Genomic DNA, 144,179 nt, shown 5'->3' on the forward strand with positions numbered 1-144,179 from the left:
TTAAAGTTTGATATCAGTATTGAAGGTGAGAGCTGTGTAATGTAGGATTTTAGCTTCACTCTGCTGGTACAAATATAAGTTGGTGTCTTATTCTTCGTGTGTGGGCTTGTGTGCTTTAGTATGGAGAGGAAGCATTCCTCAGGCTTTTCATTTTAGAACAAAGTTAACTGTGTCAGAGCTGTCAAACTTTGGCTGCTAATGAACCTCATGGAGTATCTGTAGATGTTCAACTAGTGATGACTCAGCGCAAAAGCCCGACTTTAAGTGTTTTTCCAATGGAGATTTAGTGTTTTCATGTCGTTGTAGCTCAACAGACAGATTTTTCTGCTGGGGCTCACGCCCACGGTTGTGACTGACGTTTGCCGTTGTCGGAAGTCTTCCGGCCTAAAACAGGTTTGGTTGAAACACCCTTGTTGTGGAAAGACCTGAACCTTGCCGTGAGACCTGTGAATGCGATCGCTGCCGCCACAAATCAGGCCTCTCGAAAAAATTGGGGAAAGGAGATTATTAGACAATGTTGAAGGTTATCACCACCTCAGAACAACATATCAGCTGACAAAGGTGAAAGCAGTGACAAATGTCTCCGGTAAAGGGGATGCAATGTCAGGAGCAGTGGAAGAATCACTGTTCAGAAGAGATCGGCGCACTGGTGATTGGCTCATGCCTCATTAAGAACAGCAGCACTTTCGTCCAGAAAGTGGATGGACGGCTCTCATTAACGGGCACCGTTCGATGTCAGTGAACTGTTTACAAGATTCCCCGTCGCCTCCGCATCAGCTGGCCGAGGCCTGGAGGACTTTAATGAATGTGGACGGGCGAGAGAAAGCTACTTGTGCTATATTTAGACACAAGGTACGCTGTGACAACGTTACATGCTGAACAAGGACACAGCTGTGGGCTCGCCTACATATCCCACTGTAAACAGCGTAAGCATGGTGTCTCTGTAGCAGGTCACCCGATCTTCAGCGACCAGGCTGACCTCTGGTGTCACTATACAGACTCCACTACGCTTCACACAGCTAACATCAACAGCATCGACTCGCACATCAAGTTGATGAGTGAATGGGGGCGAGGATGAGAGATTACCACTCTTGGACACTTGCAGTCGTGTGGATAAAAGCAGCGGCAACGCAATAGTTTGATTTCACCTAAAATCAATGAAGACGGGCGGTGAAGAAATTCATACTTAATAGCAGCGGAAGAGCATAAAGTCGAAAAATGACGTATGCTCATAACCTCCTCCCGGTCAGTGGCTGCAAGATACTTTCCAGGGCGGACCCCATAGGGTCTGACAAATCTTTCTTTTACTCCAGAGTCCTGTGCTGAGGCACAGTGAGACGGTGCTCATTCTAAATCTGACAATACTTTAACATCTCAGCCGGTTCATGCAAAGGACAAGACAGTCCCTGAGGAGGAAACAGGGGTGGTGTATGACCTTTACTTATAAGGGGAGCTGGTTCCTACATCACTGATTAGCAACCCGCCCTCAATGGGGATAGGACTTACCACCACTTATTGTAAATGGGAGGCAATAGTGTAACATGGGCATCAGGTACCTGAGGCAGCTCGATTCCCAGACTGAGATCCATCCTTTGCAGGGTCCGATTCCTTTTCAAATCCATTACATAAGCAAATTTAAAGCTGTTGCCAGTATGCTCCAATTGTTTGCAAAGTTATTTTCTTGGTGCAACAGAGCAACAATGGGCTGCAGGTGACGTTAATGAGGAAGTACAGCTTCAAGGCTTCAATTGTCAGATATTCCGAGCACACACGTGTCGAGGGAATCATTTGCTGAAACTAAAGTACAGGCCAAACGTTTGGACACACCTTCTCATTCAAACGAATAGGAAAGTGCGTCCTGTACTGTACCTTGAAAGACAAATCACGTTAGTTTGAAGTTTGATTCACCCTCATTATTCACCTGATTCATTTCATACATTCGTCACTTTCCTTCATCGGTGCAGTCATCCACTGTTGCCAGCGTCGTCCGTTGCAAGTTGGTGCATGACAGTGTAGAATTAAGCTGGTGTCTTGCGACCGGAGATATAAAAACTCACTCCCCCTGTGCACAGCAGGTCTTTCTATGCTATACTGTCAAACATCCTTAAATTAGCTCCAGTTTTTGAAGTATGCTGAATTTAATGAGGTTGAACTCATTACCTTGAGTTCTCCAACAGGATCAAGTCGGGCCAAGTGATGAGCCTGATTTGTATGTTATCAAATATGCAATTTCACTTAAAGATGCTAAAGTTTGCCTCTTGACGTCAATTAACTAAATATTTGGTAAGCATGTCATGCACAAACACCGAATTTAGATCAATCATAGAAATACATTTTCTGGATGAAGTCTTCCCATGTCCTCTCACTGCAGGCAAATAGGCAGATTCAAGCATTGTCATTCTGTCTGTCCTTGACGTCGTTAGATTTGCACAGGTATAGTGTACATGCAGCAAATAAAGCCGTGCATCATCTGAAGGTTTGACATATCAGCCATTTCTTCCACCTCCCAACAGAAACCCATCTCTACACCTCCAAACCGGCCTCCCCTCAGCCTTCCACTAGCACTAGTTTGCATACAGTCAGGGCAGATTGACAGAGGACGCCATCGCCATAGCTGTCCACTCAGCGCTCAACCACCTGGACCACAGTGGAACCCACTCACACCTGCACCTGGATTAAAGACTTTTTAACAAACCGCCCACAGACTGTCAAGCTTGGACCCCATCACGGAAGTGTGCTGAGCCCAACACTGTACTCGCTGCACTATTATGCTGTATACCAGCCCATCCCACAAGCGGCGTCATAAAAGTTTGAGGGTGACACCACAGCGGTTGGACTCATATCAGGGGGAGATGAGTCTGCGTACACCTGGTCTGTTAAACACATAGGCTGCTGTGAAGAAGGCTCATCAATGCACGTGCACTATCCTGGTGTACTGCATTACAGGACGGTGCGCTGGCTGCTCAGCAGCAGACAAAAAAGCTCTGCAGAGGGTAATAAATACAGCACAAAAAAAAAAAAAAAATCATCGGCAGCCCTCTCCCTTCCTTGGAAGAGATCTGCGAGCAGCCGTTACCTTAGCAGAGCCACAGCCATCATCAAAGACTGTTCTCTCCCAGGGCACCATCTGTCTGACCTACTGCCCCCTGGGAAGCGCGACAGATCATTCACAGCTTTTTCCCAACAATGGACTCAAACATCCAAGATAACTACTATGACGTGACACAACTGTGTGCAATATTCTCATGCACAATCATTTATAATGTACAATTTCTCACTGCAGTCATTATTGTACATATAAATGAGTAGAGTATGTGTTGTTGGTGGCGGAATTTTTTTACGTTTTAGGAGTCGCACTCCAAGTTTTGTCGTGCATTTCTTAAATGATACAATGGCAATCACTTAACAGGTGAAGCACAACAGCTGTCTGATGTCTGATGTTTATTATGAAAGAAGTCAAAATATTTGACCATTGATTTTTATCATATAAAGCAAATTCAGAGTAGAAAGACTAATATAGCTGGCGCATACACACACACACACATATGTAGGCAAACTGCAGCAGATCAGCAAGTTACCTGTCACACACACTTCTTTTTTTCGCAGCACCACTTTGATATTATCTCCTGAATTTTGCCAGATTGTCCACAGTGTTTATTTCCTTGACTGTTGATTGACTTTTTCCACATTTTTTCTTCTTACAGACAAATGTTTTGGCTCTCATAACATGATAGTTAATCCTAAATGTCATTGTTTTGGTGTGAAATCTGCCCTAGCTGGTTTGCACATCCATCAGTGTTCCTTAATAGATTTTATACAGCATGTATTATAGCAGCCTGTACCTGAACGCATCTTCACACAGTTTTGAGGATGTAAGAAACATACTTGGTCATTCTGACCTAAATGAGTTGGGACTAAAATCAAAACTAATGAAAGCTGATTGGATACAATGGCACCATCTTTGTAGATGCTTGTGTTGAAATCCATATATGTCTCTTTGTTTTACATTTGGATTCTTCTTATTGTCATAATGGATCCACAGCATCATCAACAGCTAATCTCTTATTACACCCCCACTGGGCAGCACGGCGGCATAGTGGTTAGCACTGTTGCCCCACAACATGTTGCCTTTCTGTGCAGGGTTTGCATGTTCTCCTAGTCTGAATGCAGAACCAGTTACTCTTTAGCTGGTAAAGTGCTTATTTATAAATCTTTGGAATACAAGCGTGTGTGTGTTCAGAAAGCGATATCAACAGTAATGGATGGACTGACTCGAATGTGGCAATGGTGATGCCTCTCAGACGGGTATTTTGTTATGTGTGAGTGGTTGTTGGTCTCTGTCTGTCTCTGTGTGTTGGCCCTGTAATGGAGTGGTGACCTGTCCAGGGTGACCCCGCCCCTCACCCAGTGTGATCTGGGATTGACTCCAGCATGTCCTGCGACCCAGAAACTGATTAATTAATGAATACATCCACACTGAGGGAAAATGACAGCGCAGTGACAATGTGCAGGAAACAGACACAGAGGGAAAATTCCTGGACTGTATCTTCTTGTCATTGCTGACTGTATACTTTCCTGACCACTCACCTATGTTTAAAAGGATTTCGCTCAGTATGACCTGCTGTCGTCTGCAATAGTTGGAACAGTTAATCAATAGCCCGATCCATAGTGACAGGGGGCTAATGCTTCAGCAGCTTATGTTGATACTGGCAGTGCCTTTGTGCGCCTATCTACAGCTTTTGCCTGAGTAGATAGAATATGACATAAAGACTGGCAGCGTTGGAGATTTTAGAGGTTTAGTGGCAGACAGTCTATGAGAACAGTATCTGACCCAGTCAAATTCTGGCAAGTGGAGGGAATTTAAAAAGAAAAGCTCTGAAGCGTTCAGGTTGACAACTACAAGTTATGGGATACCAGTGATATGTGGTCATGATTGAGGAAGCTGTATGAAATGAAATGTGATGGTATAGCTTCTTATTACATAGGCAATGTTTTGAAATGGTGCAAAGCTGTCTAATCCTGAACTGTTTGCCAGGCTTCGTGATGCAAGTCTCACTGAGGGCACTTCTCACCAGCTTTCCAATTATTTTGGTCTGACCACTGTTTCTAACGTGGTTCCCTGATGATCAGGAAATCAATGCCACTGATCACCACCAGTGAAAAACTACAATTTTGGCAGCTTAGAGTGTCAAGAGCACTGGTCAGTGACTGGAGGTGACACTGCTGTGCCTGTTAAGAGCTGGCCCCTTTGCTGTAAATTTTAAAATCTGTAGGTAATAATGATTTTTGCGTTAAAAGCAATTACAAAGATTCTGACTGATCTCCGCTGGTCCATGGGACCTGTGGGGCCAAGACACGACCACAATAACTGAAATTGAAACTGAAATTGTGTTAAAAATTTGGGTTTGAAGATCCTCCACTGTGTGAGTCTATTTTGAATTCAGTGTTGAACTGCAGAGAAATCCTGGAAGCCAATATCTGTCCCATTAAGCTCTTATATATTATCATAAACACCCGCAGAAGCAATGACAAATGACATCAGTAGTGTTTGTGTGCAGGAGCGTAATAGATTGTCGGGTGTGGTTAAGCAAAGGCAAATAAAGTAAAAATGTGCAAACAATCCGGAGCAGAGTTAATGCTGCCACAGCTGGTATTTCTCAGTTACCTTCACAGGGATACAGTAAAGCACAGTAATCTGTCCAAAACACCAAAATTACAGATTAGACAGGCGCCATCATAATAAAATGACTTATTTAACAGAATCCTCGTTTGACACTGACCTGGACTGAATAAAGGGTCAGTAAATGCTGGCTTCTAATTTTCATACCATTACAACAAAATTAGAATATGTATAAATGCTGAAATTCAATGGAAAAGATGCCAAAGAAAGGACACAAGCATACTTGAAGTAATAATAGCCGAGAGGTAATAACTTGTTGTGATTTATAATTACATTTGTTTTGCACACGGGCAGCATGGTGGCATAGTGGTTAGCGCTGTTGCCCCACAAGAAAAAGGTCATGGGTTTGGTTCCCGGCCTGGGGCCTTTCTGTCTAGAGTTTGCGTGTTCTCCCCGTGCCTGTGTGGGTTTCTTCCCACCGTCCAAAGACATCATGTTTGGGTTAACTGCTGACTCTAAATTGTCTGAGTGTGAGTGGTTGTTGGTTTCTGTTTGTCTTTGTGTGTTGGCCCTGTGATAGACTGGCAACCTGTCCCCCAATTTATAATGGATAAAAAGCCCAGTTTGACAAATACACCTGTTACTCTGGGCTGGGAGACTGACGATGAGTGAAGGGTTATCTACAGGCATATGTACTTATATTCTCATGGACACCATATTTTAGTAGCCCCATCACCGAACTTAAAGGTTAGAGGTCATCTGTGCACCTGAACCTGAACACAACACCTTTTGAACTAGATATCCCAGTCATGCCATGAGGAGATTTTCAAAGATATCAGCAATAACTGAAAGATATAATAACAGGGATGGAATTTGAAACCAGACTGAAGGGTGGAAGTATACAACGGTAAGTCAGTAATGGTCCTCTGACCAAAATTGGGGTTAAAAAAAAAAAAAAAACAAACAAAAAACAACCAAAATCTCACCATTGACTCCTTTTACACTGACAGATGAGAAGCGGGTACACGACTGATGGGTGCAATATCATCAGGTATGGTTCCAGAGCACACACACAGACTGAGCTGCTCGACTGGCCAAACAATCTGTCGTCCCTCATACCCACTTGGGAAAGTGTTGTCCCTTCTCTGTCAGACACTTTGGTCGATGATTTAGTTGTTACGAAAAATGCCTCTATGCGGCGCAGCACCGTGCTGGGCAGGTGACAGGTTTGCTTACAGTGTCCGCGCTCTGAAAGATGCCACAGATTGGCAAAGGGACAAAGAATGAACATGTTCATTTGGCTGTAATATTTATATCACATCACTGCTTTCAAAAACCTGAGTTTCCTGCAGAGGTGAATATTGATCGTCTCTTCATATAAAAAAAAAAACAAAACCAAAATGCTTTTGAACGGCATATAAGGGGCCTAGTTTAGGTAACATACATACACAAAAGATACATTTTTCGTATTCTTTGTAAAAACATTCTGCCTTTATACTCTTTTACTTATTTATTTCTTTATTTTTTTGGTTAAAATATTCCAGAAACACACTGCTGATTTACAATGTAGTAAAATATTGTGTTATCATTAACCTTTCTGTGATTAGTAAGTTGATTTGATGGGAAATATTATAACATTTCAAAACTTTTAATTAAAAAAAAAACAAAAAACATAATGTCACCAGGATTTACCCGTGTCTCTCAGAAGCTGCAGTATTATGCATTGAGAGGCTGACTGCCTGAGTGGATGGCTGGCTGACTGTTAATATCTCTGCTGACAGCTCCATTTGGCGTTTTATATCCACCATTTCCACCACTTCCTGATACCCATCACCAACAGCACTGTGCTGTGGATCTGATTGCAGTGAAGCATTAAAACCATAGCAGGTAAACCCCGTTTGTAAACATTCCCAGATTATTTAAAATCATAACGTAAAGACAAAATGAGATTATAACGCAATATGTCCGGAACAGTCGTCGTCCGTCACAGTCTACATATTTCAACACAGTTGCACCAGAGGAAGATTTTGTAGCAATACAAATTCGACAGTTCCCTCCACCACCATCATGGAGACACAAAGTGGGGCAAAATCTTGAGGAAGGCTGGTGTTCATCCCTCCAGTAGAGTTTAGAGGCTTACGCAATCAATACCAAGGTGCAATGAACCGTTTCTGTCACCTCCAGGTTGTCCAAAACCTCGCTAAGAAAAATTATGTTGTCTTTTTTCAACAATGTGTCACCTGGACAGTTGACAGGGAAGTCCAGCGAATTAGTCTAATGCACCGGCTGACGTGGCAGATCACAGCGTAAATGTAGCATAAATGTCTCGAAAACAAACAAGCAAACAAAAACAAAAGATTTAGAGCCAGAAATCTCGGCATGCGACTGGGCAATAGTGAAGTCACAGGTGATCAATAATTCTAAAAAAAATCTCCTAAGCATCACAAGGCGGTGTTTCAGGGTGAATTAAATCTCTGAATGAAGTCACAACAAAAAGACAAATGCGGCTGAGCTTGATTATGCTTTAAATGGTTGACCATTTGTCGATCAGCCACGTTTATGGGCGCTCTGCGAACAAATGAACAGTGATTTCAGCGGGGACATATCCCATCAGCCACCTGCCAATGGCTCAATGACTTTAACAGCTGTTAAGAGCTAATCAATAAACCGACTGGCATCAGCCGTAGCCCAAAGGTTAGATCCCGGCACTTTATTGGCATGACTGGCCATTCTGTGTCAATGAGGTAATGTTGGACATGCACCGCAGGGTTTCAGAACTCATTCAAGTAAAAAAAAGAAAAAGAAAACAAAGATAATTTGGATTCCAATACATCATCTGTGAACACACCAAATCATGTGTTGTCGAATTTAGCTTTTACAACTATTGACTGACTGGTAATACAAAGGTCTTCCCGATACACTAAAGGTTAACGACAGCAGGATGAGGGAATGAACACGCCGACAAATGAAAGTAAAAAGAAAAACCAACATCTGAATCCGCACAATGAAGCCACACATGAACTTCCATATTTAATGTATATGCTTATCCTTCAACCTTCTGCGCCACACAGAGAACTATTCATGCTCTCCCTCTGTTTGATATGAATTTCCCCTCGAGGGACTCAAGGCTCGGCCTCCCAGACTCCGCTTCAACAGAGTCAAGCTTATCAGCGCCCCACAGAGACCCCATATCTCCAGTTTTGTCTTCTGTGGCACTGCGTGGCGATATGTGATGTTAGCAGAGGCATTAGCCCAATAAAGCCCTCCTACATCTGATATCCGTGAATACTTTTAAAGTCCAAATACCTGGAGACCCTAGTGTGAGAAAATATTTTCATAGCAGATCAACTATCATTCGTCTCCACTACTGTTGTGCCAAACTCAGTGTCGATATGAAAAATATGAAATGCTTTGTTGCACCTTTTTATACCCATTGGGAAAAAACACACTGCAGACAGAAGATCATATTTCTTTCAAAACCTGATTTATGATCAAATAAACCTGATCTTTTTTTTTTTTAAAGCTGTACAGAGAAACGCAACGTTGAAGCCCATTCATAAAGTGTATAGATTGATTCCCTATGCCATGCCTCTCTTTATCTCTTCTTTGTGTGTGTGTGTAACAGTGAGAATAATCTTTGCATCAGCAGAGAGAGTCAAAGGGAGACAGCTACAGAATCAGAGGTGCTTGACACTCTCCCATTCTTCCAAGTCTACTTCATAACAAAAAAAAAAAAAAAAGAAAGAAAGAAAGAAAGAAAAGAAATGCTTCCTGGAAAGCCAGAGAGTGTGTGTGTGTGTGTGTGTGTGGGGGGGGGGGGTAATCTCCGGGTGGGTGAGGCGTGATCAGTACCATGCAGTCCAATACGGCCCAGGAAAAGGTGGGTAGTCACTTTCCTTCCAGTTTCCAGCTCGTTCTAGTTTTATCGACGATGCGCGAAATGAGTGAGGCGCTGACAGGAGGTGGGAGAGGGGGAGGAAGAGGGGGAGGAAGAGGGGGAGGATGGAGCAGCTTCTCTGACACATGCTACGGGAGTTGTATAAGTTTTATGCGTCCAGCGGGAGTAGGCTGCCGGTCGAGCACGTTGTTACAGGCGGAGAGAGAGAAGGCTCCCAACTCCTTCCCATGCAGCAGCTTCAGAGCAGCGTGAAGCCGGAGCAGATCATCCCGGAGCAGCCCGGAAGTGAAGGGATCTCTACTTCAAAGCAAAAGCATGTAGATTTTTCGATGGCTGAAACGAAAGAGCATACTAACAATGATAATTCTAAAAATAATACGTGGAACTGAGTGTTGTTTCGTAGGGTGGGTTCTCAGCAATTGCCATTATTTTGTGATATATCACAAAATAACATTTTTTTTAAATCTATTGTGATACCACTGTGTTTAAGATGCATTGAGGGTTCATTAATAGGATAACTCCCTGATGGCAAACCCTTATTCTACCTTTTGTCTCTATTTGCCATCTGTTTGACAACTTGATTTTTATATTTACATAAATATCCTTGCTTGAACAACCTGCATGAGCAGTATGTTGATTCACTCTGCCAGCCTCTTTTTCTGTTTCAGTTCGTTAACCTGCTACAGCCTTACTGGCTCAAGGCATTTCTGGATTTACTCACTTGCCACGGGGCAAAACTTAGCCATGAGTCTTTTGACCTTTGGCGCCACCATCACCATCTGTGCTGTGTGTATCCCTTGTATTGAGCATGGCTCTGGGATTAGTTCGGTTGATAATGCAAGACTGAGGCATCAGTGGACAGTGTAGGATAATTAAGTTAACATCATTTGCAAATGGATCACAGTTCCACATGCCAAATAAGCAGGCACAAAGAGATAACATGTAGCTTTGTGGGCCCTTAATAGTCTGGGAGCCAGGGTCAATCGGACCGACCCGGATCTCTCTGGGTGACTGTACTGATCATGCTCCCCTCTGATGGGACATTCAGTGCAAATATGAGACAGAAAAGACGCAGATGCCCTCATTTGAGAATGCGCTTTACAGATGGGTTTTACTTTGAAAGCTGCAGCAGGAAGTTGCTTTTCCCCCCCTCCAGTCTAACCTGATGGCTGTCATGCCCGCTGCGCTGTGTGGATTAACTGGGCCGGGGACGCGTCTGCCCGGAAGGACGGAGGAACAGCAAGGACCGCACCGCCAAGCTTCCCCAGCCTCAGATAGCGGACGACGGCCTTCACCGGGACTTTTATTTTAGCCCATTCTGTTTCTCCGTTTCTTTTTCTTCTTTTTTTTCTTTTCTACTCCCGACTGCAGGGGAGACGCACGGAGTCGAATAAGCGGAGGTCGAGCGACGTAAACACAGACTAGGAGGCAGATAGAGAGAGAGAGAGAGAGAGAGAGAGAGAGAGAGAGAGAGGGAGGGGGGGGAGGGAAGGAAGGGGGGAGAAGAGAAGCTGCGACTGTGAAGTGAAAATCCCAAAAATTGCTCTTAAAACAGCTTTACAGGTCTGCAACAAAAATCAGACACGGAATTACTGAGGATATCCAGGAGTGTTTGACAGCCGGCGGAGTCCCTTTTTTATTGGGGTAATTAGACTTTTTCCGCCCTTTTTCTTTATTTCCCTGGGATTTTTTTATTTCCTTGTAGTGGAATTCTGCCTATTTCACTTGCACCGAGGGGCAGCGACCGGCGGGAAAGAAGGAGGAGGGGGACAAAGAGGGGAAAAAAGAAGGAGAAGAAGAAGAACAAGCAGAGAAACAGACAGGAGAGGTGGACAAGGAGGGGAAGGAATAATTGCAGTTTTCTCCCGGATGGGATTCTTCGCTCGCTCTGAGGATGGAGGGATGAAACCGGGAGAAAGAAGCCAGGCAGAGTGAGAAAGAGAGAGGGGGGAGAAGTGGAGGATGTAGCCGTCGGTCGCTGGGAGAATGCAAAACGGACGCACCCCACTGGAAGACAGGATTGAACTATAAAAACCCCCCGTACGGAATTTACACCCACCCAAAGGATATTACATACATATTTACCTCGACACACACACACACACACACACACATATGGGGCAAAGCGTCTTCTCTGGAGCCTATCTGTGTGGAGTTACAACTAGGATCGTTCCTTTCTAATAATGGGATTTGGAAAGTTAATTGAGCTCTGACACTCGGTGAAAGAAGGAGCCGCATCAGGAAAAAGGGGTAAAGTTCAAACTCCTGCATTTCTTTCATATGTGTTTTTTCTTTATGCATTTCATTTTAAACGGCGGCTCGGTCGTTTCCAGCCCATTTATCTGTCTAAGCTTTATCTTTTGTTTCCCCTAATTCTTCCTCCCTGACCTCGTCCGTTTGGAGCGGAGGAATGGAGGCTGTGGGGAGGGAGGAAGAAGAAGAGCAGGGGGAGAGTTATTTAGAGATGTCCGTGTGTGGAGGTGCAGTCTGGCCGTTAAAGCGCGGCGGAAGGGAGGCGGAGAGGGTGTGTTTGGGCAGCAGGGTGGGTGGGGGGGGGGGTGCTGTGGAGAGAAGGTGCTACTGTGTGCAGGGAAAAAAAAACAGCGGTGAGAACATTGCAAGGACAAAAAATGGAGTTGCAGAAGCCGTGAGTGCGTGCGTGCGCGCGCGCGCGGACAGATAGCTGGCTTTTCTACAGATTGGCTGAATTTCAGCAGCTGCTGCGGCCGGGCCGAGCGGCGAACAAACGTCGGCGTGTGCGCGCGCGCGCGTAAGGAGGCGCGAGCGCGAGTGTCGCCCCCCCCCCCCAAAAAAAAAAAACAAAAACTTGTATGCGTGTACGTCTGCGTGAGTGCGCGCACTCACTGCCCCTTACCGTAAACCCGCCGCTCCGGTGTGCACGCGGGCTGCGTGGTAATTTCAGCAGGCTGGGAGGAGAGCTAGTTATTAATGCGCACACGCTCCAAACCACTGCGCCCCCCCCCCAGTTCGCCGCACACACAGTGCCTGAACCTCGACAGAGAGAGGGACTGTGTGTGTGTGTGTGTGTGTGTGTGTCACGTGTTAATGCTTTAAAATGCTTTAAATGAAATCCCCCCAAACAACACAAATTGCAGGAATCTAACCTGCCTGTGTTGATTGCGTGCGTGTGTGCGTGCGCTGAACCCCAGCCCTTTACCTTGATGGCGCAACGCAGGGTTGTGCTGGAGCTTTCGCATTGTCCGTGTGTGTGTGTGTGTGTGCGTGCGTGCGTGCATGTATGCGGGCGCGCCCGTGTGTCCCACGTCTTATCGGTATCAAATGACGTGCGTGTGCGCGTGTGCTTCCGAGCCTGTTTGGACATCTGATACTGAATATAGGACACCAGTGAAGAGATCAGGAGATAACCTGTATTGAATCCAGCGCATTAGGATTTAAATGACTGTTTTTAGTCAATGCTGGTCAATCAACATTCAACTACGCCGTTCGAATGAATGCAATTTGATGTTTATGAACATTTGCAGTGAAAGCTGATTTAGGGATTTCAGGCTATCATGTTGACTTTAACTTTTACAAACTGAGCCAAAGCAGATGAGAATATCACCGTCATAACTTTCTTTTTTAATTTTTTTAGCATTCACTGGAAACTCAAGGAGTCCGGCATTTGCAGCCATTGTTCTATGCTCTCTTTCTAACGTGGGCGCATACCTGCCCTTGCAGCAGGGGGGACTTTGACAACTTCAAACATGCTAGAGTGAGACGAGCTGTGCATTCACTCTTGGAAGCTTTTTCTCCACTTTCTCCACCAGCATTTTAAGTCGGGGTGTTTTCCACTGTTTGATTCTTTTTCTGTCCGTGTCAAATTCTCTTAAAGGATCACTGAATTGAGTTTTTTTGTTTGTTGTTCATAGGTTGGAAGGTTCTCCGCTGTTGTCAGCATACAGAGAGAAATTGAATCTAAATGGATGCTTTCCAGAAAAAAAGAAAAGAAGACAGAATTTCTGGGCTTTGCATTCAGCTTGGTCTTTCGGCAGAGTTTAGGATATAAGGCATCAGAAGCAGCAACAGTTCAAGGAAATATAGCTACTATGATCCTGACACATAAAATACTACTCATTAAAGATAAGTGAAGTGGAAGCTGCGGGCTGTAGAAAAGGTATTGGAAATTAGCAGTAGCTGTATCCATTTTCCCGCTCTTCCATCAAAGCCAGTAACACCTTAAAGATGCGTGTTCATGAGCTGCATCGGATCTGAAAACAGTGACACTGCTTGTAGATGTGGACATCAAAGTGCACTCTGCTGACATGCTGCTCATCGCAAACTGTTTCACGAGGTCTTCGGGAAGAGTTCATTTCATTAAGATGCGGCATAAATCACTAAACATCTCATATTAACATTTTAATCAACCTACTTTTGTGCTTTTGCTCTACCTTACCACTGTGACGTGTCAACATTTAAAAAAAAAATTAAAATTGTCACCCAATCACTTTTTTTCCTCTGTTTTGCCATATTGGAGCTTCATCGGTTCATACCGGTACGGTAGTTCACATAGATTGATCAGGGGCAATACATTTATTCGCACGAGCCACTCATGCTGGCGCTTAATGGCCCGTGGATATGGAATCATTATGCAAATGCCTTCCTGCCTCTAGAAAAAGAGTGTAGGTGAATAAGTGAGGGAACAAAACTGGCAATTCACAGTCCATCTTATTCCTGTTTAGCCTCTTATTTACGTCTAAAGGGAGTAGTTTGCTGTACCATTAAGTCACTGATGAATGCCAGTGCATTTATATGAGAGATTGGTTTTTATTTCTGCATGTGAAATATAAGGCAGCAAATTAAGATGCAGCACCTTTGTTTTTCATCTACCCCTGACCTTTACCCATCTTTTAGTGATTTTTTTCAATTCCATTTGCTTTGCTGGCATAGGTGCTGGATGAACAGGATTTTAAGTGGTGAATAACTTGAGGACAAAAATCTAGTTTGCTCGCTTGACTTGCTGTGTTTTTATTTATGTGCAAGTGTATTGCGTTGCTATGATGGGAGTTTACTTCACGTTCCACCGTATATTGGGGATGTGCAGGGCAGGCTGAGACGAAGCAGAGGCAACATCTTATTCTCAGTTTTCCCATTCACCCTCATTATTTTTGTTTCCCTTTCACCCCCCCCCCCCCCCACAAATCAGCTGAAAAGGAAAAGAAAAATGTGTGGATTCTTATCAGGCTGTAATCCAGGGGAGTAAAGAGGCAATGTGGACTGTTCTTTCTTTCTTTTTTTTAGGGGCAGAGGGGATTTTTACTATGGCCGTCTTTCTTTTTGCCCTCTGTTTATCTCTGGGCAACTCTCTGCGTCTCCCTCTTCCTCTCTCTGTTTAGCTATCTGACAGAGGGCTGCAGGATGCTGCGGAGTGGGTGGTGGAGCTCTAATTCAATTTATTCTACTGCTCAGAGACAGACAGAGAGAGCAGCGCTGAGTGAGAGAAAGAGAGGCAGCCAGAAGACAGAGTGTGATAGGGAGAGGGAGAGGGCTGGAGACCACAGATGTTAGGGAACATTTCCCATTAACAGTGCAGAGACGGGCTTCGTGGAAAGTGGGCCTCACGCTGTGACATCTGGATTGATTCTGTGGGTGACGGGGTGATTGTGTGTGTGGTCAATATCAGCTAAAACAATACGTCTTTAAAAAGTGAATCTCAGGGAAGGAAATAAAGACAAACCATCTCCTTCTCTTCATTACACACCCAGGTATTGACGGACACACAAATGATTGGCAGCTGAAACGCCCAAGTTTTTCCAATAACCTCAGCTCTTGAAATGCCCAAAGCGGATTTCCTATACAGCTGCTAATCCACATTATGATCGTTTCTATCAAGGACAAGAATGATTTGTTACTAGTACCTTTTGGATCTTAGTGTTATTGAGAATATGAGTTTTGGTGACCTTGAAGAGAAATACGTGTAAAAATTGTATACACATTTGTCTGTTGTTAAATTGCCACCTGCTGAGAAGTCACAGGGTTAGGATGTCATGCCCCAGAAGATGCTGAACTGCTGGGCTGCCTCACCAGTAAGTTGTTTTAGATTGAATTGAAATTTTATCCATATCCCTTCATCCAGTTTTATCCATATTCATTTTATTGTTCAACCCAGATCATTAACCATCCTAACAGCCTTTATAACTTGGCTTATGGCTCAGTGCTTGATTAGTTTAGCTTTTCTCTCTCAAATCAAATATGTCAAATCAAAATCCCAAATTCCTTTTGTGTATTTTGTATTTTTTTGCATTTATGGTGTGCCTCAGGGTTAGATCCGGAGTTTATGTGTATTTGTAAGGCAAAATAAATTGCTCTGCTAATTATTTCCAGTCTCATTGGCCTGAACAACCCTCATCCAAGTGTCAGAGAAGAAAAGCCCACTAAATGTCCTACCAATGTGCGCTAAATGTGTGCTTAACAGACACTTGCTCCCTTATATTCTGAATTAAGAGGAAGACATTTTGTTGACATGCAGAAAGTAGTGCTGCTATTGTGCGCTGGCATCGTTCTTCAAACACAAGTAACTCCAAATAAATAGCCTGCGGTTGCCAAGGCAGGATTAATCTTTGGCTGGCTGTTAGTTCCTGCTTAAAATCCATTACAAAGACTTAAATTACATTAGAATAGATTTGTATTTGCTGTTGCTGCTGCTTGTTGATTTTTCTGTGGTGTTTTCGTGGAAGTTCCGCTCATCTGGTGTGCGCGTGCTGCGACAAGTTGTCCTGTTAAAGGAGGCCATGTGGTCGTTCCTTTTCCTGTGTTTGTTAAATTACTTTCTCACTCACCCAACACCCCCCAGCTCCCTCCTGTAGCCATCACTCTGTGCACGCCTGCTGCGTCAAAATCACCCATGTCATGACACTAGAGGAGGCCGGCGCAGAGGATGTTTGTGTTTGTGCATTACGTGAGCTTGAGGAGTCACTGACATAACAGATGTGAGGCACATTGAGCCATAATGAGCTGCGTGCAGAGCAGATAATATGGGTGAACGTGACACAATACACACACTTTGGGCACAGTGCCTGAAATCCTACAGGTATGTCTCTCTGGTAATTTATCTGTCTATACATTGAGGTTACCAAGCATGAATAACATCTAGCATAGCCCTTTGGCTTTTTTTAAACAAGTTTCATCCGCCCATATTTACAAGTTGTATAGGAAGACTATTTTAGAGAGCTGAAGAAGAAAAATTAAGGAGAGGCACAAAACAGAGAACGACAAAAAAACTGATCAAATCATATTTTTAGCGTTTTAGCTCAACTTACATCTCAAAACTTCATTTATGGTCTATTGCGATACATAGCACCTTTGTCAAAAATGTTCACGCTCCTACAATTTTGATTTTGCTCCTGGCCATATAGTGTTTTCTTTGATATTCGACCAACTGATTTAGAGCTCAATAGAATCCATGAATGCTGTTTTAGTATCCCTTTTTTGCACATCCTGTGTGTTAACAAAGGCATGCTTGCTCTTACAAGTATCTGTGTGTGCGCCAGCTGAATGATTTTGAAGGTAGTTTGCTTCATCTTCACTGTGGCTTCACAGAGAATAAATGATGGCTCTGCTTTCCTACCTGGCTGATGCCCTACATTATTAAGAAAGGTTTCAACCAGAAGTCTGTAGAATGTGTCTGTGCACCAGTAATAGAGAAGTGTTCACCAACCTGAATGCTATAATAATGAGTTGAACATAAATACACATATTAGCATAACTCAAGTCAAGAAGGATTTTAGATGTCAAAAGTTCCTTTTCTGTTATCCATATTAATTGCAAACATCGCAGCACAGTTGTCACTGGAGGGATTGCATTGCCAGATGTAGCACTCATAAAGCGCTATAGCTAAAACACAGTTCAGCTTACACAATGCAACAGTACTCTTGTGAAACAAAACCTCCAAAACTGGGGAGAGTGAGAAAGATGAGCACAGTGTAAAGAATCTTACAAACTGAGAGACACGAGGTGATCAGACAGGGCCACAAATATTTTGAAACCTCCACAGTCTGGAATACATTATGTTGGACATAATGCATAACGGCTGTCACATACCACGTGGCTTCCTTGCTCCCATTTACAGTATACATCCTTATCTTTCTCTGCCTACTAAACAGCTGACACGATTGCAGAGTTTTCTGCAGAGCAGTATTTCTTTGCTCTGATAAACTGATGCGTCATGTTCATTGTTCATGATATGGGGTCACTTTTAGCTTTTGAGTTGGATGTTTTATGTCTCACACTACGATAAACAACTGAGCTCATGTAATAAAGCACAAATCAGGATGATGAGATCCTAAATAGTTTTGTCTTTTGATTAAAGACTTCTGCTGCACACTGGCAGGTTGTGATGAATGTTATTTACTCTTGCTGAGGTGAAAAATTGTACCTGCAGATGTTTTATTGCTTGATATAAACCTCGACACAAAAAAAAAAAAAAAGGCGAGTGAATGAGAACATAACAACACATAGTTGGCATAAAATATGCACCACAATCTACTGCCACAGGCAGAGTAAAGAGCACTTTCATACAATGTGTTGAGTGCCTGAAGCCGCTTCATTCCTCCCAACTAGGCAAAGTCAGCTCTTTAATAGGGTTTTGTATGCACCAAGTCGCTATTTCACCTACAGTACCACGTTTCCATGATCTGATTTATAGTCACATTATCTTGTCATCATCCTGTGATATTGCCAATAGCTGATGGGAGTGGGTACTCCACCCTATTGAAGTCTTTCTGAGATTCCGCGAGTAATGACCGAAGGATTGCAAACATTTTATGGTTATTTTAAAGCCAAATTAGGTTCTGATCACAACCAAACAACACATTTTTTGACATTAGATATTTAGAGCTATTACAACATCCCCCTCAAACTCAGGGGGAGGTGCATGGAAACAGCAGCTCTCGCTCTCTTGTTGACTGCCTGTCTACAGCCCTGTTACGGGTGAATAGTCTGTTTAGAACCAAAACAAGCTGGAAAGGAAACTAAAGCAAGTGATGTTTTCTGTCTGCAGATCTTTGGCTCTATTTAATCAGAATTCTGTACTTTTCAACAACAAGCAGTGCTTCAACGACAGACAGCTGGTTGGTGAAGGATGCTGAAGAGAAACTTAAGCAAAACAAAACTAAATGTAACTAAAATTTTTTACTAAACGCACTAACAATGACAATAACTGCATTCATGAAAGGGAAAACATAGGCATAAGTGTAAGCTCTCCCCCAAGGTATCAACCCCCCCCCCAAAAAAAATCAAATCAAGGTGTGATTTTGGACATGTGCAATATATATGTATGTATGTATCCCTCAAGAAAAGGCTCACAGGCCTCTTCCATAAATAGCAGTGCATTCCCTGTCGACTTGCCAGCTTAAATTAAGGTGTAAAAGCATTGAAGTCCACCGTTCCCTCCCCAGACTTGGAGCTTTGGTTTGAATAGTTGGCACATTAGGAAGATAATATAGAATTATATAATGTGGTGGATCGACAAGACGTCCATAAAGGTGCACTGCACTATACATGTAAATTTGTATTGCTTACATAAGCGTAGATAGAGCACAGTGCCGAGCAAGACATCAAGATTATGGATAGTAACTGAGGAAAATAGGTCAGTGCAGCAGCAGAGTACACTCGCACTACATATGAAAAGAAAAAAAAAAGTGTGAGGATATTTTGGGGTGTTTGGGGGGCATTCTCATAGTGTAAAATGTACGCCTTGAGGGGCCTTCTGAGAGCATGGCGGGCTATGTAGATCAGTGACTACACTTTTTTGGGAGCCTGCACTTAAAGTTTGAAGGCGTTGATCAATCTCAGACCATGAAGTGTACTTTAAGATCACTAGTTATGTGTCAGATCTCAAGTGTAAACCAGCTACAGGCACCGTTGGCAGCGACGTTATGCAGTTTAAGCTTAAGGCAGACTTTCAGCACCACGGACAGCTACAGCAGACAGTTCAAATTGGAAGTAGCTATTTCAGGACCGTTTCTACAATTATTATTTAAAATGAATAAATTGTAAAATATATATATCATACTCTGGTGTATGTTGAATTTTGGTAGTACTGGGTTGTAGCTTTTGGCTTGTTTGCGCTATACAATATATATCTCTGCATTCCCCTAGAAGTCGGCTTAATGTTCAGTTGTCAGTTAAAGCCACGTGTAAGATGCTGCAAGCATTTTTTTTTCATAGACTGTGGCCAGAATACACTGCAGAGGGAAATATACAGCTGGAAAAACATCTCAATTAAAAATGATATTGAACATCATATGTATGTATGAAATAAAGCTTGTCCTCTCTCTGCAAATACACCTTCATTTGTGTTCTAAATAACATAAAAATAGAGGGAGAATTAAATGTATTCCTCAACACAAGGCCATATCGTCTCTATATTGTTTGTATTGTGTATTGTTAATACGCAGACGGGGAGAGTGGGAGAAAGGTGGAACCTTGAACCTTGAAGAGTGAGAGAAGACAAGAAGCACACGTGGCACAGTTTTTCTAAAGAAATTGGTTATTTAGCTACAAATAAAAGTATGATTGATGTGTGTGCTGTTGTCCTATAGGCCATTTGAAAATAAATTGATAAAAAGTTGATATACTGCTCAGCCCTGTCTCGACTGGCAGTGAAATGTGAAATTGCATGATGGCCATTTCTTCACTGCCTTCAAAAATGAAGGTCTCTGTCACCCTAATTACTTCTGGAGTGTGATGTCTTAGTCAGCTATATGAGGAGGTCATCAGAAATGAACGGCATTGTTTGTGGAGCAACAGAGGGAATGAAAACTGAGTAGATTAAATGGTGCATTTAATTAAGAGCTTGGGATCAGGAAGTCAGAGATTAGTCTTGGCTCATGCCAAGAGTAGCTACATTTAGCCTAGCTTGTTAGCGCATGCCATCTGTTCACACACAGATTAATGCTACACAGCGGTCGCTAGCCATGGGTACATTTTCTGGTTCAGCCCTGTTTGGACTCAGAGGACCTTATGCCCTCAGGGACTCTCAACATACAATGGAACAAAACAAGGCACAGCTGCATTAATACATTTATTCTTTATCTTTCTGTACTTCTACCGCAAAAAAAAAAAAAAAAAGTATCTGACCTTTTGTGGTGCACCACTTTTGTACCGGCTCCATATTGTATACTCTATGTTTGAGATTGTGTATCTCATTAAACTTGTGTTCAGACTAAATTAATTGGCAGTCATATTTACAGCTTGGATTGTATGTGTTAAAAAACAGAATTAACAGGGCTGGCCTTTCTGCACCTACAATTGCTTCTGCCATGGCCGAAAAATTAAATACCACACAGGAGGCCGGAGGCATCACAGTTATGGAGCTTTTTTTTGGCTTTTCATCTTTCATGTTTCGCCTGTTCATCCACATGAAGGATTTCTATTCTTTTCCCATGTAGGATTTTCATTGCCCTTTTTCTCTGTCTGTCAGCAGTGGTCCGTTTTTAACAAAATAAAAGCTTCACTTTGACTATTATACTCTTAAATGGTAAATGTAAGTGTTTGCACCCACTGAAAATAAGTGATCTGCTTTTGTTTCATTCAGATCCAAATTTAATGTCTGTGAGGCTGCTCTCACTGGCTAGTCAAAGTTTAGCTGCCTCCTTTGAAAGAGGAAATATGACTTCCAAATCACTACATCTCATTTCCCCTTTTAAACCAAATACTATAAATAGAAACAAGCTAATCCTAACAGTTGGCTCTGCTTTGATTTATTTCTTATTCTTTCTGCTCGGCACTAACCTAAACTTAGCTCACTAGTCAGTCCCCCCTTTTTTGGTAGTATTTTAATTGACAAATCCCTTGAGACGATGGGCCCCTGAGCATTGAAGCCCCAAAGGTTCCTTAGTGTCAATGTTTTGGTGACATCCTGAACTACAAAGTTTACACATAATGGAATTCTTCATCAACCCATGACAAGCATCCCACAAGCACAATGTATAGTAGCGTTAATGTTTAGAAGCACTGTGACCTTTAACCCTGCTAAGCCTGCTTAGGATTCATTTTTAAGCCCCTGGCCCCTGATTAACAGCTGACAGCTCTCAGGGTATACAGTAAATGGGGGTCATAAATATTCCATCTGGTGTTTAATGTTTTTTTTTGTTTTTTTTTCAACTGACTATATTTGAATCTAATCATCTTTTCTTTGTGGGGAAAAAAAAAGAAAAGAAACAAAAACACCTACTTTAATGGTCACTAGAGTCTGGCTCCAGATATGAGTCATTCCCCATAGACTGCCAGGTTAAAATTACCAACTGTACAGCAGAAATCAAAGTAATTTACAACCTGGTTTATGTGTCTATGGCTCACTTTGTCCTTCATCATAACTGGGTTGAGTTTTTATATAACTCACCTGTTAAAATTCGGCTAAAGCTTAAAATTGTGCATAATTGAGGGCATGTCACATCGACAGGTGAGCTTCAGCAAATGTCTCCTTTCGCAAACCTGTTTGGCAAAAATTCTTGGCCCGCACCTTTTCACTGAGGCCACTGGAGGAGCAGCTCACTCTGAAACTCATAAGCATTCTTCAAAAACAACGAAGGCGAAGTCACGGAGGCTGTGTCCATTTTTATTTACAGCGTCACATGATGATGGTGGACCTGATAGCAATAATGAGGGGAGACTTTGCCAAATGAAGGTGTCAGGATGCGAGGGTGATATTTTCCAGTTATTTTGCTAACATGGCCACTGTTAACACTAACACTACAAAACCATTGCAACAACTGCCTGCGCTTGCAGAGGTATACCTTCATGCGCGGACAGTCTGAGGGGACTTATTAGAGCTGGCCTCACCGTGATTATCAGTCCGGATGGCTTGATTTCTCAGCCACCTTGACACACACAAATTCCTGAGTTTCTAGTCTTGTATACACAAAAGCAAACATTAAACCAGCTTCTCCTGTGCTCAACCAACTATTTCCTGGAAACGAGTGACATCAATGCATTTGACATTTGTCTTTCGCCCTCATGTTTAATTCTAAACTTAATTTTTTTGTGTGGTGAAAGTTTGTAATCAGCTTAAAATGAACTGGAAACCAATGGATTGTGTAAAATTGAGTGACACAACCAGATTTGGTTTTCCAAGTTGTGTATCTTCAATCACATAATAACCGTTCCCTCCACTTCTTTGGCGGATGCCGATTTCATTAGTCAGGGGACTGAAACGTGAATGATCATGAAAAACTTTCACCACATTTCAAGAACAGAGTTCGGGTTTCAAGTCTGATAGCACGACTTACACTCTGTCTACCCATTAGTATCAGTGGTATACGCTGTGCGGGATGGAGTCACTACGCCTTGATTTATGGATGAGATGCAGAGAACAGTAGAGCGTGGATTCACAAAAGCCAATTGCACACTCTTATATCGCACCGCGGGAGCTTCCCTGGGAGCTGCAGATACAGAGTACAGCATGCGCACAAAGCATCTGCGGGCAACTATCCACGCACACACGCAGCAAGTGAGCCAATAAAAAGGCATTTTCAACGTTAACACAGTTGCCCTCTGGGGAACTGAAGTGAAACCATGACTCACCCATTTACTGGCATCACACAGTGAGTCAGCACACTTATGAGAGATGGATGAGACTTTTAAGTCACTTGTTTGACTTCACCTGTGCACATCCACGACTGTTTCCAGGATAATGTCTTTTATTGTTACTGCACTGTGAAGCTGTTATTCTGGTGTCGTGCTCCAGCTGTTCAGTCACTCCGATGTGTGGGGCCTTCATACTCTTCAGGCTGTCTAAAGGTTTCATCCACCTAGTTACTTGGAATGGTAGGGTAGAAGATTTTTGCTCGTTGGTACCGCCATCTTGATACCAAATTCGATATAACAGCAAAACAAAAAAAAAAAAACAACAAAAAAAAAACAACCACATCAGCCCAAGTCAGTGAGTAGAATCTAAATGCCAGTGCCTCCATGCTGGCTCTAGAGTTTACTGAGTCCAGGTATACGCCAACGTGCACCGATTCCCAGCCTGTGATGCAGTAGAGCTTTAGTGCTCAGCATGACCTGATTCTGACAGTAAAAACAAAAGAACATATGCTCCTACTGCTTTTTTTTTTTTTTTTTTCCACCAAGCGTGACACAGCTACTATGCACGAGCATTTCAAGTAAATTCTGTGTGATTCCCATTTCAAATCATAGCCACTGCATTGACTGTATCCTTTACTTTGGCTAAGCCAACATATATTACTCCATGAAGGCCAAGGCGCTGAGTTGGAATGATAATTCCCAGGAAATGACAGCAGAGAACTTTAACGCGTATGTGATCTCAGGTGATGTCGAGCTTACAGTCAACAAGCTAGTTGGCCTTAATCCTGCATCAGAACAGAAGCACGGCTCTGCCTGCATGAGCGTGTGGTTGTACTGGATGTGTCATATGCTGCATGTTAAGTTACACTTACAAGACAGACACACACACACACACACACACACACACACACACACGGAGTGCCTGGTGAAATAAGCTGGTTAGTAAGGATTTAGCTCAAAGGAAATATCTGATCGTGTTCACTGTATCCAGGCAGGATTTCTGTGAAGGTGTGTGTGTGGGTGTGAAAGCCAGAGAGAGTGAGTAGAGGTATTTAAGGCTATAAGACTGAAAGAAAAAAAAAGGAATCCCTATGTTTTAAAAGCAAGTTAAGCTCTAACATTTGGTGAATGGTCGTATTTAGCAGATGTTAGCATTGGAACTTGCTAAAGCATGTGGGTGAAGGTGGTGGAGATGCATTTTGGTATTGTCAGTGTGAGCAAATTGTAACTTGAATTTGTTCATTTCCATTCCACGTATTTGCTCTTTCATTGGTCGGTTTAGTACCTTTTGCCTGTTCTGTGAGCGACACTCATCACTAATCGTTAATCTACCCTGTTTATGTGGCAGTAATCTTATTGTCACTACCGGCCTGCTGTGTACTCGAGGAACTCTGCGAAAATTTGCCAACATAACAGTGGCAGCATTCCTCAAAGACCAGCTTTAATTGTGCAATAAGCCACTGTTGGCGCGCATGAGGATTCCATTAACATTTGCTATTTAATTGGCCCGGTTTTCTGTCATCTCCTGCCTTATCAGCATGCAATTGTTCAATGAATTTATTGACACGGGGGGCACGCCTCAACCTCAACCTTTAACTCTTGGCAGCTCGATTGTGTAGCCATCTCACTCCAGTCTCCACCCTGTCTACCCGATATGTGAAGCAGGTTTGTCTTTTCCTTTAGAAAGGCCTTTTGAAAGAAAGACATCATTGTCCGTGCTTGCTTGTTTCTTTATGAGTGTGTTTGTGCATGCCTATGTTTGTGTGTGTGATCATTACGTTGCGATCTGAAGCCATCTGGGTTGGCTGGCTCATTTGCATATTTGGTGTTAACCACTATAAATATTCATGACCGGAGTCTAAACCAGTATGAATATTCATTTTGCCTTCAGGCTGTAGACTGGTGGAGTGGCTCTGATTCCAATCAGAGGAACAGAGATGAACTGAACCTTTTGTGTGGTGGACGAGAACACTTCATGGTTGCTGTCGGCCCCTTGGTACGTTTGGCAGGCTCCATATGTATGTGGATTATTCCACATGGTAGGAGTATTTGACAGACATTGTCATATTCAGGAGAACAGTGCCTGGAAGACAGAGGGCAGAAACAAACTCACCTCACCTCAGGACAGGAACGATGAAAGGTCTTTGAAACGAGTGAAGAGCTGCAGGGAAAAAGATTCACATAAGTCCTATTCAGAGGCTGCAGCAGGTTGATGAAAACTCAAATGAGCTGTCATATTAATTGGTCGAAATCTTCATTTTTTTTTTTTTAATTCAACAGCATAAATTTTTTGCTGCATTCACTTACTAACATTCTTAGCAGTTGTTCTGGGTTTAGAAGTACCACTGCAGCTGCTAGTTACTGTATAAATTATCCAAATTGATGTAGTGGTTGAATAAATGAGTGTAATATTTGCACAGAGACATTCACAGTTGTTATGGCTCATTAATGGCCCTTGACCAGTTTTGCGTATTATGCAAGACACCGAAGGAAAATTAGGCCTACATTTAATTTTGTTTGATTTCTATCCAAAATGGCTGACGTGGTTATGCCTTTGATATGTTCTCTCATAACTTTGAATCCATCTCAGCGCTGCTTTTGGTGAAGCTGGAAGTGACAAACGTGATCATGGTGATTGTGAATGTAGAATGGAAATTGCAACTAATGCTGGCTGTGCTGACATTACAAAGACACACGTGCCTTTAGTTTGCAATATGAGTGAAATGCGAGACTTCACCCCCTTCATGTATCACTTTGAATTATGAACCTGGGCCCTCAACTCTGCAGGCCCCCGAGCCCCTCGTACTCCCACAGGATTGTGCCTTCAGCAGTGCAAAACAGTACAAAGGCTCCTTATGAATGATATTACAGTTAAAAAGATTTTTATTACAAAAGCTAAGCTGATGAAAAGGAAGGAGTCCTAGGGGAGCTGAGGCGGGACAGGCCAAGTGCACTGTTCATGCAAGTGTCACACCTGTCAGTCAAGTAACCTCAGCCCAGTGCTTGAAGTTAAAATTTTTTAAATTTTACATCAGATCAAGGATAACTTTTGTTTCAAGTGGGTTTAACTTGCAGGCTGTAGATGAAATTCAAAAGATTTTTTGCACACTTGTTACTTTGCAAATAATTTTAGTCTTCCCTTTGATGCCTTGCTTTATGCTGGACATGATTGGGTGGAAGTGTTGGGTTTGAGTCTGAATTGCCGTTTGTGATTCATGTGTAAATGGCTTGATATAGTTTGTGTGTATTTCATGTAAAAAGATATACTAAAGGAAGTTAGAATTACCCTCTATCAGTGTTTTTCCTCCCCCCTGCCAGCCAGGTTGGAATGAACGATGACCAGACGTGGTTATAATGTCGCTGTGAAGTTGGCCTTTGACCGTTTGGATATAAAATGTCTTAAATTGTATCCTTTTCTACACGTATCAGTTAATTTGTTATATATTCATTGTAAAGAATTGTGAGTTAAAACCAAAGACATATTTTGCGAGGTCGCAGTGACTGCTGACCTTTGACCATCAAATCTAACGAATTTGTCTTTTGTTTGTGCCAGACTTGAAGAAATTGCCTCAAGAGAGGTTGTGTTCATAAGGCCAAAACTTTCTTGTCGGATCATTAGGACCTAACCTTTGTACTACGTTTGAATGAAATTCTCAGCAACCATAACTTTAATATTTAAAAAAAAAAAAAAAGAATAGTGACACAAAAAATCTGCATCCAAGACACACACTGCAGCATAATGACATTACTGTTGAAATAATTAAGCGGTTCAGTACCAGAGAGACACACCGTCTGTCTCAGTCCAGGTGATGCTTTGAATATAAAAGAGTGTGTGTGTGTGTGTGTGTGTGTGTGTGTGAGTGAGTGGAACATCCTCAACTTTTCGTACTGCATCTCTCTATAATGACGATCTTTGGTAACACACTTGTGCGCACACACACACACACACACAGAGCACTGAATGAATACTGATAAACATGTTAATATGAGGCACGCTCCATAACATCAACAATCTTTTCCAACTCATAGCCCACATCTCTAAAAATGTTGACAATAGTAATGGAGGCTAAATAATGCCTTCTCAGAGCGCATTTAATTCTCACCATAATCATCCGTAAATCAGGAGTTAACTGTTTGGGGGTTGGGGGGTGACTACTTTTATTTTGTTTGCTTGAGTGTAATTGCCTGATTAAAGACAAGTGTACGACATGGTGGCAAAAGTTCCTATCGCTGCCTCATCAAGGTGATCGGCCTCAATGTAAAAGTATTTCAAATATATATTAAAGTTGTCAGCGCTGTTGCCTCACAGCAATGAGGTTCTGTCTTTGATTCCCTTGCCTGGGGCCTTTCTTTGTGGAGTTCTTCGGGTACTCCGGTTTCCTCTCACAATCCGAAGATGTACATGTTAAGATTATTTGAAGACAAAATTTCCTGCAGGCACGAGTGTGAGTGGGTGTTTGTCTCTGTGTGTCTCTTCATGTTGGCCCCGCAACAGACAGGAGACCTGTCCAGGGTGAACCCCCCCCAGCCTGAAATGATAGCGGGCGTTTACTGTAGCGCCCCCTGCGACCTTGATGGACAAGCGGTAAAGATAAAGAGATGAGGTGAGATCTTTTTAAGACAATTTTGTATTTAAACATTAAGAAACATAAATTATATATTTACATGTTTTATAAACATCTTCTCATACATCTTCTCGCAAAAATACTGCTTTTCCAATGTTTAGTTGGCCCGCTTGAAAAGACTGTGCACCCCACCAATGGGTCCCGCCCATACATAAAAGTCACACACACACACACACACACACACACACACGTCTACTTCATCGCAAAGACAAAATTGATGCAAGAACAATAGGCTAGTTTACAAATTATGTGTGTGTGCATAGATAGAACAAATGGCCTGGGATGAATTGAACTTCAGTCAACCACACAAATGTTGCACACATATACACAATCACACTGTCCCAAGTGTTTGAAAAGAAAACACCAGGGGGGAGAACAAAGAGACTCCCTGAAGAACAGACATGAATTATTCAGTCCATCTATATGGGGCTAAGAGATGGAATGATAGCGAGCCAATGACAGAGATGTCTCATGAGTTAGATGGAGAAAGAAGACGGATTGATGGAAATGGGCAGAAGGGGATTATATTGAAATATCAGTAACAATGACGTTGAGTGCCCATCGTCTCCTAAACCCCCTCAGAAGATCCCCAGGATGCAAAAAATATTGAACTTATATAAATAAATTAGAACAGTTTCCTCCCTGTCAGAGTACATGGCATTACTTACGTAAAGCCAGAGACTTTGAATATCAGTCTTTTTTTTGACTGGAGGGGTGTTTTTGCTTCTTGAAGGAAAGAGTTTATCCTGTGAAAATCCACAGCCAGCAGCAGCTTAGCTGCAGCATCTGTGCAGCTTTCTACCCAGATACGCTTTATCAGATCTAAGCACGAAGCCTCTTTTGTGTTTTACTGCTAATACAGGCATGCTGTGGTACTTCAGTAACAGCTCATGACCCAGATACTTTATCCAATATTAGACAAGAAGTCAGCAAGAGCAGGTATTGGCTGCACACACTGCTCAGAGGAGTCTGAGTACATATTTGGGGAAAATTATGTTTTTCTTGTTAACTTTTACTTACTTTCTACTTGTGTTCTTTCGCCTCTAAAAAGGCCATTAAATTTAAACTAAACAAATTGAGCGGTTTCCTCTTGCTGTCTCGGCAGGACTCTGGGATGAAATCAGTTTCATCTGTCTACTCTGTCAACATGACATGAAACAAACCTGCCCATTATGTCAAAGAAGCGTATGCATTTAATTACACTGCACACTAACTGAACACATCTTGGACAGTATCACAAATCTAATCAGCTCTGGAATAAAACCAAACGTTTATCTTTTTAAAATGTGCGATGTGTTTTACTAATAGCCTCAGAGCTGACATTAATGGCACCTCGCGAATCATCTATTGTCCTTTAATTCAAATCTGTAAATCAGAAAATGAATGGGGAAGTAAGAAACGTGTATAAAACGTGTTTTCAGATTTATTTATAAAAAAAAAAAAAAAAAACATCTGTCCATGTGACTGGTAATTTAAAAACGTGTTGGTTGGTGCAGCAGATCTTATCTTCGGAGATGGAGGGAGCTTTGAAGACAGGACATCTGAAGCATGGCCTGTAGCCTGTGGTGCTGGACTTTAAGCAAGCTGTTAACGATCACTGGACACCTCATAACTGCAGTATGGCTGCTGGTTAGACCATAATGTCTAGTGTTCCGCTCAGGGGACTAAAAGAATTCAACAAAATGAATTTCTTTTTCTGTTTACTTTTAGCAAAATGGCATAATGTCATTGCCTATGAAAAACAGGTAATGTAGTTAGAGGTATTAAATAATGAGAGATTAACTGGTTACTGGTGTCATGCTAAATGAAAGTATCACCCCAACTGTTTATTACTGCAGTTAATTACTGTGGTTAATTTACCTCACGTTAGGTTCTGCACAACTCTCCCAAGTCTCCCAGATGCATGAATAGAAAACTTGGATGACGACATGGAGAGGGCAGTTTTTCAGCCTGCAATGCCTCGTTTGTCATCCAGTTTGGGCTGATGTCTGTGTTTGACGCTTTGGCCTGTGATTGGATGCTTTTGGAACTTATTTCGGGGAGCAGCTTCCCCTGTCATTCCAGAGCGAGAGAAGCTCCTGTGTTTAAGACAGGTGTGTTCACAGTGTCTGTGCTCCAAATGTACACCAGCAGTGTATAAAATAATAGTATAATTGTAGTAGTAATCGTAATAAATAACTATATACTGGTGGGCTTGGAGTGCTCACTTTGACTTACTGAAGGACGAGGGAAGTCTTTTGAATTGACACTTCTGCTTTGCAAGTGCAGCTTCAATAAAAAGATGTGTGATGCAGATTTCGAAATAGCTTAAAAAAAAAAAAAAGCCCCCTTCTTGGAAATGGACTGAAGATGTTTTATCTATGAAGTACTGTCCCTGTTGCACCATTTAGTCAGGTAAAAATGGGGTGTTTGGAAAGAAACACAAGTTGCCATGTAATTCGGTAGCACTCTTGTAGCAATTACCAGGAGCAAGGCAGAAAACTGTGGTTGGGATAAAAAGGGAAGATCAGAGGATATGCAATTGCAGGAAAAAAATTGCAGAGCAAAAGGATGAGGGACTGGAACTCGGACTAAAATTGGTCAGGAAACAAAACACCAAGTGATTGTGGAGCCATATTAGATTTCATCATTTATTCAATAGTTCAGTATGATGGGAGAGGAAGGCAGGGAGGTAAAGTGGGAGCGAGAGGGCCTAAGAAGCTTTAAAATGCCCGGTAAGAAGGTTAATATCAGGTTTCCTAATCTTCTTTGTCGATTTCATCCCTCAACTGTCAGCAGCCAGTAACCATGCAAGTCCGGTCTGAGGAAAAGGGGGCGCTCAGCTCCTATTTTACTCCTGCCGGGCACCTTTCAAACGGAATCACACCAGGAGAAATAAAAACATAATTTTAGGCATCAACATTAACATATTCGCAGCTGTTCTGTAGTTGAAATGACCGATACTGGAACAGCGGTGATTTAACACACAGTGGTAACACACATGCTGAAGTTTCAGCTGGAGGGAAAGAGCTGAGCTCATCAAAATGAAAAGTCATAAAAGTCAAAAACTGAAGGAAACAAAGGCCTGCTGAAAGGTATTAACTGAGAGATGTGTTCGGATCGGAGAATTGGCGCACAAAAATAAGCGCAGTTGAGGCAATACTTTTGTTGAAAACAGTGGGGGATGTGTGAGTCAAGACAACTGAAGATACAAATTAGCTGAGGTATCAGGAGGAAGGTGATCGCTGAAAGCTATTCTATATCTTGCTCAAGAACAACCTCAATTGAATCCAACCACCGACCTTTTGTGGGACCATTTTTTGGACAACCGATTCTACCTATGAAGCACAGCCAGCTGAAATATGCTATTTATTGGCTGGTTTCATTCATTCATTGTCTACCGCTTATCCGTTTCCAAGTCATGAGGGGTGGTGGAGCCCTCACCCAGCTCACACTGGGTGAGGGCTGGGGACAGCCTGGACAGGTCACCAGTCCATCACAGGGCCAACACACAGAGACAGACAGAGACCAACAACCACTCACACTCAGACCAACAGACAGTTTAGAGCCAGCAGTTAACCCAAATATGATGTCTTTGGAAAGTAGGAGGAGTATAACTCAAGATCAAGATCTTCCAGCAGATGGACTATGACAAAAGTGTCTGTCAGAGAGGGAATCACCTCTAATGTTCAGCATATGGACCACGCATTGCACCTGACAGAAGAAGCAGGGTTCTCCGCAAGTCACATTCTTTCCTTTGATGGCCACAATGTCAGTTTGGTCAGACTGGGCTCGAATGACGAGCTCCAGCGGGCAACAATTGACCAAAACTGTCCAAGAGGAAGTTCTACTTCTAGGCTCTGTTCTAAGATGCAGAAACTGTTGCATCCACTTTGGGGGGAAAAAAAAAAGATTGAATTAAATTGCTTAATAAGTTTATTTTAAATGTAGATAGCAACTGATACAGTTTGTCCGCAACTGTATTTAAAAAAAAACAAAAAATGGTTGGCTGGTTTCCATCGGTCAGCTGAGCCGTACCACATTAAAATGACCTGAACATGCTGTCTGTCTGGATGAAATAACATTACCAGGGTTAGGGTTCCGTGGTTTGGCTGCATACTTTGTGTACAGATATACAGAAGCACATGGACGTGTCTCAGGCTTGTCCGTATATCTGTACTTTTCTTACTGGCATGACATTTATTTATGGAACTTCAAATGTTGCACAACCTTCAAAAGGATGCAAAGCATTACTAAATCGATTTAGGGGTAAAAAGTCAAAGTTCAGGGTCACAGTGACATAACAAAATTTGGAGGGCTATTAGAGAACTTGAAATTGGGCACAAATATCCAAAAGAACACAAAGATGACACACTTTGAGGTCTCATATGCAAAAAAGAGGGTTTTATGTCTTTAAAAAAACGGTTAAAAAGGTGAGTGGTGACGTTATTTCCTGTTTCCTCTCCTCATAACATTGACACCTCTCTCTTCCTCTCCTCTAAAACCTCCATATTCACTCACTTTCACACCCTTCTCTTCTTTTTCTTTCTCTTATCAACCCATTCCTCCTCTCAACTTCCCGGTCTCGATTTGACAACCTGGCTCAGTGTGTGTGTGCATGACCGTGTGTCGTACTGTGTTTTTTGTCAGTCTGAATGAAACAGCTGCTAACAGATAACAAGTCTCTGGCTTCCCTGCAGGTTTGGAGGCAAAATAGAAACGCAGTCACATTATTCAGTCAGGACCTTTTCCTGCGTCACTCTGGACTCCAGCTGAAACAGATGGCCACATGTTATACCCATCTTATCTAACGGCAAGTTAAAAAAAGAAAATCAGATCTACAGATCATGATGCAACTTCTCACTTCAGTAAATACAAGCCGACAATATGCAAGCTTTTGGGATTGTCGTCCAGACAAACCAATTTAAGTTTAACAGAGATGGAATAAATATGTTTCTTCAGAGTTGTTATTCATGTGAGTGGTCTCGCAGAAAAATAATGGTCCTGCTGTGTCCTCTTGCCAGTTTAATGTTTACATGAGCTCCTCGCTCTCATCCTCTTTACTCTTGGATCTTCAATAGTCAACAATACAGCACACACACACACACACACACAAATATTTTACTACACTCATGGGGATCATTCACAGGCATAATATTTTTCCTAACCCTTTAACTGAAAACTGATTCTATTTTATTCCTAAAACCAGGTAGAGACCTTCAAACAGTCATACACACACACACACACACACACACACGCACATTAGCCCGACCGTTTAAATGCTGTTTGTACAGCTCAATTCAATTCACAGTGGGCAAGCAGGGAGCAGCTTTGCAGCCAATTCTCTAAATACCCCTACTGTGTCTGTGCATGACTATCTGCTAATGGGAACATGGCAGTGGGTTAACTTCACCAGCAAGCATTTTGATTAGAGTTATAATGATGTACACTGAGAGACAGACAGAAGAACACCCGGGGGGAAGGACAGACACACTGACCTGAGTGTGGGAGTGTTTCTGTCAGTGTGCTTTTCCACGACAGGCCTTTTTACTCAGAGGGGAGCAAGAGAGCATCAGGAACACTGTAAACGCAGTGAGCGAGCGATTAGATACCTGACGAATGACTGGGGAAAAAAGCAACACACGTACAGGAGCGTGTAATATGTAAAGACTCGCACGAGGCAATTTACAGAGTACGCCAAAATGCGTTTCAGCCTGTCAATTTGATCCTGATCCTTGAAAATCTGATAGAGAACAACAAATTGCTGCCTTAAAATGACCGTCATTGTGTCCGCATAAATTTCCCTCTGAGTGATGAACACACAAACGTACACACTTGATGGGCCTAAGCCTTGGCAGCGAGTGCTGCCTCTGTGTTCCTTGACCAACCAGGGGCACAACAGACCCCATATAAACATCAGCACATACGCAAACACACACAAAGACACGGGCGAGAACACACGAGAAGTTTGGAGGAATAATTGAGATGCTTCAACACGAGAGGTCGGCACACATGATGGCACATGTGCCAACTAAGACACAGAAGCAAATCGCAACTCAGACATCCCCAATACCAATGTGCATCAGCGCAACCATTAGAGACTTTCAGTCATCACGGGAAGCTGTGGATGGATGTCATGTTCTAAAAAATGCAAATGCAAGTACACTCAGAAAATGTAGTACGTTAATATCATTTAACAAATGTATGGTTCTTATCTCTGTTTTGGAAATGTCCTTCCCCATCGGAGCATCTCAATAAAATTTGAAAAACAAGATAGAAGGGAACTAGACCAATTTAAAGCAGGATTATATAACTCTTGCTGAGTGGCAGTAACTGTGGTCTCTGTGGCTATGATGGTAATTCTGATTCATTTCAACCAAAAACATGCGGAGTTGTGTTGCTGAAGTGGCGCCGCGAGCAGTCACCTGTCCCTTTAGCAGCAGACGTGTTGCTGACACCTTAAGTCTCAAGTTCTACACTGAGTGAAATTCTAAGTAATTTTTCCTCCATATCATGAACTTTGTTTTTCCAAGAAGAGACTGTCTAATTTTTTTGCAGTACAATCCGCAAAACTGTATAAACATTCCAAAGCACCTAATGTTTTGTTTCCTGAAGTCCCTCCGTTAGAGTTGGATGGGGTGGGGGGGTAACAGCTCAGGGAGCGACAAGGTCAGAGCCTAGATGCTAAATACCAACACGTTTTGAATAGACAATTTTCCAAATAATCCCTGGCAAGCATAAGCTGATTGCAACACATAAGGCTATTTTTTTGTTTTGACAGGATTGTTTACTGTTTTGCACCAAGTACAAATTTAATTTCATTCCTTCGGCGGCCCAGATGTCAAATTCACAACATGATCATCAAAGTTTTCTCCATCACACGGCCATCAATAGGGGCCAGATTTCACGCTCCGAAGGCCAAAATGGACTGCATGTTAGTTCATCTCTGACATGTTTGTTCTTGTCATTTATCCAGAGAAGGTGTTTGCTTAGTGCAGAGTTCCTTTTCTGGTTAAGTCGTGCCTCACTTTCATCCCGTTGCTATTGTTCCATCCAGCAGATTTCTACTGTAAGCTGTTGGGAGTGTCCACGTTTTAAGGTAAAATGATAATGATAATTTTGTTTTCATTTGAGCTTTCGTCATTTCGTCATTTATTTCAGAGCTATTTATGTTGCTTCAAAAATGCTATTTCAATTCAATTTTATATGTCATGATGCTTTGGCGTGTTTTTTTTTTTTTTTTTTTTTTTTTTTTTTTTTTTTTTTTAATACACTATTTGAAATTCTATTTGTTTAATTCCAGGTACATTTTGAACAATATGTCCATCAATTCAAATATCTGAAATCAAATATTAATTAGGGGCCCGCTGAATTCCTCGGGGATCCACTGAGATCATCACCTGTGGACCCCGGGGACTCACTACATTGAAAACCTATCAACATCACTGGCTGTGGATGTGAAGTTGACAGGTGTTAGAGTCACAGGGTCATTACCATCCTAATCACCCAGTAATAACACTGAACTTTCCTCTCCCCTGCCTTTTTTTTTTTTTTTTTTGTCTTTCCTCTGCCTCTCTCTCCAGCTCTCTTCACCTCTCCGTTTGACTTTGCTGCAATCAATCAGTACGCAGCCAACTCCTCGCTGATTGCAAACCGTGCACGTGGCTGTCTTCATTTGAACTTGGATGGGCTGAGAATGCTGTGATTTTGAGCCCCCGTGTGAATTGTCAGTGTGAGCGGTCCTTCGTGAAAAGCGTGTGTTCAGCCCACTGTGCGATGAGTCAGCGGGTTGCGACACGTGGTGGGCGTAGCATGTTACAGGGTAGACGGACACACACACACACACACACACACACACACACACACACACACACACACACACACACACACAAAGGCACTGCGCAACCAGGTTACAGTTGCATTAAAAGCTTTTAGCACTTCTTAGCACTTCTTAGGATGTCTGTCTTGAGACTGTGTGGAGAGAGAAAAGACACATTGCACCAAGACAGACACACTCGGGGGAATAAAAGTGGATTTGCAGTTGGAAAAACATTTACGATTAAATAAAAAGGTTTCTGGTTTGAACGCTACGAATGCATTGTGCAACAAAGTAAAGTCTCACTTTTCAACAAAAAAAGTGGCTCTCATGTTTGTTCAGAATTTAAACTCTCATGTTGTTGTGGCTGAACTAGCAGCCAAATGCGTGTCTTCGGATTGAAGATAGCAAGAAGATACTGTTTTACACAGTTTTGCATCAAAACTGCTTTACCTTGCGAAATGAAAAGTATTTCTTCATTGGGAAAAAAAAAAAAAAAAAAGCAGAGCAACAGCATTGAAGGCATGTGTTTGAACGTTTGCAGCATCTGATTGGTTGAAACCTGTTTTAAATCTGTGACAGTCTGACTGATGCTTGGTTGATCTTGGGCTTTTCCCCCCGAACAATTAACACTGAAAGCTTTCCAGATAATGATGTTTCAGGTTACCAAACCCTGCTGAAAGCTTCCTTTCCAAATGTAGTGGGATTCATGTCAGGATGTAGTTTCAGTCTAGTTCTGAATCCTTTTTATTGTTTTGTGGGAAAAGGAAGAGGGTGTTCATTTTCACATAATTAAGAGCATCTAAGTAATCATCAGACATTTGGCATTTGTTTCATTAACTTGCTTTACTGTATCCAGAGAGATGACTGTATTTTCCAGCCATCCCCTCAGGGCCTTCTATGCTTTTAGAGAAGACCAAAAATATCAATATATTATATAGTCATTTCTTTTGTTTCAGGTTTTTTTTTTTTTTTTCTTTTTATGAGTGTAAAATTTCACACAAGTTCTGTCAATTTTCATGCATGGGAATAGAAAAATAATTGATGAAAACATTAGCAAACTGGTCGAGGGAAAACCCCGCTCTCACCCACTGTCAGCTGGGATTGGCTCCGGTCCCCCCTAGCCCTCCGTGCATAAGCGGTATAGATAAAAGAGGGATTGATGTATTCATTGATGTGTTTACAATTTATCTTTGTCTATCTATGTCTTTATTCAGACATGGGCAGAGCGGTTAAAGGTGCAGCCCAGGCCTGGGGCCTTTCTGTGTATGCATGTTCCCCTCGTGCCTGAGCGGGTATCTTCCGGGTACTCCGGTTTCCTCCCTCCATCCAAAGACAGGGTTCGGGTTAGTCTGGTTGGTCTCCGTCTGTCTGTGTGTTGGCCCTGTGATGGACTGGTGACCTGTCCAGGGTGTACCCCACCATCACCCAGTGTGAGCTGGGATTGTCTCCAGCACGGCTAAGCGGTACAAGATGAATGGATGAATGAATTATCCTGAGATGCATGTTTAGAAAGTGGGAGGCTAATTAGCTACTTGCATTTTGATTTACAGTAGGTAAAAGGGTTGAACAGTAAATAAATAGAAACACGTTTGTTAAATGCAAATCAGTCAACAGTACAAACTACAATTGCCAGTAACCAACAGAGACTGAAGATTATGGCTCTCTTAAAGGGATTTATTTCAGAACTGCTGTAATTGACTGAATTAATTTTGTCTAGGTGTACCTAATAAACCGCCTGCTGCACCCTCATGGTAATGGAGCAATGTGGCAATGGAGGGCTGTCACATTGTCACTCTGAGGGTGAAAAGAATCAGTGAAAAGTTTCCTAAAAGTTTGCTTACTGAATGGATTGGGCTTTTTTGCCACATTTATTATGTGGGAATTACTTTTTCATTTTACTCGTTCAATATTCATATAATTGCCAAATTAATATTCACGCTTCCAACACAACCTGTTTGCTGTTGCTGTGTAGCTGTATAGGAGGACTGACACTGACTTGAACTATATAACTGCGTTGTTTTGGTGACAGTTCATTGTACCTTATGAGATTCTGTTTACTGCTACTTTAGGAGATCAAATGAGTTCATATATTTCAGACTGTCCTACAAGAATAGTGTCATTTCTTTTTTCTTCGTTTGAAACACAGCCATCACTTCATTTAAAACTTTCATTTTAATCAGCAGCCTGTCCACCTGCCACACTGTGAGACCGATCGCCATCATCACTCCAGAGTTTATGCTGGGTCTGCTACTTTTTTTTTTTTATTTATTTAAAGAACAGAGGATGAGCCAACCATGTGTTTGTGGCAGACAGAGAAATCAAGACGTGCGCATGAATAAGAACGACCGTCTTTTTTTTTGCTTGAGGAAGAAAAAGTGGGTGAGCGTGAAACACGCAGAGAGGTTGAGGCTGTTTCCTTGTGTCCGCTCAGAGCTGCCCTCCAAGGCTGAAGCACAGACAGAGCGCTTCATGAACCATTTTGGCACAAAGACAGCGGTTAGTTAATCTGCAGACTGACGAAGGTAGACAGGCTCTTTTGTTGTGTTCGAAAATACCAGGGTGTATGCATGTGTGCTGATTTTTAATATTCCTACGTGCACGTAAAACACAATTCCTAAATACTGCAATGAAAATGTATTAAAATGCTCATTTTTGCACAGCAGGCTTTGAAACAAGCTTAAGTTGTGTGTTTGATTGAGACCTACTGGGTATGCAGGTGCTATGTGGGTGTGTGTATGCTGCAGTTACAACCTGCACATAATGAAAGTGCAAGTGCAAATGAAGTGAACTCTCAAATAGAAATAGCTCACTTAATATATTCTACCCATGAGAATGTGCCTGCAGGTGCAAGCTTGCTGTTATAGATATGCGTGTTTTGTGCACTGCATGTGTGTGTGTGTGTGGTTTTGAGGAGATACCTCCTCTGATTGCACTTAAACACAAGTACATTTTAATATTGGGTACTATGGAAAGTTTTATTCAAAAGGCCATTGGTTAGGGGATTTTGGTAACAGAAGGTTTAAATGGTGCCAGTTTATGAGTCGCAATGTATCTATTTCCTTAATCCCCCCATTAAAAAGAGCCATACTGGATTTTTTGACCCTGACAGATAAGACGAGACTTAAGCAACACAGTGGCCTGTTTTAAATACACACCATTCTGTCACTTGTGCACACTTTTTGCTGTGTAATGAAGGCAGAAAGTTAGCCTCAACTAAAGCTACTTTCACACGGTAAGGAGTGGGAGGCAGCGATAACACCAAAATGGGATTTTAAAATCCTAATGACACACACATACAAAAAACCCCTCCTGCTCTGAAGGGTATCACAGTGGCTTAAAGCCTTGACGGTTTCTGAGACATAACCCTGCTGAGGGTATGTTGAATATTTACCATTTTTGCCCTGAATGTCAGCTTCAAGAGAGGAATCTTTGATGGAAAGACTAAAAAAAAAAAAACAAAAAACAAAAAACAATGCAGCGTCACATATCAGAATTGAAAAGATTGAATCGACTCAGGATAACTGGCCTGTTGATGGTCCACTTGAATCGGCCGTGTGTCTCAGTGCGTCTGAAGGATTATATGTCAGCACTGTCAGACCCTTGACGGGGCCATGGTGACGTGAGTGACTGATTGTTTTTCTGCTACTTCAGTGTGACAGCCAGGAAACTAATCACATCTTCAGCCCATCAGCTTCTCATCTTGAATGAAATAGTTGATTTGTTGTTGGGAAGAAAAAAAAAAAAAAAAAAAAACAGTTTAGTTCTGGCGTTGAGGTTTCGCTGTGTCGTGCTGGAATCCTGGGTGTCTTCTGCTGAAGTGTGATTCATCAAGAAGAAAGGAGGAATCATCAGTTCAGTTTTGTGCGCATCATAATGCCTCAATTCTGGAGAAAGAGTCCCCCGTCTCTCTAGCTCTTACAATTTCTTCTGCTGTGGCTCCAGCAATATCAGCAGGAAGCCACAGCTGTGTCTGAAGGAAACTCCTGCACGTGGATTTATTCCAGTAACTGGGCCCCTGTAACCCTGCACCTTGTACCGACCTTGCTCTCCATCACAGTGGAGAGCAAAAATTCCACGACGGTTGCTGACCCAGCTAGTTGGTCACAGGGGAAAGAAAAACAAAAAAAAAAAAAAAAAAAAAAGGTCCACAGGAAGTTGATGGCTGATGATTTTACTTTAGCATGCCATCCACTTCTCAGGTGATTGTAAGTTTCACCGTAGTTCTACACTAAAGACATCTTTTCCCTGTTATCATCTGGGTACAGGCCAATGGGCCCTTGCTTTCTCCTGTGTAGAATGGCCCCACCACCACCAAAATGCAGTCCCTCATATTCAGTGACAAACTACTTAGAAGTCATATTGCTGCTTAGGGGCCAAATATTTCCATAGGAGATGGCAGAGCATTAATACTCTCATTACAAGCGACAACGCAGCTACAAGAGCCTAACTCTGTGGTCGCAATATGTTAATGCCGCTGTGGCTTAACAGGTTCGCCATACCGATTTCAGAGACGGTTAGATAATAACTGTAAGGATGACGCAGGATATGCTTGAGACAGAGCCGGAACAAACAAACTTGGAGATTAATTTCACATTTACACAGTGACCAGGAGCAAAGAGCCCAGCATAATCAACTTAAAATGCGAATGTGAAACATTTTAAAGCTGTTTAAAAATGATATATAATTCCTCCTGAGCCTCAGATTGTGCCTTTATTTATTTATTTATTTTTTTAAAGTAAGACAATATCTAATTAAAGAAGAAAGGCTCTTTCTAAATTTATAACGGAACCAGTGAAAATTCAGATTTTGAGTATCAATCGCAATTATAGCTAGATTTAGCCAGATGCATCTTTCCCGTTTCTTTCAAGCCTTAGTTAGATTTCATTCTTGCTATGTGTCAACTGAAGACATGTTACATAAACAATGTTAAAAGGTCTCTGATCTGCTATAGATTTCTGAGATGTGTTCTGAATCATTAGTTTGCCCCAATTTCAACTGCCGGTCATTCACCGTTTAATACCAGAGGACTATGGGAAGAAAAAAAAAAACATTTTAAAAGGTTATGGAATGAAAACATGGCATGAATTATAAATTAATTACATCTGCTGTTCCTACATCTACAAGGGAGAAAGGTTAAGGAAGTGTTGTTTTATAAAGAAACAGCAAGCAAAACAACAGTGGCGAGGAACAGCGGAGGCAAATCAATGAGATAATGACATGCACCGATAGAGAGGACAGCGGTAAAAGTTACATGTCGAATGGGTTTTAAACAGCAGCACAGCCGCTGTCAGCCTCATGAGCCTTCAGCGTCCGCCTCGATGTTGGAGAGAGAGACAGAGAGCAAGATAGAGCAAGTCTAATGTCATCTCTGAAAGTGAAAGAGGTAAAGGCTACAACCTTTGTACAGCTCACGAAGCCTGACACGCTGACTGTTAACAATGTAATTACATCACTGTCTGGCAGACAGCCCAGCTCTGCCTAACCTGATATTATACAGGCAGCTTGGTCAAAGTCAAGTGTTAAAGGAGAAAGGCAGAAAAGACACAAGCACAATTCCCTACGCGACCTGATGTAATGCAGAACAAGACTCTGCGGCCCTGTGAGTCCCTGGGTCTGGTTTTCCGTATTATTTTAGCGGGTTCACATGGTTACCTGCATCCTAAGTAAACTAAGACAGATGTCAGATCACTGTTGTCTTACGTTTCTGTCCTTCTAGTGTAATGATATTTGCAAAAAGAAAAAAAAAAAAAGGTTTCGAATGAAACCCAACTTTCTGAAACAAGGCATGGAAAACAAAACTTTATAACAGTAAGAGAAATGAATGCCTGTTATGAGTTAGTAAACACTCAGATGCTTTGTAATGGACCAGGTTAAATTGGCCAATTTTAGCTACAGTTGGAAAACTTGTGTTTTCAACAGCTGTGTTAGAGACATTAACTAGTCTATAGGTGGACTGAAAGGAGTAAAATAAATAAATAATGACAACGTTGGAGGAGCTAAACTAGATGTAGCGATGAGCTGTAGGCCTCAGGTGACTCCATTTTGGTTGAATGGTAATTTACATGACAGCATTATGTCATGTATTATTATAATACAGATTGTAGTAGACTAAATCTGTTTTCTTTTTGGACCTAATGGAAGTTTACCATCTTTATTAAGTTGGCTATTTAGCCCTGAGACACTGTTTGTGCGTGAGGTGGGTAACCTGTGTGTTAACGGTAAAGTAAAAATGAGCACAAAGTTAGATAGCGTGTGGTGTTCTGTACAATAGCTTGGGTGGAAAAGAGGTTGGCAGTGATTTGAAGAGAGGGTCACTAATGTCATAGTAACCAGATGGTGGGTGTTTCCACCATGATCTTATGTAATGCCTTTAGTAATGTGGGCCTACATCATTATGCAATATTAGTAAATGGATTAAAGAGTAATCTCGGAGAGAACGTGTTATACTGAGGTTTATGAAAACATGTGGGGAGGGCCTAAAGGTGGGTCAGAGGCAACATGTACAAATATCACGTCAGATGGATAATATTGATGCACACAGACAGTATTTGAAGCAGCTCAGTGGTAGGGATAGTATCCATTCACACAGAGACAATAGGAAGTCGTGTTTCCCAAGTTTCCCTGAGGTCACGGAAGAACAGCATGTGCTGTTGAAAAGCTCTAAGGGAACTTTGTTTAGAATCACTCCACAACATACTCGGGATGTGTTCAAAAGAGACACATATGTTGTTTTTAAACACTGAGCATGTAAAAGGCTTTCATGTTAGTCAGCTGCATCGGCCTGTGAGTGAAACATTTTGCTGTTTTGGGGTTTTTCTTTCCACACATGAATTACACAGATTTTATACATGAGCAGAAAGCATGGGTGAATTGGTCTGTCACCTTGCATATGTGTGCATGCATAATGCATAAATGGACACAGTATACTGTATGCAAATAAAGAGGCACTGCTATGGAGCACTTATCTCGGTGAATCCTGATCCACCAGGAGACAGCTGCACTGAAAATATGTATAATAACCAGTGAACCCTGTGGACAAAAAGCCTTCACTGAACTAATGCATTGTATTCTATAATTGTTTCATTCACACACTGGTACTCTGGTACATTAAACAAACAGATAAATCAATGCAGTCACTTGCGCTACAGCACGTCCATTTCAGTGAATCCATTTGTTCCTTTCAAAACAAACTCTTGTGAACAGATGCAATCATTCTGAGTTAGGTTATATCCATTTGTTGCCGTTTCTCGCCCATACGCTTGATGTGATCATAGCAGAACTAAACAAGGAGACATGTCTTTTAATTGGCTCTAAGGCCATGATTCAGGCCAATGATTTCACACCTCACAGGACAGGGGGAGGGGAAAAAAATAAAATCTAATTCCACCGTGAAGAAAAGCTTTCACAAGCCATTCCCACAATTCTAACCTCAGTGTGTAAACAAACTATTCAATACCCTGCTTATGCAAATTTTCACAGATCTCAATCCACCGAGATGATTATGACGAATTGAGCAAATTCTGGGGAGAATTTTACCCTCTGTGAGTGTTTCAATATGTATTGGCCTGCTGGTTTATCAGGCGAGATGTGGAAAAGCCGTCTGAAGCACTTTAACTGCTAATGAGGCTGGTGAGTGTTGATACACATCTCCTAATGCTTGGAATGGATTTCAGCCATATAGCTGAAGCATTTGTCAGTGCTTTAGGTGTAGAAAAACATTTTTTTCCAGCTAATCCTCAATAACTCCGAGATTGGCTGCTTTTGAATTACAGAACTGAGCTAAGGTGGATGTAATGACTGGGTAATGTTCAGCGGTTTACCAATCCAACCCAATTCACATTATTTGTAGGAATGCATGTTCATGCGTGTTTGTGTGTGTGTCTGTTACTACTTTGAGAGGGATTAAAAGTAGCAATAGCACAGCGGAGAAGCTCACAAGTCAAATTTTTTCGAGTGCAAGTCAAGACTCTGGTGTTATCTTTGAAATGGAGTTCAAATGAAGTCTCAGCTTCTTGGTAACACGTGCCTGTCCGCTATTTCCACTCTGGTCTGTTAAGAACACCGCATTTCCTCATCCAGGGAATTTAGAACATTTCTCTGTAAGACAATGAGCAACATTAAAATTAGTGCATAAGTTGTGCCGTTACTAAAGTCTGTTTTCATTTTGATGCTTGTATTTGCACTAATATGAGCAATAGTTGAGTTGTTACACAAGCTTTCTTACACATAGTCACAACTTTGAAAGTTATCCCAGACAATTGGATTTTTCAACACCTTGTCCGCATTGTTATCCAGTGGTGTGCGTCTACACAAGTGTCAGATTGTCAGAAAAACAACACAAATTAGTGTTGATGCACAGTCTTTTAGATACTCAAAAATTTGGGATTATGGTGAGTTGCCAGTGTAATAATAATTCGTTATTAATTTTTTAATATCTTCATGAGTGACTAGAAAATGTAGCTCCTCAAAAAAGAGCCAACAGTTTGGGAAATCATGTGATTTCACTCCATTTTTAAGAATTTACAGCATATTTTAGTGATTGGAGAAATGTGATATTTTCATATCGTTGTGCGTCTAGTTGGATTGCGATCGTAAATCTTAAATTCCTGTCAGATACCATAGCAGTGGTCAAACATTCAAGACCTTTGAGTTAGCTGTAAAACTTTTAGGTTGTGTCGTTTCAACTGTGCGTTAATGTACGGTAATAACGTACGTCTCAGTTATCCCCGGGGTAAGCGGCTGGTTGAAAATCACACAACTTCATTTAACGTGAATGGTCACTTGTTTTCTCTTCATTGTGCTGTTATCTTGCGATGACAGCGTAAGTGTTCAGTTACAGGGTCAATCCGTCTGCGTAATTTCTCAGTTGGTCATCTCACAGTTCCCATTCATCCAGCTCTCTTTCTATAATTGACCATCTGTGTTGCCTTCATGCCCACTTTCATCCAAATGTAACCTTCTACCTGAGCTTTTTATGTATTTTTTATTTGTTTTGTCCTATTGTTCCAATTTTGGTTTTGGTACAGGAACACACAAGAATTCATCTGCTCTGCCAGGATATCAGCTGTTGCCTGGCGACAAGACCGTTATCTTTTATCACTGCCAAGTGTGAGGAAAGTATTCTTTGTCAAAGACTAACTGAATGTCAATGGCTGGTCTGTCCTAGCCTGGACCGCACACATTGTCACCAGTATCTACGACCTGCACAACACGTAGCTACGCACTACACACATTGTATATATCTGTGTGTATTGACTCTTCATCTCAGTGTTGCTGCACAAACTCTCCATCCATGAAAACGTTTTTGGCTCTTTGGTCAAAGATAAAAGCTTGGCCGGAAAACAGACTTGTGTCCCAGATAGGCATGCATACTTCTATGCAGACACACCTGCACACTGAAACACACTGCTGCAGAATAAATTCTGGCCCAGTTCTTAAAATACGTCTATTTGTGTATGTCCTTTGAAGTTCACTGACATTTTGTTGAGATATATGTAACGTGTGTGTGTGTGTGTGTGTGCGCGTGTTGACGAGCCAGTTTCATGGACCTGCAGCTCAAAGTGTGTCTGTGCCAGAATGTCTTCTCCCTCTTTTTTCTCCAGTTATTGGTTTGTTTTTTTTTTTTTTTTCTTGTGTCTGTTTTTTCTTTCCAAGGTTTGCAGAAATGGTTTTGGTTAACATCCAGTTTTGCCTCAGTAGCTGTGACCAGAAGCTATCAGATTTCTGAAAACTGAACCGAAAGCACTGTAAACAGCATTCAAATTGGTCAGATGGTCAGAAAAATCGTGAGCCCAGCTGATCGGTACAGACTGGACTAACTGGCAATCATAGTGGACTATTAGGCCGACTAAGAGACACATTTCAATCGCATTACAATGATTAAACCACAACTAAACACAAAGTCAATGCTGTCGCGCCATGAGAAAACTCCCAACATTGCATCAACTGGATGTGCAAGTGATTAATAACATTTGTAGTGTGAGATGCTTTTAAGGTGATATTTCCGCCCCTGGCCTGCTCTCCGTAAACATTGTTGATAAATGAAAAATTATGTTCGTCTTCCTCTCTTTGCTTTTGGGAGAAATTTGTCAGCACAGGTGTCGTTGATTGTTATTTAAAATCCCCTGATTTGCATATTAGATCAGTAAATTTCAAAGTGTGAGGTGCTCCAGGGAAGATACTCTATATATAAAAAAAAAAACAAAAAAACACACACACACAAAAACAGCTATTAACATCACGTTAGCTGCGCTCAGTCATGCATGCTATGCTATGGTTAATTTCAGTCTCTGCAGTGACAGAGGAGACAGTTGAGAGTGAGCAGCAAAAAGGAAGTGCAATCTATCTTTCCTTTCTACGGGGCATCCCCACACATCAAAGTCTCAGAGCTCTGTCTTATAAGGAGGTGCAAAAAAGCGGCCGTCTTTGCTTAAGCCATGCCAGCACAGTTGTCATTCTTAGCCTTTTGTGTGAATGAATAGAGTCTCACTTCTCCATTCTTTAAAAACCCCAACACCAGACAAATCTCAAATAAGACTGGACCACTGCTGTTTTGGACCGTTCTAAAATATCCTCACGAACCTGACAGGAGTTTGGCTGACAGGGTATTCAAAAGAATCCGTACCTGCCCACCAATCAGAAACAAGAATCCTCCTAGACCGTCAGCGGAGCTGAGCAGTGTTTGAAAATCTCTGAAACGGAAACCTATCTCCTGTAACAATCAGCCCTCCTGACTGAAAGAGGAAAGTACCATATGTTGAGAAGCGTCCAGCATAAATAAGCAGAAGAATATAACCCCTCTAGGAAAAATTATTCCCTTTTTTTTTTTTTTTTTACACTCTTAAACACAAAATATGTCTCCTATAAAACACAAACATCTGTAAACAACCAGGAAAAAAACAAAAAACAAAAACCCACTCCACATATGTTCTGTCAATCATCTTCTTCTTCATCTCATCTCTGTCTTTTTTTGAGGGGTTGGGAAAGGGGGGGGCGACCATCTGCTTGGCCGGTCTGTGAAAATGTATTCAGGCTGACATTTCACCAAAATGCAGCTCAATGGATTTAACAGTCTGGAACAAATAAGAGTATTATTCTGAGTGGATTACACTTACCCATGCCTGGACCACCTGTTCCCCCATTTCAGAATGGCATAAATCCCAAATGAAATAAATAAGTTCAAATGAAATAAATAAAAAAATGAATACTTATTTCCCCACAGGAGATTAAGCCCGCGTGGATTTAGGGAGCAAAATGGCAGTTCGGCTGAGAGGATAACCTCCTCGGAAGCCAACGTGCTGCTTGATTCCCACACTACCTAGCGCAAGAACTGAAGTTGCTGCTCTGATTGACCAGAGTCAAAAAGATATACATGATGCCAGTTTATTGGATTCGGGGCTAATTTCAGCTGTTAGTTGCTGAACGAAGGACTGGGCCTCGAGGGGAAAATGTAAAATGTGGTCATTTTTGTGACTGGTTTTAGACGGCAAGCGGTACACTAAGCTGGATAGCACAAGTTTGTTGCATTACCGCTCTCGGTTTGGGCGCCCATTTCACACATAGTGGTGCTCTGGTATCAGTCCGACACTCACCCTGGCGAGCTGACCTGTCAGCTTGTTCGCCATCTCCTCGCCATTGTTGCTGTTGTACAGTCGGCACAGCTGTTGAAAGCAGTTTGTGTGTCACATACATGCATTGGTCCAAACCTGAAACTTCCAGTCCAACCCGGATGCAATGCAATCAGCGGAAACGCGAACAACATCAAGGTGCATCTGTACCTGATCAACGGTTCATTCAATCATTTGTACTGCGTAAGATACTCAAATAAGTCGTAAAAAAGCTGGAAAGATTGGTCTCAACAGAAGATAAATTGCTAGCAGTATTAATAATACACTATGTATTTAAATCTAATTCAAGTTGAAGTTGATAAAGTAGAATTGAATCTGAAAAAGAAAAAAAAAACCAAAGAATTACATACCTATTAACTGCTCATCTGTGTTGGCTTGGAATTAATCACAGTGCTATTTAGACTTAAACATTGTCATTCAAACACCTTACACTGCAAACAATCCTATCAGGCTGACAGATGAGCTGACACGAGTAACAGCCTGTTGAGGAAACGTGTGACGGAAGTGCCTCGTCGTCTCCACGCGGCCGATTCAGACGAGCTGCCCCAGCGCCTGGATGAGGAGACCTTGTGACTCTGTGCTGAGCGGGCAGTTACTGTTTGGAAAACTGTAAATATGTATAAGGGAATGAAAAGGAGACGTCTCAGCACTTGGCTAAGAAATTGCTGAGTCATTAGTATTGATTAACAAACCCCCCCTCCCCTCCCCTCCACTCCTCTCCCCTGGCTCTCACAGATTACCACGGTAATTCTGTTTTTTGTGGCTTTGTAGCCGCATCCCTGTCAGACACAAGATTGTCAGGACACGTCAGGCCACCTGCCTCGATATCAGAATTGACCACCGCATATTGATTTTACATATTTTTTTCCCTCTTTTTTTAAATATTTCAAGCTGTTCGGATCTCATTTCGTTGTAGAGCTCCGTTGATCCTCACTCTGCACTTTTCTCTCTCGTACTCCTACAAATGCGTTGACACTTATTGACGGTGGGCAGCGGCTATGAACAGCCCCTCCTCTCCCCAAAGCAAAACACTACAATGCGGCTGGAAGGACAGAAGCTGTCTGCTTCTCCTTTTAGACAAGACGGTTGATGTAGCTGCTTGTCAGCATCGAAATTCCAAACTGATGAATACTCAAAGGACTACTGAGAGTTGCAAAGTCTGAATCAGAAGGTCACGGCAGTCCAGCTGGCTCCAAAGGAGAGCTGATCACCTTGTGTCAAAATGTCCACATAACCGCAAAACTGATTGTGTTTACACCCTAGTTGCCTCCCTCATCACAGATGTACAGGAGACAGATTTTTATACCGCTTTAACATTTATTTAGGCATAAAGTTAAGAATATCTGCGGGCGTACAGCCTTGAGTGACTGCTGGGTGAGCTTATGCTTGCCTTTTTTTTTTTTTTTTTTTTTAAACAGAGGCCTCATCCAGTTGTAAATACAATCTGCCAATATGGGCCCTGATGTGATCTCTGTAGCACCACAATCCTTCATTTACAGTATGTTGGGACACATTTGACCTTCATTGAAACGCCTGCAACTCCTGCAATTAGGACATTCCCTTTGCCCATGATCGATAATATTGTCTTTAGTAGTTCAGACATTTTAGACAGAAAGAAAATTAAAAAAATTAAAAAAAAACAAAACAGGCAGGGTTGCAGAACAGTGTGCTTCCACTGAATTTGTTTCCCATATTTCCAAGCTTGAAACAGAGATACTGTGGCAGCTGAGGCAGCAGGAACGAGTCTGCTAGTGAAGAGGGAGGAGGTGGACAGCAGCCAGGTGACAGTGGAAAAAAAAACAAAAAAAAAAACAAACAACTGAGCTATAGCTGAATATATTCTTATTTATTGTCCACTTGGTTGTATACTTCTCGGCAAGTAATATTGCTGGATTTTCCTATATTCGGATTTAACATCTTTAAACATTACTATTATGGCTGAATCTGTACATAATATGCAATACACATACCCATGCAGTGATGATATGGATAATGAGACGGTGCTTGATTAAAAAAAAAAAAAAAAAAAAAAAGTTGCTTGTTACTTAGCAACAGCTATGGATTCACCCACCACCCGATTCTCTGAACTCTGCTCTTATCCACAGCCATCACAGCCCTTGAACGTGTCTGCCACAATCAGAGATGCATTAAAACTCCCATCCTCCAAAACACGAGGCTGACTCTTTCTAATGGGATACCACACTTGACGACTAATTACACCAGACCACATGCGTATTTTGTGAACTGCCAGAAAGTATCGATTTACATTTTCTCTCTTGTGCGTGACGTACATCGTTGTGTACAATAAAAAGGCATCAATCCCAGTGTTCGGACGGAGTAACTTAAATCGAAGTTCAATTAATTTCAAATGAAATAAAAACATCAACCACAATTTTCAAATTCAATAAATCAGCCAGACGGTGCAGCGGCATTTTGCTGTGGTCAGTATGTTTGCAAGGGGACCCTGTGAAACGGTGTGTAATTGGTGAGGTGGACCTCTCAGTGTTTTTCACTGCCTTTTGCCGCCTCTGTCAGTGTGAAAACAGCTTAAGTGGAGCTAAGTCGCAAGCAGTGGGATTTTAAAGGGAAACCCTTGTTGCATTTGGTGCAGCTTTGCCGCATGCTGAATGTGCAGCTCTGTGGGAGTTTTAAAGATTCTTGCACTTTCCTCCTTCACCCCTGCACTCTCAGGTTGCCAGCCTCAGTGTTTACTGTTTAATGGAGTTATTTGTGGAAGGGTTAATAAAAAGAGCCTCCTTTAATATTCTGTCACAGCGCAGGGCCTGCCAGTTAAGTACCTACTTAGCAAAAGCTGGTATGACTGCATGGATAACCTTCCTAGCCTTTGTGTTTCCCGACTCCCATATAACATGGGATTGTATGAAGGGGGCACCAGAAGATCTGAGATTATTTGTCAGGTAGAGCAGTTGTAAGCCTCTGATCACTATTCATGATCACGGATGTGTACACCACAATAAAATGCGAAAACACAGCGAATAACCGCGATGTTCAACTTCACCCTTTGTTTACATCACTCCCATGATACCTTTATCCCCCATTAATTCTTCTCTGTTGCTACTAGATAACAAGTTTGATGCGCTTACTGACCTAATCAGACGTTCACATTTATAACAGCAAAGTGCTAGCAGTCCATCTATCCATCTTCAACCACTTATCCAAAGTTGGGTAGCGGGGGTAACAGCTTTAACAAGGAGCCCCACATTACCTTGGCTAACTCTGACTGGGGCATCCCAAGGTGCTCCCAGGCCAGTGAGGAGATATAGTCTCTTCACCTGGTCCTGGGTCTGCTCCGAGGTCTCCTCCCAGTGGGACGTGCCAGGAGCACCTCCGTAGGGAGATTCCCTGGTGGCATTAAAATGCACAAACCATTTCAACCGTCTCCTTTCCACGCAAAGTAGCAGCGGTTCTATTCTGAGTCTCTCTGAATTTATCAGCCTATCTCTAAGGGAGAGTACCACCACCCTGTGTGAAAACCCAACCTTGTATCTGCGGCCTTGTTCTTTCGCTCATGATGATAAGTGAGGGTAGTGAAGACTGACTGGTAGCCTTCTGGCTCTGTTCTGCTTTTGTGACAACGGTGTGGTAGAGCAGATTCAGCACCGCACCAACTGCCCTGATTCTCCCGTCAGTCTCACGCTACAGAGCTCCCTTTTCTTGTGAACCAGACCCCGAGATACTTGAACCTCTTCTCTTGGGACAAGGATCATTCCCCACTCGGTGTCGGCAATCTATCAGTTTCCTACTGAGAACCCTGGCCTCAGATTTTGAGGTGCCGATCTTCATCACTGCCGCTTCACACTCAGCTACAAACCGATCCAGTGAGAGCAAAAGGATCACATCATCCGCAAAAAGCAACAATGGAATCCTCCAGCTTTCAACCTGCAGCCCCTCCTCACCATGGTTGCGCTGTCCATGGATATCACAAACAGAATTGGAGACAAAGCACAGCCATGGCGGAGGCCAACATTCGCTGTTAACGAGTCCAATATTGCCATGTATTCACACACAGCTCTCGCTTTTGGACATATATGGATCGAATGGCCCTCAAAAGTGACCCCCTCAGCCTGTACTGCAGCAGCACCTCCCACAGAACATCCCTGGGGATCCCGGTCATACGCCTTCTCCAGATCCACAAAGCACATGTGGACTGAGAGGTTGTATTCACTGCTAGAGTAAAGAGCTGGCCCGCTGTTCCAGGCTGAGCAGTGTGATGCCCCTGTAATTGGCACACACCCTCTGGTCCCCCTTCTTGAAGAGCGGGACTACCATCCTGGTCTGGCACTCTTTCTGTACCGTCCCTCACTTCCACTCAATGTTGAAAAGGCGTGACAATCAAGAGAGCCCCTCGACACCCAGAACCTTCAGCATTTCACAGGGTATCACATCAACCTCTGCGGCATTACCACTGTAGATTTAACTACATAAGTGACCTCACCCAGGGACACTGACGATGATTGGACTGCTGTCATGGCTGATGATGTTTGTTTATTGCTTTCCTGTTACATCTTGGCAAATGAAATTAAACACAAAGAGGGGTCGGTTTCTGCTTCCTCTGTGAAACTGTGAGAAAAAAAAAAAAAAAAGAGGGAGTTGGATGGACAGAGAGGCACAGGCAAAGAGGAACAGAAACGTTGGGGTTGGGGAGCAGTCACAGAGACCTAGCGAGTTTGAAAAGATTGACAGACGCAGATATGAAAGATGGTCCAGGTAGAGAGACCCCCCACCCCCAACTACCCAACACACACTCATACAGTCACAGACAGACTCTTGTGCACTCTTCTGTCATCCGGTGTTTACATGTTCACCCCGAGCTGCAGCACGTGATGTAAAATAAAAGCATGATGTGAGCCAGTGAATGACAGAAAATGACTGCCTCGTCTTCCTGTCTGGCTTATCTAATAATTTCTTTCTCTCTCATATATTGTTTTTTAACCTTCCAAACCACATTTTGTCAGAAACCTTGACAGCTTATTTTTCTGCTTGACTTGAAAGGTTTTGTTTTTTTTTTTTTTCCCCCCAAACAGATATCAGTGAAGAATTAGCAGAAACTTTTCCTGCCTGATTCATATGCAGGGTCAAATCCAGTATCTGTTCTCGGGGTGTTTCGTGTTGTGTGCTGAAATGAACCAACAATATTTTGCTTCCTTGATGGACTGTTGAGGCTCTTTTTCTATTTTCATGCTCGCAGTCTTCTTTTAAACTAGGAATATATACACAGGGCACTTTTCACACAGTCTAACTTGTTGGTAACTGGGTGTCAGGACCTTGCTCATGGGCACCACAGTAGTTTTAATGCGGGTGTTTGATTTCACTCTCACATTACTTTGCTTTCACTTTTCCAATACAGACTTAATCCCACTACACTAGTCCAGCCAGGGACGCACTCCTCTGACCTGTACAGTAGGTCACTTACTCAAAATAAAGATTTTTCTTCAAATTATTATTATTATTTTACAAATCCAACCTTCATTCACGGTCCCTGGAGGAAGAATCCTGTGTCTTGGGAGCTTCTGTGTTGATTTAATCCAAATGGCTCGATAATTATCGTATTAACTGCGGTGCCTTTCTGCTGAGCACCAAAACCAGTTCAGAATTGAAATTTGACACCAGAAAACCAAATGTAATGTCAGCCTCACTGGCATCAGAGTTGAAATAAATGTTGGTTATATTCAGTCTGTGCAGCAAAATATCCCAACTATTTACTAGATTAAACAGTAAACAAGCATCTTATTATTGATGCGATACTGAGACGATGAACTTTATGAACAAACCAACCGACTCCAAACCATTCATCAAGCACCACCAGAAGCTCAAATTAAAAACTTTAAATGCATTTTATGGTTTGGCACAGATCTCTCCAGAGGAGGAGTCCCATTGAATTAAATGGTCCACTGACTTCCTCCTGCAACACTTGGTGTTTGCTATTGTGGTTTGTGTGAAATGTCTCAAAATCTCTCATTCATGGATTGTCATGCCCTTCAGTGCAGATGTTAATGGTCTTTATTAAACTATGGCCATCTCTCTGCTTTCCATCTAGCACCACTATCTGGTCAATTTTCTCAGTTCCCAGGTTTATCTATCTATTTATTTCTTTGCCAGTTACGTTTTCTGTGAAGTGGCTACAGATCTTTAGTCCAGTTTTTCTAAAAGGTCAGAAAAAACAAGGCTGTGGCTGAACTATCTGATAGCTACAGAGGTATGTTATCCTAAACCAAACCGTAAGCAACGCCCATGTCTTTGTTCGTTTTAGAAATTATAAGAGTCACATTACAAAATACCCGCCTGAGAGGCATCACCATTGCCACATCGAAGTCAGTCCACGCACACACACACACACTTGTATTCCAAAAATGTATAAATAAGCACTTTACCAGCTAAAGAGTAACTAGTTCTGCATTCAGACTAGGGCTGAGCTATGCACTGTTGTCATATCCATCCATCTATCTTCTGACATTTTTCCGTTTCTAGAGTGCAGGAGCCAGTCCCAGCTCAGAGGGCGGGGTACACCATGGAAAGGTCACCAGTCCATCACAGGGCCAACACACAGACAGACAGAGACCAACAACCACTCACACTCACACTCAGACCTACAGACAGTTTAGAGTCACCAGTTAACCCAAACATGATGTCTTTGGACGGTGGGAGGAAACCCACATAGGCACGGGGAGAACATGCAAACTCCACACAGAAAGGTCCCATGCTAGGGAACCGAACCCGTGACCTTCTTATTGTGGGGTTACAGCGCTAACCACTATTCCACCACGCTGCCCCGGCGGTCATATCTTTATTTAGATATGAAAATGGGGAAGCGGAAGGGAAACAATGCGGATGTTCTTACATTTCTCGAGTACATGTGAATTCAGTGATGAAGCTGCACTAAGCCCACATGTTGATTGATTGATCGCACCCTGTGCCATAAAATTGAACAATAACAGACTTACAGCAAATGTGAATCCACCTCTCACAGTTATCTATCACTCCAACAGTGTTTGGCTGCTCGCCAATATATTTGTTCAGTCTGCAGACTGCTGGTCATCCAACTAAGTTACTGTCTTGCATTCATTCCTCTTGCATGAATATTTGAACACTTTCCGGATTTCAGTCATCTGAGCTTACAATGTCTGATGGACGTGATTCTTGGCTGTTTGACAGGTCACAATCAACCCATAATGCAACACCATAAAAGACATTGGTACTTTCTCCATTATAAAAGAATGTGCTAATGATACGTTAACACAACATTTTCTGCATAATTACATGACAATCCCAGTGTAGTTGAATGATGCGGCTCTGTCTGGACTGGTGACTCAGCTATGCGAGTCACAGAGTTTCTGTGGTGATCAAACAGGGAAAAATATGTGATGATATCTGTTCTGATCAATTTCAAATTTTATGAAGTAATTGCATTTAACATCCATTACCTGTTCCGCTGTTTTTTGTTTTTATTTTGAAGAATGTCGAGTTTTCTGATGTGTCTCTACTCCTAGCCACGCCAGAGCCTGCTCAGTTTCAGTTGTCAGACCAGATCGGGCTTCTGTCTCCATTGAGATATTTGGCATACATATCAAGCTCCTTCAGCACGGTCACATCTGTTGTTCGTTTTGTGTTGACTACACTAACGCCATTGTTTCTGGTGTATGTGTGTCGGACGTGTGTGGTTGCTGTGGTTCAGTGCGTTTATTTAAAGTTTTTTTTATTTTCGAGTCGCAGCTTCACAACACCGAGCCACTTGCTACAACACTCACTGCAGCCACACACGGACACACGTGCGCACAATGAGTTGTATAACCAGGAGTGATCGACCACACCTCAGTTACATAAGTGCTTTCTGAAGTCCTCCACCAGCTCGGTGCTGAGTAATGGATGAGTTAATGTGTGTGAATAAATGCAAAGGAGTGTCCACACCGACTGACTTAAAGGTACTGCTGCACATAACAGAGATTACCATGTATCACTGTCTGTACCTACATATTTGATTTGCAAAGATAACATGGTGCTGAGTCAGCATGGCCTTTTTTGCTAAAGAGAGGACATCAACTGGTGACAAAAGTGTAAAATCGAGAAAAAAAAAAAAACAACTGAAGGCATATGCGAGCAAAATAATTAGCATCTTTATGGTGATAATAAAAGGATAGCTTCCAGGCCAAAAGCAGTGAAAATGCAAATATCTTTCCCTGACAAAGATGCTTAATTCAAATTATGCATATTTTGCCCCATAAGCTTCAAATGTTAATTTATTTTTAAGATTGTGTGCATGAAAATCGTGCATATCCAAGAAAACAAAAACAAACAGTTTATTGGCTTATTCTGGCTGTCATGCAACGGGCTTTACAAATAGTATGGGAACAAATGGATAGAAAAATCAAAGGAATGAATGCAGTAATTCATCCAAAGATAGAACTGAGCTGATCGTGTTCTGTTTTCTTGAACTGTGTGACATTATGTTGATTGCATCTGTGTGTGTTTTTGTGTATTGGCGGTAAATATTTCGACTCACAGTTACCTACAACAAAAACAGATTCAAGACAGTCAGCCTGAATGTTGTGGGACTTAAGTATTCTGGGTTAATTTGCCTCAAATCCAAAGAGATTTCTGAAACTAAACTGGTTGAGTTAAGGTTTTTCAACCTTAACTAGATGTATTTTTTCCCTTGCAGTGTCGCTAATACCTACATTGATCCAAACAAAAAAATAAAATAATATTTATATTCAGGGTTCAGCCAGCAAAAAGTCCAAAAACTATTTTGTGCATCAGTTCCACTGGTGCGTTACGGCAGCAGCATAGATCAGAAGCTCGGCCTGCCGCCTTTATATTTATCTCGTGCAATAACATTGGTTTCCTGTGGTATTTATTCTAGCTCCTGTCTTGTTGAAGAGGAAAACAACTGCTCAGGACAATGGAGAGGCAGAATATAGCATAATGATTTGAAGCTTCCTGCAAAGTCAGATGGGCTTCTGAAGAACTATTAACCCGTACTAACCGTATGAGTCAATTTTGACCCATTTTGACATTTGACAGCAAGAAAAATGATCTAAAAATAATTCATTTAGCCTGAAATTTGATGACTTCCTAAAGTGGCCCAAAGTACCAAAAATTGTTTCTTTTTGTTTAATTGCATACTTTTGTACAGGTGCTACAAATTTTTGCACATTGAGTCCACTCGGGTCCAATGACCCACACCTATTCAGATGGCATTTGAGCTTCGCCAGTGTCAAATCAAGGAAAATGGTGCTTTTTAGGGAATGTTGAAACTGTGAAACTCTACAGGCCATGTCTCTGTGTGCTTTCTATAGGACAGAGGTTACAGAGTTTCAGGGGGGCCTTGAAACTGTCACCTGTCGTGACACCTAGGCACCGTGAGGCGGAACAAACCTGAGCTGCCACCCGCTGATTGCAAAGAGGGGGAGATAGTTCTTTTCTTACACGTTCGCTTTCACTGAGGACACCACAGTTGTCTCATATTTGCAAAAGAAGAACAAGAATGTCACCCTCATGAGCACTTTACGTAAGGCTGCAGAGGTCCTGTGCTATTCTACATATCATTGATGTATCAACCTATGGTGCCTTTGTTGTACGGACTGAGCTGAACCCTACCTGGAGGGTGAGGAGGAGATTCTTTTGGAAGGAACCTGGAAAGGCCCCTGTTCCTCCTCGCATTGAAAAGGGACAGCCCGCTCCACACACAGCAGCTTCAGCAGCACTGGTAAAGGCTGTGCAACAATCTGAGCCGAGCCCTGATCAAGTCCCACAAGAAGCCAACACAAGGGGACAGAAAAGAAACTTCTGCCACGTATGCACGTGTGCAAGTTTCACACAAGGAAAGTTTCCAACCGCTGCTTTGATGAACAGACTAGTTTGAAAGGCTGAGAGTCCTGGGATTTTTTCTTTCTTTTTGTTATGCTGTGTTTCGTGTTAATTAATGTTGAATCTTATGATATAGCAGTGAGGGCAGCATTTAATGGTTGCAATGGTTTAGTCATTCATCTTGAACTGCTTAACCATTTCCAGGTCGTGGGGGGTGCTGGAGCCAAGGGGGGGGGGGGGGGGGGGGTAGCTATTTTTTAGCAAAACCTAAAAAATACACTGTCTGCTCTCTGGAGCATATTTTAAAGATGCATCCTGCATTTATGAATGTCAGATCGGCTATTTAATCATTCTAAATAGATCTGTGGTTCAAAATTTGGGACATACACTTAATGAGGAAATTTTGGGGTGGGTCAAAAATCGACCCGCTCCTTACCCAAAAAGTTTCTGACATGTCCGGTTTGTAAGGATTATATAAGTGCGAGTGTGTGTTACTGCTTTTCTTTGGTGAATGTTTTCTGATGGAGCTTTGTATACAGGAAGTGCACCTTTTTGAAATACACCTAATCCACTATTTGCAATATTTTACATTTTTATACAAAGATATACTTGATGCTGCTCCGGTTTTCCTATTTATAAGCTTAGAAATGAATAGAAGCTGAAGCCATTAATTCCCCCTATTTTGCCCTGGATAGAACAGGAAGCTTAAGCTGTGAATCTGCAGTGCAGTGATGTACACACAGACAATTGTAAATACACACGCACGCATACACAGCACATATAGACACTGTTCTCCTGCTTACTGACCTGTTTCAATAATTCAGAGGACTGACTCGGTGGCTGACTCGCTGGCAATGGACTCTATCCATGGATTCGGTCAACCGTTACACACAAACACTCACTCACTCACACCCCCAGAAGCATAGCATTTGTTATGTTTGGCAGGTTTACATCCATGCGGCTTTGCGTGCCAAACCAGCTTCTGAGATTCAATCCCATAAGGATACGTGGCCTGTGTGTAATCACAGAAGTTTGATGTCGATATCCCTTCTCTTTAAGACCAGGAGATAACACTAGCTGTTCATGTGAGGCACACAAAACGCATTTCAACCTTCAGGATCATGCTTTATTGAGAAAGCAGAGCGTTTTAGTCTTTTAGCCTATGAAAACGACCTACTTCAGACCAGTGATTTTCTTTCAGTACTTTAAACACAATTTTTCAATAATTACTGTTTCTCTTCACTATCAATCTATGGAGCACGATGATGCCACCAAACGGAAACTCTTTTTAAGTGGCTGTATTTGATTAGGTTTTTCTTTGATGTTTAAGTGAATTCTCTAAAACCCATAAGATATATTGAGTATTTCAGGGCTGGAGTTGAAGTTGAATGGCAGGAATTATGTCATTTTTGAGGACCATAGACTGTACTGAAGATGGAAAAGGTGGACCCTGTGAAGTCAATTGTGTTTCTTACGTTCTGAAGCTCAAAGTGGGCGCTAACTTAACTTCCACCTAATCCAAAAAACAAGTGGGGGGGGGGGCTTTCTGGATGCAGGGTTTTGTTAATCAAAGTAGCAACACCCTTGATTTTTATAAAAGTTGCAGATCTGCACATACACATACTGCTTAAATTCTAATTTTGTAATGTCTGATGTGTGCATCACCCAAAATAAAGAAGAAACAAATGAGTAACTCAGCAGACTTCCTGCAGCTGTGCAGCCTACTTAAACCCCTTTTTTTCCCCAGATTGGAGTTATATAAGATATTCCACAATTGAAAGTAATTATTTTTAAGAGACCTTTTTTTTTTTTAAAATGGGCTGAGTTCTTATGATTCACACAGGGGCTCCTCAAAGCTTTGAATGAGGGACCCATGCTAAGTTACAGTAGCATCCCCCCACCCCCCCCCCCAGGTACATTCGGTCTTTGCGAGGACCACACCAAAACCGAGCAAACATTAAGCCACTCGCACCGGTTCACTCCTCATGCTGGGAATGTACAAGCTAACCGCTGAGCCGCAGTTTATTTGACGTTGTCGTCTGTTGCAATTTGAATGTTTTGTGCTGTCATGGATTTCAAAGTTTAATGCTGCTGCTGCCGAAATTGTCACATTGCTTAAAAATAGATCTGATGGTGACAGACAAGATTATTCTGACTAATATTTCCCAAGGTTGGAAAAGCTTTTTTGATAAAAGCAAACAAACATACATATATTGGATGGATGATATAGAGCCGATCAGCTATTGGCTTTTTTGACTGTATCTCGAATTAGCCGGTGCAGTAAACTTTGATATGCACGTTTCATTATGTCCTTGGACTGGCTGTTGCAGTGCAGGGAGAAGTTAGAACATTTTGGATGTAGTAGTGTTTCAGAGTTTCATGAAGGTGGGAGCAGCTTTTAAGATTTTAAAGGAAGTCAGAAATGTTTTCAATACTTTGTGGAGGAAATGGAAAATAATGAACCACATAGTAACTTATGTTATTTGACCGAGTTGCATCTTTCAATGAAGCTATTACATGACTTACTAACGAATATGCACAATGCAGCATTAGCGCCTATTGTGTGCATGTGTATCTCTCTGCCCAGTGCCTGGCGGATTTAACACCTTTGCATTCGGGGTGTGGTCCTGCATATCAACACTCGACCATCGCTTCTGCTCTTCCTGGCAGATTCGCTGACGAAGAGGTGGAATTTTAATGCCGTATTTAACTATGGCCCTTTTGCTCTTTCCAAGGTCGCAAGCCTCACCCATCGTTTCGTGCATCTATCCATCGCTCCATCCACCATTTCCAAGTTGAAAAATGCTGCTGTGGGTGCATCATGCGATATAGTTGCGTGTAGACAGTTGCACCAGTTTTAGAGGAGGCAGATATTCAGTATGGAATAAAAATGAGCGGATGTGTTTGTGCTGCTCTCGGCACATTTCATTAAAGGCTGACTGTGATAAGTCTTCGTAGGTGTGATATCCTGCTGATAGCAGACATCATCACACTTTTGATGTGTGAGCGGTCTGCAGCGCTTCTCTCTATCTTTATCTCTATCTCCTGCTTTTTTTTTTCCCCCCACATTGTACACTCACTTTCATCCCAGTTTTCTCAATTTCTCAACCTCACTCAACATTAAGATGCTGTTTTTCTGTAACAGGGTTACAGAATCCTGCTTCATTCCCTTGTTAGCTCTTTCCTACTCGCCCTCCCTTCCACCTTACTTTTTGCCCTCATTCTTTTCCTCCTTGCCTCATTTTGATCCCCTTCCCTCCATCCCTCCCTCCCTCCCTCCATCCATCCTGCTGGCTCAGCTGGTACAGAAGCTGCCTTTGTTTTATCCTTTGAAGGAGGGAAAGCTGAAAAGTGAGAGGATGGGAGGGATACAGAGTAGACGGAAAGCATGGATGGGGCAGGCGAAGGAAAAAAAAATCCCATTGGGGAAAAAAAAAATTGGATGAAAAGAAGTGAAGGTGTGAGAGGATGGAGAGAAGCAAGTAGGGGAAGGAAGGAGGGGCGGGAGGTGCTGAATAGGAGGGATATCTTTGGATTAATGGTCAGGGCTGTTTAAGTCATCAATATCCACTATCAACGCCATGTGGGGGCAGATTTCCTGTGTTGTGTGTTGCGTGCGGGGCAGTCTAAGACTGTTCCCAACTTAGCCCTCTTCTTCCTGGGTCATTGTTGCACAGTTGCAACACTTTAAATTTCAATTCTGCGTGACAGGTCAGACAAACAGTTTGACTGAGCTGTTTTCATCCAGATTGTCATATTTTAGTTGAACTTCTACCGATTACCAATGTTGGTGACTCTTTTTTTTTTTTTTTCTGTATTTCCTTTTCTCCAGAAGGAAAGCTGAGAGAAGATTTCCGGCCTGCACCCTCGTCCATGATGTTATAGCCGCATGTAACATGTGATTTCTGAAGAGTGTTGCCCACTTTAACGTCTCTGAAGGTAAGGTCAGTCTTCGCTCTTTGTAAGGGCTTGTTTTAAAGCAATGTTTTAACATTTTAGAATATTTTTTTTTTCACCTCATACCTTTGGATGGATTCAGTATAATTGTTTTCTCCTGAATCCAGCCTTTAAGCTGAGATATAACTGTTGGCAGCCCTCAACCTCACACCTAGCAGGCAGGTAAGCAACGGCTAATAACATGTTTTATCCAACAAACATCTAAGGAAGCTAAAGCTAAATACTGCTGTGGAAGCTTGAAATTGAAATCTGGTACCTCCATGCTATGTTGGCTAAACATGGTCAACTCAGATTTGATGTCGATCAGATGGGCCTCTTTCTTGTTTTGGTAAAAAACAAACACTGCTAATCAGGATTTGAGTTCCAATGAACAACAAAAGACAATTAAAAAAAAAAAAACAATTCAATTTGTTTTTGTTTTTTTTTCCAATATTTGTATACAGTTCCAACAAGGCAAGCGTGTGTCTTTGCGTGTGCGTGCAACAAGTCCTAAGCCTCAAGAGTTCAAATCCAAAAGTCTGCTTTGGGTGTTCCGCACAACCCCCAAGCCCAATCAATCCAAATCCAGTTTCACTCAAACACAAAAATAAAGGCAACTCAAAACTCCCTTCCGGGTTTTACCGCGGATACTCCAAAACAAACAAACAAACACAGAAATAGCAATATGCATGCAGCTCAATGCAATAAAGTGTCGAGTAGGCCTACTCACAGTTCCATCCGGCAGTCAGGTGGTCAGTGGGAAATAAACAATCCAACGGATCTCCAAACTTTGACTTCCACATGCGGGTGCGCATCGACGACGCGGACTTAAGACGCGATTTTTGATTATCTGCAATGCGGATCACACACACACACACCGTTTGGAGGCTGAAGGTGAGCTGGCGTTTCCTTGCTGCCTGAACCAGCCATGCCGGTGAGTCTGACACGGATTTGAAAGTTTTCCTGGAGGTGGGCCTGACACGGCGTGGACGGTTCGGGGAGATGCGATTGGATTATTGAATGATGGCGTAAGGATAGTGGGTGTGAACAGCGAGGAGCATGAATGCAGTTTTAGTGGTCGTTACAACTTTAGTTGTTTCAGCCGAAGCGGAAAAGTTTGTGGTCTTGATGTTCTGTGTTCCTGCTCCTCCTCTTTTTTTTTTTCTCACACCTGACCTCCTCTCATCATGTCTCATCTCCCTGCTAGTGTTTTCAGGCTAGATTATTATTCTTGCATCTTCACATCAGCTCCATGCGTCAGAAATGCACCTCTCACCTCCTCAGCCCCTGAGTGTCTCCTCCCTGTTCTTTCTCTTGCCTTTGCTTTTCCTCTCTTCAGATGGCTCTTAGATCAACACTTCTAACCTTGATATATCCCTCTGGGATGTGGCTTAGTGCTGAACTCAGCTAGAAAGAGGCAAGAGGAGCGGATAAAGGGAGAAAGTGAGCAGAGGAAAGAGAGGAGGAAGTAGAAGGTGGAGAGAGGGAATCAAGAATCTATCGTCTGTCTGTCTGTGAAACAATTTTATCTGAAGCTATGATCTTTGTATCTTTTCAACCTTGACACTGTGTTCTCAAAACTGACTGCATTAATCAAACGTGAGATGGAGGATGAAATGCAGAGGCTGATGTGTGTTTGTGTGTCTGCATGTACATTTGTAACGATGCCTTAGGCAAATGAGAAATTTGTTCTGACCAGACCAAATGGCACATGCATGAGTATAAAGGGTATTTGCTGAGATGTAATCACTGCCAGAGGTGGAGGATTCTCACAGCATACCATCACGTCCCCTCATTTCAGACCAATGCATTCGCTTTTGCTTGGCTGCATTTTTTTGGGCTGTATCCATTCTGCCAATATACCCCGAGCAAACCTGCTAAATACAGCTTCAAGGTTTGGGCAGCATGTGATGCACAGTCCAGCTCTGCCTGGAATATGAAGGTTTACACAGGATAGTTCCTTTAACAAAGCACTTGAAAAAAATCAGGACAAGGGGTTGTGCTTGACATGGCTGAAGGACATTACCCGGTCACTGTTTCACATTTTACGCCCTGGGTGAAGAACCCAAACCTCTCAAATGGCACAAACCCCAGGCAGGTAACGTGGCAGGGGCCCGGTCTGTCTCACCCAAAAGGATTCAAAGACAAGTATGCTCTCTGCTCAATGCAAGAAATATGATTTTTGATTTCTGGGCCGGGGGCCTTTCTGTGTGGTGTTTGCATGTCTTTCCCGGGTTTGCGTAGGTTTTATAAAACACAAAAAAATGAATTAATTGTGAAATTGATTACAGATATTTAATTACTGCCCTATGGCAGCAGTGTCAGAGTTTGTTATAATGTGGAAAAGTAATTTCACAGACTAATTAAATGTTGTGTGAAGTTAATCAAGTGTATGTTTTTTAAGCTGTAACTGAGGATATGCAAACAAAGATCAATACAGATCAGTGTGTATGCAGTTCAACCGTTTTTTTGTTGTTGTGCTTGAGGGAGAGAGGGAGTGTACTGTGTGAGTTGCAGACAGACAAGGAAGGAGACACCTCTTTGTTATGTCCGTGTTACGAACAAAGTTCCGTGCGTCTCAACACTCTGGCTTTCACTTAGAGACCTTCACGCTGATGAAGGAATTCGGCCCGCAACCCTCCAGCTTCTGAGAGTGACCTGAACTAATGCTCGCCTTAGAGCAGGCACTCCCTCGTGTGGGTGTGTGTATACGTGTGCGTTTGTATGTGCTTAAGTCCACAACTGCTCAACAAAACACATCAAAGTCAAAGTCAAGTAATTCTCCCTCTGTTTCTTCACTTTGATGGACGGATAGATGGGTGGATGGACAGATCGATGGATGGATGGATGGACAGATAAAAGGGAGGCTAGAAGGATGAATGAGCAACTGAAAGCACAAAGAGTTTAGAGATTTGATAGATGGGGGTGGCGGGGGGGAGAACGTGTGGAGAAAGTAGATGGATGAAAAGGTGGGCGGGTGGGTTCGACTTTTTCATCAGCCTCTTCAGATGCTGCCATCAGGTAGACATTCAGGCACTTTCTTTGCGGCTTTTCTATTCTATTTGTGCAACAATCACTTAGAAATTTTACAAAACTGCCCCCCCCCCCTCTTAAAGGAAATGTTTGCTTGCCACTGTTGCCATGTTCTTACTCTTGGAGGGATTTGTTGGGTCTCTTTAACAACTCCATAAAGAGTTTGGTCTAGACCTGCTCTATGTGTAAAGCGCCTGTTATGATTTGATTCTGTATAAATAAATTTGGTTTGATTTGATTTTTGACTTGAAAACATTCTTATTTTTGCTGTAACTGTCCATATTCTCTGTTTTTCTGCTGTCCTCTCCCATCCCTCTTCCTTTTTGTTTTACCGCTCACATTTTTGTCTTGTTCCTTTTGAAAATGGGCACCCACTTATCATCCCCACACCCCCGAGCCTTCTTCCCATATTCTCTTCTGACTAATTTTCTTTTTCTTTTTTTCCATCACATCCCATCCTTCTTTTTCCAATCCTCATCTGCTGCTTTCCCCCGTTAACCTCCTCCTTACCTCATACTCTGGCGGATTGAGAGTGTGTGTGAGATAATCTCACCCAGCTTTGTGTCTGTATGAGGGCGAGAGAGAGAGAGAGAGAGAGAGGAACAGAAAAAGGAATGAGTGCGAGAGAGAGGTGTTCTGTCCCAGAGAGTTGAAAGACTCCATTGATCCCCCTGGAGAGTTTGGCAGCAGAGACCTGCCAAAGGCTGGCCATGCTTGGGTCACCGAGCTAACCTCTTGGGCCTCATGGGATAATATTGTGAGGAGGTGTGGAGGAGAGGAGAGAAGGGAAGAAGAGCGATAAAACGCATAACAAACCAGTAGGAGGGGATAATTCATACATTAGAGGAAATGCAAATACATAAGACACACACCCCAAGATATTCAGTTAGTCACGCTGGAGCCTTCCCCCCCGTTGAAATTGCATGCAGTTGTTTGTCATGCTGAACACTTCCAAAGTCTTTCCTTTTTCTCTCAACAGGTCAATAAAGGCAGGATTTCCTCAGAGTGCAGTCACCAGTGGAGGTTTAGGTCTCAGTTCAAGGGTCAAGGGGCAGGTCTGACAGACTCAGTGACAGAATTTCGATCGCATCGAATATTTAAAGAACGGGAACCAGAAATTGATGCGTTCAAGGAACACAACTGGTCATGTATGAAGACTGCCAAAGCCTCATTAAAAGAGGGACTAATATACCTTAAAGGAGCTGTTCAGTCTTGCTATCGCGGCGCAGACACCATCAGGATTAACACCTCTTTCCTGAACGGTCGCGAAGAAATGAAGAAACGAAAGAAATGAGCTTGGCATCAAACTTTGTTCCTCTGCTCACCAATGATGGAAAGCAACGGCATTGTTGACTCAGTCTTGTTGTTTCTTCCACTGAAGTTACTTTCAGATAACGTCTCATTTTCTGAGCCTGACAGAGGTCATATTATAAACTCGAGAAACCGCGTTCAGCAGCAGATAATAGTGTCAACATTAAAACCTCCCAAACTGCATGACTGCAGACTGGATGTTACGATGTGCCGACACAGTATCTGTGATGGGCTTGTGCAGGTGTGGGTACATATGGCGTGCCTGTGGCAGATATATTTAAGAAACAAGTCATGAAACAGATTTTATTTGTCAGGAACTACAAAGCAAGGAACCAGAAGCTGACAGTATGGGGTGGGTTTGGAGTTTTCATTTTCTCGACTTTGCAGAACAAATTAGCATGCCTATTTATGTATCCCAACATATGAACGAACAGGTTTAGTAACAGTACATACGGGATAGTAGAAGCTGGAAAACAAGAGGAGATGGCTGATTAACCGTATCAATCAAAACAAGCCAGCATACTGTTGACTGACTGACTGATTTCAGTAAAGCCTTTTAGTTTTTCTTCAACTTCTGCAGTGCCGCAGCACTAAGTTTGGTGTAAAGACGTCAGGGAATTACAGCAGTGAGGTCTAATTGGGATATAAACTATGTTTTAATCGGTGTCAATTAGTATTGCATTCATTTTTAATTTAATTAGATATGTTGTATGGGAACGATGGCTGACAGAGCTGACAAGGATACAGCTCTGCAAAATGAAGTGCCGCCAGCTTTAATAGCCTCACAGATGACAAAGTAAATCTACTTTGCTGTTATTTACCTAACAGCACAAATAAGATTTGCCTCACAGTATTGAACTCATTTTCTGTGAAAATAGAGCGAAGCAGGGAGTGGGAAGGTGGCCAGACAGTGGTGTAAGAAGCAGCAGTGGGATTTTCATTTTAGTTCATGTACCATTATAGGCGCTCCTGGTCATCTTGACCATGTCCCCATTTTTTTCTCAGTTATGTACCCGTTACTTTGGCAGTGATTTTGTGATGTTTAAAAGTGGAGTGAAAGGTTGTTTTGCCATGCATATTGAATAAAAAAGATGTTCCACTATATCAAAAAGACAAAGCTCCCTGTCCCCCTCTTGGTTCTTCTGTCCATTTCTGCTTGTTTATGAGATTTGAAGATGCAATACTGTTTCACAAAGGAAGTCCCTCAGGATTTCATTATCTTCGGTATAGTAACTTGAGTTTCTGTCTGTATCACTGCCTCATCACATCGTGCACAGCTGTATTATCTCCGACTTCCCCTCTAAGTTTCATGCTTTTTTTCTTTTTTCTTTTTTTTTCGCTCAGTTGTTATGTCACCGTAGGCAGTGGCAAAAAATGGAACATGTGAAATAGGATGTGGGGATGGCCATATAGTAATTGTCTATTTTAGACTGAGAGCCCAAAGCCTGGCTGGAATCCACTGATGGATGACAAACACGGACAGAGACGGTCAAGTTGAGGACACAGACAGAAGCAGTTTTTGTGTGTGTGTGTGTGTGTGTGTGTCCTTTTTATTGAATAATGAAAAGGTTTTAAAGAAAGGGAAAATGTTCGTGCTCTGTATTCATGGAAAGTAGTCTCAAAATATCACTTCCTCACAGCTTGATGGAAGCGCATCTTTAAGAAGACAAGCACTTTTTTTTTCTCTTTTTACAACATAACTGGCTGTAAACCAATAAATATCAGCCCTTGTGGCATGTGGCTATAGCTAATAATTAACATTGTCTTCTAAGGACACAGTGCTTTGGCAATAATGGCACTCAGTCCACCGTGGAAATAATCATTTCCCCTCCATATTTCATTCTGCCATCTGATTTTTATGTCGTCGTGGCAGGAAAAATGACACGCCTCTTCAGCGGGTGTTCATCTGCAAAGGACTGTTGAATAAAATTTATACGGTATGCTGCTTAATGCAAGCTCAAGTAAAACATCTTTTCCAAAAGATATATAGTGTACTATAGGCTGGGACAATTATTTATTTAAGGTGATAATCAGGTTACAAAAAAGCATGGAGATAAGAATTTAATCATCAAATTTATAAATTCACTTACCGCTGAATAATTCTGGTTGCCTTTGTTAAATGCAGCTGTGTTTACAGGATATTGATTGCTATTTTAAGGGGAATTTCTGTCTTGATTAATGTCTTTTTCTCACACAAATTTTAAGGAAATACATGCAATGTGGGTTTGCCACATTCTACCATGGCAATATAGAGGAAAAGTCAATCTGTGCCAATCCTTCCAGTGACATGTCGGTGAGTGAGAGTGACAGTCGTTGCCTTTCCATTGCAGTTTTTTTAGCGAACTAAAAGCAATATTTCTTAAAATTTTGACAAAGTACCTGCGCCCTGCAGGTGTTTCCATTGATAGGTGCTTTGCGAATGATATGTAATTTTGGAAAGTCTAGTCTCTGACATCCAAACCTCATAAATCCAGACAGATGGTTTATTAGAAATAAAATATTCCAATGTCATAAATTCCGCGGCATTGAACTGGAAATTAACAGCGATATTTGGTATTTAGTTTCGGTCAGAATTTCAATAATTCTGGGCTGTCTTCACTTCGACACAATCCGTTTAGAATACTCTGCTCACTGAGGTGACATGGATAATATATTTGCCTAATATATGAGTAAAATATTTAATGTGTTCCATCCAGCACTTCAATTATTTTGTAAAAGTTTGTCTAAACTTTCCAGTCACCTCTCTTCCCTCCTGCACTCCCTCTTTCCATCCTTTTCTCTCCCCACATCTCTGTCGCTTTCTGTTTCTTCCATTCCAACTCCCATCTAATTTTCTTCTCGCTCCTTTCCTCTCCGTGCCGTATTCCTTAGTTTTGCACACTCCGCACTGTGTTGTTGTCTGATAATGTGCCGCTTCTCACGTGATGCTCAACACTGACAACTTGACACCTTGCTGTCAACAGTTGAAGTTGCGGGTCAGTTGTGACTTAGTGACAATCGTGTTGGGATTGACAAGTTTTGAAGAAGAGTAAGCGAGGACAAGATAAACAGTTTTAATGTACAGACTCCACCACCAGTCATAGTGATGCGAATGTAAAGTCGGCCCAGTTAGATCTTTACCAAGTTTAGACACTGACAATTCCAGTCACATGATGTTCTACAACACGGATTTCTGTCTATAATGGATTTGTGTACTTTCCCTCCAAATGAACTCACGTGGAATATGGTCTTGGTTGGATGTTACTACATGGAAGGATGCAGGCGTTTGAAAACTTTCGAATGCAGTTCTTAGAAGAGATTCTGCAGAAATGAAATAAATAAATAAAAACAACAATTTATTTACTTACAGTATGAAACACTTACATAAAAGAAATAAAAAATGCCAAGATGGACAGCCATGAACTGAAAATAGTCTCTCCCTGAAATGTGAAAGCCCCATTTAAAAATGATATGCTGTGAAATATTGTGTGAGGTTTGGTGAAAGGCATTCACAACAGTCACCTCACTGTGTACACAGTGTAAAAAGCAACATTGCTGGGTACATATTCCCTGTTTGGCTTTTTCATGGAGCTGTTTCATTAATACGAGCCAGATCCTCCAAATTTGTGTTCCCTCAGATGCTCCTCTTTCCCTTTAAGACCCAGTGTGTTCAGTGAGACAGCTCACAGATCCTATTCTTCCTTCCCTTAAGCCAGATGTCTCTCCTGACATGTCTGGCACTTTCTCATAGTTTCAGACTCTGTTTTGCACTCTCTTTTTTCCCCCCTCCTCTGATTTTTCTTCACCGTCTTCCTTCTAGGTAGAGTCTGCTTCTTCTTCTTTTTTTTTGTCTTAGCCTCTGGCCCGTATCCACACCTCATCTGATTCTCCATCTTCCTTCATTTCTATTTCAGCGCCAAGGTTCAGTATTATGAGCTTTCATTCCCTTACTTCTCTTCCTCCATCTTTTTTTTTTCCCTCCCTGCATTATGTGACTTGGCTTGCTATTTACTTTCCTGCCTGTCTTTTCAGATATAAGTCTTTATGCATCTCTCTCTCTCTCTCCATGCACCTCTGTGTATACCTTCATTTTCTCACCTCTTTTGTTTTTCCAGGGGTAAAAATAGATGCTCCAGCACATCCTGGATTCTTCACAGACATTGTGCATTGCTGGATTTTTCATATCTTTTTTTTTTTTTTGCTAATGCACTCTTCTGTGTTGATTGACGGATAATGCTGCCGTTTTGAGAAGTTCATTTGGGGGTCACTCTGGTTTAATTTCCCCTGCATTCGCCTTGCACTCTGCATACTGTTTTGTTAATTATTTCTTGCGTTATTTACTTTGGTTGTCAGTGAAGTGCAGCGTTGGCCTCGTAATGCTTTAGAGCCATTCCAAACCATACCCATTTGCATGCTGCCAATGTGTGAAATGTCGGCCTGAGCTGAGTAGATAATATTGCATCCATATCCATGCCCATGTCCAGAGGCCAACCCTGAGAACACGATCACACGGCCTCCTCATAAAAATATAGAATAAAACCCCAGAAGAGGAGGAAAAATGCGCTCTCATAGATCCACACAGAGGCTGTCAGTTAAGCAGGTTGTGTTGTTTTGTATGGTTTTTCATGGCAAATATTAAAAGCCAACTCGATTTTGCTGAACTGCTCACCTAAATAATGGCTGTCCAATCATAGATGAACGACTTTGGTAAGCAGGCCAGCTGGATGAAGCTCTGGAAGAATATGATACTTTGCATTGCATAAAAGGTTTTTAAAGTCTATAGCATCATATAGATATATTTACAGATAGAAATATAACATTGTATTCTGGGTTCCATGTTCAGAAATTACAAAATGTAGCAAATCCAATGCACGATAGCTGGAGGAACACAGATGCTGCAGTGCCACGCAACCCAGCGGCAGGAACTTCCAATCAGAGTTAATGTTAGTCACTGCTTTCTAGCTAGGATGCAGAAAACAAAATTGACCTACAACAGTTAATGTTTGCGTCAGCAAACGATCCCTGCTTTGGCAGGCATGTAGTACATCTGCCATTTTTGTCAGCAGAAAAATACAATATGGGATGTTGATAATTATTCTAATAATAATAATGAAAAAAAAAAATATTAGTAGTTCCTCAGGTTTGAGTCGGCATCGCCATCTGTGGTCCAACATTTTCTGCCACTCAGTGTGTTGCGAAATGAAATATGAAAAATATTAAGATTAGATATATTAAGAATATTAAATATCAAGATATTCTTTACAAAGACACACAATCAGGTACACATTTAAAAATGAGATGTGCGTGTCCGTGCCCCACATTGATCCCTGTTCCTCTCCATTGTCTGTCCTTCACCTCCTCTCCATCCGTCCGTCCCATGATGCTGCTGTTACCTGCTGATGTGTGTGGAACACAGAGACAAGAAGTGCACTGTGGTTGTCTAAATATGGACGCAGATGACTGTACTCACTGGAGAAATATGTTGTTGACTCCCTCAACAGGAAATGCCCTTCCTACGCCTTCTTAATGGCCTGTGTCTCTCAGCGTGTGCGTGCATGTGTGTTTGTTACAGACTCTCAGCACAGGCTATAGACTTAAGTATACCTTACAGACAGCCATGTGGGCTGCCGTGTGGCAGGTGGGGTAAAAGTCAAAATATGGTTGATCAAGATACACAGATATAAATCTTTTTCAGCACAGTTAAAACAAACCCCCCCCCCAAAAAAGGAGCTGCAACTCTGTTAATTAAAAGCGTTGGCTTTATATTTTTGTCTTTTACTCGTTTCATTGGAACACCTTTGTTCCTGCTGTGCCAACTATTAATACGAACAACATTTTCTCACGTTCTGTTTACTGTAGTGGGTGGTGAGAGCCCTATGTCATGTTTTCATGGGTAATTAGAGTTAATATAACAATATTTTATTTATTTATTTTTTTTCTGAAAACAGCAACATTTCATATGCCTCTTAGGGATAATATTGAGGAAAGGCCACAACAGTCTCAAAGCCACGAGTAATGTTAATACAGCACCGCTGCGACATGTCCTACTGTATTAACTCGTGGCCCCTTACTCACCCAAATTTTTTGGCTTGACAATTTGAATGAATGAGAATGCAGCGGTTGCCAAGCAACAGGGTTTGGATAGCATGGTTTCCCCGCTGATTGTGCCACCTGCCTCCAGGGTTGATTGAGCATACTTTAGGACTGATGAGGATTCTTGCAAGCAGATAGCAATTAGTAGACAATGCTAACTCCATGTTGGTCTGCCATGGTTATACTCAGATAGAGCTCTACTCTCACTGTCCTTGACTTGAGTTGCTGAATAGAAGTAATTTTGATGGCTTGATGACAAAACCTCCGAAATAACATCAAAGCAAGGTTCACTCTGAAGAACAAAACTTAGGTTCATTCAGTTTGGTTTGGGGTTAAAACTTTTAGACTTACTTCAGCTGAATATTCATGAAGAAGAAGAGGAATATCTGTAAAGATTAAATCAAAATGGAAAAAAAAAAGCTGATTAAAGAGGTGCTTCACACTGCAGTCAGGCCGTTCTTATGAACGATCAGGTCAAGGTGTTTATTGAAGGCAAAGAGTCCGCCTCTTTGTTTGGTTAAAAAGAAAGAAACAAAGAAAAAGAATCGGACCGTTAACTGGGAGGTAATGTGGAAACAACATAATAACGAACAAACAGTGACTCAAAAATGTGAGTCATACTGTATTGCATCGTATAATGACGAAACCATTGAATAATAAACACTGTGCATCACAACACAATTATCTGAACTACTAACAGATGAGCAGCAGTTCGTCAATAACATATTTGATTAACATCATTTTATGAGCGAGAACAATATAATTAGGATTACTAAGATCTTCCTGTTGTGAACCCGCTTGATATCCTATGCTCATAGTGGGACACCTTAGTCATAAAGGACCCAATCAGTTGTGCGTTTCTTTTACATTATGTAGTGGCTTTTTAGGCAACCGCATCGTAGATTTAGAATTGAAACTCGCCCTCCTGGCATCGTGCTGATATCATACCAGGGCAGTCAGTTTCAAACTTATCATCACAGAAATAACTGCTACGATTTTACAACACTCTCATTGTATTCAACAATACAGATTTCTTTTGAGATCATTTGTTGGACAGTTGAAACCAGTTATCAGCTTTCAGACACACAATGTGTCGTTAATTGTGGCCCATTTCTATTTCAAATATAACGGTCTCTCGCTAACATTTTCATCTGCCGACAACCGACTTCTGGTTAGTACGGCTGATATTGAAAACTGGCTTCCTTTTCAGACAGGTTTGAGATGAAAAAAAAAAAAAAGAAGATAATAATGGCTAATGATGTTTCAACCACAGAGTGGTTATAAGCTGAACTCATTTAAGGGAGTGGAGTTGATATTATTGATTCTGTTTACCAGAGGTCTTAATGAATGACAATGTGACATTTGAAATTATAGTCATAAAGGAAAACTCCCCTCTCACATTTATAACTGAAGGATGAATTATTTAAGTATTTTCTGATAAAAACCATAATGTTTCAGCGAAATATTTTACACACATTCCTACACAAATACACACACATCATCTTTCACAGTAAACTCCAAATGATTCTGTGACTGTGAAGCGACAGGCAGCCTTTGATGGATACATTTAGATGAGTCATACTCTTAGGTTACTACGAAATGATCACACACAGTGGCCTGCAGATCATTTTTATGTGACAAACACACAGGTGCAAGCTGTGTTTAGCCTAGTTATTGTGTTGTTTGTATGTGTCCACGCATGCAACAAATGCTCACATACACACACACACACACACACACAACGTTGATCTGTATTTAACCTAGATACTCCGGTGATTAGTTGGTGGCTGATAAGTCCATGACACATTAAAAGCAACATAGCACATGCACCGACACACCTATACACACACACACACACAGTGAAGTTGGCATAAGACTATTTGTGTGCATTACACTTAAATGTTTACATTTCTATTATTCCCCTCCTAAAACTCCCTCACACAAATTCAATTACTGACAGAAACAGCTACAATGTTTTCAAGAAGAAACGTAAATTAAATCAAAATGTGTTTTGACAGGGGAGAAAATTGGCCAATATATAACATTTCAGACAAAACCCCCAGTTTTCCCAGAACCCTTTAGTCGAACAGTAAAAGACCGTAGCCAATGATGGTACGAGAGTGCTTCCTCTGCTCTCAGGTTTTGCGGATGGATAGTTTGTGTTCAGTAAAGCTTCTTCACTCGCATGACCTGCAAAGAATCAAAAACAACCACGTTGGGAATTTTATGATTGATTTAAGGAGCATTTATTTGAGACAATTTAACTTGAAAAATATACAACTTTTCTTTTTCTCCAAAGATTCCCACTGGGCGGATAAGGTGAGACACACATGGACCAAGTGGCAGCCGTGATGTCATCTGTTACCTCTGTATTCCATGCTTACTGTGTAGTACAGCCTGAAAAATCACACCGTAGCAACACACTGCATTATAGTCTGTTTTCCTTTAAATGGGGCCAAGATAAAAAAAAAAAAATGATAATAATAATAGCCTACTGCATTGAAGAAGACCTTATACTTATGAAGAAAGCTTAGAACTTAGATACTACATTTACTGAGAAGTAGGGCCATTTTCTGTAAAAAGGCAGGTTGTCAGTTTAATGGAGAGCTCATCGAAGCTCATCGAAGATTCCCAAACACTTAAAACCACACAGAAGGACTTAAACACCGTACACACCATGAATCCAGCGTATCACTGCCATCAAGCACCATCAGGGCGAATGTTTCCAATCTACTGTAAGCAAATACAAGTAGTAAACCTTTACTGTATGGCCTCCCCGCATTTTCCCTTAAAATAGATTTGCAAAACAATACTGAAACTATGTTAAAAAAAAAAAAAAAAATCCAATACAGGTCCTGCTTTTACATTCAATTGAATGACTCGGTTTTAGTTTGGTTGTGCAGTAGTTTGAGGAAGAACTACTTTACTATTTCACTTTACTAACGTTTGTTTGCTATAACTCAGCTGATGCTAACCTCAGGGAGCTGCTCAGCGCAATCTCTGCTACTTTCAGCTGCTGAGCTGCTTCAGTGGAGCAGGCGGGGTGCCTCCAAGCCTTGCTGATGGGCATAGCTTTGTTGTGGAGCCGCGTTTGCTTTGGTGCTCAGTTGCATGAGCAAGTAAATGCAATTTGACATAAAGTTATGGTATGTGTACAGTCTGCTTTGAGGCAGTAAAATACTGGAAAACAGCGGTTGACCCGACCGCAACCCCGCCCCTGTGTCCACTTTGAGTTACTCTGACTATTTTTATAGCTATGACACGATGCATGTAAACGCTGAGGTAAAAAAAGTTTATGTAAATCTCACACTTTCCCCAAATGCACTGTTCTCTCTCAGCAGCAGTGCCTCTCGCTGTGATTCACCTTTACTTTCTTCTTCTTCTCTTCCTGTTGCTGTGTGCTGTGCCTTTCTTAAAAATTCATGATAATTCCATTCAACGGACTATTTTTTTTTTTTTTTCTCCCGGCAGTACTGAATATATCAAATTTGGCATTCATGTGTATGATTGTGTGTTAAATATGCGGCATGTAAATAATGAAAGGGCGTGCTCATCTTTGGATCAGTGTAAATTATTTAAACTTAACCACACACACACACACACACACACACTCCCTTACAACATCCTGCTCGCACGGCTTTACCTGCCTGTTTCTGTCCGTCCATCAGTCTGCTTTCCGGCTTTCTTTCTTTCTGTATCTCATTTCTTATTGAGCATCTCGGTGGAAGATTACAAGGCCAAGACAGCAGGAACTAAACCTCTCCCTGGGCTGGCCATAGTCCAATTCAAAATTGACTGTGTACTGTATCAAGTACATCCTCCAGCTTTGAGAAGGAAGGGGGAAAAAAAAAAATCTATGTATGCAATTTAGTAACTCTGATAACGGCAGGGAGCATTAGGAGCGATGTCCATTGAGAAGTTTACATTTTACTCATCCACAAACTGTGGGAATGTTTGTATTATTTAGGTGCTGCATTCTCATTTATATTTCAGACATTGAGAGGAGCCTTTCTTCTACCCCGGCTCCAGCCAGCTCCGGAGGGGTGTTGTTTTCAGCTCGTCTTTACGTCCGTACTCATTCTATATCATATCATCCCACCGCTTTGAGGGAATCTCCTCATATTTAGCACAAACATCCTCTTAGTTCTCAAGGGTCATCTTCTTGGATTTTGGCAGTCTAAGGTAAAAGTTACTGAAACAGGTTTTTAACACAATGACACAATTCAACACAAATGTCTATGTGATGGTGAATCACATTTTGTGAAAAGTCAAAGATCAGCTTTACTGTATCATTATGTTTTTCACTTCCGATATTCAACAATGCCACTCCGGAAAGGGAGGCTATAACCATATTTCCTGCAAATTTGCTGGTTTGCTGGTTTGGGTGATGCTGCTGAGGATGCCGAAGACACTTTAATGTTACCTGATGCATTTAATGTCTGTCTGCATTGTCAACACATGTTGCAAAAAACATACAGCTAATACATTAAAGAATAAACAGAAGAGAGCCAGTAAACAGAATTCTATTGAACTACTGGAGGTGTGCTTGGAAGATTAGATTCCCAGGTCACCAACAATATAAGAGGCTACATGTGAAGGTCATAGCACCCCTGCATTCAGGAACAGATTCCTTTTTATTTCTTGGTCTCAAGCTTAGGGAGATGTCAAATAGAAAATTCACAGAGGAAACAAGGAGGTGAAATACTTCTTATCCAGATGTTGGGTAATCAGCCTTCATGTTGATGTTGATGACTATTGACAGAACTGCCAATATCGTGTTCTGACAGAGCTCCCCTGGGGTTTTTAAGGTAAATTGCTTCTCATTAATTTCATAGTAATGACTATGAATTAAAAAATAATGATGGCAATTACCGAGTCCTGGGCAAATGAGAAAAAGGCAAATTCACGGGGAACCTTGTAACAGTTGGGAAAAGAAAGCAACATATAAATAAAACCAGTTGTTGCCCTCAGTAGTTTAAGGGTTTATGGTCTACTTTATAGTAAAGGAAGAAGCACAGTGTCATGAAGTTTCAGGAAAAAACTAACAAAATGATTTTAAGTAGGGTTGTGGCACTATCGTTACAGAGTTATGACTAATTTGCATCGACGAACACATCCAACTGCATGACATTAACTGTAACGTAACGATGAAATGTTTCCTATCCAAATATCCGGTTTAACGGTACAATAGGCTCTTATGGTGACTACAGCGGTTGGAAATAGATGGTGACCTGGTTTGAAAAGCTCAGACTGACTTGAGGCATAATGTGTTTACTTCCCCAATCTTTAAAGTATATTTGTTTCCAAAACCACAGACAGGGCTGTTAATGCAAACCTCAGCCTGCCTCCTCAACACCATCCACATATAAACATACAGGCCCCAGCTGCTTTCCAGTTTCAGGACGTCGCACCCCATAAATTCCATCAATTATTGGGGAAACCTTTTTTTCGACTTGAGTGGTTTTGCGCTGTAAACATGATTCTCGCTCGGAAGTACTTCGACAAATACTGCGTCATTTGGCGCTACAGTGAGGAAGATGGGAAGATGGTGTGGGTGAGATCCACTAGTCCGCCATTATCGCCCTCTTTGTCGCGTTCCTTGTTTCCCTAACTTTTTGAACTTTTAGTAGTACAATTTCTTCCTTATGTATATGTCATAAAATATTGTGGTCTTATGGCATTTTGGGTGTGGTTATGACCAATAGGGCATTATTGATGTGTTTATGATTTGTACCAAATTTCGACTTAAATGGGGCGGAGCTACGTCGAAGGTCGAGGAGGCCCTGTTTCACAAAGTTCACAAAATTGGAAAATTGGATCCCGAGAAATTGGCTTTTTCTTTGCCGTTTATCTCTCATGCTGTTCACGTGGATGTTAGTGACCACTTACTTAGTTTGTGGACATTGCGCATTGCAAATAGTAAACAGGAAAGAGACTATCGCAAACAGCCAAAAATTAACCTCAACCGGCGCACAAATTTCCAAAATATTGGAATGCGATGAAAAGCTCCAGATAACAGCAGGCAATACACCTGCTCTAAGTTCTCCATGTGAAGTCAAATAGTCCGAGGTATGACTGACAGCTAAGTCAGAGACAATGTACCGAAATTTCCGGATTATAAGACTTTCCCATAGGCTACTTTTTTCACACGCTTTAAACCCTGCGGCTTAAACAACTATGCGGCTAATTCATGGATTTTTGCTGATATTCAGGTGCGCTCTATAGTCCGGAAATTACGGTAAGCGTGTGGTTTGACCGTGGTGCAACGTTTTAAGCAGACGATATTAAAGATTCAGAGATGTGTGTGTACTGACTGGGGACAAGTTAACTCGCTACATAGTTTGGATGATGCTGGTTAATTTGTTTTCCCTGTGGCCTGTGAATTTTAAAGTTGGTGTCGTTTGAAATAACGGTCGACCTCATCTGTGCAGACGGAATGTCTGGTTGGATATTTTTTCAAGTGGGAATCTAGCTCGACAAAAAGTAAAACATTCACGTAATTCACATTCAAGGTAACATCCAGAACCACAAGGGCTGCTGGGGAATGTCTTGTATGCGTGTTAGCGGTTTGCTTCTGCACTAACACAGAGGAAAGTCAATAGTTGAGATGTGAGGGGCGAGTCGGTGGGCTGGGAGACACTGGGGAAGAAGGAGATGAAGAAGAAATTTCCTCTCAGTGAATTTACCACTCTCTTGTTTACCCCGTGAGGATCTCCCTATTATTATTGATAATTGTTCTGAAATGAAACGATGGCGGCTTCTTGATGACCATTTCCACCGCGATATCTCTGCCGTCACACACGCACTGTCAGTACTGGTGCCAGTACCGCAGAGTGCAGGAGATAAATGAGAGCAAGACAGGCATGGAGATGAAAGACAAAGATCCATGCCTCAACATCTCCCGTTGCTCTTTCGCACAAAAGTATTTTCAGACACCACACACAAACACACGTGAACTAACAATGCGTCATTACAAGCTAATGCCATAATGTGTTTGCTATGCCCTCCCACAATGCCTTGCACCATAGGCCAATCCCATTTACTGGTCTGCGTGTAAACAAACGAAAACAAGACATTTGTGTGTACGTGCGCCTGTGGATGTGTGGAGATGCGTATTTGTGTTGAGTTTTGTGTGCGCATTCTTATGTAAGCATGCGGCCTCCTCTTGCCTCGAGGATGATGATCGAAAGTGTTTGTCATCCGCCCACCTCTCTCCATCTCCCTCGTTCCCGCTCGCTTTCTGCATCCCATTCAAATGAAATGTGCCTAACTGGCTTGGCAGAGACATTTCCAGGGTAACACAACTGTGGCGTCACACACAAAGGGCCTAATTAATTTAGAATTTCAAACACACATCAACAGCCATGCAAGCAGCGGGTTTGCTGCTCAAACAATTTCGCACGATGTGAGACGGGGACTGCAGAGCGGTGGTGGTGAGCGACTGAACCCGCAGGCCGTCTGAAGACACCTCAGTGCCTCCAGACAGCCACTAGGACTGAAAGAGAGAGACTGGCGACTGAAAGAGAGGCGTCCACGATGAATTAACGTGCAAAACAGTACAAGCTCGATTCAAATAATGACTTTATTAAGCCGCTTTCAGATGATATTTTTTGCGCGATTCAAACTTAACGTGATGCTTTCAGCGGTTAGTCTCATGAAGGAGGAAATGGTCCCAATTATTCAAAGTCAGCCTTTGTCAAGTAAGGGTGTCCATTAGGCACCCTCTTCAGGGCACTTAGCTTTATTTGCTGCAACAACTTGAGAGCAATTTGCTTCCCAAACAGTCCTCTCATGGAGGAGGGGGTGCAAGTTAAAGTGGGTTATAATACTGTTTACAGCAGCAGAAACACAACACTATGACGGATACTGCTGTTTGTCACAAAGCGGGATTTGCATGAGGTGGTAGTATTTTGTTTTTCCTTTTTTTCTGCTCTTGTCATACGTATTTTGGCATGTTTCGGTTTTTACTTTGTATTTTTAGCAAGCACTCGATTTAAAGTAACCATTACAGATTTTTTTCTTTTTCTCATAAAGACATTTATTTTTTTGTTGGACTTCTCATACATTTCCTCTAATTTTTCACCTGGCTGTTTTTTTTTTTTTTTTTTTTGCTACCAGTACATTTAGAAGCTTTTCTTTCTGCATTTGAAAACAAAAACAGTTTAAAGGGAGAGATTATTGGATTTCTATATGCATCATCTATGTAATTAAAGAAATCAATAGAGTAAAATGATACAAATTAAAGTCACTAAAGCTTCAAAGGTTTTCTTAAAATCTTCTGGACACTTGAATGTAAAAAGTGTCCTCTCGTCTCTTTTTCTCTATCTGTCTTATATGATCTTCTTATTTTTTCTCTACAACTCCATTTCACTCTCTGTCTCTCATATATTCTAATATAAAACAGCCTGACCCAGTTTAGACGACTTAAATAAATTTTTCATCACCACTTCCCAGTTCGTGATTAATATTTTTTTTCGCCCTCGAGAGCCCATTATGAAAATAAACCTTTTCTGTGTCGCTGTTCTTCTCTTTTTAGTCATTTCAGTTTAGCCAATTTATATTCTGTCACTTTTTCATGGATTTCGGCTTCACTTTTGGGATTTTTGTGTGAGAGCTACAGCACATGTGGATTATCAGATATCCTTACTCACTGAGGCTGTCATCCCTTATGGTTCTTGCCTAGTTTGTTCATAGTTGTGCTCTCACTAGGGCCTTCAAACTGCTTAATTTGGGTGAATGTGCATACATTCACTTTTGCAGCACAGGGCATTCATAGTGAATGCAAAGTCTGTTCGTGCTGGGAGTCATTTTCAAGACATCAAATTGTAAAAGGCCATATTTATTCATTCATTCATCTTCTATCACTTATCTGTTTCCGGGTGCTGGAGCCAATCCCAGCTCACGCTGGGTGAGGGCGGGGTCACCCTGGACAGGTCAACAATCCGTCACAGGGCCAACACACAGAGACAGACAGAGACCAACAACCACTCACACTCACACTCAGACCTACAGACAGTTTAGAGTCACCAGTTAACCCAAACATGATGTCTTTGGACGGTGGGAGGAAACCGGAGTACTCGGACGAAACCCACGCAGACACTCTGCACAGAAAGGCACCAGTGCCCAAAAGGCCATATTCATTTCCTCCAAATTTGCGTTTTCAGTCATGTACATCTCCACAAAGTAAATTTCATGAAAATTGAAATAAGGCGGCATAGTAGTTATCACTGTTGCCCCACAACAAGAAGCTTGCAGTGTTGGCCTTGTCATGGACGAGTGACCTGTTCAGGGTGTACCCCAGAATGTTGGCTGGGTTTGGCTCCAGCACCCCCTGCAACCCAGAAACGGGATGGGAAATGGGAACCAGTGAGGGCTTTCAAGGTCTGAAAACAATCGGAAATCCAAAAAAGAGTGGGAAGCTGCATATGTAGTAGTTACCTCAAACACACCTAAAGAGTCTGTCCAGCATTCCTACTCCTACACTTTCAAAGCTGAGGTTGTTAGACTTTGCGTGGGTGTGAATGTGTGGGTACATGTGGGTTTTTTTGTTTTTTTTTTCTTGTGTGAATGAGACAGGAAGATGAAGTGTTTGTGAAACAGGGCACATTTGGCAGATCTCTTCTCAGAAGGGACTCAGGCCATGTTTCCATCTGAATATTAAAAATGCCAAATCTGCTTTGTGCTTTCCCAAGTGTAAAAATGTGTGAGAACAAACTATCTTTGTAACGACAGATTAATGGGAACATTATTTATTTATTTGCACAGAAAATGGAACAAATCTCAGCCTCACCTTCATGGTTCTGGCATGTGGATGTATCTCTGCCCTGTGGCATCTTGGATGACTGCATAAAAAAAAAGGTGCAATTTTATTAACGTCAAACACCGTCTGCCTTGTTCTGTATAGCTTTTAGGGGAAAAAAAGAAAAAGTTGAGGCTCGTTTAGAGGATGCTTATCTTCGCAGCCAACAACTGATGAGGCTTTTTCTTCACACCTATTTGCTTTCCAGCAGCCATTTTAACCGTGAAGAGTTTTGTTTGGGTGGATGTGTATGCAGCTGCAGTCACAGTGAGACTCCGCTGGGCTTTGGGTACGACTCCAGGCAAACCTGGGAGCTTTGTCTGGATGTGTGATCAGCTGCAGCTGCAGAAACTGAGCATTATGGGTTGAATAAGCTCTGAACTATTAATGACACACTGCTGGACCTAGTAGTGCTTATTAATCCATAACATTAGCTTTTTTGATACTTCTCATTTTTTCTGTGGCATGACCCTGTTTTTGTTTTGGCTTTTTTCTCCACAGTGTTTTTTGCTACAAGCAGCCTTTTGATGTTTGCTTTAATGCCACGCGTTGAATTAGGAAGAGATTTCAACATTTGGCAGCAGCTCTTCCACTTCTTGCTTCTTCAAGTCCAGATAAAAGTTTTCAATTCGTTTGGCCCAAGCACCCATTGAATGGAAAGCCAGTTATGAAAAATTAATGGATGAAATTTGAGCAGACCTTGTCTTTTGCTTCAAATCCGTGTATTTCCCAGCGACCTGCATTTAATGCAAAACAACTTCAGGCTTTTAGTCCACAATTGCATGTTGCTTGTGTGTGATTGAAAGCACATTATGTGCTTTTCAAGCAACCGTTGAATGACCAAATACAAACCAGTTATTTTTCAGTTTTTCTATCAGTAGTGCAGCATTGCAAAGGTCTGTCCAAGGTCTACAATTTCCAAAGTCTGAATCCTTAACGAATACTTCTTTTAAGCACCCAATTTGAGGACTTGGCTAAATCACACGACAGACACAAAACCTGTTAACCTAAGGAGAGCTTTGTGCCAGTGACTGCTGCGGCTAAAGTCATATTTATATTGTTTTCGGGTTGTACATCTTTCCGTGTGTTCAGGTCATTCTCAAGGGTCCGATATCTTAGTAGCCCCTTTGCGGAGAAATAAAAAGAAAGAAAGAAAGAAAAACATTCACTCGGACTTGACTGTGAGATTATTAGAGTTTGGGATTCTAAGGTCAAGGTAATGGTGACTTCACAAAACACAACTTCAGCCTTGTCGATGTGACATCTTAGCAACACCTCGGATGGAACTTTTTGGCACAAATGTACACTCAGATTCAAGGACCAAGTGATTAGATTTTGGTCTTCAAAGGTCAAGGTCATCTTGACCTCATGAAAGACGACTACGATAATCCATTATTGAACATATTCATACTGAATTTTCTAAATGGTCAATATCTCAAATGACTCTGGATGAACAGGGTGTAATGGCGCAGGAATCAGAAATTTAAATGACGGTTTTTAATTACATTATCAAGAAACAACGCAAAAATTGTAGTATTTATAATAAATGTTCTTCTAAGGCAAAGTACTAGAAAACAGAATGAAACACAGTTTGAAAATTTTGTAGCAATTTGCACTTTTTGGAAGCAGGAGCAAAGACAGGAGCGTGCAACTGATGTCAAATTCTGTCAAAAATGTACACGGTGTCCATAAAGTCACTTCACAACTTAAACAATTTATTACAAAAGCAAATGAGCAAAGACAAGAGCAATGACAAATATATGGAAATGATTCCAAAATGTTTTTTTTGTTGTTTGTTTTTTTTTAATCTTATTTCATTAGTTGCATGAAGCACATCAAGACGGAACTCCATTTCTTGCCATGTTCATGTAGCCAATGGTTGCAATGCCATCAGTGATCTTTGTTCGATACACAATATCTTTAACACAGCATAGAAGAAAGAAGTCCAGGGGAGTGATATCTGGTTAACGAGGTGGCCAGGGAATCAGGCCATTCCTTTTGAAGGTTAGGGCATTTACCACTACCTGTTTGATCAGCAGGGTGCTTGAAATACACAACTGCAATGTGATTAATAATCACATTGTACAAATCTCGTTAAGATATCTCATAAATTGCCTTTGTAATATATATTTTTTTGAATTGTAAAAAGACTTTATGGACACCCTGTATTTCTCTTTGGAAACTCCAGCGCTGTTAGTATCCCTGGCATTTTGCATGCTAACATCAGCAGGGATACATAACAGATTTCACACCATCCATCAAAGAGTTCTAAGACATTTTACAGTGAATCAGTGACTCCTCTGTCAGAACCAGAGTACGGCTTACATGGTGTAATGCTGTTGAAATAGCTTCAGGCTTGAGACTTTATCCCAGCTCCATCATGTATGTACTGATTTGCAACTTTGAATAAAAAAAACTTTAAAAAAAAAAAAAAAAAAGGATTATGTACATAGTTATATATTTCAATGGCAGCACCAGGCATGAAACAATGAGCTGAGAAGTCATTTTACATCAGATTCTGCTCGGCGCCGCTGATGTATGCAGTGTGCGTTGTTGAGGTATAGTGATAGTAATGTTGTGCCATAGAAATTGTCTTGTGAACATGATATCATTTGATAACCAGTGATGGATGCACTCCAGCATGTTGTGAAAAATAGTGCTGTGATGTAATGATGCGGAAATAGCATCGTAGACCAGATATTACACAGCACCACTCATGAACCAGGCACTTAAAGCACCACTGTTAGGCTCTCACTGCCGAAATCTCCTATTACACATCATCCTCTCTCTTCCTCTCTTTCTCTTTCATTGCGTCTTGTTACCTCCGAGTCATGCACATAATGCATGAATCAATACTGAAGTGGGCCATGTGTGTTTTGATGTATATCTAATCCATATTGCCGTTTTTGTTTGTGTGCATTTTATATATATACATGTATATTTGAATTTGTGTGTCAGGGTCTAGGTATGTGTGTTTGTTTGTTCTCTCAATCCGCCGCTATCAGACTGACCTTGGAGGAGATCGTCTCATATTCCTGGCAGCTCATGAGCTCCCACAAATCATCCAGCTGGCTGTTTCTGCCGTTGATTGGTTTGATTTCATCCATTAAGTTCAGTTCACCCGTGGAGGAGGAGACCGTGATTGAGAGTAAAAGGGAGGGGTGGCAGGTGAAAGGAGGATTTTGCTCAGCCTCAACTCGATAAACACATGCATGTGCAAAATGACTCTCAATTCAGTTTGAGTAAAGTGGATGGATTGGGACTGAACCGTCATTAATTCTTTCACCTGCAGTGTGCAGGTTGGTTTTTTTAACCTCTGATCTGCACGCAAAGCACGCGTGCAGATCAGAGTCCAGTCCTTTTATCGTTGAGATTCATTCTCCGTCATCGCTGGTTTGTGTTTTTTTTTTTTTTTTGTGTGTGTGTGTCTTCACTGATGGTTGGCTGCACGTGTGCTGACTTACTGTAGGCACATTGTGGGTTTTGTCGGAAATTGCCTGTGTGTGTTTGCGCACAGTGCAGCAGCCTCCAGGTGAACTAATTGAATTAAGAAAAATTTGCAATGTATTTAGGCAGCTGCTGACCTCTGTTGTTGGAGCGGCTAAAGCCATTAACCTAAGCATAAGGTTTACTCTGGTGGAAGCACGGACAAACAGAGCCCAGGAGTGGAAACTGCAGGGAGATATTGGATTTGCTAAGTGTGATGGACATTGGTGCTTTTTGGTTATGCATTAGATGCCGGTGCAAAAAACCAAGGTATCTGCTTGAAGGCACAGAAGGCCATGCAAACTATTAATTTGCTTGAAAAGAAAAAGGAAAAAAAAAAAAGGAGCAAAATGGTTGTTTTTGGGTTTTTTTCAGCACCACCAGCAATATATTGTAATCCCCATGCTTTGAATTGAAATTTGTGCAGTTTTAAACACTTTGTCTTGGCCGTCTGAAATTAAATCCTACCTTAATATGTGCATGTGTATCTCCCATCAGTACTGAGGTGCTTTAATGAGCGAAATCAAGGAGGGGTTATAACGTTTTTCTTTGACTAACAGTGTCTCGGATGCTTTGTCTTGCATCGTATTAGAAACAAATATGTACACAAACTCTCCCAGTATACCACTGAATGACACCAAAGAAATGATCTGACTGCACAAATAAAGCGAACAATTAGAATAAGCAGGTTGTTGCATTTCAGTCGATTAAAATTTAATTGAGAAAATAATCCCACTGCTGCACCCATTCAATAGCTGTTGTAGAGGTTATGATAAAATTACACATATTGATCCATCTATATATATATATATAGATAGATAGACAGGTAGATAAAATTTTCGCAGTCACGCATGTTGTTATACCCCACCATAACAGCTGTTCAAAATAAATTGAATTAGAAATCTGTAAAATGTATAGGACAATTTAAAGAACGTGTAATGGGCAGCAATCCATCCCACGTAGTATAACGACGTCATATAATATTATAGAAAAGTTTAAATATTATCTGGATCTTTGCAAATTCCATAATGTGAAAGGAACACATAAAAGAGCAAATGCTCAGTGACAAATGAAATTACTGTGATATGTAGTAGAGAATTCTCAAATTCTCTGTTCTGCTGTAGCCAGCAGGAATCCAACGAACGAGGGCGAAACCTGCACTGCCTTATTTCAAATATCTGTACAGTCAATTAAAGGAAATGCTGTGAGACAGAGGCTGTTATGAAATCCAGCCTCTGTAATGATCTAATTCTCTCTGTCACTTAAACGTGTGGAGGTTGTAGTTCGCCTTTGGACTAGGCGTCTTTTTAAACAGTAGTATATTTTAGTAAACAACGTCTCTCTTCTCAACGAGAGCCCGGCGCTCCGAGGCTGTTGGAGAACACTTGAGCACATCAAGTGTTTTCCTAACTCTGACATGACTAATCTATTTTAGCAGCACAAGTACCATAGTAAAACTACCTGACACTCCTTGACAAAGAGCCCTGCTAACAGCTGGATGACACTTTATGAAAACAAGGCAGATTCCCTCTTCTGCTGCCATGTCTGCGTCGTGTGGCAAATTTAGGAGCAAACAATACAGGTCTTAACCTCTTCTTCTACTATCGTCTGCTTTAAAGTTGACCCGCCACACCCCACAACAGTGTCACGTCACGTCACGACTGGTTAACCGGCTGGGGCCGGTAATGCAGCCAACAGTTTGTCAGAATGAGAGTGCGTTTGGCTGAAAGCCAGGTAAACAGCGGGGCAAATTATTTCATAACTGCATCAACCCAGCAAGCTCGGGAGAGGAACGCCATGTAATAATTCTGTCCATGCACTTAAAAATGGAAATAAGGAAATACGGTTTAAGCGTTCTGATTTTCCAGTTCAGCTGACCACATCACAAACTGCTGAGGATAGACTTTACAATGTGCCTTGTGCAATATACAGACTGCATGCGGTAAGAAAAACAACAGCAAAAAAAAAATCGTCTAACTCCCTTCCCTCACAATCTATCGTGTCAGTAAGATGTCAGCTATTTTAGCTTGAATTCAAATTACATGGCTAATTAGTCTTAAAATACATCTGTGATTATCTTTTCTGTGGTCTAGCCTCGGGTTACTGAGTAATTCAGTAACCCTGTCTGTGAAGTCAAAAATGAATTAAACACCTTTTAAATGTAATTACATAATGATGCAGTTTTATCCAAAGCAATGGGATTTAAAAGATTAAGTAATTTAGTTCTAGACAACACAGGTTTAAACCTGCCTGAAACCCTCCAAAACAGCTAAGGTAATGACAAGCTTTAGAAAAATTCCTGTCTAGTTCCCAGCAGCTTCCGAGATGAAAAAATAAGGGCTTAAATACGGGAAAACATGAAATTGCAACACTTTTTCTTGCTTTTTTTTTTGTAATGTTTCCTATAAATCACATGACCTCAGATTTATCGCCGGCTATCAGGATGTGCATAAAGTGTGAAAAATCGGATCAGGAGCAACGAGTCTGCTGAAATTTTCATTCGCAGCTTCTTTGCGTCTCTTCAAAAGAGTGTCAATGTTTGAATACTTCCAAACTGTCGCTTTTCAAGGCGTTCCACTGGTCATCCCCTTTGAGATGTGAATGCAGCCCAAGCGGAGGAAGAGGGAGTGGTGGTGGTGGTGGTGGGGGGGGGGGGGGTGTTCAGGAAGCTGGGGTATCAGTGTGGAAGGCTTCTAAAGACGTGGAAAAAAAAAAAGCAAGCAAGCTGCAATGTGTGAAACAGAATCGTATTTTACACACCACTACAAACAGAGCTTAGTTTGTCTTCCTTACCCATAATCCCTTTGGTTAATTCGCCATTCCATTTGATTCCACCGGTTTCTGTGTCTCACCTCTCGCTACACACCGTTTGCGCGGAAATGATTCCCACTTGTGTGTGACATACGTCCCTGATGTCCTCGCCCGTACAATAAATGTTAAATATAGTTTTTGTGTCAGTTGTCAGCATGACAACTTGATGCAGCCATCATCTCTGCTACTCCTCTCCTCTTGCTAAATGAAATTTGTCCCTCTCCCCCTCCTTCCTGTCACACCTCAGCACTCAATTTAATTAGCTCCTTCTCTGATCCCCCCCCCCCTCCCTCCCCCCAGCTCCTTCTCTGATAATTCTCCCTCGTTTTCTTTCTTTCCATTTATCTGTCTCTCTCACTCATTCACTCTCATTGCAGCCATTTCTCACTCTAATTAATGAGCTGATATCTTAGCTTTTGTGTCACAAGGGTCATAAGCGCTTTCTTTCTTTCTCTCTTTCTCTCTCTGTCGCCATCACTCTCTTTTTCTTTGTAGCACCAATGCACATGAGTCACCCAGCACTGTCTTTTGCCACAGCTCTTTCTCTCTGCTCCTCTCTCTCTCTCTCTCTCTCTCTCTCTCGCTCGCAATTCAAGTGGAGAGGGAAAGAAAAGCATGGATCGTATGACCTCTGACATCAGCAGATATCAGCTCAGCAATTACACAGAGAAATGAAAGAAATAGAGAGAGAGGGGCACCCAGTTTGGGCTGAGGTGAACAGGTGAGCGTCAGTCCAGGACAGTGATTTGATATAAAATGAATATTGAGCACTTGAATCAAACTGCAACAGAGTGATTTTACACTGACTCAATTAAGGTGGCAAAGGAAAAAGTGCAAATGAATGTTAATAAATTGATTCTCAAACGCATGTCTATGATTCTGCTGCGGGCTTTATACTGTTCCATGTTGCAAAGCAGCGATCTACAGCTATTGTATTCTCTAGTCTCTAGATCAGGTAAGGCATTTCCAGCCATCCATTACCTTTACTGTTTGTCGTCATGCTTTAGGGGGTTGGAGCCAATCGCAGCAGGGCGAGGGCAGGCTGTCCACCTTGGACGGATGGTAGGGTCGATGTATCGGGATATACAGAGACAATGTCCCATAAGACCTGTGTGCTTTAGCGCTGGTGGAAGAATCTCCAGAATCCACACATGGATAGGGAGAGCAGGCAAACTCCACAGTGAAAACAAACAAACAAACAAAAAAAAGTCTTCTCACTGCGAGGCAACAGTGCTAACCACTTCCCCACCATACCGGATTTATTCGCCCACCAGCAACAAACAGCGGACTCACACCGCGCAACACGGAGTTAAAGGACAGAACGCTGTTCACAACAAAAGAAAGAGGAACATTTTTTTCCCTTTCACATGGAAGGAAATACGGCTTTGAAACGACAATGCAAGACTCTCAGAAAACACGTTGCCCAAAGGAGGCTTCCCAGTCTATGGATAGGTTACTAACGTTTCCTTATGTGAGAGAACTTGAGAAAGATATATTTAAATAAAATATATCTGTTAAGTCTCTATTTACATAGTCTATTATGTGCTACTGAATAAGCCAAAGAAATGTTATGAGCTAAGGCACAGAATAGAAATGGTTTTGTTTGGTTTTTTCAAGTGCCTCGATGCATTATCCCGCATAAATGTAGCTTTTGTCCCACATCTGGGGAGTTGTGATCTGGTCCCCCAATCTCAAGGTCAAAGACTACAGTTTCTGATTCAGTTTCAAGTGTCTGATGTTTTTTGGGCGGAGTCCTTGAGGGGATGCCAACAAATCTGGGGCATTGATTAGAACTGAAAGATGAACTGATCTGATACTGCTGGTCAAAGACCAAGGTAGCAGGGACCTAACAAAGCAATGTTTGATGGCCACCTTAAGGGAATTTCTTTAGATTTGGCACAAACAAGTCCCTCGGACTCAAAGACGAACTTGTCAAAAGTCCAAGATCAAGGCCACGGTGTCCTCACAACGACACATATCTGAGTACAAGTCATCCATTAACCTCACAGACCGCCTGTTTGCACTTCATTTTTACGATCACTCTGCTTCTCTTTGTGGTTTTTAATTGTCTTATTCACTGGCATTTTGCCGATGCAGTACATTCTGTCTCTCCGAACTTTCGGACCTTTGGGTATTTACCTGATATGCTTATTCAGCTATCCATCCATGTGTGCGTTCTAATAGCATGCATGGCCTGTGTATGCAAAGTCTGATGTAGCTATTTCCCTCTGCTCTTCCGCATCTATCAAAAACATAATGAACCACTCCACTGCGCTGGGTAACATGACTTTTGTAGTTTATTTTAATGTGATCGTATATATGCTCCCGTGGATACTATTTTGCAGAGCCCGCACATATCAGTATCAATATCAATAAATAGCAGTCTGGTTATGGGGGAAAAAAAAAAAAAGAAAAAAAAAAAAAGCTCTATGTTATACAGTGCTCAGCGTAAATGAGTACATCCCCTTTGAAAAGAACATTGTAACCAATATCTTAATTAACACAAAAACTATTTCCAAAATGTTGACAAGAATAAGTTTTATATAACATCTGTTTAACTCATAACATGAAAGTAAGGTTAATAATTCAGTTTTACTCAAATTAGGGTGATGCAAAAATGAGTAAACCCCACTGAAAATTTTAGACAGAAAATGTCTGATTTAACAAGAGTCAACCACAGGTGAGTGTAAGTATTCATTACACAGCAGGCAGTTGACTATAAAAGGGTGTCAAAGGGTGTCAATTGAAGCAAAGCCCCTCCCATTTCATGTTGTCAGCAATGGCACCACATGGAAGAGAAACGTCACAAGACCTGAGAAAGAAAATCCTTTCTTTCCGCCACAAAGGTGAAGGCCACCATCTGCAACCATCTGACAGAGGCGTCCAGGCCGTCCACGGGAGTTAACACCTCGTCAGCCGCGTCTTTTGATGAGAGGGGTTGAAGAAGAAGAAGAATATCGGCATGCAAGTTCACTGCAGTTATCTCAAGAAGTAGAAAGCCAAACTGGAGTGACTATTTCAAAGAAAGAATTTACAAAAAAAAAAAAAAAAAAAAAAAAAAAAGCCCGCCTACAGTTTGCCAGGGCCCATGCTGACTAAGATGAAGACTGCTGGGACTCTATACTCTGGAGTGATGAGACCAAGATAAATGTTTTTGGAACTGATGGCTTCAAAATTGTATGGCGTGGCAAAGGTGAGGAATACAGAGAAAAATGCACGGTGCCTACAGTGAAACATGGTGGTGGCAGTGTCCTTATGTGGGGTTGCATGAATGCTGCTGGTGTTGGGGAGCCGCATTTCATTGATGGCATCATGAATTCACAGATTTATTGCTCTATACTGAAAGAGGAGATGCTACCATCACGCTGTACCCCTGGTCGTGGTGCACTTTCCCGACATGACGATGATCCCAAACACACATCTAAGGCCACTGTCGGATTTCTGAAGGAGAACAGGGTGAAAGTGATTCAGTGGCCATGTCTCCTGTTTCGAACCCAATCAAACACCTTGAAGAATGGAAAAAGATTGATGTTGCAAAATTTCGCCAACTCGTTTATTCCATGCCTAGAAGACGCGCTGTCATCAAAAATCGTGGAGGCAACACAAAGTAATAGATGTACAGTTTTTGTTGTGCGGTGTCCTCATTTCCGCATCACCCTAATTTCAGTAAAACAGATTTTTTTTTTTTTTTTTTTTTATCTAAGTTATGTTATTAACCTTACTTTCATGTTATAAGTTAAACAGACGTTATATTAAACTTATTCTTGTGAACATTTTAGAAATTGCTTTTGTGTTCAGTGAGCTATTGTTTAAAATGTTGGTGTACTCATTTACGCTGAGCACTGTACCATGCTTCATTCCCTGTTATTTGGCTCCTGGTCCTGGTCCATGAATGATGTGGTGACTGACTGTACATCAGCGTATGCAAAGTAGTTTTTACAGGGCAAGTCGTTGTTATGCAATAGTGAAATTACACGTGCGAGTCATTTTTAATTAAAGATTTGCTTTTGCATCATTTAGTCCTGCTTAAATATCTGTATCGCTTCTCTCCAAACTGTTTTGACAGTTATCCAACCAATACTCATAAACCCTTGTACTTTTGTACACCTTCCACCCAAAAGTCTGTGATTTCTTTGCCAAGAAAACTGCTCTGACAAGTAAAAAAAAAACAAAACAATAGGCCGGCTTCTGTTTCCAGTTTAGAAAAGCTCTAAAAACTGCATTTACTTTGAAACATAGTACTTATCTGGGAAGTGCAGTGCAGGAACAGCAGTGAATCCACAAATGAAAATGTTTATCACATATTTTTTATCATTAATAATAAAACTGTTAGTTACAACTTATTAACCCTTCAGAAAGTTTCACCCGACCTTGAACTGGTATTGAAAATGCATTTCCCATTTAGAATTTTTATTTAATTGAAATATTCTACATATTCCAATCACTTCTTTGCTGTTCCACACTCCACACGTCTCACTCGCTTCCGTCTCGTCTCTGCAGCTGACACTTTTTTAAAAGGCGTCTACCAAGAATGGTTCACTGAGTGAAAACAACGTATGTAACCTTCATCATATGAATGTGAGCATTTGCATGTGTGTGAGTGTGCGTGTGCGTGCAAGCGAGTTTGCACTGTGATCTCTTTAATCCTGACTCCTCCATACCCTTCAAGCCCCAATCAAGTTTGTCATTAATGAGCATTTTCTCTCGCCCTGCATCGCCCTTCTCTGGCCCTCTTTCTCTAAACCTTTCCTAATTAACAACAAGCACTGCTGCTTACTAATGACGACCAAGTTTGTGGGTGTCTGTGTGCTGCTGCTGCTGCTGCTGCTGCTGCTGGGCAATGAACGATTCTCATAAATATCTACAGTTTGATTATCGATTCCTAAAAGTTAGTGGTGACACCTTTGGGTTCATTCCGTCAAGTTCTGTTATTAATATTTTTGTCAGAATCACTGCAGTTGCCAAGTGTATGGCGTTTTCATCACATACATCTCGAAACAGTCTAGTATCTAGCGCGCAGTATTCCTTCATTTGTGTTTCTCTCTGTGTCTCTTTTCAGGTGTTGTGTCCAGGCGGGGTGGTTACCATGGAGAGGCTGTTGATGTGTGTGATGCTGGTGGTTGCCATGGCGGTGAGGGCACAGATTTGCCCAAAGCGCTGCGTTTGTCAGATCCTGTCGCCCAACCTGGCAACGCTCTGCGCCAAGAAGGGTCTGCTGTTTGTACCACCGAACATCGACAGGCATACTGTGGAGCTACGGCTGGCCGACAACTTTGTCACGAGGTATCAGTCGCATCTGTAATGCCGCCAACAACATTCATATTTTAACTAACTCAGCAGCTCATGAGTTTACTGATACTGTGAAATTGTTTGATAATATGTGTAATAATGTTGGCATTAAGGTATTTTACATAGGTAGGTAAGGTTTTTTTTTTTCTTTTTCTTTTTTTTTTTTATTATTTTGTATCCATAAAAGATATGTTTGTGGTTTTAAGAACTAAATATCATGCCAGTTTAGTTGAGAACATAGCTTTGACAAAGCAAGGCCGCTCACACAGATGCTTTATCGCAAACACAGCAGTCTAATATTAATTCCTGTGCAGCAAATTGGCATCTGAAGAATTTATTCATCAATTGCTTCATAAATAAAAGGAAACAAACCTCATCCCCGAAGAGCTGTTAATTTTCCAAAACCTCAGCTCCAAATAAAAACATTTGAAATAAAAAAAAAAATCTGTCAACGATGTACGATGTTGTTGTTGTTTTGTTTTTTTTGTTTTTTTTTTGCAGCATGTCAAAAGAGCAGAAGCAGTCTGACACATGAATTATAAAGGTGTGGATAATGAACAGGTTTCCCTCAAAACTGGAGGCAGACTGCTGCATGATATCTGGAGGCAACAGCACCTCGAGCTTCTCCAGTGAAGATGAATAAGTCTGAGAACTTTTGGACAGAGCAGAATCACCTAGGGTGCTTTTTATGGGGATATGAGCACATTATCCTCTGGCACCAAAATGAAATAAAACTCATTTGGGTGTTTAAAAGAAAGCGCATTCTTCGAGGCCCTGGAGTAAGTCAGAGTCGGTTCATAGTCAGTGGAGCAGCTCAAGGCTGTCTCCTGATGGCACTGCAGTTTTGTGCCTCGCTTCCCTGGTTTGGAGCTTTTGGAGAGAGTTCTTCATATTGAATGAGCTTGCACAGGATGAGAGAAAAGCCCATATGTGAATTCTGTTTTAGGATAAAGCTCTCTTTTAAAAGTTGACAGAGTTTTCCTCATAAGTTTTCCCTTTCAACTCCAGTGTACATTCAAACACTGCTGAAGGAATGACAAATTTTTAGGAAATTTTTTGTAAAGGTGTATAAGGTACCAGTACTGCAGGGAGTACTGCAGACTGACCCTAACTTTGCTCATCTATATCCACAGTGTGAAGAGAAAAGATTTCGCGAACATGACACGGCTGGTAGATCTAACATTATCCAGAAACACCATCTCGTACATCACACCACATGCCTTTGCTGATCTGGAAAACCTCAGAGCCCTACACCTCAATAGGTATGACTGAACATAAACTCGTGAATTGCAGGTTGTGTAGTCTATTTCCGAAGCTGTGTGTGTGGAAAGAATTTCATTGCTCTGATTTCACAGTAACCGGCTGACGAGGATAGGCAATGATACGTTCAGCGGGATGTCCAAGCTTCACCACCTGATTCTCAACAACAACCAGCTGGTGCTGATCCACCAGGGAGCGTTCAACGACCTGCTAGCGCTGGAAGAGCTGGACCTCAGTTACAACAATCTGGACTCTATTCCTTGGGAGGCCATCCAGGTCAGGATGTCCTTAAAGTGTGGCAGCTTTCAAACTGGTTTGGAAGCTATAAGACCATTATGGTCATTTAGTAATGACATAAAAGATCTTCAGGGCTTTTAGATGGATGGATTATTAAAAAGCCTATATGCACTTGCCAGTGAATGTCTCACTTTGGGGTTTTTCAATTCATAAGTATTTCATTGCTAACCGTTAACATTTATGAGTGACTTCTGCTCATCAACAGGCGATTCTTGTGCGGTTTTAATGCCATTCTCATTGAATATGCTTCCTACAATATTCTTGACTGTACTGGGTTTATATTAATGATGCAAGCACAAATTGGCCTGGTTGCTCACAGTTCGATCTTGTATTCGCAAGATGAACGTGTTATCACACCAAGTCGTCTTCACAATATCTACCACCACCATCAGAAATGAAAAAGAAGGACCAAAAGGGCAGCGACCAGGAACCAGGAAACAAAAGGCATGACAGAAACTCTCTCTTCCAACAGAAAATGACGAGCCTCCACACGCTGAGTTTAGACCACAACATGTTGGACTTTATTCCAGAGGGAACCTTCTCGCTGCTTCAGAAACTCAACCGGCTGGACGTCACCTCCAATAAGCTCCAGAAGCTCCCACCAGATCCTCTTTTTCAACGAGCTCAGGTACCCTTTGCCAGGATTATGAAAGCTGGACTCAAACAGTATGGTCAAATAAACTTTCACATCCACTCCTTTGCATAGAAAAAAAAAAAAATATTGTTTAATACAGCATATACTTTTTGTAATACTCACAGTATTTGTAGTGGTATAATATATGAAAAAGAGCTAAATAGATGTGTTCATTTGTAGATTTGTTAAAAAAGGAAAAAAATCAATTTTACCAATAAGACAAAGATGACGATGTTTGGTCATGATATTGGGTAACAAAATATTATTTATAAAAGCTCTTTGCAAGTGTGGCTGTGGCCACATAGCCAACGTTGGCTATAGCAGCTGTTTACTCAGCAGTGTAAAGGGAGCGCTGCATGCTCAGCATCAAACTTTATTCCCTTAATAACCAAGATTGGTGCCAACATGAACCTTATCACATCCTTTCTTCCACTGAAGTCAGCATGCTAACCAATAAGCAGCACCCCATCTAATCACTTTCTGATGGCGACTCCAATCTGCCCTGAGGCATGGGCACGCCTCACCTCCTGTCTTGTAAACACAATGCCAGCTCAAGGTCATGTCAAGTGACAGTCTTCACCACCTGCTCCTGGCGAGAAACCATGTTTAAGCTGTAAATAAATCCCTTTTTATCGCATTTCATATTTTCCGGCTCCGATACTGTATACAGTCACACAGATTGGACAGATGTTTGCTGCCTCCGATCTGACCAGTCGGAAGGCAGTTGTGTTTGGTTGTGTTGTTTTATTTGACCCTTTGAAACCAATGTTTTGACACTACCAGGTTCTGGCTACATCAGGGGTCCTGACCCCCTCCTCCTTCGCACTGTCTTTTGGTGGGAACCCTCTGCACTGTAACTGTGAGTTACTGTGGCTGAGAAGGTTGAACAGGGAGGACGATTTGGAGACGTGCGCCTCACCGCAACAACTCTCTGGTCGCTACTTCTGGTCCATCCCCGAAGAGGAGTTTTTGTGCGAACCGCCGCTCATCACCAGATACTCCCACGAAATGAGGGTACTTGAAGGACAGCGAGTGGCACTGAGGTATCACTAGTAGCTGAAATGGTCTGAACACATGCAAACAGCTTCAACAAGTCTCATTTTTCCCATAATCATTTTGTACTCACAAACTCTTCCTGTTTTAATTCCCATGGTTGTGCATTGTGTTTATAAACTGCTCAAGAATACAGAAAATACCCTACTGTTCAGTGAAGCAGAACATAGGGGCATTACACCCAAAATTTAAGGACAAAACTAAATCAAGACAACAACAGAGATCATAACGACTTCATTTGCATATATATTGGTCACACGCTTCCAGTCATAATAGATGTTATGTTTTCAAGTGTGGAAATATGATGAAAATGAGGAAAAAGGCACCAAACGAAATCAATGAGATGCCATTACCCCGTTTCTTCTCTTGTGTCTGTGTGTGTCTGGCACAGTGCAGATTATTAGAGCATCAACTCACCTTGTTTTTTTTTTTGTTTGTTTGTTTGTTTTTTTCATCTCTTTGCAAAATCTTTTTAAAAGCGTAAAATGGCAAAATGCCAAGGAAGTTTTGATTTGGTATATAGTAATACCTCTGAAATACATGTGCAGACATTGTTAGCCATCTGAGGTGAGTGCATACAATATGATCCTGCACCCTGAAATAGTGCTATATTTTTTCAGAGTGTATACTCCTCTCCATTCCTTGGACCTCACTCTTGTGAAAGAAATGTATATTTCATGACTTAAAAGCCCATTATTACTTCACACAGTTGTTGGTTTTGCCAATTTTGACACAACATGAGTCATGTTCCTTGAAGCACAGTCCGCGTCTTAGTTGTTGAATGGCTTTAAAAATCTATTTGCAGTTGTGTTTATGTTTTTGTGTGTTTTTTTGTTTATGTACACGTTCTCAGTTTCATGAAGCAACTGTTCATTATGAATGAGCTGTAGCCTATGTAGTGTAGTGTTCCATTGTATTTACAGATTTAATGTTATTGTTAGTCAGTGTTGGGGAAACTTTGATGATTAATGATTACTTATTTCTTAAAAAAAAAAAAGGAGGGGGCATAAATAACTGGGTTTTGGGACAATTTAAGTATCATCACAGATCTAAATGTAACTCTACTCTGTCATTATTTCATTCACACCTGCTTTTACATCTAATGTTTGCTCTCTAGACACGGTGAATATGTCAGACTTATTCCTTCCACTTTATGTTGAAGAGGGAAAGTGGTGGGAAACTATCATTAAGAAATGCTGTGCTTTTAGTATACAGCTGACCCCATTCTGTCTTGTTTCGAATAAATTCAGCTTGAATGCTTTCTGTTCTTTAAAGGTGTAAGGCAAGAGGTGACCCAGAGCCAGCCATTCACTGGATCTCTCCGGAGGGCAAACTGGTGTCAAACTCCTCCAGAACATTGGTCTACGCCAACGGGACCCTGGACATCCTCATCAGTACTGTCAAAGACACCGGCTCCTTCACCTGCATCTCTTCCAACCCTGCCGGCGAAGCTCACCAAACAGTAGAACTGCTCATTATAAAACTCCCTCACATCACCAACAACACTAACAATATCCAAGAGCCTGACCCAGGGTCGTCAGACATTTCCACGTCGACCAGAGGCGGAGCAAACGGCAGCAACGTGACAGGCGACGTCAAGGGTGGCGTGGATAAGAGGGTGGTGACCGCTGAGGCCACGTCATCGACAGCTCTGATCAAGTTCAACTTCCAGAGAAATATCCCAGGCATCAGGATGTTCCAGATCCAGTACAACGGGAGCCAGGACGACTCGCTGGTGTACAGGTAAGACTGACATGACTCACTACGTCAGAGCCAGGCAGTTAACAGAATGCGGAGGTACGCAATTACTGAAGTCTGATCACCACAGATTAGATTACAGTAGATTAAGTGGACCTGATCCTTTGATCCTGTTGGAAAATGTGATCACAGGACATAGAAACAGAGCGCAGCTTGATTGAAAATGCACAGAGTCCGAATGCTCCTTCAAGAGTGCTGTAAGTGCACACCATGGGCCCCGCGGAGACTCTAAATGCAACCTATAAGGGTGCTACAAGTGAACTACAAGGACCATCCAAGGAAGCTGCAAAGATGCTACAACAGATGACATCTTTTGTAGCACAAGAGATATTATTATTCAATAGTATTTGAATGGTACTGCAAGAGTGCTACTATGTTGAAGTTGTAAATTAAATACAGGCTCTTGGCATGTATATAGCTGGACGGGAGAGGTGGAAGACAAAATGGAGACAGTGAGGACCTTCACAATCCTCAGGACAAGCAACGCAGCTCACCCTCAATGGGCGGACGGCCTTGGAAGGAAGCACTCCACTAGTCTTTCTTGACTTTTTGCTATTTGCTCAGGATTACAAAGATTAGATCGATCTCGCACGGAGTGATTGTTATTTGAGCTAAATATTTACTCCAGTGAAACAGGGGAATTAACGAACACAAAGAGCCTTGGTAGGGAGCTCTGCCAGTATAATCTGCCTTTCATATTCTGCTAATCCGCATACATACTTCATCAGTACGCATCATCATCATCATTGTGGAGAGCTGGTATAGTGTTAGGATTGACCGTCTGGGCCACGATGATGACAATGCTTTGAGTTGTTGAGACATTCCTCTCTCTCTCTCCACACCAATGTGAAATTAACAGAACAGTGACAGAAAGTGCAGCTGTTGTGAGCCTTTCATACTGTTCCTAATCTCTGCATACATCTCGGCACTTAACCCCATTCAGAGGATGCATCAATGAGAGATGACGCCCGTGGGATTTAGAGCGATAACATCATACCACAGATCACATCAACGTTACACCCCTCTGTCTGTATCTTTCTTTTGCTCTCTCATTCTTCTACAAATTACACCAAAGCGTTTATAGGATTTTTACTCTACAAAAGGCCATATTTATACTCTGAGACTGATACTCACTGCAATGCCTGCTGTTAGGCAGAGGGGGTTGAAGAGAGAGCCTTTCACCAGTCAACCTGATTGTTCCTCTCGATTACCTGACTCAAATCTTTCCTCCTGTCTTTTCATCGTCCCCTCTTCCTCTTTTCCAGTCCTCGTTTGTGTGTCCCTGTGTTATTTTGCAGCTCTCTTGTCTTTAGATAGTGAATTGATTTCCATTCAACACCTCTGTCGGCACAAAGTAGCAACCCATTGATTCTTCTTGTTTCATTACTCAGACACAGACAAAACAGAGAGAAGAGGGACAGAGAAGGTGAGAAAGAATAGAAAAGTTGGCGGGGGGGGGGCAAACTGGGGTCGGGTGGGTTGGTGGGGAGGGGGGGTGACTGAGATGAATTGAGGTGAGAGTGGGAGGGAAACAGTATGAGAGGGGGAGGACTGGCGCTACCGTCACACACAGAGATCTTACTTTCAGCTCCAATGAGAGCTTATCGATTTGCTGCGCATTGACATTTGTGCACTTTACTCCCCGCCTGCTCAACATAATATTGCTGTGGTCCCGTATGTGTCCTCCATACTGTGGCTTCAGGTGTCTGCGGAAACAGATGTAAAACTGAACAATAGTTTGAAACTGAGTTTTCCCGGAAAAAAACATCGTTTTTCCATCCGGTGCAGGTTCATTTAATGAATACGCTGCATTCCTGAAATGTAAGAGTTGTAATATTTGATTTTGTATTGATCCATGCAGGGAAACCCCACCCATGGCTCCATCCGCTGGGAGGTCAGGGTCAGCTGCACAGAGGCAGTGCTAGGGCTCGATGAGATACACTGCCTTGTTCAAGGACACTTGAGACAAGCATATGATTACTCATGTGGTAGTGCTCTTTGAAAGCCCGTCCTCCTGCTTAAGTGTTACATTTTTATTCCGGAGGCAGGCCTTTTGCCCAGTCGGTCACAAGAGTAAACCTCTCCAAAGCAATCTCACTGTGGCTCAGGTTTCGTTCTGCACAGAAATGATCAATTTCTGAAATGATGAGGTATTTTCTTGTAATTACTCTTAAGATGAGAATGGTAGAACAAGCCAGGATTTTTACATCAGCGCTGCAACGTTCAGCCACAGTTTTAATTATGTCATTCAAAATGAACTGTGAAAGCGAATTATTCTCAACTGCATCTGGTTGACATTGGTGGTATGTGCGGGAGACACAGTATACTTGAAACCCCTGGCAGTTTTTTGTTTAAGATCCACCGTGATGGTTTTGCCAGTCCTGATCTGTTTTCTGGCTTGATGTCCTGAATAGGATGTGGTGGTCAAAGTCATTAACTATTTTATCACACAACTCTATTTTAATTGTATACAAGAATAACAAAAATGTCTTAACTGTAATCTTTCCAGTAAAATAAAATAAATAAAAAAAGAAAGCCATTCATTTATTCCAAATCTATTGGAATTGAAATTCCCTTCTTAGCTGCATTTTGGTAATATCTCAATAAAACCAGAAAGTGCGACAATATTTTATCATTTCATCTCGGGTAATTACATCGCGACCAACACAGCATTTTCTCTTGTGCTACTCATTCATCTGCGTTCTTTTTTGGGTTTTTTTGTAAACATTCTTCAACCTTTTGTTTTATTCCTTAAATGGAAAATTATAAGGAACTAAATGGAGTCACCTACAAAGGCCTCATCTAAGAATCAGCTGTTAACTCCTCATATCAGGGTCAGTTCCAGGAATGGCGGATAATGTTACTTTTACACATGACCTGGTGCGTGCCACATCTTTGGCCTTTACACCGAACTGGTTTTATTGAATAATTCACAGCCGTGTCACTGAAGACAGTAAAACTCACCACCAACATCGACATTGCCATCCATAAAACAACCACAAAGTACAATGTGCTCTTATTCAGCTGTGGAAGTAATTATGGGGTTTAATTAAGGGATGATTGCAGGCTATTGTGGGATTACACAAAGAATGAATTCCCCAGATTATAAAGTAGGGTTCATGATGATGGTTAAAAAGGTCATTTTTGATATTTGAGCCTCATACAAAGAAAGAAAGACAGGTTTATAAAAATACATCAGTTTATGATAGTGATATGTATTTGTGTTTTTTAGTTCAAGTCATAAATGGAGCCTTTTTTTGGACAAATGAAGTTTGGTTTTTTTTTCGTTTGTTTTTTTGTTTTTCAGAAATGGCAAATGCAATAAAATTTCCTTTTTGGCCATTTATGCTTAGCTATAAGAATCCCGAGCTAGCAGGCTAACTGTGGACACAGCCAGCCAGGCCATAGATGTGAATCAGAAACAGTTTATCAAAGTAATAAACCACATTACCACATTTACATGCATATGAGCCCTGAACTAACAGTAGAGTGAGGGCTTTGGTTGAATTGTGTTCATCCACCACAGTTCTGCAGAGATAAGGATTTGCGAAATACCTTATCTGACGTTTGTGGCTTTCACAAACTGCATACCGACATTTTCAAAGTTTTTTTTTTTTTTTGAAAGCACACAAACCCCAATTTTCTCTTCACCCTAGTCCCCATTTTCTCTGCTCTGCCTACTTTGTATTGTTTTGTTGTTGTTTTTTTTTTTTTCCCTCTGTGTTCCTTCAGCAGTTGTTTTCCACTTCAACAGACACATCGAGCTACAGGGGCTGGTTGCCATTTGCCACAAAAGCTACACATCAAGCAAATTGTGTGGCAAGCCTTTTTTCCTTTTTTTTATGAGGCTGCAAAGCAGGGGGTTAGGGATGAATCCGGGCTTTTAAAAACCCCCCTTCTTCTCCTCCCTCTGTCCTCTCTCGCTCAGAGGAAGTAGTTTATCCTTGCCAGTGGTCCCTGCGGTCCAGGTATAACACCGAGCTCAGCTGTGCTTAAGGCGTGAAAAAACTTTTACCTTTATCACACTGTTATGTTCCAATTCAGATTTTATAGCACCATAAACATATCTTGGGCATAACATCACAGTGTTATTGTTGTAACTAGTCTATGGGGTTTGAAACACAAGGTAAAAGTACAGGAAGTACTACCACATTAGCCAGGATGGAGGGAATCCTTTGCAATTACAGTGGGGGGGGGTGAAGCTAAAGAACATTAAATGGAAAAATAAACAAGGGAGTGGAAGGAAAAGGAAAGGAAGGACAGGAAGAGGCAGATAAGGAATGATGGAAGGAGTAAAAAGGGTGAAAGTTAGAATGAATTAGTGAAGAAACAACAGTATGGAGGGGGAAATTATTGAAGGAGCCAACTGCAGCATTAAGGACAGATCAAGAGTCAGCTAAATGGAAGAATGGAGCTGAGCTGGTCGGATGGAGGTCTACACCCAGTTACAGATACTGCTGAGATGTCTTCTCGGCATCTGGGACACCACGTTGCTGCCATGCTTGTTTAGCACAGAGCGCAGCAAAAGTCAGATCTTGCCAAGTGTTTATTGTTTTGAAATTAGGCGCTGGCGAAACTGGAGCCCACGCTGGCACGTGTGTTTTAAGAGAAGACCTCAGAGTCGTCAAATGTAACAGGTTTTTATTCTTAATTGCATGTGTGAAACTAGATTTTCCTGGTTTTGACACAGCAAGTTACAGCTTTCACATTACGCATTAGTCATTTCATTCCTTGTTAATAGTTAATAATTCAAAAGATTGAAGACAGCAATTTTTTGACCTGTAATGCTGGACAAGTCTGCCATAAATGTATCTTAATATTCACTAAAGTCATTTTAAAATGACACTTTTAAGTGAGGCAGTGTTTTATTACCTACCTACCTACCTTTAAAGACAAATTCACAATAATAAAGGGAAAACAAATGGTGCTTGAATGCCTTTTTCATCTGTTTTTATTGCTAAGGGTTCTCACAGGGGATATTTCCAAATAAAGGAGATGAACTTTAAAGCCACTACTTCTTTCTCAGATATTTTAGGGTGTAAGGATGGTTATGAGGAAAGCAAATCATTACACATTTTAGATGCTGCTGCGACGGCGTCTCATTTAAATAACATGGCAATGTGAGTTATTGCAGTGTTACCACTGTAATTAAATACAATTTGTTAAACTGCTCATTGGTGGGCAAAAAAAAAAAGAAAAAAAGAAAAACATCTAATCTACAGGGTAAGTCGCCGCCAGTGGGGACTACTCATTCCCACATTATGAAACTGTGCAGTCATTGCGAATTGGCGATGTTTACTTTTTCACCAAGTGCAAAACAATTCTGCCCGTGTGTGACAGAGCTTAATGAATAAAAATGGATGGGGAGGTGTTAGCAAAGCCCACCTGGCTTGGGCTCAAAATCCCTGTTCCACCTCTGACTACAAGCTGTGTGGTTCTTGTTAACCATTAGCTCCGGCATCAGGGGCATTATGCATGGAGAAACAAAGATAAGAAGTTAGCTTCTGCAATGTTTCCTGTCTGCCTCAGAGACTCAGACCTATTAGCATGGCGCTGTGCCATCTGCTGTGTAAGCTACATTAGCTTTGAGGTCAGCAGTAATGGAGTAGAAGTCGAACTAACATTAATCCTGTTCACTTTGTGCTTAGAAACCAGTTAATCTTTACTGGTTTGATCGTGGCTGTGCACTTCACAGTGGGTTGCTTTGTTTGGTTAATTGACTGAATGCCGCGTTCCTGTTTAGTAAATGCATTATGTATAAAAACCAAAATAATTATGTGGAAACGTTAGACTGACAAATATTTATACAGTGCAGTTTTGTTTTGTTTTTTTTAAACCAATTGCTGCTTTTGAATGCTACTTTTTTGGCTTTTCTGTTCTTCATGCTAGACAGCACAGTGGCATAGTGGTTAGTGCTGTTACCCCACAATAAGATGGTCACAGGTTCATTCCTGGCCTTGGGACCTTTCTGTGCAGAGTCTGCAGGCTCTCCCCATGCCTGTGTGGGTGTCCTCTCACTGTCCAAAGACATCATGTTTAGGTTAATTGATTACTCTAAATTGTCCGTAGGTGTGAGTGCTTGTTCGTCTCTTTCTGTCTCTGTGTGTTTGTCCTGTGATGGACTGGCAACAGGCGATTGGCTCCAGTAAGCAGTAGAAGATGAAAGAGTGAATGCTCCCCATGTTTCAGGCTATTGAATTTATATTTGCTTGAGATTTGGTAGGTGGGAGGCATTACCCAGAAGCACTGAATAGTATCTTCTGAATAGGTTGAATAGACCCACATTTGGGTCCTTTCCCTGTTTGAGTGACACTGAAGTGTTTTCCCTTCAAATAAGAGAGGTTTGTGGTAAAGATACTAATATTTTGAGATCTCCCATCAAATCACTTAATTCTTCTAAATTTATATTGACAGAACTTGAAGGAATACAAAGAGCCCTGTCATCAGAGTTATTTTATGAAATTCATTTTTTGGCTATTTTTTGTTTTGCCAGTACCAGGCACATTTTGTGATTTATTTTTTTTTTTTATCTGTATTTTAACTTTTTTGTTGAAGAGAGGGTTCATATTTTAGAACTACTACTTTATGCACTGACAGCAACTTTGCATGGTTAGCTTTGCACAAACTCAATACAGGGGAATAGTTCCCATGCAAAGGTAAAAGAATCCACCCTGTGATATGTTAGCTACAATATTTCCAGCATGAAGCTCAGTGAAAATACTGCTTTGGTTGAATGCATCTGCCAAAATGAGTAACTGTGAGTCAGTGCAATATTCACATTTCTTTTTACTTAAAAAAATAAGTAACAAGCAAGCCAATAATTACAAGTGCAAACATGGCCGCCTTGGTGAAAATAATAAAACAGCGGGAACTAGTTATCAAAGAAAACATACATTTTTGCACAGTGTGTGAATATTAAGTTAAGATCATCAAAAGCTTGCGCCCTCTTCATGAAAAGCAAAGTCTGAATCGGAGTGGTTCAGAAAACCAATGACTGCAGCTGAGTTAACTGAAGCCATGGCCCCTCACTGCAATGCTCGAAGTCAACCTGCAAACTCTGTTCTTGTGTGTTGAATCATTTCCACAGATGCCATTTTTCCTCTCTTGGAATAATGCATGTTTGTGGCCTGTAGGCCTTGTCCAATATTTAATCATGTGAAATGGTCTGAAATACAACAATCTGGTATCATAGTTCACCGCCCTGTGCTTGGAGGCAGTCATTTGTCTTGAGACAAAAAGCTGAGGGCAACTAATGGAGATCACACTGGCCTGCTGGCTTCGTCCCGGCTGGAGTGAGGAAAGCTAAAGTTGATGAACACGCATTGAAACAGGCTTGGGCACTTACATAAGTGACACACAGACGCAGACCAGGAATAGTTTGGGTTCTACCAGCACGCAGAGCTGTATCAGTGATAAATACTGGCAGGAGTCCAGACAGAGTGGCAGCGACAGGGAAGAGGATGCTGCCATATGAGGAGGAGAGTGCTGTAATGGAACGCACACATATGAATACTGCGGACGCATGTAGATATAAGTGTAGATATGCATAGTCAGGGATGACCATGCAAGGACATTTTTCTCTTGTGTAAATCGTGATAAAAGCCAGAAACACACACAGACGCCCTGGGCTGAGGGCTTGGCAGAGCAGAGTAGATAGATTAGTGTAATAGTCTCGGCCAAAGCAATCATCTGCCCACTGTAGGGCTTCAAGTACTGGCAGCAAGATCTAGCTCAGACACAAAGAAATTAGCCACAATGAATGAGTCAGTTTGGATGAGTTCACAATGCTAACGGCTCACACACAATAAAGAAGTAATTGTATGTGAGAAAACCGACTGATTTGCATGAAAATGTATTTTGGGCTCTCAGCATGCATCCAAATGGGGTCCAAATACGCCAAACACATTGTCAATATCTCCACAGTCCAATGTATGTATGAATTGTGAATGATGACAGCCTGGCTTACACGTCAACAATGAAGACTCTGCAGCCTGAGTTTCATTAGCCGGAGCGTCCGGTCGGATGGATTTTGCTTAGAGATGGTCTAATTTGGTCCGTGTCCAGCAGAAGCCATGTTGCTAATGGGTTCTTGGAAGCAACGATTTCTGAAGTGGAGAAGAGGGAGAAAACGTCATTAATTCATGCGGGTACATGGCTAAGCAGCAAATGAACGAATACAAAAAAAAGGCAAAGCTAATTAGTTCCCCATTAATACATTTCTAACAAAAACCCATTCAGTGTTAAAAACATTTGTTTTTTTAATTAGTTTCACTTTAATTTGCAAACATTCTCATCGATATCCAGATAATGTAATATCCATCCAGCATCGTTCTACTTTCGGTGCTTTGATTTTGAAGTTATAAGAGGAATGTTGCTGTATTCCTCCGTGTTGCTATCTCCCTTTATTCATTATAGAAATGATGGATCAGCCATCTCCAATTCTATATTCACAAAAAGTACTGAAAATTGCTGTTCATTCATTCATCTTCTACCGCTTATCCATTTCTGGGTCGCGGGGGTGCTGGAGCCAACCCCAGCTCACACTGGGTGAGGGCAAATTGCTGTTCATTACACCAAATTTGTCTAAGGCAGAGATGGTGCTATTAGTCAAAATTAAAAGCAAAATTTCTGAAATATTTCCGATAATATCTTAAAATGTATTCCATAGCAATTGTTACCTCCGTAATAAGAACTCCAATACCTTGAAGCTTGTTTTTCAAAGGATTAAATACTTGTTATGGCTTCAGAAAACTCTCCTACTCCTTCACTTAAATCTGCTTTTTAGAAACAGCTGATTGTTTCATGAATGAATCCAAAATCTAGTCTTATTCTTGCTTGTCGTTTCAGTTTGTACCTTTGTGTGACAGAGGGGAAGTGTTTATGTGGATTATGTGGGTACTTTGCGCCCATCACCCAGCGACTAGTTGACATTAGTGGAGCGGCTGAATGTTTACTTAATCGCGTTTCATTCTTCAAATTTCTGTGCAGTAAGAGCCTAAAAGTAGTTCACGCTTTTCTGATGATGACAGTGTGACAGGAGCGATCAATGGTTCCCGTGTCATTGGAGGGGGGGGGGTTGTTTGCCAAAGGTGTGACTACAGCAGGCATGGCTGTTCGGCATAGTGAAAACAGTCCAACACAGTGAGCTGGGCACCACTACAATCCACACAACGCGACGACAAATGTGTTTCTCGCTATCGCAGAGAAAACCTGGCGAATTCAGACCAGATGACTTTTGATAACAACTTATAAAATTGATATTGTTTTTGATATTTACAGCTCTTGTGAGTAACAAGCTAGCGATCGCTTTATGTGACCTGGGGAATACTGGAACAAGAACATGAGGATGAATCCTTCTCTCCTTTGCTGCTCTGTGCTGTTTTTCCTCAGTGCGTGGGCAAAACTCGGCCTGCCAAACCACAAAACATGCACAAATGCACACATACACACATACGAAAAAAATGTCATTATTCCCATGCTGGGACACTTAAAGTCACACTGAAGTGTGTAGGTTAATCATAAGAGCGAATGTCATTGGGACATACAAGCGGTTACATTTGTTTACACACACATCCACAGACAGAGATTAATTCCCACATTGTTGCCGTGTCCTTGGACTTTATTTGTGGGTATGAATTTGTGGCGGGGTGTCACATTAGCAAGCAAAGCATTAATATCGCTGTGAAAAGAAAGTGTTCGTCTCTCCTCCATGCCCTGCACACTCTGGGTTCATCATCTTCTTCCTGCTCTCAGGACAAAGACTGCTGATGCATTAATGCTGCATGTGTCTGGGAAGTGTGTTGACATATTTTTATTCAGTGGATTGCTGGAACATGTTTTGATGCTGAATGCCTGGACTGTCGGAGTCTTTGATACACACACACGCACAGCTTATATTTATTGTTTTATAAAACCGTAACTATCAAAAGAGATTGAACAGTTCATGGAAACTATAGTTACATTTCGTTGCTCGGCAGAAAAGCAACTGTTTTCAGGAAAAAAAAAAATAGTTAGAATTATACCAGTTACTCTTACATCCTATGCTGTTATTCCATTGGGGATACACATTGAGGACACAAGTCCTATGCGCGCTGTATACTATCCATTAAACCTCACATGCTTCACCCGTCCAAAGTGAAACTCTGCTGCTCCCAGAGCACACAAAGCTGGGGGCTGTGAACCGGCCATCCTCTCGGGAGTTAATGAGGAATTTCGACAGCATTTTAATGAGCAAACCCGGGAAAGCTGACAATTCGGTTTTAGGGAAATTGAGGGACAAATGTGCAAATTCTTTTCTCAGTGGGACCAGCGAAGAATGACCAACTTTAACTCAGAGTGGCAAAGGACCTTTTTATTTGTCCAAACGAATATATGGATTGATTGAAATCTATTTCCCTTTTGTGTTTCACTGTTTAAGGCTTTGTTCAGGGCTTGCGCTCAATTGGAACACATTTTGCCGGCTGCGAAAGGGCATCTGCTCAAACGTCCTTGCAATAATAAATCATTTAATTGGACTCCTGCCCTGATGATGACGGGTGGGAATCTGTTTTTGAGGATTCAGCAGCGAGCCACACACAGCTGTGTGTGAATCGATTCGTTTTTTCGTTCTTACTTCCTTGTTGAGTATTTTTTTTTTATTACTTTCCTCTCTGAACTATATGATGCAGATTTTTTTTTTTTCTTTGGCTAGATCATTTAGACTGGACAGAAAGAGGAAATACAAAATATTTGCTGTCATCACACTAAGTCCCTTGTCGTGCCGGTCCCCTTTCTTGGGATGACATTTCGGTAATTGTACCAAAACCAAAAGTCATCAATGGTTAAGGCATGTTTTTAGAGTTGAGGTGTTGCATCAATAATTAATTTGTTTTGCTATGTATCAGTATTTCAGTATCATTTAAACCATTATTTTTGGTTTTAGGACCCATACTTTGGCTGTTTCCATTCATATACATGTACCATGTGTTTGTTTGCTGCCAGCAGCAAGCAAAAACCCACTGCAGTAATGTCCGGCAACAAACAGCACACTGATGCAGTTTGTAACTAACCAGCCACAGTAGAAAAACAAAGCTAATTGTTGGCTGGTGAACACAGAGTTTAGCAGCCAAAAAGACAGTTGGTGGAGACTAAATGTGAAGCTAAAAGAGACTGAATACTGGTGTGAATATTTAAACAGGCAAATGGTCAGAATGGTTTCACTACACAGGCATTTTGCATGCTGTACAAAAGACAAATAAGCTCAGTGAGCAGGAAGCATCCCGTCATGAGGTTGCCATTGCCATTTATCATCATCATGTTAAGTTAAAGTTTCGTGGTTATCAAAATGTAGCCCACGATGTCAATTCATATAAAATTCACGTTGTATATGCCCCCGCCCCCCCTTTTTCATCCACAGAATGATCCCCCCATCAAGCAAAAACTTCCTGGTAAACAACCTGGCTGCAGGCACCCACTACGACCTCTGCGTGCTGGCCATCTACGATGATGTCATCACATCCCTGACAGCAACGCGCGTGGTCGGCTGTGTGCAGTTCACCACCGAGTCAGAGTACATGAGGTGTCACTTTATGCAGTCGCAGTTTCTCGGCGGGACTATGATCATCATCATCGGAGGGATAATAGTGGCCTCGGTGCTCGTTTTTATCATCATCCTGATGATACGGTACAAGGTAGGTCTCTCTCCGTCTGCCGCTCTTAAGCCTCTCTCTCCAGGAACGGGAGTGAGTAAGAAGAGATAGAGTTTCATTATGCGGGACAATTGGCATCATTCGTATATGGCAGCCATGTACAGCTCAGATCTTGGCCTGCCGTTACACACCAGCACACCTGCTGTGAGAGTGTTCACGCACGCTGATCGATCGGATTTAACAGCACATCCGAACTAATGCCACTGTCTGTATGACTTTTCATGACTCTTATATGGAAGCCTATAAAAGACAATCTTTGTCAAAGTGGCAAAAAATGGCAAACTACTGTCAGAAAGATGCTTTGCATGACTAGGTAACAAGCCATCACAAACTCAAAGCTAATTCTAACCAATCACATGGATTTAGGATTTAGATTTACACAGTCAACGTTGTTTTTGTGGATTTTTTGTAGATCATGCTGCTCCCTAACCCTAATCCTTTTTTCTTGACCTCATTTGCCAGCTCATGTGCAAACGTTTCAGCGTGGAGAAAAAGAGGTAAAAAGTTCTTTCCCTCTGTTTTCCCTGCTCAGGTGTGTAACCCTGGGGAAGGTGGTAAAGGCGTTTCAATGTCAATGACCAACGTTCACTCACAGACCAATGGGCAGCAGTCTCAGGGCTGCACTGTGACTCCCAGTGCCTCTAAACATGGCTCAATCGGATTAGACGACCTCTCGGGAGGCACAAAGAAAAGGAGCGGTGCCGCCGCAGCAGCAGCCGGGGGGGTGGGAGGAGGAGGGGCCAATTTGTCTGACTCTTCCCTGCCTGACTGCTCCACGACTACATCAGTTCTCAGCCAGCCTTGGGCTTCTAGAGGCCCAACAGGTGGGGCAGAGGACAGAGAGAAAGCGGGCGAAGAGAGGGCCCAAGCGGGGATGTCGACGCCGACCACTACAGGTTCACTACCCAAGCCAAAGCGGATGCCCACCTCCAGTAAGCCAGGCTCAGCTTGCTCCAACACCTCAGCCATCCCCGAAAATCTCCCCTCTTCCCCTCGCCCTCCTTCCTCATCCTCCACCGCTTCCTCCGCCCATCTCCCCTCCTCCATCCCTCTAGAGAACCTCAACACCAACCGAAACAACTCCACCTCTCTCAGCCAAACCACACCTCCTTTTGCCCCTTCCCCTTTCTCCAGCCCACACGCCACACCAAGCCCCGCGCCCTCCATCCGGTTTAGAGAAACGCCCATTCTGCGCCGGGCTCCCCGTGCATACTCCTCCTCTGCCAAGTACCAGACTCTCCCTGTGGAGGAGGGAGGGAGGAGCAGGGCGAGGAGGAGGTACTCACTCAGTGAAGGAGTCTCAAAGACGCACTCCTCCCATCAGGGAGGAGGAGCACCCAGATTAGGGCGCATCATGCGAAACAAAAGGAGCCAGTCAATGAGCGGGATGCTGCTCCCTAAAGACGGGAATGGAGACTCAGAAAAAGGACGATGTGATTCAGACTGGATCTTAGAAAGCACAGTTTGAACTGAAACCAGGCGGCAACTATAAAAGAAACTTTGGTTTATCCATTATGGGTTATCTTTTGTATGATTGTACGTCTGAGCCTCAGTGTGTGTATTAGTTTGAATTTGTTTCTAGACATGTGAGTGAAAGGTTGTGAAGGTTTGTGTGAGCATTTGTGATGTGTTTTTGCTGTTTAGAGTGTGAGTTTTTGGTGTGTGTGCGTGTGTGTCTTCATGTTAGCTGTCGCTGGATGGTTGATTGTGAGTGAGTGTGTTTGTGTGTGTTCTGCATTCACACTGTTTCCTTTTTCAGCCGGGTTTTTTTTTTTTTTTATCATTATTATTATTATTATTTTTCAGAACTTTTCTCCACAGCTCTTTGTGTTCAGTTTACAGTTTTCTTTCCACTTTGACAGTTTCCTGTCTGTTTTGCAGCCGGCCATGCAGCAAGTGGAAAAACTTGCCTTGTCTCGTAGCGTCCTCGAATTGTCTCGTTGGTTCCACTTTATAGCACAAAAGAAAACAAGACAATGGGCCTGCCACGTCATTCCCAGATTCACTCTCACCTTATCTGAAAATACCACAAAAAGGGAATAATTACAGGAAAAAAATAAAGAACAAAAAAAAAAAGAGACAACAATAAAAGAACTGAAAAGCACACCATTCTTTACATTCACATGCCCACAGAAAGTGTGCATCCATACTGTGGCAAGAGAACAGCAGTCGGTGCCTTCTTTTGCACTAACAGACCCCCTGACTGATTATAGGACTGGATTTAAGGCCCCGCCGCGACTCCACGGACAAGGGATTAGGACAGAGGGGGACAAACAAAGGAACAGAAGATTTCACACATAGCCTTTCTTACCTACCAAGGAGTACAGATGTTTTCTTGACACAGACACAAACTGAGACAACAAGTAACAAACAGAAGACTTTAACGGATCTCTTATGAAGTTGATATTTTTTAAAGGGAAGAATAAAGACGGGAAAAAAACACGAACATAAAAAAAAAAAAACTAAACAGAACAAAAAACTTTTCAAGCTTTTCACTGACATTGGTGTACCACAGCCTGTGTTGGTCACAAGTTCCCAGAAAGCTTCTGTACAGAAAAAGACAACATGTACTGTGTTGTTATGTTGTGTAAAATAAAAAGGGATAAACGAAACAGCGGAAATGTGAAAAGTGTCTTTCATGAACACTGGAAATATACTTGCCGGATCTATGCTTATTTATCCATGCTTATGTATCATTACAAATAAGGATTGCAATAATAAATAATGTTGCAATAAGTAAACGGCATCAGTGATACCACGTTTAGGAGAAGCACCAATCACATTTCAATTTAATGCTATAAATCCAAACAAGCAGGCAGGCTTGAAGTTAAAATAAGTGTCATCGATCATCTTGTTGTGATTCAATACAGGATTTCTTTGGCTGTATATTTAGAGCAGAACATTTAACTTAACCCTCCCCCCCCATAGTAAACATGTTTATTAGAGTGTAGAAATTGAAGAGCAAACACTCCCACAACAGTTTGACAGTGAAGATTACAAACAAAACCTGTTGCCTTATCTCTGAAAATGACAAGGCTTTGAGATATTAATGTGCATTACAGCGCTAAAATGGACTAGGAACATGTAAAAGGGTTTTTTATTTATTTATTTATTTATTTTGATAACTCAAAGTGCAGAACTCGCTTTGAGAAAAGCTGTTGAGTAATACAACCATGCAGGTGGAATAAAAGGGAGCAAAGCGAGGGGGCAGGACTTCACCTCTCTGTTTACTCGCCCTCTCTCTCTCACTTATACAACGCACATTTTCAGCTCACTTTGCAGCACGAGTGCTTCTACTCACTCTATCTAAATGGAACATCTAGTTGTGAAGATATGAATAACTAATCATAAAAAATAATGGGCTAAAACTTCTTGTCTTACAGGTGGATGGACTGGGTTGGGGTACGTTCACACCTAAACCTGCATTTGGACTGATGTAAAAATTGTCAGTAGACAAAAAAACTCTGACTGAATCTTGTGCAGTTGGTTTGTGTCAAATGTTTTTTGTTTTTTTGTGGTTGTGGGTTTGGGATTTTGATGCCATTTCAAACTGTTAAATCCTTCTGCTGCTTTTAATCGATTTGCTCTCTTTATTAATGGGATGTACTGTATGTGATCAGATATTTCTGATTCCCCCATGGCTCATCGTGATGTGCTGATGATAGCAGGATGACATCACCAAAACTGGCCAATCAATAAGGTATCAGTTTGCATGACTTCATGTTCACTTTTGTTTGAGCGTAAACGGGAACCAGATATCGTTTCCCCCCCCCCCCCGGTCTGGCCCAACTGAACCAAAGCATGTGAGACAGTGCCCACAGACTCACTCCAGTTGTCTTCCGTTTTACAATAAATAAACTGATGTTCATTTGAAGCAGGTAATCAGAGGCAGTCAGAGGGCTGGATCAATAGCCACCAGTAGGCAAAATGTAAGGAATCAGATACATATCAATATTTTTAAGACCATCCTATGAGCTGTTCAGAATACCCACAATCACTCAGAAAAAGACCAAGTCCTTGTTCAGAGGACGGATTTCCTTAATATGTAATGAAGCATTTAGCAGTGCTGTTGAAATTCTCAACTACGAATTTCATCCAATATGTGGCACACTACAAAATAGTCGGGAGGCAATCTGAAATTCTAAGCTAGACCATCATCCATTCGCCAACTCCTGTTTTGTGAGTTGCTGCAGATGAAGGAATCTCGTTAACGGGCTAGCTACTGTCGCCACTTTATTACCCACTGAGAGCCTGGGGAGATCGATACTCCCGAAGACGTCTCGACCGTGCAGCCACTTGTCTCTTCCTCTGCTTTAACAGCCTTTCAAAGAAAGGGGGAAATATTGCACTTTAGATACAAATTAAAACCTACATAATACATGAAAGGCAGCATGGCAGCATAGTGGTTAGCTCTGTTGACACAGGTTCGGTTCCCAGGCCTGGCGCCTTTTTGTGCAGTTTTCATGTTCTCTTCGTGCCTGCGTGGGTTTCCTCCCACCGTCCAAAGACATCATGTTTGGGTTGACTGGTGACTCTAAACTGTCTGTAGGTCTGAGTGTGAGTGGTGGTTGGTCTCTGTCTGTCTCTGTGTGTTGGCCCTGTGATGGACTGGTGACCTGTCCAGGGTGTACGCTGCCCTCACCCACTGTGAGCTGGGATTGGCTCCAGCAACCCCCATGGCCCGTAAACGGATAAGTGGCAGAAGATGAATGAATGAATGAATGAATAATGCATGAAAGACGCATAAAAATTTTATCATCTTGCAAACCAAGCAGAATGTCCTACCCATGGGAAGGAGGTCTCAGACTTTTGGACTCAGTCGTAAGTGCAATATCTTTTCATGCTGTTTTTACCATCTCTTTATATTATCTAGTTATAATATCAAAGTAGGGGATCATTTCCGAACTCAGTCTCAACCATCAGACGTGTCATCATGTGTAACTAGACTCCCACTCTTGGCGTCATATAGCTGTAATTCACCTCAAGGTACACCACCACACACGGAGACCTACAGTGGGAGGGCGACCTGCAGGCCACAGGCATTATGGGTGGAGTCAGTATTAGTTAACTTCAAAACAGAAAATGTATTCACTTCACAATTAAATTACTGAAACCTGTTTGACATGAAGCATTTCTGACAGGAAATTACAAAATGGATGTTTTCTCTTCAATTATCAGGCTTCGCTGTCTTAATGAAGTAAACTGAATCTACTGAACTGACAGAGAATCATTACAGACCTTTGTGAGAATAATTGAGTGTCGGTTTGAATGTTTTACGAAAGGACCTTGGGGTTAAATTGTAATGAAGTCAGTTGTTTTGTTTTTGTTTTTTTTGACTAATTTATTTAACTAAAGAGAGTGCGATATAAGCACTAACTCCCTGTGGGATGAAAGCTAACCCGATCGCCCCCCCCCCCCCCCCCCCCCCCCAATCTCCACGCTATCGTCATCTCATCACACTCAGGCTCTCCTCTGGGTTTTACATTTCAATAGCTGATGACGCCAGCAGACATCCGGTGAATGTTTAAATAGGAACCTGAGTAGTAGCTGGAGAGTCATTGGAGAAGATGAGAGGGGAAACAAATTACCTCCCCATTATTCTCCTTGTTTAATATGCGTAAAAAGCCCTTCGCTTCTGCTGTACTGCCTGAGAAGGAAGCTCACACATCCACAATCCTCTCTTTAAAAGTGTGTTCGTATCGTCCTGCTTCACACCTCCTTCACTGACCTTCCAATGCTTTTCTTAAGCTGCAAATGCTTAATGGTAAGAGGCTTTGGAGGGGAATATCCCTCACTATATGATGGCTCTTCATTTTCTCTCCCTTTCAGAACCCATCCCCTCTCCCCATCTTTCACTTTCCCTCATTCCTCTTTTTATATTTTGTGGATATAGCAGCAGCTTTTACTCGGTGAGTGATAGCTTGTGTAACAGCAGAAGAAGCTTAGAGTAATAATCAGCGACATTTACACTGCGTTTCAACTAATAAGGACTCCAGCACATTGTAAAAGGAGACTAAAACTAATGAATAAAGTTTTGGTGGTGAGTGAAGGTGCTGATGGAGATCCATCTCATTAAGTAACTGAGGTTCATGTTACCTGGTGGACAAAGCTGTCTGGCTATGGCATCTCAGGTTGGAAATAGTCCTATAAATTAACTCCACTCATGGAGTTTTCAATCTGGAGACTTTCTTTCATGATCCAGAGGGGTGTTAACCACAAAGTGTATGATAGAGGACTAATGGTGAATCCAACAGTGGGGCCAGAGAGAAAGAAAGAAGCTCAGCTCAGCTGAAACTGACTGGTGCTGTGATTCCCCAACAGCGGATCCCTGGAGGGAAACGGCAGATGGGCCAACAAATCATCAGCCGCGCAAAATTTGAAGTCCATAATGTTATGTGTTCAGATGTGCCACCAACATTTGAGAGTTGTTGATTGTTCCATGAGCCAAAGAAAGCCAGACTAGTGAGTGTTTGTTGTTAGCTCGTCAGCTACAGCTGTTCATCAGCTAACCGGCCCAGGCAGTAACTGGTGACTTTCTTTTAGCATATTTGCAGATATCATGGACCATACAGTACAGGCCAAAAGTTTGGACACACTTTCCTGTTCATTTGGAGGAGATTTGAGATATCTTATAACATTCAGTGACTTAACAAGGCACTGGGTTTTGAAATGGGGCCCAACAAACTTTTTAACTCGGTTATTCATCAAATATAACTGTTACATTTAAAAAAATAAATAAATAAAATAAAAGTATGTGTTTAACTTTGGATATTTTCTGAGAAGATGGAAGACATTAAAATTAAATAATACTGTGCCATTGTTTGCTGTAACCAATGTTAATATGGGGAAGGAAAAATCTAAGTATTGCCGACAACAGCAATGTCTGCATATTCCTTTGTGGTATATGATCAGAGCTGTCTACCTCTGATCAATGAACTGGAAAACTCATCTGTGAGAAAATTAAGAAACGCAGCACAAAACACTCGTAGCAGGGACGAGCACAGGGAGCACAACGCTGAATGAAGAGCAGACCGAGTGCCGAGCTGCGCGTCGAATGCAAACCATAACTCATAATCATCTGAAAGAGAACTGTTAATGTTGCCACAGGAATATGCATTACATAGATGACCAACGGAGAGGAATGAAGTGGAGCATAAAGGATGTGTCTTCGCTAGTTGCAGAGCAACACATCAAGTCTTGTGTTATTGAAGCAGCAATAACTTCTTTGTTGAGTTTGTCATTAAGGTGTGGTCAGATCCATCGCTGCTGCGTGGTTATCTTCAACTGTTTAAAAATGATTGCCCTACAAGACCTGGTGTTAGGGTTAGGGTTAGTGTCTGTGACACAATATTCCACTCCTATATTGTATATATAAGTCTGCATCATCTAGAGTGTAATATACTCTCCCTACACAAACAGATGCACACAGAGGATCAGATGTTTGGGTGATGTGGAACAGGCCGACGTTGTTTAGAACATACTGTGTGATTCTATACCGTTGAATGCCTTCCTGCTACTTGGTAAAACAGCCAGAGGGTGCCCTATTCATCACCAGCACTTGGCCAGTTTCATAACGAATGAAAACGTCTCCCACACGTCTCACCGTATGATCGAAAGATGCCTAATGTTATAATTTACAAACACGCCATAAATGCATCTGTGCGAAAGCTTTGAAGCGTGTGCTTCAGATTGTTGAAGGTGAGGCCCCGTATGTGTTGCAGAGGCTGATGGGTAAACACAGATTTACAGTGAGGTGCGCTGTGTCGACTTTAGTCTGTGAAACAACGAAGAGCTGAGAAACCTGTCCAGCTATTAAGTAACTGGTCAGGGATCACAGGAGTGATCCGGTGCCGAGGACGGAGCCTGTCATCCGAACCATCCCTTTAATCATTAAATCAAACGTGAACGTGTGGCCGACACTTCCTTTGACACATCTACCAGTTTCCTGGAAAGGAAGCAGAGACAGATATGTTTATTTATTTGTAACTGAGTTAGCAGTTGGTGACTCAAGTCATACCAGTGACAAAACAGCCCATTTTAAATGTGCTAGTACACAAGAAACATTATTGTACTTTGAGTTTGTTTACTTCGCAAATATTTTTTTTTGCGTTTTCAGCTAGGATGCTGTCAACCTAGCAGTCGATGTTTTAATTACTTAGGAGAAAATGCACCAACTGGGTGCAGTCAGCGTTAGTCCCATGATCTAATTGGTGCATTTACTTTATTTTTTAGCATTTTCCAGACACTTCAGAGGAAATGAGTAGGAATTAACAGACCCATAAAGTGCTGATCAATATTTTCACAGCTCAACCATTTTTTTTTTTTTTTTCGTTTCTAATATTTCTGTCGGCTTGAAATGTTTTTCACTCAATCACTCTGTGTGTAGGTGTGTGTGAATGTGTGTGTGTGTGTGTGTGTGTGTCTGTTTGAAAAGGAAGGCAGAGATATGCGATACACAGTATCAGATAGTCCTTTCATTGTCAGAAACACTCCCCTCCATTCCCTTATGCCACCCATGTTGTTATGTGAGCATATCTTATACACAGGATCCCACAAATACACACACACACACACACTATATCCTGTGGCTTTGTCATAGATTTATCATCCTGAATAATCTGCGCCTTCTGGGACTTCTGTTTCTTAATGATCTGAACGGCAATCACTCTGATTTTTGTGTGTTTGTCTATGTCTTTCTGTATGTGTGTGTACATGCGTGTGTGACTTTTACTATATTATAGTGTTCCACACACCAGGAACTCACTGTACTTGTGAGCTCAGACAGCTTTAGCAAGTTCTGGTCTGGCAGAAGAGAACATTTCATGTCAATGACAGGACACCACAAAGACAGGCATACAAAGATGTGTGTGTGTGTGTGTGTGTGCGTGCTTGCATGTGTGTTTGCGTACAAGAGAAATTATTCTTCGCTCATGAAGCCAGAAGGAATCCTTAATGACCATGTCAGCATGTGCTGGCAAACTGTGGTGTTGAGTTTGAGTGGAGGAGAAAGAGATTGTCAGCATGTATGAGAGGAAGTGTGTGTGCAGCTGAGCTGGACCCTGAATGTGGGCTCGTGGATGGTGTGAGCGAGCCCAACATCAGCTCAAAGGGACACAACGATGTGTCTTTTTAAATGGCCTCCTGTTAAATAAGTGCATGTTACACTGTCCTTTTGTGCTGAGCAGATGAGATGCACGCAGAACAAAGGAGGCTGTACATCTGAGGAGGCTTCTGAAAGCTGCCCATCGAGGGCATGAGCTCACTCCATCTGCCTGTCATTGATAAAAGAGCTAGCGCGGCGACTCTGTCATGATGTAAAAGTTTTCTCACTTTCTTTAAATGGAAAGAGACAACTGCCCCCCTGTAGTGCGATGAGCGGATGGCTGTTTTCTTCGAGCTTCGAAACAACTCCAGACGAAAAGAACTGCATTAACGCCGTACACTGCGTTCCTTCTGAAGCAGTATGTAAGGGCCGATTGCATCAATCGGTTGGACTAGACTATGAAAATACAATGGCAGCCTAACACCAACAGAGGGCCTTAAGATTGCATCGTTATGCTGAGGCAGTGCTTAAGCCAGGAACAGCCGATGACACGAAGCAAAAATCTTCATGCAGTTTCTGCATTATTTGACCTTCGCAGGAGAAGATAGATACAGAGGACACCCACAGAGTGAGAGCCATCGTCGCTGGATTGCAGGATTGCATTTTTGTTACCCTCTTCCTGTTTTGGCCGCACAATTCTACATTGACTACACCTAGAAGATTTTGTGCCCGAAAGGCAGAAAAAATTGCATCGTAAAGATGATCAGTCAGAGCAAAAGACTTGTCTATTGCCACTTTGGATTTCAGTGAAAAAGACTTTTCCGTGCCTTTTCAGTACGAAGTCTTTGACATGATGCAGCTTACAAAACATGCTTGTGAGTGTGGATGAGGCGTCCTTTATAATCAGGGACTTTTCACGGTGTGTAGCTTTGTGCGATTTCTGCATATTGCAGTAAAAGCGTTCACATATTTTATTTAAAGGTCTCTGCTTTACCTGGAGAAAGAAATGCTGTTGCTGATCCATACAGAAAGAAGGAAATGAAAGGAATTAAATGCTGAAAAGAAAAAGAAACATATTCCATGATGTGAATATGAGATGAAATCATTTGTCACATCTGTCCTTAAGTATTCAAAGTGTTAATCTGAATGTCCTCTTCTCTCATAGAAGTTTTGTATACATTATGTGTGGATGCCCGAAGCAACATTTAACCCCTTTCTGACCGTGCCAAGTTCCCAACACATGCAGTATTAGTTACGAGAGGATTTTTTCTCGCATACACACATTTGTCATGACTGGGCTGGGTTTATTGAAAGTGTATTTTCAGCCAACTGCTTTTACAACTCTTGGTAGGAATGCAGATAGTTGGAAAAAAAAAAAAGTCGAGATGTCATTGCAGTGTTTGACTGGTGAAAAGCAGATTTCACTGGTCTCACTACGGAGCAATGTTTTCAATGGATCAATTGGTATCTAATCAAATCTACTCAAGGACATGTAAAGCAATACACTGTTCAGCAGATGACTTCATACTATTCCATCGATCTAATGTGTTCAGAAATACAAAGATGGAGGAAGCGACAAGTCATCAGGTGGTTGACAGACGCCACAGCTGGCGAGGGCAGAAATCAAACAAAAATGAGTAAATAAAATGAAACGATTTTGAAAGTGCAGCCGCTCTACTGCAGCTATGCCCACACAGGCCGATGCATCTAATTCAGAACTTGAAGTGACATTCAACACTACCTTGGTGAACAGCCAACAGGAACTCTATCTGCCTCTGAAATGACCTGTGATTGGCCTAAGTTTCCTATCATATCGTGTCTGGGACAGAGCCAAGAGTTGAATTACAATATGGTGGAAGGTGATAATGGAATTTGGCCCAGTGATGGCAAAAATAAATGACTGTCAGTCTATTTCTGCTAAACGTGAGCAATTCAGGCAACAAGGAATTCACGTATACTTTGTTGTGTGTCCAAAAAGGGAAATTCAAACAGACATTTTTGGGTTCAGTCTGCCACGAAGAGGATGAATATCCAACTGCTCCAAGATGAAGCAATGGAAAGGATTCTTTGAGTTTAAATTTCAAGCCCGTTTCAGATCAAATGGCCCCGTGGCTGGTTTGTGTTCGGATGCAGCAGAATTTGCTTGATGCATCTTTTCAAGTGCTCTCAGAGCAGCTGAGTGGGCCTCAATAAAGCGCTCCCCACCAGCTCGAACGCATCAGACCTAATAAGCAAATTCATCAGATTTAATTTAAACTGTGGCTCACAAGTGAAGGTGTTAACGCATTAAGAAACTGATGCACACATGAACAGATGTAATTTTCTGCCAAATTAACTAAAATGGGTTTCTTTTCCAGCTTTGTAAGGCAGCAAATACCTGAACTTGTGTACATGTATGAGACAATCTCGACTACTGATCTGATGCCATGGCATTACAAAAAAAAGAAAAAGAAAAAGAAAAAAGACAAAGATAGAACTAAGCCTGTCTGAATGGGAATTAATTATATGGCTGAGGTTAAATTCCTGGGCTACCAAGCATGTCTCATGACTAAATATTAAATTATGCATTATTATAGCAACAATATATATTTAAAAAATTCTTATACTGAAAATGATTATGATGCATGAAGTCAGAAGTTAGATGCGGTTTTTATTGTTATTCCTGTTTTATTTTTTTTTTTTTTAATCTATGATGAGTGCTGATCAGCAGAGAGGTCCATCCAAGCATGGCAAGCCCCCAGACCAGGATTCATCATGCTGAGAACTGAAGCCAAGAACTGACAATGTTCATACACAACCATTAGATTCCTTAGGCTGGTTCCATTCCTCGTTCATTTTGTTTCAGTAGTCTCCAAACGACTGTCTGAAACTGAAACATGAAGGTTAGGGTCAGACTTAAGGATAACCGAAGGTGGGTTTGGTTCATGTCTTTGAAATGCTAACTGCTGCACCCTTCTCTATCGTCTGATTAAAACATTTAACACTCTGTTACAGAACTTTCACACATTATTATTTATTATTTTGTTTTTGGCATTTCATTCATTTCACTCACAGCAGCAGGAAACCAGCTCTTCCTCCTCTCTTCTTCTCCAGCTCCTAAGCAGTCTCGGGAAAAAGCTCTGTGAGTGTGTTGACACAGTGCAGACAATAAGAGGATGACAGCATAAAGAAGAGCCTGGCTCAGCGGCAGGTTGTGGTCTCTTGAAGCTGCTCTGCTGCGTCCCTGAAAACAAAATGCACGCTGCTGCTCTGCATCGCCATTAGCCCTTGACTTTGACTTGACAAACAATTAGTCACATAGCTCAAACTTTAAACACACGATGAAAAGGTGAAATGAGAGAACAGACACCTTCCGGCAGCACCACACTGTGTGGAAGATGTCTGGCTGGGAGAGGCAATGAGAAATGTAAAAAAAAAAAAAAAATTGGAGACAGAGCTGAGCACAAAATACACTCGAGAGGCTCGACACACGGATGAAAGGGTTAGCAAGTTGTTCGAACAAGCCCTGCACCATTCTTTCATCTACTTCTCCACTCTTCCCTTCCAAAGCACCTTAAGTGTGCTATCGCCTGCAGCACTCTCTTGGGGGCTCAGGCTGATTTGGATATTCCATGCTGTCTGACTTTTCATATTCTGCCGCTTTTTTTTTTTCCAAGGATGCCTATCCAAGGATGAAAAGGGTGAGGTAGGGAGGCACGCAGAAGCAGGGATGGGACTGGGCCAGATGCAAAGGCGGAGGAGGCGAAGGAGGTAGAGGGAAGGAAATTATTTTGATTTTGATTTTGTTCATCTGAGGCATGAGTAGTTGTGTGGACAAGGTTTGCAAGTGCTTTAAAGTTTTCATTTCCAACACATCTGTGGCAAGCACAGTGTTGTCAATAAAGCAACAGGACACCATTAGTTTATTGGCATATGGACCAAAAGCAATACCTGTTTTGAAGTGTCATATTTGCTAAATTGGTGCAAAAAACTGTTTTCCTGAATAATCTCTTGAATGACCCGTCATGCTGTGGTGAAGTCGTCTTGTTAGTCCTGTTTTATTTTGAAAGTTCTAACTCTGCTCTCGTTTCAGAGCACTTGCCCTTCCTCAGGTGTCACTTGTGAGTCTACCCTGATTACCGATTGTCTCCACCCGTTCCACATTTCCCTCCATGTGGTTAAATATTGTGTGTTCCCCTTATCTTGTGCCAGAGTGTCTTTGTCTGTTGACCAGCACCTGACCCCCTTATCCATGCCCACAGATATTCCACGTAAGCTGTTGTACCTTGAGAAGAGTGATTTTTCAATTTTTTTTTTTTTTTTTTTTGTGTAATTATGTACCTTAGTTTAGGTCCTTTTTCAGCTAAAGCAGTGAGTTTCATAGATTACCTTAGATCCTCCGCTTTGTAGCGTGACTTGTTTACGGAGCATTTTGTGTCAGCCCTTTTGCTTTTGATTGTTAGCCTTTTTTTTCCTCCATCTGGAGTGATTTTTGTTTCCTCTTGTGACCTCAGCATCTAGAGCCTTTCTCCATAACTCAGAAAAGAATTAATAATTTTCATAGCCTTTGTTTTGTCACCGGTGATCCCAATACTAAAGGATTTGTTGCTCTGCTTGTGAAGTCAACTGTTTGTCAGGACAAAAAAAAAAAAAAAAAAGACAAACTTTAGAAAGAACTGTTGGTTGTCAAGCTGGCTGACAAAATCTTATAGTCTCCCACACGCCTTCGCAGTCATGATGACCGATGGGTCGAAAAATTTATCATACAAATAGTTCACTCATATTAATCAGGTATTTGAAAGGAACAAACAAAACTCTTGTAGTACACTCCTGCAAGCTGTTTATATGACATAAATGAAAATCAGAGTAATGTCCCAACCTAATGTAAAAATCTTATCTTGAGGTGCAATAACCGCCAGTCCATCACAGAGACAGGCAGAGACAACCACTCACACTCACACTCAGACCTACGGACAATTTAGATTCACCAGTTAACCCAAACATGATGTCTTTGGATGGTGGGAGGAAACCTACACAGGCACGGGGAGAACATACACAGAAAGGCCCCAGGCCAGGAACCAAACTCACAACCTTCTTATTGTGGGGAAACAGCGCTAACCACTTTGCTGCCATGCTGCCGTAATTTCTCTTGTTTCCAATCTAATTTTGTGTCACTATTCGTTAGAATCAAACTCTGGTGCTGCCAAACATCCATCCATCCATCCATCCATCCATCCAATGAAAAACATTACGTTTCAAGAAAATTACCCCGCGACACTGGCACATTTTTTCAGACTTCAGAGAGAATTAGAAGTATAGTTAGTTGGATAGATGAAGAATGAAAGCGGGGAAGAGGTGGCTGAAGGAAACACGGGTAAAAATACTTAGCCGCGGACTAAATATACTGTGAAAAAGGAAACTGATGGTGAGGCAGTGATGGAGAAATAAAAATGTGAAGAAGGTAAACAGAGGTGGTCTCCCCTCTTCCATTCCAAAGGCTCTTCATTCTGCTGTAAATTTCTCTCCTTCCCTCCCAATCATTCCTCACCAATTCCCTCCAACCCAGTTGTGCAGGCAGCGTTTTGCCAATTTGCTTCATTCTGCACCGTGACCATACTCTGCAATCCCTCTCTGCGGATGGATGAATGAATGGCGAGTGGAAAACATTTAAATAGAGAAACGACACAGGAACGGGAGGGTGGAGGGGGTTCAGAAGATGAAGCCATGTTTTTTTAAGCAGAGGGGATGGGAAATGGGAAAGATGAAAGGAAGGCTCTGCGTTTTTCGACCTTGTTGAACAATCAGCAAGCAAGGGGGAGAGTGAGAGCTGAGGGGAGTTACTTGAAGAGATGGCACTAAATTGACAGTTGTAGAAAACAAAATTGGTGAAAGATTCAAATTTACGCATTTTTGGAATTTTTTTTGTATTTTTGGAAATACAAAAAAAAAAAAAAAACATTGCTTGTCTGTTCCTTAGCTGTTTCTCTTCCTCTTGGTGCCACCAATGAAATAACCAGTGACTATAAGTCATGAATAGACAGTAGTCTGCACGCATCCGCTGCAAAGGTAAATAATACTGCTTGACTTAATCTCCACCACAATCCTGATATTTGAGCGAACCTGCTGAAAAGGTGAATCAATCAAAAGTGAAAACAAGATTGGCAAGAAGGGAGGTGCTGAGGGTACGAAGGCAATCTGTGTTGGATGTCGGTGACATTTATATATACGCTTGTCTTAATATTGAGTTGTGTATGTATTTGTGCTCCTTAAACTCATTTTGTCAATATGACATCACTACTTGGTGCGGTTACACACTTCTGTCTTGCTGAGTGAATCGTTTATAATGGCAGTGTATTTAAATGTACTTCCAACATTGTCTTGCAGTTACGTGTTTGTTTGTTTTTCTTCTTAACACCCACTAAAGCCACCACCATGACCAGAATATGTCCAGTTTCCACTTCTCATTCTCATCATATAAAGTCTTCTAAAACATTGTGTAACACTGTGTAAGGTTGTGCACTCACTCACCGCATTACCCCTTTTCTAATATCTCCGTGAACACAAAAAGGACTCTGAGGCTCTGTGTTATTGGATACTTAACTCAAACATGGGCGCCTGCTTGCTGGTGACTCCTCACCTGGTGCATAAGCCAAAGAATTGTTTTTATTTTCAAGAAGATTTTCCTCAGCCCCAACCTGCACTGCCTCCTGTGAGATCATTTAAGTCAATTTATCAGCCTCGTCTGGAGCCCCAGAAAGCCTTTGCAGCAGTTCATATTTGAAACATCACACTTCCCCCATGTGACTGGTCTTATAAGCATTATCACACCACTCTCCCCTGCACGCTGAGCTTGATGCTTCAGATTCTACATTCACAGTATAATCAAGACAATGTGGGCTGGATGATCTAACTAGCATAAAAAATGATAAAGATGTCATTCTGTTTGATGAAAACAACCGAGGAGATGATGGATCCGGGAGTATTAAATTTAGTGTTGTGCTGTTATCTTAAGTCAAAGACAAAGGTGATTTTGCAATACTCCCAGGGTAAAGCCAAAGATCTCTGGAACAAAGCTGGAAGACAGAGAAAAAAAATTGTGAAGACAAGGTGTCGATAGAAAAAGACAGCTTCTTATACTTATACTAGGAAACTAATCGAATGAGGGCATATTCTACAGGAGAAGAAAGTGGAGGAGTGAGCATCCAGCTGGGAGAACAAATGTGAGAAAGACTGACGGAGGGATGGCGAGAGAATAAAGGAAAGAGAATAGCAAGGAGGTTTGTGGCTGGGAGACAGAGCAGGAAAGACGGTGGGCCAGAGAAGTTGCAAAGATCAAAGTGTGTTGAGTTGGCTGTTGGCCTTATAAGACCGATACTTCCTGGTACAGGGCGAGAGGGAGAGATGGATTAGGAGATGAGAGGGAGGAAGTTTACAGGATCAAAGCAGGTAGCTTTTTTATTTTTATTTTTTTTGCAGTGTTTCTGTTAGTGAGTATGATCTTTCGGTATGCATTTGGAGTGTGGGTCGACTTCTGTGATGGTAACACATGATTGATGATGCTCAACTGCGCTTTAACGCAGTTATCTAATGAGCCAAACACACATCGGCATCTCAATGCATATAAACATGTAGACGAGGTCAGAAATTCAAAATGACCATTAGGCTGGGGACGAAAGGTGATTTAAGCGGCGTTGAATACTAAAGCGTTGTTGGTGCCAGAAGGCCCGGACTGACTATCTCAGAAACCACTGATTCACTGGGACTTTCACACACAGCACTGTCTAGGGATTGAAGTTTAGTTTCTCCAGGGTGTTTTCTACCATTCACACAGGCTCACCAATACTGGAGAGGAGAATCCTGGAAAAATCATGACTCCTTTGACAAGTCTTAGTTTCTGATTTGAGAAGCATTCATCAACTGTCAATGGGATGGTTACTTCAACAAGAATCTTGGTCTTGGCACTGCTGGAGCACGTCACTATGTCCGAGCGGCGCAATCAGTCGGAGAGTAAACATCATCATATCAAGCATTCAATTAGATGACTAGAAAATTGACAAAATCCATTTGGCAGTTTTCTTTTTTTTTTTTTTCCAATAAAAAAAGCAGGAAAAAACGCAAAAACCAAAAAGCACATAAATGATCATGTATCTGAGAGTGTTTGTAGCATTAAGCAGGATAAAGGTGGTTTCCCCTCAGCCAGTTTGTGGATATTAAAACAGAAAACTGAATGTTGTGAAAGTGCATTAATCAGGTGAAAGTCATGAAATGCTAAAAATGCTCGATATCTGCTAGACCTATGAGCATCTCTTTACTCATGCATCCACCTTGACTGAGGTGATGCTGTGCCTGTGTTGTATTTACAGTTTGTTATGTTGAGCTCAAGTGGCCAGAAAAAAAAAGTGTTTTACTTTGCATTTGATCATACATAACATGATGATAGATTTTGCAATCCACAGCAATGTCATCTTTTTTTTTTTTTAAACTGCCCTCAGACATTTCAGACATATCGCTATTGTAAACTTTTGTTTAAAATTCCACGAATCTTGGCACATTTGTGAAATAACTGACCTATTTTCTTCATTTGATTTTTTTTTTTTTCACAGTTTTCACAGTTTCACACTAAATGTTGGACATTTTGTGTTTGTTCTGACCATTTCCTGTTTTATTTTGAAATAAGTTTACTCGTGTGTTTGATCGTTTGCTCCGCCCTAATGTGTTTCAGCTGTGTTCAAGTCCCTGTGTGTATTTAAGTCCCTGCCTTCAGCCATGTTCTGTTTAGTTGTTCTACTCCATGCCCTGTGCACCTGTATTTGCCAGTTTTGTAAGTTTCCTTTACTTATTTTTCCCCACTTACACTTTAATTTCTGAAAATACTTTGATGCTGCAGTCCACAACCCAACATTTCAAATCCGATAACTGTTAGTTTTTCCTTGCATGGCTTCTGAATGCCACAGCCACCGCAGCTAAAGTATCTCTACAGGACTATGTATAACATTGCTTTGTGGCTATACCTGTGAGGTAAGTTAATCCTGCAGCGGCAGCACAGAGTTTAGAATCAGCTGACTGAAAAAGCACGGGTATAGGCAGATGTTTAAACCAGGTCATCTGTTTAAAAGCAGTGGGTGCTTATTTGTGTGCCTTTGTTGGCATCAGTACAGTAACAGAAGTAAATACTTGAAGGAAAATGAACAGGGAGCACAGTCCTGGTAGCTGGCAGCACAAAAAGCAGGAGAAGGCAGACGACCATCTTGGCAGAGACACCATGCACTGCAAACACCTATAGCACCAAATCTTAGCCCACTGTTTCCTCTTTGACTCTTTAACGTGTATTTATATTATGCAGATTAGGCCATTAGAGCAATCATTTCCCTTTTCTGTCTGTTTTTCTGCTTATTTCAAAATGCAGAAAAGCAAATGCAGCTGCATAATGGTTGTGTCAATGAAGGGAAATTGTGCCGTTTTATCATTAATGCAGGCTAGTCTGCTGTATATATCCTCCACTCCCTAATTTTCTGACATATTCCGAGCTAGTTGGTTTGTGGAATGATGGCCAATGATTTTTTTTTTTTTTTTAGGTGGCAAAGTAACGTGGTGAAACGGACTGTGAGCTGCAGGTGGTGGTCTCTTACTGCGGTTTTGGTTGAAAGGTACACCTACAGCAGAAAAATAAGAAAACGACATCTACTTCACAGCCTGTGCTGAAGGAAAAATAATTGTATGTTGCCTTGGTTGAGGTTGATCAGCTCGACACCACGCTGTGCAAAATACGCCTTATAATCCTTGAATGTGTTGCAATTCTGATCTCTTGGCTGAATACTGGCAGACTGCGCAAACCCATGCCATTATTATGGATGTGAACGTGTAAGCACGGAGCGTTGAAAGCAGCATGGTGGAGTAGGACTATAACTGTCCCCTGTCATTTCATACCAGAGGCGCCTTTTCTACTCTCAAATCCTACTTTGACGGCCTGTCATGCTCTTGATTATGCAGATCTGATCTATATCTATTGATTCTCCCAAGAAAAAGTAGGAAATTTTTCTTTTGTAGAATGAAAGGAAGGGCAGCAATTGGTTGTGGTGCAATTCACATTCATCCACGCTTTTCTTTATCCCTGTTAGCTTTCTCCTGTACCCCGAATGACATTGTCTTATTTTGCATTAGGTTTTAGATGCGTTGAGCCAAAGGTTTGTTCTTTGTGTGCCCAGTCCTACACATGTTTTTTTTAAGACAGCACGAGCAGTGTTGGATTGCAGGATGAAAATTGAAGCATTATAGTAATGCTGGTTATTATGTGGCTTATGAGGAAAAAGTACCTGTAGCCTACTCAGTGTGAAAATGATGAAAACAAAAATAAGACTATGGCAAAATGGTTACATTGAATATAATTTAAAAAGGAATCAGAGCAGTCATTGTCTAATGAAGAATTGGCTCTTATTTACTGTAGGCTGGCAGATTAAGGTATTCGGTGAGATTTAATTTTGCTCTGGCAGATGCAACGAGTCATAAAAAAAAAATCTGAAACACATCAGTTACTCCGTAATTAATCTGTTTTCCGTTGTTTGAAAAGACTACAATCTAATGTGAATTAAATGAAAATGTAATCGTTTCCACTGACACTTCTGTGAATGTTTTCACTGTTCTTTTTTTTGTTTTTTTTTGCAATCTGTGGAACTGTAAAATTGCCATGTGACTGTTCCAGCAAATTAATTTTCAATCTATTTCACTGTCACAAATTTCCACTGTTCTGCGTTATTTGGGTCTTTGAAAGGTGATTGCCTGAGCTGTCTCTAGATGTCGAAAGAATCTTTTTTTTTTTTCTCCTCATGACTATCATAAATTTTGTTGTTCAGTGATGCTTTTTCTCTGAAATACACGGGAAGTAAGACATTGACTTGCTGGTGAGCCAAGAGGCACACAAATGCAAGTTGTTTGTAAGGCTAGAATTAAATACCTAAGGGGTAAGAATGAGAATGGGACGTATGCAAACTGATTTAAAGATAAAGGTAGAATGAGTCCAACCTTTCATTTAGTTACAAAATAAATAAAAGTTTTCCCCTATAATTTTTCCAATAGAGGGCGATGTCAAAGGAATTAGTCTTGTGAACCATGCATGATGCCCGCTCTTTAGAAAAATTGTGACTTCAAACACTGACCAATGGAAAACATGGTCTTTAAAGTTTTGAGTGTTTATGGTTGAATATGCATTGTTGCACTTGTTCACTTTGGTGTAACCACTTGGGATGATCTCTGAAGTCTTTAAGTCTTCAAAAGTCAAAGCGCACGGCAGGCATTAGCCGTCCGTCAATTACAGCAGTTAGTCGTTTGACATTTTGGTGAATAATGCTTTCGAAAACTTTGAATCCACTTATCAATCAGAGCAGAACAATTTATATCCAGTTTTTTTCAGTGCCCAAAGTCTTTTGGTTTTAGCGTCTCTGTTGTGAGGTTATGCCATTTTTCAGCCCGTGCAGAGTGGTTACTGCACAGACATGGTAATATTATACCAAACAAGCTCAGCCTGAAGGAACCGGCTTTCATGCTGTTTTATTGAAGATAAAGATTTTTGGATATATATCCAGTGAGTAAAGTCATAATATACATGAGCTCTGTTCAGCTAATGACGATAGGTGTCCAACCCTCTGTCATGTGAAATGTTTTGTCCCACAGATTCTCTCTCCATATATAATGTAAGATGTTATTATGGACATTCTTTCAGTTTTTTGTTGTGGGCGAGATATTGACTCAAAGGAAATGGAAGATCTATCGACAGACAAGGTGTTTCACTGGCAGGCAGTTGAAGTATCAGTTTAATTTTCTTCTACATCTCTGAATGGCCTGTCTTCCTAACACATATCCACAGCTGAATGCGGCAGGAACAGGGAGTGGCGATCATCCTTTGATAAGACCTTTGGCCATAATTGGGTTTACAAGACAAGATGGGCCATGAGTGAACTGGTTAGTCTGCCAAGGGAAGGCTGTGATGGACACACGTTGGCATCCATCTTGGTTTGCACCACTGAAGACTATTAGTTGAGAAAGGAATTTAGTTTAATGCTGAATTCTCGGTGTTAACTTCCAGACTGGGGTGTAAACAGCTGTGACTGCTAACGCTGACTTTGAAAATTGATTGCGTGGTTGTTATTGCCAGCGCATTGGCTCTTAACTCCGTGCAGTTGTGTAAAATAAATATCTCTGACCTGAACTTGATCTGTACCAAACACACCTATTGGGATTCTGCAGTGAAGTTTGCTTTACTTGATGTTGAAACTTGGCCATAGAGAACTGTAACTTCATTTTCAAAGTGTGACCTCATTTTCCTGGCCGACACTCATCAGATCAAATGGGAGCGAGAGCCCGAAGCCTTTAGCTTTCTCTCCATTCACCCTCACAGCTTGCTGATTCTTTCTTCACAGGGAAAAATAGCCAGGTTCGCTCCAGCAAAGAATTTAGGTTGTTTTTTTTTTTTTAGTGTCAAGTTAAACTTTGACTTGCAAAATTAAAAAGTAAGTGTACTGTGGAAACCCTCCACCTGTGGAAAGGGCTCCCTGCACAAACTGTTTGTACTTCTGCATGCGGGATCATTAGCACCACTGCAGAAATTTTGCTGCTTCATTAACCTTTCACTTCATCAAAGAGCAGTGACTGACCAATTGTTCACCAGAAGAATAAATATTCACGTCATGTCGCTCTCTTTCTCCTCTTCTGTCTCTGCCCTTGACGGATGTCGGCATGGCAACATTCCACCTCCTCTGAATTATGGTGTCAGTCAAATATGAGCGGTGACCCTGGATAGGCAGAAACGACAAATAAGCTGCCGAAAGCAAGTATGAATGAGTGTTTCTGCACTACTGTTGGATCTTAGACAGTGTTGGACGCTCACATTCTCTCGTCTTCTGTCGAGCAGAGACCCTTGACTCGAGATTGCCTGATCTATTTTTCATACTTCGCCCACTGTGTTCTGTTTTTTTTTTTCTCAGCTCCTTCTTCTTTGCCTATGCTTGTCCTCTCCTTATCTGCTAACATTTTTCACAGCATAGAAATGGTCATTACTTTCTTTTTTTATGATGCAGAATGCCCCAGTCATGTTCACCACCCATCTTCTGGTAAACTCAGCAGTGGTGGAAAAATAGAGCTGAATGCAGTTCCTGGACAGGATATTTGAGGGCCAAAGTCCAAAGGTCAATTCTAATAGTTAACAGCTCAGTACGAAGCAGTTCTGCTTTTATTTCCCATCAACTCCAATTTTATGTTAAAATTAAATGTAATGTGTGAAGCCTGTTGGTGTGATAAGTGAGCATCAAAATCACCATATACCATATGGTATGGTGGAAACCCAACGGATTTTGGACTATTCCATGCTCTCAACTTTGTGGGAACAGTTTGGAGATAGCCCCTTTTTGTTCCAACATGACTGTGCACCAAGGTCCATAAAGACATGGATGAGAGAGTCTGGTGTGGATGAACTTGACCGGGCTGCACAGAGTCCTGACCTCAACCAGACAGAACACATATGGGATGAATAAGAGCAGAGACTGAGAGCCAGGCCAACATGAGTGTGAGCTCACAAATGCACTTCTGGAAGAATGGCCAAAAATTCCCATGAACTTTGTGGAAAGCCTTCCCAGAACAGCTGAAGCTGTTATAGCTGCCAAGGGTGGACCGACATATTAAACCCTTTGGATTAAGAATGGGATGTCACTTAAATTCATATGTGAGTCTAGGCAGGTGAGTGAATGCTTTTGGCAATATAGTGTATATTCACTCATTCATTCCACTTCTGCCACTTATCTGTTTCCAGGTCATGGGAGTTCTGGAGCCAATCCCAGCTCACTCTGGGTGAGGGGCGGGGTCACCCTGGACAGGTCACCAGTCCATCACAGGGCCAACAATCACTCACACTCACACTCAGACCTACAGACAGTTTAGAGTCACCAGTTGACCCAAACATGATGTCTTTGGGCGGTGGGAGGAAACTGGAGTTCTTGGGGGAAACCCATGCAAGACCCCAGGCCGTGGAATCAAACTTCTTGACACGAGGCAACAGCGCTAACCAATTTGCACCAAGATGCCATATATATACGGCAGACCAAATATGAAAATTTTATCTTATAACCCAAAGGGGGGCGGGGTTAGCTTGAATGGATTTTCAGTTTTCCTTCATGCTGTAGCCTCATAGATAATTTCAGTGACATTGTCTCGAAGCGTTGCCATTTTAATGCACTGCATTCGTTTCCGACACCAGTGTTCACCTTCTTAGTACAACCAGAGGCAGGGTGTGGTGTTCATTACGAAACAATGCACTGATATGATATTAAATGCCTTTCTTTCGTGTTTGTTTCCAAAAGCACTTAAGTTGTCAGCTCGCGTCTCCATCTGTTCAAAACATCAGCATCAGTTTTACTCCTTGTTATCCCTTTTGCCCTCTTCCTCTATTTACTGGATACTTTTCTCACGACGAGCTTATTTGGTGTTGCCTGTCTGGCATTTGCTTATCGATTGATCTGTGCAGCTTTTTTATAAAGTCGTTACCTTGCTCCTGCATTTTTTATTTATTTTTTTTTTTTCAATTGTTTCCTTCTCCCTCAGTTCCCTCTGTTTATGCACCTTGGTGTTTTATGAGAATTGCATCAGTACACTTAGGGCAATGAGGGATGAGGTTATTGTTATACCGCACTTTGTTTTGCAGACCGGTTATGTTTATTGTCTGCGCTCTGTATGCCGCTCCTCTGTTACAGCTCACCAGTGCTGGAAAAGGTGAAATAAGTAAAATTTCCTTTTTCTTTATATCTTATCTGTTGTTCATTCCGTTTCCTCAAGGGACATTGGTGTGTTTTTCCCCTTTGCTTTAGTCATTGATCTGTATTTTTAGCAACTGAAGGGTCTGAGACAATTAGTGATTACTCAACGTGTCTAGTACTACTGACATGAGAAACACTGAACATCAGATATCTTTGTTTGGATATTTAGTTTTTCTTCTTCTGTGTTCACGTCTACATGAAATGCTTTGTTTTTGTCTGATGAAATCTTAACCTTTGTTTTGCTAAAAAGAAGACGACTGACCTGATTCTACGGGAGCGCAGTATTGTCGTCAAGTCCAATTACCGTTCAACATCGTCTTTTCTGTTGTAACGCATTGCCTAACCTGGTCCATAGCAATGCCACCTTACTGTGTCCATGAGAACAGAGCACTTCACCTATCTAATTTAACTCAAGCCAGGCAATTTCTCTAAACACACCAAAATTGGTTTTCAAATGCTGAGAGGTGATTGATACGTGAATTCGAATATCACTGCTTCCTCAAACACAATTTTGCATCTTGAGATTAATTAAAATGATCATATTTCATTTCTTATGATAATGCAATATAGTATATTATTCTCTCTTTCTGCTGAGGGGAAAAGTTCCACAGTTAAGAATGGACATTGTACGTACAAATATGTCATGGCATTTTATTGCTGCCTCTCTTGTAATGTAATAATACATTTTAGTTCACTAGCCGCTGCCCCTAAACAAACCTAATAATCTGACCCAAACTGCTCATGTTAGGTTACTATAAACTGAATACTTTTATGCCCTGTGCTATATTCATTAGAGTGAATCTTTATTCTCATCTTTGTCACGCTCGTGGCACAAAATGAACTTACTATCCAATGACACAGGCAGATGCAGGCCAAATACACACAGGATCAAACTCCCTTCATTTTGTCATCTGGTCTTTTGAATGTCAAATGTTCCCCCTCGGCCGACTGAGAGAAGTTAACCTGTCTCAGTAAAACCTGTCTCACAGACTGACCAGACTGCAGGACTCTCCTGCTGCATCTGCATGTTGCTCTTGCAGTATTGATTTGTAATCCTAACTACCAGTGTCATGCTTTGTCCTAGTGTCGTATCTACCATCGCTTTGACTTTCTTTGAGAAAACCGTTTTTAAGCCCCAAGGAGGCGATAGGATTGTATGAAACCCGCCTCAGTGATGGCTCAGTCCCTGTTCAACACCAAAACCTTAAAGTGAGTCAGGAAAGTTGGTAAATCAAGAATCAATACAGCAGATTTACTGTGCTTTCAAGAGCACGCCCTGAACTTGTATAATCACAGGGCTTCTATATTTTTGGAAAACTGTGAGATATGTAGAATAGCACAGCGACATACTGGTCAGCGCTGTTGCTCCGCAACAAGAAGTTTGTGGGTTCGGTTCCTGGGCCTGGGGACTTTATGTGCAGAGTTTGCATGTTTTGCAGTATCCTCCCACCGTCCAAAGACAACATGTTTGGGTTTATTGGTGACTCTAAGTTATCTGTAGGTGTGAGTGGTGGTTGGTCTCTGTCTGTCTCTGTGTGTTGGCCCTGTGATGGACTGGTGACCTGTCCAGGCTGTGCCCCGCCCCTCACCCAGTGTGATCTGGGATTGGCTCCTGCACCCCCTGTGACCCAGAAATGGATAAGTGGTAGAAGATGAATGAATGAATGTAAGCTATCTAACAATAATTGAAATATCAGCTTAGATTTCTTCTCTTACAATGACCTTAGTGTTCAATAGTGTCTTTTCCATTGAAACTTCAGCTTATGTAATCGCCGCAAATCAATCAAGAAGGCAAAAAAGAAAAATCGGCAAAAAGGAACTTTTACTGCCTTCATTTTTGAGCGCCCTACAATGAATAGCTTTTCACAACAAATGATTTCATTTGATTCCTCTTAGTGATTTCATTTAGTGATTAATTACATTGTTCCCTCATGATGCGATGAATCCTCCCAAATGAATTGTGTCCAATTACTGTAGCGGTAGGGAACCGACACTGCGGGGTCTCAGAGCTTGTGCACTCGGTGAGGATGGAAAAAAAAAACTATCTGCTAATTGGAGACAATGATGAAATGAACTTTGAATTATCAGTGTCAGTTGAGTTCTGACTTTACCTGGCTTTGGTGCTGTCAGCATGTTGTGTTTTATGTTTTTTACAATTGAAAAGTTTGAATTTGTGCATGCATGGTGGACAAAAACAACAAATACGCTCGTTACTTCCAACAACTATTATATTTTCTGGACCACTTTCAAATATGTTTTCCATATCGGCTCATACTAATGTGTTTATTTTCACAACTTCTTTTCGCTTCCTCTAAAACTTGACAACTCAGAAGATTTATGTGACATTTAAAGTAGGCTCAAAGCACTTGTTGCATCCATCCAATCTCAACCTGACACTGTGACCTTCAGCCAGCAGCCTGTAAGATGTCCAACTTTAAAACCTTTTCTCTCTCTGCTTTCCTCTCCGCTGTCGTTCAACTGTCACGCAACAGCGTGATCTTTCCGACTCCCCTCCACTGCTTTACCACCTCAAAACAGCCTCTGGATATGAAACCAAAAAATCCAAAGCAGAAATAGAAAGTTCTAGCTCAGTTATTAGATGAAGTGTGTAGTAAAGTCATGTCCCACTGTCCAAACTTCAAGGTTGATCTATTTCATTTGCTAAATACAGCTTTCATATTATCATTTGCGTGCTTCCACATGAGATGAAATCTTGTGCTCAAACTTTCACAGCACCAAATCCAAACGTTATGGTCCTCCTAGCACTGAGTGGCGTTGATGATTGACTGATCGGTTGCGTTTGCAGGTGCTGCTGCTTCAAAATTTTTCTAGCTCAAAGCATTAACAGTGTGTGGTACTTAGAAGTCATTAAAAAAGATCAGAAAAAAAATCAGAAATGACAAGTTCCGTTACTTTAAAGTAAACAGTTGCATTGATTGTGATTGCATTGTTATATTCTTGACTAGATACTAACAAATCTCTCAACACCGCAAGGTGACATTTGATTAAGAAATAATGGAAAAGTTTTTTTTTTTTTTTTTTTTTTTTTTTTTGGTAAAAAAAAAAATGAACTAAAGATCTGAGAAAAAAGTGTTCCTTCTATTGGTTAAAAAAAAAAAAAAAATTCAAGTGTTTCCAGAGGGAGATTAGAGATAAGAGGAGAATTTGAAGCATTAAAGATTTTCAACGTTACATCTATTGTATCAAATCTTTGAAACATGTTGGATATTAAAGTGAAAAGAGGTCAGTGCAGGAAAAAGTAAGCCAAGAGAGAACTAGTGAAGAAGAAAAGACAGCTCCAGTATTCCAGTCCATTGACCACAACTGACAGTCCTCCATCAGTCCAGCAATATGCTGATCCAGCCCAAAGTGCTACAAATTCAAATGGTTTTTAACCTCGCAAGAAAGAGAAATAGATGCCACATTCAAAGAAACAGAGAAAAGCTGAACTAAGCTTAGTTCCCATTCAGCAAATTCTGACCCTGTTCATGAAAAAGTACATATTCAAAATGAGGCATAAATACAGGCCATATGTTCAATGGAAGGAATGTACGGTGATGTGTGGAGACTCGGGGAGGGAGAGAAGCAGTCGAGTCAGTCAGCACTGTGCAGTATTTTCTCATTACGGGAATGTCATCCCCGTAGGTGCAGATGTCACCAAGGTGAGATACGTTGTCGCAGGTAGAAATTGGCATGAGTTCAGATACCAGCATGGTGGGCCAAAATAAAATCACACCCAGTGCATTTGTCAACATCATACATGCGGCCTCATGTCTTTTATTCTTTTTATTTATTTTTATCCTGCTGGATAACGGATTGAAATCAGATACGTGTGGGCGATCTAAAGACAAGCCATCTTCTACCAACCTCATTGCACGCTTACTTGTTTTAGTAGGAGCAGATCCTGGTGATTTCCACAATATTTAAAAAGACCATAAACTTTCCTTACCCTTTAGAATGTAGTTGAACCAATCTTTTGTGTGACGCGGGAGTAACAAGTCATCTCAGTGAGTGATTTATTCTTTTTTTCCCTGGTCTGCATACACACCACAGGCTCAGATTTGAGTCTTTCTGCAGCATATTCTCCGTGTAGGAACGGCTGATTCATTCACGACTCAAAAATGCGGGTCTTTGGGCCTGAGTCTCTCCTTCACTTGTGCCATGGCTGCGGCACAAGGCTCCTTGTATAAACGACTGATTCGTTCATTATTCACATGGTTACAGCAGTAACATGACCAATGCTGTTATTACTGGTAAGGAGAGGTAGCTGACGTTAGCATGAAAGTTAAGCATGGCTGTTTTGATTTGCCTTTCCGTTGGAACAAATTCATACACTATGGGTCTTCAGTGACCATGTAGGCTGAAGTTAACAGCCATCATAGAATGATTGAAAGACCAGAGTCAGTGAAAAGATCCGAACTTCTCATTACTAGCGGGGAGGAAGGCACGTTCAAGTCAGGTGTGCTTGGATCATTGATCAGCCACAGAGCCCATTCACATGTAGATCACCTTATAATGGTGTAAATTAAGTCTGTCTGTCTTCTTGTCTTTCCCCTCCCCTGAGACTGGATTAGTGTTGAGGACGCCTCATCTGAAGCTGCTGATGCTAGCCATGGTGTTTTCGTTCAAGCGGGCGATATGAATAGGTTTTTGATTTAGTTAAAGGTGACGGGTGGGAGAAGGCAAATCAAACACATTTTTTTTTTCAGTCTCTCCTGTGAGTTTCCACTGTGATTTCAGTCAAAAGGGCATAGATTTACAGAGGCAACTCTCAAAACAGATAAGTGATGATGAGGCCCTGTCAGTGGCTGGATTTCCATCCTACTACTGTATTTAATATCCCAAATTAGGAACAAATGTCAAATGTAGGATTAAGTATTTTTTTAAAAAGAAACATTGTGATGATCAAAAGAAAGTAGTTGTGATGCGTGTTTACAAAAAACTTTATAATTGGAACGTGATCAAAACTCATTCGCAGCCTGTTTTAAATGATTCTGCTCTCTTGTTGCAAATAATTGATGAATGTGGCTGTAAAATAGTTTTTCATTTTTGACTTTTAAATAGAGACAATGTATCCCCAGGAAAAATTGTGAAAATGGCAGGAAGAAAGATTTCTAAGGAAAGTGTCCAAAGAGTAGAAAGCTGAGGATTAGTGGCAGATGACAGAGGTCGATGCATTCTGTTGACAAAGCATTTGACTTCATCTCCTGTCTCTGTCTCTTTCAGTCCCGTGTGAGTTTTATCTGGATTAGTGCCAAAGGTGATTGACAGGTCCACTAATCCATCTGAGGGAGGTGGGAGGGGTGGTCGACAATCCAGGATTTAACACTTGATAATTGGCCTATCAGCCCAAAGCTTCAGCCTTTCGATTTAAAGGACGGGGGGGGGAATCCAGTCGTGACACATATAGAGACTTTGGAGGTCAGGTGGTGGGGACATGGGAATATGTTCGTGTGTGGCCTTAGTGACTAAATAAAAACTCCACTCGTGACATCTACAGCAGCAGGGGGGGATATTTGTAACCTTCTTTGCATGAACTAGCATGTGTGTATAATGAATAGAGGTTGCGGTGTGAGAAGGTGTGCGTCTGCAGCCGTGATAAATTGGTGCTTGTGTGAGAGAGTAAGCATTCATGTGGGCATTTACTGCAGGTCGACCGGTGCAGGCAGGCATTTGAGCAAGTTTGCGTATCAGTGAGTGTGTTAGGTAATACCAGAAACACGTTTTTGTGTGGCTGGTGTGCAGTAAATAAGTGTTATCTATGGAAACACACTTTAGCTGCTACATTCCCACCAGTGATGAGACTCAGGTGGTCAGACTACACACATATACACATAATTTAGCCTTTGATTATTATAATTATCATTATTAGTTGGATTATTACTAAATAGTCATTCGGTCTCTTTTGGCTTATGGACATTTACATGTCCTTTAAGTAATTTTGTCTTTTTTTTTTTTTTTTTGTTTTGTTTAAAACATGCAGGGGGATTTTTTGTCTCCCACCTCTGGCAGTGAGTAATCACACACACACTTCCAGAGAGAAATTCCCAGAGTTCTGTGACAATAATTCATTTTTAAGGTAGAGACAAATTATTCAATCGCAGCAAGCCAACATTTTTGTCTGGTCTCAGTCCCCCCCCGCCACGACGTGTCCATCGACTAAACAAATGCACTGCTCTGTCCTGTCTTTATCCAGCACACTGAAAAATGGACAAAGGATACAAAGTGATGTCGACTGGTTTTCAATAGCCATTTTAAAGCTTTTGTAGACTGGCTGTTGCCTCTGTTTTGTTTGGTTTTTGTTTTTTTTTTTAAACCAGATATCCATATTTAGATGAGAAGGTGAAGCTCAGGGCAAGTGAGGTCTGACCACCACTCCAGTGAGCCTGAAAAAGCAGTAAACAACTGTCACACAGAGAAGCCACCAGACTATATTTACAACTTACAACATTTCGGCCCAAGTTTGGTCAAAACTGATTAAAATCACTTTCCTGTCACAGCTAGATGAGTTGATGTAGTGCGCCGGAAAACGCTTTAGCTTATTTTCTGCGTGCTCATGCACAGGAAGCAATGTTCTGTTTACAAAATGTGGAAAAGTTCAGCAAAACAAAACAAAATGAGTTGCATTTGTGTGACTGAGAGAGCGCAACAACAATGACGCTTCCAGCGCAGTCTGCGGTTCAACATTGACTCTGAGTGTCAGTGATAGATTTGCAACTCCTATCCTTTTTAAACACGACAGTTTTTGAATACAGCACAGTTTTATGCGGTGTAAAGCAGTTCAAAGGTTAACCCTCCTGACAACCTTCAGGTCGATGTGACCCCATTCAACATTTTTCTTTCTTGGCTTCTTATGACTTTTACTAATTTGAGGGGGACAACTGATTAAGTTGGGGTTAGGGTCCCCTTCTGCTGATACAGCACAAGGAGGCAAGGAAAGCATAATTCCCACGAGAATTTTAGTACTTTTCATGGTGACTTTTGATGAATGCTTAGTTGCATTTTTTGGAGTTGTGTCTGTTCCGACAATATACGCTGAGCAAACCTGCTAAATACAGCTTCAAGGTTAGGGCAGCATGTGATGCACAGTCCAGCTCTGCCTGGAATATATATCCCTTTTACAAAGCACTTAAAAAAAAATTAGGGCATGAGGTTTGTGCTTGACATGGCTGAAGGACGTTATGGGTTTAACATTACCCGATCACTGTTTCACATTTTACGCCCCGGGTGAGTAACCCAAACCTCTCAAAGGGTACAAACCACAGGCAGGTAACGGGGCAGGGGCCAGGTCTGTCCCACCCAAAAGGATTCAAAGACAAGTATGATATGTGCTCAATGCAAGACATATGTTTGCAAGGAAGCACGGCGGCCTCATGGGGTTGATTCCCGGCCTGGGGCCTTTCTGTGTGGAGTTTGCAGGCTCTCCCTGTGCCTGCCTGGGTTTCCGCCAAGCTGTCTGATACACAGTCCAAACACATGCATCTCTACGTTGATTGATAATTCTGAACTAACTGAAATCTGAGAGTGAGTAGTTTTTCATCTAAGCACATCTCCATGTGTTGGTCCTGCAATAGACTGGCGACCTGTTTAAGGTGTGCCCCGCCCGTTTCATGTTCTGACCGATGTTCTCATGTTCTAACTTTACAAAATCCTGCTAAAAGTTTGAAGACAGGAAGTAAGTTTCATTATCAGGGGATTATTTATGTATTCAATACATAAAATGCCTGATACAAAAACTTGGTCCATTTTAATTGAAATAATTTTCTGGAGGTGTACAGTACAGGCCAAAGGTTTGTACAAACTTTCCAATTCATTTGAATGAGAAAGTGTGTCCAAACTTGGTCTGTACTGTATATCCCGGGCGTCAGACCCCAAGGATCACACGCATTGTTATATTTGAGGATGATAGGAGGGTTATACACCTCACAAGGTGTCGAGTGAAACATCTGAGAGTAAGAGTTAATGTAAAAACAAAAAAAAAAGGAAAATCTTGGCTATTAAGTGAGAATCAGTCACCATTGTAGAGTGAGCTGTTTTGGTTGGTTTTCAGAGTTCCTGGAAATGCAATACAAGATCCTTCAAGATCTGGGGATGGAAATGGGGAAACACATTATATTGGTAAAACCCCCTCCTCTCAATATCCACCATAATTTAAACCCTCAGCAAATTATTTCACCTAGTCAGCCTCAGGAAAAAAAAAAAACAAAACAAACGATAACTGTGAAGAAATTACTTTTCTTCCTGTTTTCTATGTGAATTACAGCCCTCAGTAGTTTTGTGGCTGCCAGCTAGAGCTTTTTATCATCTGACTCAGCCGATTGTTCATTGCAAGGTTGGTGACCTCAGCTTTGGTGCTGGCAGATGATCAGCACGTTGTCTTCTCCAAACCTTTTACCGCACTTATCAGTAGGCTATATGAGTAATGGCAACAAGACTCATCGCTGGTGGAGTGATGCACAGATCGATGAAGTACTTTCGTTGTCTATTAAATTCTGTCTCCTTTGGTTCACTTGAAATTATTATTATTAACACCTCATTCAGTAGTAAGTGAAAATATAACAAATGCTGGTCCGGACTCCTCGTTGTGGGCCAAGCCCCACTGCAGCAGTTGGATTGAGTCTGAGGCGTTCCAACATGTTAAATTGCGCTGAGTGGACTTGTGAACATGGACTTCCAGCCAAAGCGCTGGGTGCTGCGTCAGGAACGCCCCCCCAAAAAAGGACATGAAGGGAGAAATGAAAGAAAAAAAAAAAAAAAAAACTTGCTCAACAACTGATTCCTTTTTTTTTCCCTTTCCTTTTTCCAACTTTTTTTTTTTTTTTTATGCAGTCAGTTTTATAGCAGTAGTGGACCACTTAAAGTATAATATAGTATCGTTTAACTAAAGTTCTTTGGCATTAATAATGAACTGTAAGCTGAGGTAACCTCCAGGTCTGTAATATGGGAAATGAACCAGCCTTGGATTTTAATGAAATGGGGACATTTTTATGCAGAGGAAGGCAAAGGAAGCACCTGAATGGTGGCAAAACAGCTCAGTCTGAATGTGCTTTAAGGTGAAAGCTGAATTAGCTGTGTAATTGACAGACATGCTTATGATCACTCAGTCAGCCATAATTATCTTTGATGCTCAGCGCAGCAGTGCTTCCTTTAACTGGAAAATTTAGCTTTGATTTTAGCCTCATTGGTGTTCATGTTGTTGAGTCTGTCACACTGTCAGTGGTCAGTCCTGCTCTCACAAAGACTCCACACGTATAAAGGGAATATCATGTGCAGCGAGGTCTGATATTGCTTTACAAATGGAGTGGAAGATATTTATATTCACAACGAAGGTTCATAATTTGAATGCTTGCACTTCGTTAATCCCCAAATAACTCAGGAAAAAAAAAATCCCATTTGTGCCATGTTTTTTTTTTTTTTTTGTCCGCCACCGTCAGTAAATTAACATCCAGTATAATTACTCCTGTGACAGCAAAGTAGTATTTATTGTCAGCAGTGGAATCTGTCATTCCTTTTTGTTTGGCTCAAATGTCTTTCACAGCCCCAATGGATTGATGATAAACAATGCAGTCTCTCGTTCGCAACAGCCTCACTATTGACAGGTCAGTCTGTTCTTTCCCTTAAGGATTACTGCAAATGCAAGCCTAAAACATCACGTGCTACAAAACTGGTCTTTTTTTGTATATCTTACAAAAAATTTAAAAAATCTGATAGATTAAATAAAAGAAACTCATGCTTTAATGAAAACAATGTCTTAAATATCTTACATCAGAGAATAGCAGCCTCTGGTTTTTAGTGCGCTTACTGTTCTACTCAGTCTGCTTCAATGAAATCTAAATCAGCTACTCATTTTATCTGTATTATGTGTCACGCTTTTTTTTTTTTTTTTTTTTTTTTTTAATCTTGGTTTACCCATTAGGGAGGCAGAAATAGAGAAATATTAAGTCAAGAATGGCTAGAATGTGCGCACACAGATAGGGAGACAGATTGACATGGTCAAGAAGCTAATATAAGTGACAGTATTTTGCTCTGTATCCAAACAGAATTGAACTTCAACCCTATCCAGTCTGTGCCCAGAGGAGGGAAATTAACAATCTGTCTGTTCATTTGGTCACTTGTCATTTACTGACACCACCCAGGGCCTGCAAGGAATCTTAAAAAGGACCAGAGAGAGAGAGAGATGGGGAGCTACAAGTGAAATAAAAGCGGCAGACGGATGTGCTACACTGACTCCATACAGTAAAGCTGGCAGATATGTTTACTTGTTTGAGATGCAGGTCAGTTTTCAGGTGGGGATTTTCAGGGGAAATGGGAGCTCAGGACCCTTTTGACTCCGACCGCCTGGATGCAGAAAGTTTCAACAAGGAATCAATTGTCATTAAGCCTAGGAAATGATTAATTTCAGATAAAAGTGGACAAAAAATGATAAATCACAACACACCTTTATGAATCATTCATCTAGTGAATGTGTTTGGAAGCTGCATAGGATTGTGCTGCTGCTCTGGAGGATTTTTTGTGGCTACTCCTGCGTTACAGTTGCTAACCCAGTGCGCCCTTCTCTGGGCTTGTAAATAGTCCAACTCTGCATAGTATGTACAAGTAGACGTTCTTGTGAAGAGGTTGTCTGAATCTGGAGATTTGCCGTTTGAAGTAATAGGACCTTTCTCTCTGGGGCACAGGAAAGCAATGCTATTCTGCTACGCTGTTCACGTGTGAAAACATCCGGGAAGAGGCCGCGCGCTAAAGGAAGCTTCAGCCATGCTGATGCTTTGAACTGTCAGTCAGTCCCCACAAGGCGACGGTATTAAACTGATTAACTAAGATTAACTAAGACTAAATCCAATGTTGTGTGTAAAAAGATGCAACTGTTTACAGTTTGTTGGACGATTTTGAATTCAAAACTGCAAACATTGGAGACAAGACCATATAAAATATTTGGCCCCTGGATTTAGAATCTGTCAGAGGTTTGATAAGACTGTAGCACCAAAAATCTATTGA

At 41.6% G+C, this 144,179-nt stretch overlaps 1 protein-coding gene across 2 annotated transcripts; it reads left to right on the forward strand.

Annotated features, from left to right (window-relative positions):
- Positions 1 to 11,095: 11,095 nt before the first annotated feature.
- lrfn5a (leucine rich repeat and fibronectin type III domain containing 5a) lies at positions 11,096 to 111,050 on the forward strand. Of its 2 annotated transcripts, none has more exons than XM_029493615.1 (10): positions 11,096 to 11,768; positions 60,771 to 60,877; positions 92,446 to 92,669; positions 93,809 to 93,937; positions 94,031 to 94,211; positions 94,705 to 94,860; positions 95,650 to 95,909; positions 97,195 to 97,662; positions 109,073 to 109,346; positions 109,897 to 111,050. In XM_029493615.1, the coding sequence occupies exons 3-10, from the start codon at positions 92,473 to 92,475 to the stop codon at positions 110,830 to 110,832; spliced, it is 2,601 nt and encodes an 866-aa protein (XP_029349475.1). In that variant the 5' UTR covers positions 11,096 to 11,768; positions 60,771 to 60,877; positions 92,446 to 92,472; the 3' UTR covers positions 110,833 to 111,050. The 2 variants fall into 2 exon arrangements, with proteins under 2 accessions (XP_029349475.1, XP_029349476.1); XM_029493616.1 differs by lacking the exons at positions 11,096 to 11,768; positions 60,771 to 60,877 and adding exons at positions 61,005 to 61,057; positions 91,887 to 91,940.
- The last annotated feature ends 33,129 nt before the right edge of the window (positions 111,051 to 144,179 follow it).

This window comes from Echeneis naucrates, chromosome 22, assembly GCF_900963305.1.
Source record: "Echeneis naucrates chromosome 22, fEcheNa1.1, whole genome shotgun sequence".
NCBI lineage: Eukaryota > Metazoa > Chordata > Actinopteri > Carangiformes > Echeneidae > Echeneis > Echeneis naucrates.

Coding starts and splice junctions, on each gene's coding strand:
- lrfn5a (XM_029493615.1), top strand. CDS start 92,473: ATGGAGAGGCTGTTGATGTGTGTGATGCTGGTGGTTGCCATGGCGGTG. Junction 97,663..109,072: donor GACGACTCGCTGGTGTACAG/GTAAGACTGACA, acceptor TTTCATCCACAG/AATGATCCCCCCATCAAGCA. Junction 109,347..109,896: donor TCCTGATGATACGGTACAAG/GTAGGTCTCTCT, acceptor TTCCCTGCTCAG/GTGTGTAACCCTGGGGAAGG.